The following is a 144,179-nucleotide window of genomic DNA, read 5'->3' as shown; positions in this document are numbered from 1 at the left end:
GCCAGTTGAGAATTCTCGGGCAACATCGCTTAGGCGGCTATAGCGCCAGTAAAAAAAGGAAATATATAAAAAAATTATTAAAAATGATTAAAAATTAGCAACTTTATCTTATAGTACGTTTAATGTAGAAGAAATTCTATGTTTAGTTCTTATGATGTGGGATGGCGCAAAATTATTCACCCTATCAGAAGATTTATAGTTTTTGTAAATGGCGTCGTACTTGTGATATAAACACCTGTAGGTCGTCTTCGTCTACGTTTCAGTAGAGGATAGCTGGCTCCAATTCGGTCCAAAAGCTTCTTTCTCGTCAATTCGCATACTATCTTTACGCCCAACTTCTTCTTGAGACATGTGTTTTGTAATTGATCCCAAATGTCTTTGAAGACCAAAGCAGCGGCAGTCAACAATAGCCTTGCAAGAATTCTTCCAAACATATGTGGACCACAAGGGGCCAGAAGCCACTTCCTGGCAAGGGTGGTGGATTCAGTCATCTTATATAGTATGCTGAAATGCTATCATATGAAGAAAAGCGCTCATGGATGTTTCACATGGAGGACACTTCGTTCTATCCAAGCTGCAATAGAGAGCCTGGAGAGCCCAGACAGCTTAGTCAATAACCTGGGTGTATCAAATGACTGTTGGAACGCAGTTAAAAGTTTTGCAAAGGGGATAATGCTGCCTCTGCAACGAGCGGAGTGGAAGTGCAAAACGCAGAGAAAAACAGGTCAGCCCTCTATCGGATGTGGACTGTCTACGAACTGACGACAAATCGCAGACGGTCGAGTCATGTGCTCCCGACGGCATACAACGGTATAATATTACCGCAACATCTTCTTTGCTGCAGATGCAAAAGAAACCTCGATAGCGTATAACATCCATACGTCCATGTGAGAGGAACCTGAGAGCATGCCACACATACCACTGATATGACGGCACAGAGACATTAAAAGACGAACCTATAGCATGAAGCGGGATACAAATGTGGTGGACCCAGACGTGGGTGAATAGTATTGGTCCATTTAATGGGCACCGTTCTGGGTCTTCCAGTAGTAATGCAAGCTAGTTCCGGGAAGGCGGTCTCTCCAAAAGTGGAGGAGGGATTGTTTTAGTGGCTACACCATTCAAAGCAGTTGTCGACGGTCCATGTAAGTGCGAAGGCTTCCTCACCCACCAAAAACTAAAAAAAAAAACGACTTTCGAGCTCAGCTTCTGGGCAATAGAACAAATGCCCACTTTCTGGCCTACTTCCATGATTTTTATGATATTAGAATCGATATGATGATTGATCTAACTGAAGGTGTTTTATTATTTGTTTTTATTACCAGAAGAGAAGTTTCAGAGCCACCATTTTGCTGCTTTATTCGATGGTTTGTGGATTTTACAAATATTGATTGGCTTCAAGAGAGTTGGGGACTAAGAATAGCGGCAAGGTTAACTGAGCTTCAGGCTTAGCTCGGGAGCAGCTTAACTTATTTGAGTTTGATAGCTCGTGAGGCCTGTTAGCATACATCAGGTGCCTTCATAGATATTGAATTTATTGAGATGTAGGTAGCGTGAGCCGGATGAGTCTCTATGATAAGCTTTTTCATGGCAGAAATACCCTGGGAGATTTGCCATTGTCTGTCGAGGGGCGACCGGTATTAGGAAACACTTTTTCTATCATTTTATGTTTCATGCCTAGAGATTAGATCCTCTGTGCTTCCAAGTGGTAGTAACGCACCAACGCATCCGGCTACGGCTGCATATATAGGCTATCAATTGATCGTTTCATAGGCCATTCACAAGCCAAATAGTAGACTTTATTTTTAATAAACAACCCGAAAACTACTATTCGAATTTCAAAGTTTTTTTCTTATTTACTTCCTTAGACACTTGAGATAAAAGTATTAAATTTGTATGCCAAAAATTAGGATACCCCTAACTTGGCATATGTGCATAAAGGGAACCACCTCTGCTGCTGATTAATGTTGCAATAATCGGTAGTTGGCTGGGCAAAACAGCATCGCAATGTGCACCGCCCTCTGCAGCGCACGCATCCACCTAAGCTGAGTTGAAAAGCGCACAGCCAAGTTCGGAGTGAAGTTTGGCGACATAAAGTTGATTGGTGTCAGCCATAAAGTGCTGCTTTGCATATCTTATTTGACATTATTATTGCATATATTTTTTGTATATTTCCAAATATTTTTTTTTTTCGTTTTTTGGTATCCTATGCATGGCTTATTCCAGTGTGTGCCACATAGCCCATGGCGCCACAAATGCTTTGAAGTGCTCCAGTCGCCCAACCGTCCATCCATCCACACTTGCACTCATCGACACGCTGCGTAGAGTGTCCGTTAGTGTAACGCTCAGCGACTGTGCGTCTATCCGCGTAAACGTAGTCCATTTGCGCTAGCAACCCTATCGTCTGTCCACACCATGGCGCTACTCCCATATTCATAGTCGCATGTATGTATGTGTGTAGGTATAGTTGAACTTATTTGTACGCAAATTTGCTGGCCCAGCATTAGTTGGTCTACCGTGGCGTCCGCTGCCGCTAAATGCTTAGCGCCCACTATCACCCACTCAGTTGTGGCGTTGATATATTCTCCACTTCACTTCTCCACCTCCTACTCTACTCTGCTTTTTTCTTTATTTCAGCAAGCGAGCGTTGCTGGCGGATTGAATGACAGCCGCTCGGTTACAGGCGCTGCCAAATTAGCGCGGGTGGATGCTGCTGATTTTGTTGGTTTTATTGTGGATTTCTTTTGTGCTGGCGCATTCAAATTTGCATGATCTTTTGTTGAAATGCTGTTTATAGTACCTTTTTTTCGAGTTTTTGTTCTTTTTTTTCCTAGGCTCACAAAATTTATGGGAAATTACGAAAATTTATTGCGTCTGCTTTGCATGCAAATTTATTTTCTTCTTTTTCAAACTAGAAAAAAATAAATAAAATAAATAACGTCTTTTTGACGTTTTCACTTGTACTTAATATTGTTTCACCAACTTCCTGGATTCTAATTTATTTTCGTGATTAAAATCAGGCGCTGCAGTTGAAGGCATACAATTCACCTATATATGCGTGTGTGTGGGTGCTATATTCATTTCACCAACGGGATTGTATCTACTTATAGATGACAATTATATAAAAGTTCAAGCAGTTGAGTTTAAGGAACTGTGACTGCACTAAAAGTCCTCAGTGCATTTCCTGAAAGACCTCAAAATGGAAGAAAAAGTAATGAGTTAGTTTTTCTGAAGGTCCAGTCCATTTAAGCTAAGAGGCTGAGAAAAGCATTCGTTATGAATATATCTAAACCATTTATAACTTTGTACTAATCTTGTAATATAAAATCAAAAACCGAATCATATTGTTCAAATAGTTTCCAGCCTATGTATATACTATCACTAGGCTTCCGAGGTACCCATCAGGATTCGTACTTCCAATTCAGGTTGATAGCATAGACCTAAGAATAATTGATTACAAATATTGCAACAGCCCGGAAAGTATTTCTAGTTGTGACATAAAAAGTGGCTAGCAAAAGAGAGAGAAAGGCGTAGTACGACAAATTCCCTCGTTAATAAGAATAAAAATTAAAAGCAATGTAACAATACTATTACGTCAGCAATCAGCTGATTCTGCTAATTGAACTGAGAGCGAGACAGTGGTTAGCGGGTATCGCCACCTTCCATATTCTCTCCAAGGAGACAGAGACTTTTACGAAGGTTGGAGAATAATTTTCAGTGTTTATCCCATGACACCATTTCAGAGTGAGAAAGAGAGAGAGGGAGAAGGAGGGAAAGAGAAGGAAGGAAAGAGAAGGAGCGAGGCAGAGGGAGAATTGAGGCACATAGAGAGAGATAAGGAGAGAGGCAGAGGGAGGGTGCGAGGCACATAGAGAGAGAGATATAACTAAAGAAGTGAGAAAATAGTTAAAGTGTCAAAATAGTAAAAAAAAAGTTATCAAAAAACTGAAAAGAACCCAGAAATACCGTCACAAAGCAATTGATTCTGCAAATAAACATGTCCTCTAAAGTAGCGTGGATTATTACTCTGATTAAAATAGCATTTTCAGAGTTATTTTTCTTTGACATCATTTCGGAGAGACAAAGAGATAGAGAGGAAAAGGGAGGCAGTGAGAGAGCGAATTGAGAGAAAAGCGTCAAAATAGTTGCCTTTTCCAATAATGAAAGATAGATTGGCTGAAAGTAAATATTGGTTAGGGTGAATAATTGATTAAGTAAATAAAGATAAAAGATAGAAAAGATAGGAAAGACACTAAAAATAAAAGAAGTTATTAAAAATAGGCTCTAACGAAAAAACTCTCAGCTTAACAACTCATTCTGCCAATTTCACTAAGAACCAATTACCGGTTCCGTGATGTGCGCACACTTTCTGTATTCTCTCAAGCCATATAACTTCTCAGATGAATGTAGAAAGTAATAGCCTAATTGTCTCAGTCTTACCCTTAATTAAGCTGGTCAGCTGTTATGTAAATGCTAAGAAGACTCCATCTCATTAATGTCCATGCAGCTCCTAATGTAGATAATCTAAGGGACGTTAATTCTCTCAGCATGGATTCAGAGGGGCTTTTATTATTGTCAGAAACTCCCTCAACCGCCTCCCATTCCCCTGTCAATGTCCAGCATCTCAGTGTTTTCGCCCAGCGCATGTGGCGATAACATGAGACTTATAAGGTTGCAGATAAATTGATTATATTTTTCCTACTCTCTGTTTCCTTATTGTTTTTATCGTTGTTGTAGCAGTTCACAAAACTCCTACCAAGTCATTGGTCATCAGAGTTTATCTGAAATAAAGGGCGGGCTTAAGAAACAGACCGTTTCTTACACGGTGGAAGCCATGTTAGATGGGTAAGTTTTAGGGGCATGTGAAGAGGTGGTTAGTGTCGTGTGGCGTATCTTCACATACCGGACATATGCTAAGCATGTATCCACAAAATCCAGAACGCAATCGTAACGCCTCATAAAATACTTACTTAATTACTTAATTGGCCGTAAAAACTTGTTTCCGAGGTCGCCAGGTTTCTCTTTTACTTCGCACACCTTTTCCAATTTCTTAAGCTAAGGGAAGCCGGGTCACCTTCAATTTGGTCCTTTCAACGGACAGAAGGACGTGTTCTTCGCGTCGACCGCCAATTACCATCTCAAACACCTTCTTCGCCGGGTCTGTTCCTTCCATACGGACGACAAGACCCAGCCACTTTAGCCACTGTCAGGTGACGCGTTCGAGTATGTCAATATCTCTCTAAAGCTCATGCAGCTCGTGGTTAATTCGAATGCGGTAACCGTCATCTAAGCGAGCAGGCCCAAAAATCTCGTGAAATCTCCTCTCATAATATTTGTGTCCAACTTTCAAGCACATAGGAACATATTCACTGGATTTTGATTCCAAGTAATATACAACAATCCGTCTTATCCCCCCTTGATGATATGTGGATGGTGAAGGATTCGTTGGTGTTCAATAGCTAATTTTACAGGAAGTTGAACCGAAGGTTGTGAGAGTTTTAAAGTGCCCATAGTTAAAGCTAGGATGGATTACTGATTTTATGAAAATACTCGCCGGTCACTTCACTTTCTATGCTGCAGCGATAGAGACGAAGTGTAGCTTATAAATATCTGAGCGCTCCCCAGGCTAGATTATGTATTACCTATAGTCAAAATTGATTTGAGAATAAATAAATAAAATAGAATCGCTCCTTGCGATACCTGCAGGTGATAGCAGATAACGAGAAATATTTCACCTGTATGGGAAATACTAAGTGGAGAAGGACTTGCTTGTACTTGGTATTACTGGCACATCAGCTATGAATCCAAATGCACATAAAATAGTGTTTTCTAATCAAATGATTAAGTCAAGAAATGTCATCTTCAACCATCTTCGTATTCAATAGATTGTCAGGAAATCAGTGACAGTGAATTTTCCAGCTGGGATGTGTATGCATTTTTTATATATGAATGCACGTACCGGCTAACAAGTTGCTGCTAAGTAACGAGTGTAGCCAAAAACTAAAGAAAACCAATATTTTGGAAATATTGTTATTACTTAATGGACCCAAACGCCAGGCACAAAGTAAAATGAAGTGAGGCAAACACACCGCGATTTGTTATTCATTGTGGCAGGTGGCAAGCAGGCCAGTAACGACATTTAATGGCCCATGTGCGCTGCTTGGAGGAAGAAACAAAAAACAAAAACCGCGAATAAATATAAGTTGCAAGTCATTCTGCCTACACACATACACATGTACACTTGTGCATATCTGTTAGTTAGGCACTCGAATTATTGTAAGAAATCAATGTCTTCCTATGCTGGGCATTTTACTTTGATTTCGGGTATCAATTTCGAATTTGGCGAATTACTAGTTGTGTTTGGGTAGTGCGATTGCTTTGATTAATTTTTATCGCCGCATTTTAAGTGATTTATTAAGAGCTGGAATAAATCACTTAAGAAAATTGTTGCAAGGCTGTAGTTACAGAGGCGATCACAAATTGTAGTTTTATGCGTGCGAATGTATTTAGTATACAAAATTATTAGTATCTACCCGATGGGAAAATTAATTCGAATGAAAAGCTGTATTGCTGGCTCCAGAGTCATTTAGTGGTCTTAACTGAACTGCGTAAATTTTTTTCTGTTTCTTTATCTCCTTATTTTTCCATTTTTATTTTTATCTTCATCTTCGCCTTGCTCCCTTTTCGTTCACTTCATTTTCTTCTTCTTCTTCCTCTTATCCTTCTAATTGTTATTTTGGGCATTCTTTTGATCCTTCTTTTTTCGGTTCTTTCTTTCTTTCCTCTTCCTATTATTCCTCTTTTTTATCTTTTTTCTTTTGTTTGTTCATCGTCTTCATTATTTTCATTATTCTCTTTCTTTCTCGTAGTAGACCCCTCTTCGTATTTATTGTTTCTCTTCTTCTTCTTCTGCTCATCTTTCTATTTGTGATTTTTCTTCCTCTTTTTAGTCTTTTTCTCTCTTCTTTTTCTTTCTCTTCCTATAATTCCTCCTTTTATCGTTTTTTAGTTTTTTTGTTCTTCTTCTTCTTTTTCATTATTCTCTTTTTCCTCGTATTTTTTCTTCCTCTTCTTCTTCTTCTTCTTGTCATTCTACTTGCCATTTGCCTTCCTCCTTTTAGCCTGCTTTATGTTCTTTTTTAGGTATATTCTCTCTTCTTTTTCTTCTTTTTCCCCCTTTCACCTTTTTATTTCTCTTCCTTTTATTTTCTTTTTTTCTTTTCTTCCTTATCTTATTTTTCATTCCTCTTTTTTGCTTCTTTTTGTTTTTTTTCTTATTATTATTACTGCACTTCATCTCCTTATTCATATTCGTTTTGCCTCCTTTTTCTATGACGTCATCTTCTATATTCTTCCTATTCTCCAGCTTGGTGCTTCCTTCTTCTTCTTATTATTATTAATTTATTGTTCTTCATCTACTCCTTCGTATTCTTTTTTCTGTCTTCCCTTTCTACTTTTTCCTCCTGCTCTTCTAATGTTTTCTCCTCTTCTCACTGTTCTTTCTACTTCTTATGATTATTATCATTGCTCTTCATTTCCTTCTTCACATTATTATTATTTTTTCTACCCCTCTTCTTCTGCTTTTCATCCTTTTCTTCTTTTTATCCTTCTTTCTCTTCTTTGTCTCTTTTGTGTTCTCCTTATTTTGTCCTTCTTCTTGTTTTTCTATTTCTCCTTTTTTACTTCGCCTTAGGACCTTCTGGTGTACTCTTTTTCATGCTAACCAGGCATCAAGTACTGAAATCTTTCGAGACTTCGCCATTCCAATACAAACGAGGTACTACAGCTCAAGCTTTCCGAACTACATCGTTCACATTCATTCCTATCAGATTTCCTTGCTAGCGAGCCACTGGAGCTTTACTTGACATTCACCGTCCACAAAAGCATCGCAAGACGCTGAAATCTTTAGCTTTTGCAGCATAAAATATGACAAAAGCTCATCATCGACTTAAGAAGTATGGATTTGGCTCGTCGAAAGAGGCTTTCCCTTTTCAATTTTCCAATCAGTTCAAAGTAGTAACACTTGTTGGGTAAGACGCCCGATGATTACTAAGGCACCCTTCAAATCATTCCTTCAGTTTGATTTAAACTCTGCCTGACGCAGGGTATATAACCATAGTTGTGAAGAGTCTTAAACCAAATCTAAATGTATGTACAGGAGTCGAGCTTTGAAGTTACATTTTCCTAAACTACTCGGCCATATATATATTTTAATGAATTTTTGCTTTGAAAGGAAAATCCTTAAGTCATAAATCAATCCTCAAAGCTGCTCTTCAAATGTACGTTAGGGCATCTTCTTATAAACCTAGAAGTTATACAACCTTAAAAAGTTTGCGTCTTTGTAAGCTCACCCTTCGCAAAAAAATAACCCATTCGACTTTGATTCCCAACTTTGTCATTCTTTGCAGCTTAAAGGTATGAACAATCAAAACAAAAATTAAATAAATTTTTCGGTTATTTTGATTTAAAACCAATAAATAACTGCCGAAAAATCATATTTATTACTTCCGAACATCTCACCCCAAATTCACCTGTATCTCAATACTTCGCCACCAGTCAACTTCTGGAGATAATGAAAACTCTCAATTAAGTGGCGAAATGTTTCGGTACAGCCTCTCAACAACTACCTTCAACCTAAACTCATACATGTATGTACATATGTATGATTATTTAATGTACATACTTCATACTGTGGAAATATTTAGCTGCAGGCCAATGCTTCTGGCCAACAAACACACATCCGCTGACTCCTTCAATGCTGCCTCAACCAAAGCATTAAAGCACTTGTTTATTAATATTTAACGTTTGAATCACTTATGTACGTGCATGTTTTTTCGTTTATATTGATGTTTGCTGAAATAATGCCATGTTATTAATTTCAAAGTGATAAACATGTTTTCATTTATGAGCTGAGTTCGCCTTTTTCCTGAACAAATTTCGAGCGGTGGTAATTACTTTAGGGCGGAAAGGCTGTACTCAGCTGCTTGTAATGATTTATACATACATCTACGCTGTATGAAATTATTAAGGATTTTAACTGATTTATATGGGCAGATACAGTGCGTGAAATAACTATAGCATCCGGGTTTATTGTTTCCTTCCATATAAAAAGTTTGAAGCATTCGCTGCCATCAAAAAAAATGTTCAAAAATTAACTCGATTTTTTACACATTTAAAACTTGCACTTTGTTATTCCAAAATTTAATGCGCTATAAAACTGCATACTTGAGATTATTTTAAAAATTCTAAAAAAAGTTTCAACATTGATAAAAGTCTGTTGCATTTTTTTAACTTGAAACTTGGATTCATTTAATTTTTGCAGGAGAATAAATCATAAAGGAAAATTCTAAAATAAATCGTCAAAACTTATCAATAAGCCTCTATGCAATAGTTATTTACACACATTTTGTTTTTCGTCATACCAAGGCGAGACGTAAGGAATAGAAGAAAGAATCATCAAGCATTTCGCCCCGGTTTTTTTCTAAGCAGGTTGCATTCAATATTAATCCGCATAGGACCAAGAAGAGAAGCACTTGGACACTTGTAGACATAGACAACCAGCATTTAATGTATAACAAGTGACTTTGGAATGCTCCTCCCCAAAATTTAGTATCTATTTAGCATGAACACATTAAGACGCGAAGTAATTCATAAATAATGTTAAATTGATTTGTTTTTTTTTGTAACTTAAAATACCTTTATAAATTTTACCACGAAAAGTCTAACCTATTTTGAGTAGCTCAAATAATTATAAGGATTATCTTTATTGTGTTTGTATCAAAGCTTTAAATAAAAAAATAAATAAATAGTAACGAAGTCCACGATTAATCATAAGACGAACAGTTTCGGATCCTTGCATTTCGATATCTTTAAGATGTGCATTAAAAAGTTATCAAAATTTCAAACTTTTTAATGAAAATTTAAATTAAAAACTCCATGCCTAGTTGTATAGTTCATGAAATCGTAGATTAAGTTAAGTTACTTGAAAATTCTATGGATTTTTATAATTTTTTAAATGAAACTTCTTAGGCGTCGATTTGAAGATGAAGAGTAAAATTTCAAGGTCATGCAACGTGTTGGGCATTTTCGTTCCGCGAGAGAGAAAAAAGATATAACGTAGGCGAAAAGGAGAGAGAGAGCTATACCTTATACATATCTTCGATACACTTTGGGCTATTTTTCCTGAGTTTTTCCTTGTGATTGCTAATTTCTAGTGAGAAATAACACTGCCTACTTTTTGGCGCTTGCTTGTTGGTGCAAACTTGTAGGAAATATATTTTTGGTGCCTACTTTTTGGGGTTATATTTCCTTGGTGCCTACTGTTTGGGGCGTTTTTTGGTCCCAATTTTTTTGGCGTTTTATATTGTGCCTACTTTTTGATGCTTATTTCCGTTTCCTGGTTAGTGCTTGTGCGTACTAAAAAGTGCTATCCATTCCGGCGTCGGATTTATTGGTATTGCCTTCCAGTAATTTGTGCCGTTGCTGCGGTTCTGGAATCGCTGCGTTTGTGCGGGTGATAAACACTCGGAGCAGTGCGCGTTGTTGCCACGGTTTGTGTCCGGCGTTTACCTATACCAGTCGACCCTTCCCAGTTTTTTGTAAATTTTGCCTATTTGTATTCTCTGCAAATGTGGTGAATTTATTTAGATATACATTCTTTCTCTCTCTCTCTCTTTCTCTCATTCTCTCTCGGGGCTCTCTCTCTCTCTTGTTCTCTCTCAGATCTTTGACCTTTTTCTTTGTCTGCCTTGAATGTTTCACATCTGTTATGTGTACTACGCTACACGCACTTTTTTTCTTCACGGTGTTGCGCATTTTCTATATGAGCAACAGCGTTGGGGAAAATTTATCAAAAATCAACGAGAATTTTGAGACTCTTCACATTTAATCTTTGTTATACCAAAATTTACCTGGGCATAAAGCTGTGTACTCAAATTTGCTTTTAATATTGATAAATAATTTTGATAAAAAATTTGGGTGAAAAATTTTTAAACTTATAGAAATTTTTTACCATGTTTGAAACTTAGGTTAATATGGCCTTTATTATAGAATTAACTAAACCTTTATAAATCAAAAAATTATTTAAAATAAAAAGTAACTAAATAAATAGTCAAAAGTTGTCCTATATTTTTTTCGGGAGCTGTGCATGCTTTTGTTTTGTTTGAAAGCGGCCTAAGGTGTCTTTATAAGAATATTAATATTATATAATCTGTAGTGTGACCAATGGTCGACAATTCGACCTAAAAGATCTTTTGTACTTAGAGAGATTGTTAAGTTAAAATTCTACCACAATAAATGAACTAGAAATTAACCTAGTAAGTAATTTAACTATAAATATTATTCCTTGAATTTTTTACGGCCAGTTTGAGTGGGAGCATTTATGAGATGTACACGATCATTCTATAGAGAAGATCATATAACAACTGCCTTCGGAAATCTCTCTGTTTTTGAATATACTATGAAAATTTGATAACCTGGGTCCAGCTTATCGTAGAGTGCAAATGTTGTAAAAACAAATCGATAGGTGGCGCTGGCGTCGATGTATTTCGTACTTTCTATTCGATCTGCTGCTCATTAGGAATAAATATTGCCTTCTTCTTCTTCAACTGCCTATTCACTGATGGACGTTGGCGGTCACATATGATACCTTGCCTTTTACTTTTACTCCGATTATTAGTTGGGATAGTTCATATTTAACTCCCCGAATGATGTATCCCAGATTGGCTGTTTGATGATCCTTAATATTTAGTAACAACTCGTGCCCTTTTCTGCATCTTCTCAGGATTTCTACATTTGTGACACTGTCACTCTATTATATCTTCCTCTTACGGCGGTAGCACCACATTTCAAGTATTTCTATTTTGGAGTTTTAAGTAGCCATGCTGGCACTTCGTATAGAATTCCTGACCACTCATAATATTTCATATGTCGTTTTCGCTATTTTATGTTTAATTTTCGATTAGACAAAACTTTTGCTTATTTTAAAAAGGCGTTTCTGACTGTGTTGATACGGGACGTATTTTTCTAATTTCCTTATTTGCCTATATTTATATTGTCAAGGTGAAAAAAATGTCTTGTATAACAACATATTTATGTAGTTCGCGCGGATATTTTGACAAATAAGCTTAAGTGGCGTTTCTAAAATATTTTTTTCTGTAATTCCCAATCAATGCTCACAATTGATAGTTGCGCATCACCAACTCTGCATGAAGGATGCCAAATACAAAATTTGCTATTTTCACAGTTCAACCAAAATTTAAAAATAATTTGGAACACTTCAAAATTACGAAATCATGTCGACTAAGGAAATATTTTGATTGTTAAAAATGAAAAAAAAAAACCAAATACATATTATATATACAAAATACAGGAAAACCTAGTTATTTGTTAACCCACATACGAATCTATTGCCAGAGCATTTCCATGCTGCGGAATTTGTTTGGCTAACGGTTCGAATTCATATGTGCAAATGCACACATCCATGCACTCCCTCTCACAACTAGATAAATAAAAATTAAAGCACATACATACAAGCATACACAAGCATACATCTGGGCAAATGAAATCACTTATGACAGGTCCCGTTTAAGTGGCGTGTCATATATCCTTTGGCAGTCGGTTTTTCATTTGCCTTTTATTTCAACATTTTTCTGTTTTATGGCTTTCAATTTTCTTTTAGTTGATATATCGTCGCTCCACAAATTTCGGACTTAACACAAATTGTTTTGCCAAATTTTTGGTTTGTCTTAGTCCCCTTACACACATACAAGTGCGCAACGCTTAGTTGGCCCCCTCACTTCACAGCCCGTCGCTAGCGCCCGGCCCACTTGAGGTGTTAATTGCGCGGCGGGTGGGTGTGTTTTTCGTTTGGTCGACTTTCAAAATTGCATATGACTGCTGGATATTAATGGTGGCTATGTACAAACAAATATATTTTTCCACTAAATTAATACATACAGCAAGTGTGGTAGGAGTGTTAAAATATATATTTTAATTTGTCAATTTCTTGCGGTACCACAAATTCTTTTACTTTTTTCTTAGTTCATTTGATAGTTTTGAGGTATTTAGCGATAGTAAGGGAGAAAAAAAGTTGCAGAATTAAGAGATAAATTTGTTTTGTAATTAATAGTCTTAGGGGCCAATAGTTTTGTGATACCTCCGAATGGCAGATTTGTTGTTTTTTTTTTATTATTTTTGGTTTTTGGTGAGATTCTTTTGTGTAGAACTAAATGCGACAACGAAGGATGTCTTTCGAAACGGATGTCTCCAAGTAGACGTTAGAGTTTTTATTAGCTGTGCACAAAAATCACACAAAGAAAAGAAAAGAAAGAGTTCAGATGAAAGATGTTTATTCGATGAAAGTTCGTACAGAAATATTTTATAGTGTGATCAGATAGGAATTAATATATGTCAAAGTGCTACTGCGTACAACAAAGTATATTCCTTCGAACAGTTGTGGAAAGAAAAAAGTCATTTGAAGCCATATTAGATGAGGTTAGGACTCAATACATATCAAGTAAGCCCTGACGGCCGCCTTTGCCGAATAGGTCGGATCGTGACTACCATTCGGATTTCTGAAGAAGAACGTAGGTTCGCATCTCGGTGAAAGACCAAAATGAAGAGAAAGTTTTTTCTAATAGCGGTCGCCCCTCGGCAGGCAATGGCAAACCTCCGAGTGTATTTTTGCCATGAAAAAAAGCTCCTCATAAGAGCCGGCTTGAAACTGTAGGTCCCTCCATTTGTGGAACAACATCAAGACGCAAACCACAAATAGGAGGAAGAGCTCGGCCAAACACCCAAAAAGGGTGTAAGGACCAATTATATACATACATATATATAGATAAGTTCCTGGATCGATTTTTTAGTAATCAAATGTTTGTGAGTAGTAGTGCGTTTTCGTACGGCGAAATTCATTTTTCATTTTATGGAACTAAATTTGTTTTAACAAATCCATTTATTGGTACAACCCCATTTTTCGGCTTTAACAAAAACCGCCTAAAACAGGAAACAAAAAAATGGACAAAACAAAAACCAAAAAACCACGATTTTTACTTTCTTTAAATGGTAGAGGAATCTTGGCGGACGTGAATTTTTTCTTACAATTGAGGAGAGCCTTTCGGCTCAACTCGCAGCACCTCAAATTATATAGTTTTAGATTTAACTTTGGTATTAGTTTCTGCATCTTATTTTTTGAGTTCGACTGGTAAAAACACTTTTTTTAAATAAGTCGCTTTCAAATCGAAACGAAATTTTGACTGATTGAATTATTATTAAGAGTGTGAAAATTTTTGATTACTTTCGTTCAAGGGCAATCAAAAGTCAAAAATTATGTTTTTGCTTATGAATACAAAAATGAGTTTTATGACGTCACTTTAATCAGTTAATTGCGAAATTTATCCATATAAATATACACCTTGGAGGCCACGATTCCTTCCAAGGAACCTTTTGCGCATCCATACAACATCAAAATCCACCAACGCCATTAGTTGGCTCTTCTGAGGAGATGAGGGCCTTTCAGCCCATTTCAAAGCCAATTTACTTCATTAACGTTCTGCCAACTTTCATTTTCCTATAGCGATTCCTCAAACCTTTAGAAAATACTAATATAAGTCACTTTGCATGTCCAATAAAGAGTATTTCCTATACAGACAGCAAGAGAATGGCTTAATACACATAAAGAATTTTAATCCTTTAATTCCAGAGCGTTAAAATTGTTTCGGCTGGCCTGCCTTATTTGAGAAATTGGCATAAAAAACTTTAATACTTCAGAGCAATGCGCAGTCACGTTCTTTGTGTGGTGTGCGGAGACTTAAACTCATATACAACAAAAGCAATAACAATGTCTTGCATTAGCGGTGAACATCCTGTGCCTCAAAAAATCATCCAAAAGTGCCTTAAAGCAAAAATCAAATTAAAGCAGTCCAGAAGACCAAGGAAAACTCAAAAATACAATCCAGCTCTACAACAACCACACACTTACTAAGTGTGTAACAAAGCGCAACGCGATCAGAAAACCAATATAGGCAAACTACAACAATGAAAATAAATAAGCCGGCAAAACCAAAAATGGCAAAGCCGCAACGGACGCAGCAGCAGCACCAACACCAGTAATAACAAACAAAAGCAGAGGGAGCGTAATAAGCTTTGTGTGGCAGCAACAGACTCGGGCAAACGACGAACGGCAATAGCGACGATGTACACAATGCAACGGACATGGCAACCAGTAAATGAAGTGCGTGGGCGCAGGCGCAGGTGATTTTAATCGGTTGCCAGGAATCTGGCTCAAACAGGTGAATAGCCAACTTTGGTTGAGAGTAATGTGCAGCACAGACTGCCAACAACGCACAGGGAAGCGGTTAACAAAAATAATAACAACAACAAACACTATTATAACAATGATAATGGAGCTGCGCACAAAATTAAATCAAGCATCGAAACGGGCGAGCAACCAAGCAACGAAAAGCCAAAGGCTCCTCAGCCACCACCAAGTACGGTATGGAAAAGATGAGCCATAGCCAACGATCTTAAACGAAACGTAAAAAATACACATAAAGTGTAGAATCACGAATTTTGCTGCGAGATATGCAAAAAGCCACATCGCAGCAAATTGAATTTGCGGCAACATTGCGTCGATACAGCAACCAACCAACCAACCAACAACGACAGCAACACAGGTAACCTTATGCTTGCGTTTGTGGATAAGGATGAGCCTGCTTGTTAAGTATGGTAACACCAATAACAACGAAAATACTTGAGAGGATCCCAGATCGGTCAACGAGGTAGACGAAAACCTGCGCGCTCGCGCATAAATTTCGTGAATTTTGAACCTGTCGCAAAGGCGATGGCGGTATAAGCATACGACCAAACGAACTTACCTTCTAGCTGCTGGCAAAATCAGACTTTCAGTTGGCGTCGCAGCTCGTGCGATGCGCCTAATCTGCATATACAATCCATAAACCAATTTCCATATGCGCATGCGCAAAAAGTGCGCGCGTAACAACGCGTCAGAACACCGGCGTGTAACTACTGCAAAACAACAAATACAACTCGCAAAGAATGCAAGTTGAGTATGTGACTATTCGCATTCGCAATTGTATTCGCATTCGTATTCGTTGGCGTATTTGTATTCGCAATCATATTCGTTTTCGTATCTATATCCAAGACTATATATCCATTCATTTCTACATATATCAATATCAATATCCATATTCATGTTCATATCCACATCCATATCCATATCCATATCCATATTCATATCCATATTCATATCCATATCCATACCCATATCCATATCCATTTCCAAATCCATATCCATATCCATATTCATAACCATATCCATATCCATATCCATATCCATATCCATATCCATATCCATATCCATATCCACATCCATATCCATATCCATATCCCTATCCATATCCATATCCATATCCATATCCATATCCATATCCATATCCATATCCATATCCATATCCATATCCACACCCATATTCATATCCATATCCATATACATATCTATATCCATATCCGTATCCATATCCATATCCATATCCATATCCATATTCATATCCATATCCATATACATATCTATATCCATATCCGTATCCATATCCATATCCATATCCATATCCATATCCGTATCCATATCCATTCATATCCATATCCATATCCATATCCATATCCATATCCATATCCATATCCATATCCATATCCATATCCATATCCATATCCATATCCATATCCATATCCATATCCATATCCATATCCATATCCATATCCATATCCATATCCATATCTATATCCATATCCATATCCATATCCATATCCATATCCATATCCATATCCATATACATATCCATATCCATATCCATATCCATATCCATAGCCATATCCATATCCATATCCATATACACATCCATATCCATATCCATATCCACACCCATATCCATATCGATATCCATATCCATATCCTCATCCATATTCACAAGCCAATTCCCATCCTCTTGCACTTTCGCATTCGACACATCACTAGCATTTTCTGTTATTTAGAATTCCAGCAGCCCACAGTACAAACAAATTCACCATTTAGCCACTGCCGACAACGCAATCACTTCCACTACCTTCACTACCCGGTCGGTGAGACAATAAGGCGGCTCAGCAGCTAAGCCACGCAGTAACCTTGATCCTTGTCAAGTGCAACCGAAACATAATAAGTTCGCTGGTGTAATGCCAGCAATTGTTGCTGCCCGCACTGCCAATTGTTGCTGCGGTTTTGCTTTGTTTGCCCCGCTTCTAAAGCCAGCCGTTGCGCCTCATTTGCTCGACTTCGTCTGCGTTTTGCAGTTTTGCTGAAATTCTTCCTATTTACTGTATCTAAAGCGGTTTTTGGTTTTCGTTAGCGACTGTTTTGGTTGTTGTGGTCATCATTGCCTCGTGGTTTCGCTTGCTGTTGTATCTGCTTATGCTACTGTTCCAGTTAGGCTGGTGATTGCTGATTCTAAACTTAGCGTTGGCGAGTCGACATTCAAATCATGACTGCCTCTACCTTACGCATTATTTTTATGCAAATTTTTAATTTGTGATTTTCGTTGGCTCTTCTGCCATGGTTAAATTTTCTTTGGTGCATGGCTATATAAGCATTAGGAAGCATCAGTAAAGCAAACACTTGTGGAAAACTAGTACTTCTTTCAGATGAAAAAGCTATCCGTACGCCTTGGGTTTGGCGGCGACTTCTGCTTACCTGTGGATTCCAATCTACCACCATTCTTGTGATGCTTTGGGGTGTTTTCTAGGAGCGTTGCCTATCCAACCCAATTTTCTCTTGTGAGTTGGCGTAAAATGGACTCCTCGTTAGATGTCCCCAGAGTTCTTCTATACTTAATGTGTTGGGCCAGAATATTCTGCATATTAACCTGAAGCATATGTTGGTGAAGCACTGATGTTTCAATTGCCTTGCTCAATCTGTTCTTGACGTCTTCCTCTGTTTCGCCGGTCGCTGCTATAGTGTGGCAGAGTTAGTAGAAGCTAACGAACTCCACTTCTTTGCCACCTACAATTACGTGGTTATTGGTGTGGTTGGTTCTAAATGCCTTGAGCGATTGGTGACAATTGGCCCATGGCAGCCGCGGTGGGATCAATCACAAAGCGGGCGAGCACCTGCAAACTCATATCACATGTTGATGAGTGGTTTGGAAGAAAACACGGAGACACCGACTATCACCTTTGATAGTTGCTCCGCGGACATGGTTTATTTTAGTCTAATAAAGTTTCAGGTGACTAGAAAATTGCGCTAATATTTGAGAATTTTTACTGGCAGTTTTGTGCATTTTTCTATTTTTTTTACATGGAACAGCCAGCACTGGCGGCAAACAAAACTTTGTCAAAATTCAGCGCTATTTTTCAGCTAATTAAAGATTGCACATTATTAAAATAAAATTGAATGGGCTATAAAACTCCAATGTTTATAATTCTTCTAAAAATTCTGATGAAAAAGTGTTGAGTTTTTATAAAAGCTTTTGGATTTTTTTTTTAATTCTCACACTGTTTGAAATTGGTATTTATATGGCTTTTGTAAGAGAAACAACTAATTTCCGGCAAAAAATTATTTAAATGAATAAATAAATAAATGGGGAAATAAATAAATGGGAATTTTCAGCAGTTATTTAACGCAGTGTACCTCTTTATTTTGACTGCAACTTAAAAAAGCCCTTTCCATTTCATTGCTGCCAGGAAAGTGGCTGAACTGCATTCAGCCAAACTGGACTTACAGTTATGCTAATACAGCCTCTAATAAAATAATTTGGAAGTACTAACTGTTTATTTATTAGTAATTAATATTTATTTATGCAGAAATATAAGAAAATAAAAGATAAACTGAAGAATTGACAAAAAATAAATACCAAAGAAATAAAATTAAAGCAGAAAATGGGACGAATTCCAAAAAAAAAGGAAAAAATTCAAAAAAAATAAGCTCGACAAAGGCAACATGTCAAATTTACTCATTTCTCCAGAAAACTATAAACTGACCGCCGACGATGTGATGCTTTTTGGTATGACACACACACACACACTACTGTTTATGCATTTGAACATACCCACAAACCAATATATTCGTAATTCGTATTTACTTATATGCGTAACGAAAAATGTAGCGAAGATATGCCAATGCGGCGATGCATTGTATTATGCATGCGTGTCAGCTACACGCATGCGCGCATGTAACAAGTCACGCCTTTTATTGTTTCAACGAAAAAATGTACCACCAACACAGCAGCAACGGCAACAAAAAGAACAGCCAGACTTATGGAAAAGAACAACCTAATAAGAATAATGCGCAAGCATGTGAGTGGCTACAGAAGACTGCCGAAAAAATGTTGAAGATGTTAAGGATGTGGTCGCGGCCACCGTTGACCCCCTTCCAGCAGCTAACCGCGCCAGCCTGCTCAACTCTACCACGCAGCCTACCAGTCAGCCTTATTGTGTCCTTTGCGCATTGCGCATGAAATTTTGCTAAGGAGGTGCATTGTCTTGTACCTCAGCAAATGTGTATGTATGTGCGTGCATCTGTGCATGTGCAGAAAATGTTGTTAAAATGCAAATTAAATTATACGCGTACGAAAAGAATGCAATGCCAAAACCCACAATGTCAGCAAGGCATCGAGGCAGACGTTGCGGCTGGCGATGAGTAAAGTAAGAATGCAGCCAGTTGGAGTAAGGAGGTGTGTATGTGCATTAGGGTGGTTGAATTTTTTTGAACGATTTGCGCCAACATCGTTCCTAGTAGATGCGGATTCTGTTTAGAATTCCAAAAACTAAAATCTACTAGATAATAGATAATTAGAATAAATAATTGCGAGTACAACAAATTTTAGAAGGAACTTCCTTTAATTAAAAAGACAATTTCAGAGGAGTTATGTGGCAATAGAGATAGAAAGTAGAGTAAATACAATTCCTGTTGCAAGAAAAAGTGGTCTAAAACAAACATAATTAAAAATACGTTGTAAATTGCAAAAAAAAAAAATATTACAATATGATAAAAAATGTTTGATTAAAAACAATTTTTTTAATAATTTTTTGAAGTATTGTTGAATTTAATAAATTTTTTTATATGAAGAAAAATATTAAAAAACATTAAGTGATTAAAAAAACAATAATAATTTTTTGAAATATTCTAAATTTAATTGTTTTTGGTTCTTTCCAAATTTTGTTTTGGTTTTTGTTATTTAAATATTTAAAATTATAATAATTTTTAAATATGTAAATAAAATTGTTATTATTATTTTTCATATGTAAGTAAATTTTTTTTATATGTAAATGAAATTATTATAATTTTTTTATATTTGAGTCAATTTTTTATTATTTTTTTATGTGTAAATCTAATTTTTTATAATTTTTTTTTTTTATATGTAAATCAAATTTTTTTTTTTTCTTCACCAGTTTTTTAAATGTTTGTTGAATTTTTACTATATTTTTTATATATAAATCAAATTGTTATTATTTTTTTATATGTAAGTCAAATTTTTATTATTTTTTTGTTCATATGTAAGCCAATTTTTTTATATGTAAATCAAATTATTATTATATGATTTTATATGCAAATAAAATTTGTATTATGTTTTTATATGTGAGTCAAATTTTTTATTATTTTTTTATATGTAAATCAAATTTTTATTATTTTTTTTTATGTAAATCAAGTTATTATTATTGGCTTTTATATGTAAATAAAATTTTTATTATTTTTTTATATGTGAGTCAATTTTTTATTATTTTTTTATGTGCCAATCAAATTTTTTAGAATATTTTTTTTATATGTAATAGGACTATCAATAAGTTCGTGCGGTTTTTTTTCGAAATTTGAAACTTTATTGACGTAAAATAGTTACAAATTTAATATTCAAAATATTGTCCATCGCTTACTACTACTTTTTCCCATCTTTCTGGCAATTCACGGATTCCCTTTGTGAAAAATTCGGTCGGTTTTGCCGCAATCCACGAATCGATCCATTTTTTGACTTCATCGTAATTACGGAAGTGCTGGTCAGCCAGGCCATGTTGCATCGATCGGAAGAGATAGTAATCGGATGGCGCAAGGTCTGGACTATACGGCGGGTGGGGTAGGACATCCCATTTGAGCGTTTCTAAGTATGTTTTGACCACTTGTGCAACATGTGGCCGAGCATTGTCATGTTGCAAAATAACTTTGTCGTGTCTATCGGCGTATTGCGGCCGTTTTTCTCGCAGTGCTCGGCTCAAACGCATCAATTGTCATCGGTAGACATCCCCCGTAATCGTTTCATTCGGTTTCAGTAGCTCATAATACACAACACCCAGCTGGTCCCACCAGATACACAGCATAACCTTCAGGTCATGAATATTCTGCGCCGACGTCGATGTTGAAGCATGGCCAGGGTATCCATACGTTGCCCGACGTTTTGGATTGTCGTAATGGACCCACTTTTCATCGCCAGTCACAATTCGATGCAAAAAACCCTTTCTTTTGTGCCGTTGAAGCAGTTGTTCGCATGCCATAAAACGGCGTTCAACGTCTCTTGGCTTCAATTCATACGGCACCCAATGGCCTACCTTTCGGATCATTCCCATGGCTTTTAAACGTTTGGAAATGGTTGATTGATCAACTCCCAAAGTTTTTGCAACCTCTTCTTGCGTTTGAGCCGGATCTTGATCGAGCAATTCCTCCAATTCGGTATCCATGAACTTTGGCGGCGCACCCTCGCGTTCTTCGTCTTCCAAGCCAAAATCACCACTTTTAAAGCGTGCAAACCACTTCTGGCACGTTCGCTCAGATAGAGCATGCTCACCATAAACTTCCACCAAGATACGATGACTTTCGGCTGCTTTTTTCTTCATATTAAAATAATGAAGAAGAATTCCCCGCAAAAACACATTATTTGGCACGAAATTCGACATTTTCAAGTGTGGTAAAAATATTGTTGTTTACGCTTCAAATAAAAAACTTATACTGACGTTTGTGCCTTACGACAGTAGCTCTCCAATGAATGTTTGGAAATGTGGATCGATGGAATAATAATCAAGTTACGCCATCTGTTGTAAAACCGCACGAACTTATTGATAGTCCTATTAAATCAAATTATTTTTTTTTTCTTCACCATTTTTTTATATGTTTGTCGAATTTTTATTACATTTTTTTATATGTAAATCAAATTATTATTTTTTTTCATATGTTAATAACATTTTTATTATTGTTTATATATCGAACGCGTATAAGAGGCATATTTTGTATTTTTTTTATAAAAGTGGTGAAAATGCAACAACTGCGTCTGCAGAAATAAACGCTGTTCACGGAGAGGATACCGTGAGTGTAAGGACTGCGCAAAAGTGGAAATATATTATTGATTAATAAATACTTTCTTCTTTCTTTCATAGCGTTACAACGCGGGGTGCGTCAAAGCTTCCTTCAAAATGCTCCTCCAAAGCGATCTACCTTGAGCTGTTGCTTCGTAGTTACATATTCCTAGCTTCTTAAGATCGTGTTCCACTGCGTCTATCCAACGGTTCCTCGGTCTGCCTTTGGCTTTCACGCCCATCAGCTTTCCTGTCAAGGCTTTCTTCACGGTACAGTCAACAGGCATAAGGATCACATGACCTAGCCATCTTATGCGCTACGCTTTAACAAAATGCACAGCTGTCTCGTTCTGAGTTAGATCGTTCAGTTCCGGGTTCAATCGGATTCTATAGGTACCATCATCCATTCTTATTGGGCCGAAGATCTTTCTTAAAATTTTTCTTTCCATGCGAGCAATCTGAGCACAATCATCAACCTTAAGAGTCCATACCTCACAACCATATGTTTGGATTGGTAGAATAAGAGTCTTGTAAAAAGTGAACTTTGTAGCTTTAGACAAAAGCCGGGACTTGAACAAGTTAAGGTGGGCATAATACGCTTTGTTGGCGGCGTTGGTGCGATCCCTGACGGCGGAAGTTGAATCACCGCTACATGCGAACATAACTCCTAGGTACTTAAAATGCTGAACTGTTTCAAAAGTATAGGCTCCCACATGGAAATTTCGCATCTGTGCAGGCCGCCTCGATTTCAACAGATATTTGGTTTTGCCCTCGTTTACAAAAATACCAATATCGTTCGCAATTTTGTTAATTTTTAAGAAAATTTCTTTTAAGTTATTCCTATTTCTTGAGAGAATAGCGATGTCATCTGCATAAGCACATATTTGGGTTGTTTTACAATAGTTATCAACGTACCACCTTTGTTGAATTCGCTTACGACAAAGTGCAGCATCAAATTGAATATGACTGTTGATAAGGCATCACCTTGTTTTACACCTGTTTCAATTGGGGACTACTCTGTGAGCTTCCCTTGAATGATCACATTTGCTTGTGTATTTGTGAGCGTTGCGCTAACGAGCCTTATTAGTTTGGCAGGTATTCCAAGAATAAGCAATATGTGCTGGACCACTTTTACCACTGTCGAAGGCTTGTTTGAAGTCAATGAACAGGCAGTGAACATCTAGCCCGTATTCATAGTATTTTTCAAACATTTGGCTAAGAACAAAAATAAATGCCTTAAACATCTTTTTTTATAATTTTTAAAACCATCTTTAAAAAACGCACGAACTTATGGACTGACCTGATACTTTAGTCAATACTAATCCTCATATTAACTACGCTTTATTAAAAAAAGCTTCTTTCAAAATTTGAAGGGGTCGAAATTGACTTTACCACTACGTTCTAATGGACTTTTTTTCTTAGAATTTTATGTAGAGGGTGCTTTTTCAGAGGTAAGGTTTTCAAGTTGGCACAACTTTTTTCGTAGATGGTCTTTTTGACAGCTGTCACTTGATTTATGCTCAGTTTGGTTTGCCATTTCATAATGAATAGACTTACACCTGAAGAACGTTTGCAAATCGTGCAAATTTATTACAAAAATAATGGTTCGGTTCGCGCGACGCATCGGGCGCTGCGTCCAATATTCGGTCGACATAATCGTCCATCAGAGTAACTAATTCGATTAACCATGGATCGGTTTCGCACCACGTTTGTTCTAGTGGATAATACGCATCCTCAGAGACGTCGTAGAGTGCGCACCGAAGACGCTATTGCTGCTGTGGAGCAGAGTATCGAAGAAGACCCGAATGAGTCCATCCGCCATCGCGCACAGCAATTGGAGATGTGCCCATCCACTTTATGGAAGATTTTGCGGAAGGATCTTGGTTTGCGGGCTTACAAAATCCAACTCGTGCAAGAATTGAAGCCGAACGACCATCAAGCGCGTCGCACGTTCGGTGAATGGGCCCAAAACGAGATGGCCACCGATCCCGATTTTCACAAGAAAATTTTGTTCAGCGATGAAGCTCACTTTTGGTTGAATGGGTATGTCAATAAGCAAAATTGTCGCATTTGGAGTGAACATAATCCACAAGCCATTGCTGAGACGCCGTTACATCCTCAAAAAGTCACTGTTTGGTGTGCCCTATGGGCAGAGGGAATCATTGGTCCATATTTCTTTAAAAATGAAGCCGGCCATAATGTTACAGTCAATGGAGAGCGCTATAGAGCTATGATTAATGACTTTTTCGTGCCTGAATTGGACGATGTTGATGTGGACGACCTTTGGTTCCAACAAGACGGCGCTACATGCCATACAGCCAACGCAACAATCGATTTATTGAAGGAAACTTTTGGTGAGCGCATTATCTCGCGCCGTGGACCTGTGGCGTGGCCTCCAAGATCGTGCGATATAACACCGCTGGACTATTTCTTGTGGGGCTATGTGAAGTCGCTTGTCTACGCAGATAAGCCCGAGACGATTGACGTCTTGGAAGAGAATATTCGGCGCGTTATTGCTGACATACGGCCCCAATTGCTGCAAAAAGTGGTCGAAAATTGGGCCTCTCGGCTGAAGTTTATTCGAGCCAGCCGCGGCGGCCACTTGCCCGAAATCATTTTTAAAACATAATGGCAAACCCTTATCTTTATAATAAAGCTAAATTCTTGGCCATAACATTAAATTATATACGTTTTATTTCATCTTGAAAACCTAACGTCTAAAAAAACATCCTTTAGTACTTGAAACTAATAGAAATGATGTCGCAAAAAAAAATTATGCCACGCCCTAATGTGCATCCACATGCACATAGGGAGCAGCAAATCAGCAAATGGTCAGCAGGTAGTTTGTTAGCTGCTACAACAACATAGCCGTATAATAACAACAAATAGTTTTACCGGCCAGATTATTTGTGCTGCGGCTGGTGAAATCACCAAATTTGGTGCAACTGATAAATCAGTGCAACAAGCCATACTACACCAAATTGAAATGCCAAAAACAAAAGACTTAAGCAACGAACTTGCTATGGAATAATCCGTTTATTTTGCAGTTAGCCAGTCATACACTGCAGTTAGTTGGATTTAAATCACCAAAATTCGAGCAACGCTCCTATTTTCACAGGTTGCCATGGCTAACTTATCAGCCGCCACGAATTTGCATACTACAAGGAACAACAAATCTGTGCAATTCTGCTCCGGCAGACAGACACACAATGCCAATTGAAATCAACTTGTTGTACGTGAGAGCGATTGCTAGCGCTTGGTTGGTGTTGTTGTGTGGTAGGAAAAGTTTTGCGCTTATCCTTATGTATTGTTGTTGCTACATATAGCTTTTGTTGTTGTACCACCTGCAAAGCGTTTATAAAAATTCAATTAATTGACGACAACATGCGCTCGCTCGAAATTATTTGGCCAAATTCGCGCACGCGCGCACGCTTACCAGCTTAGTGGCGAGCAAAAGCGCAAATAACAACAACCACAGCAGCGGCAGCTTATGTAGAATTATACAAATAACAGTATCATGTTGCGGTGTCTAAGCGTAGTTCAAGCGAGAAATCAACTAGTCAACGGCAGTCAATAAAATTGAACAGAGCTCGGGCTGTTTGAAGCAATTTGCTAGCCGGCAACATCTATGCGCTGGCGAATCTATGCGCCAACATACCACACATACAAACACACATGCATGTATGTATGTATATATGTCGGCGTGCATAGACGCTTGCTGGTGTAGCAGCGCCGTGTGTCTAATCAACAAAACTCAGTCAATAAATCGTAATTAATTAACGATTTCGACGCTAGCTACGATTTCATTTATACGCCTGCGAATATTGATTCGCAATGAATTCATGCTTTGTTTTTGTTTTCCATTTCATCATTTTGTTTTCTTTTTAAATTAAAAATAATTTTTTTTTTGTTTATTTTTTTTTTTTTGTTAGTTTTTAGTTTTTTTGCTTGTCAGTGAAAAGTTGTGAAACATTTTGAATGGATATGTTGTAAATAAAATCATATCACACTGTGTGCTGGCTACAAACTACAACAACCACAAACAGCATTTAGCTTGTGGCTAACAACGGCGACGTGTAGGGTAGTGCCAAGCCCCCAAAATTCAGGCTTAGTACACTCGCGCATGCTGTGTGAAAAATGTAAGTAAAAACCCCGTAAATACAAGGTGGCACGAAATTAAGCATCCATTTTTGTTTTTGAATAACTTTTGTGACAAATAAAAAAAATTATGTTTGATTAATTTAAAAAAAAATTGAATTTGAATCATGAAAATATTTATTTGCCTTCACGCGCTCCATTGCTTGTCTGCTTGCTTACTGCGAAGCTCACAAGTGTCAAATATGAGTGAGTGGCATAGGACGCCACTTGCAAAAATTTCTAAACCTTCCAATAAGGTGATTAATTTTGCGCCACCTTGTTTACTTACATGCACTTCCATGTTTCGATTCATACTTGCCGGCATACACACACATACCCATATTTGAACATACATAAATACACTCATTCACTCTGCTTTAATATAACCGAAATGCCTGTATTTAAACACTTTTGACTATTTGAAATAAATTAATCACAAATCAACAGCGTCATTTTGTTGTTATTTTTGCAAAGCAATTCATTGACACCGCATGTATTTAATTTTTTCCCCTCATTTAATCAGTATGGTGCAAAATTCACGTTTTCGAGCTAAAGTTTTTTTATTTATTTATTTTTTTTTTGTATTTTTTTGTTGACTTTAACCAGTGCTAGTTAATGGCAGCCGCTGTTTCCTCAACTAATTTGTGTGTAATGAATTAGCGTATTTGAGTGAGCTATTTATTTAGCTGCGTCATGCATTCTGTACTACCAAATTTAGCTGAATATGAGCTGAATATTGCAATATAAATATTAATGATCAGGCGCAATTTGCTCCAACTAAGTGGGAACATTTTTTTTTTTTGCTTACTGTGGTTAGTACGGTATATGAAAGGCTGAAGAGTGCTTGAGTCTGCCAAAAACCATTTTTATATTTCGGTTCGTTTGTCTTCGAAAGAGGCACTGCAAACTTAGACTCCATTCTCAGACTGCACCGGGCGAATGCATAATGTTTTAATCTATGCAAGGATGATGCCATCAGGTACTAGATACTCTGATAGTGTATAGGTCTGTACATGTTTAGTGCCAACAAAATTTGTCGCCTTTCCAGTGAGCCATTTCAGCAGCCACCAGTTGTGTTTAGCAGCATAAGATGATGGACGAGAACAAAACAAACAATTTGCCCATTTTATGTATTTTCGTTTGAACGAAATCTCAAAATTTATCTCAATTCGGAATCAATTTGTCCTTTGTAAGCAATTAGTAAATCCGTATATAAAAATGTTATAAAAAATGACTAGCCTTTCCAAAATCGTTCTAAGTAACGAAATTTTTGAATGGTTAATCCTGAATTAATCGTAGAAAGGTAAACATCATTATGTGGATATGTGACTTAAAAATTAGATGAAAAATCACAATTTTTTTTTGCTCTGCCCTCAATATATAAAGTTTGTTTTTTTATCTAAATGTAAATGTTGTGATCTAAAATCTAAAAGCTACAAAAGTTGTTCAAACATTTCTCGAACGAAAATAGCAATTTCTACTACATTTTCACTTTTTTTAAAACGATCTAAAGGATGACCGCCCGTCATATTTGTCGCCTGTAATTTAGTAAAAAAGTTAAGCTAAACAAGGAAATGTATGACACATAATAAATTTTTTTTTTTCATAAAGGTGAAGTGTGCGTTTTTTATAACAGTATCCTGAGAGGCGATGTTTACCATTAAGGGGTTAAAAGTAGTCAGAATTTAAAAAAAATTGGAATTTTTTTGCATTTTCTTAATAATATCTAATATTGAAGTAAAGTCAAATAAAATCAAACCAAATCAAATAAAATCAAATCAAATCAAATAAAATCAAATCAAATCAAATAAAATCAAGTAAAATCAAATAAAATCAAATAAAATCAAGTAAAATCAAATAAAATCAAATAAAATCAAGTAAAATCAAATAAAATTAAATAAAATCCAGTAAAATCAAGTAGAATCAAATAAAATAAAAAAAAACAAGTAAAATCCAGTAAAATCAAATAAAATCAAGTAAAATCGAATAAAATCAAATAAAATCAAATAAAATCAAATCAAATCAAATAAAATCAAGTAAAATCAAATAAAATCAAATAAAATCAAGTAAAATCAAATAAAATTAAATAAAATCCAGTAAAATCAAGTAGAATCAAATAAAATAAAAAAAAACAAGTAAAATCCAGTAAAATCAAATAAAATCAAGTAAAATCGAATAAAATCAAATAAAATCAAGTAAAATCCAGTAAAATCAAATAAAATCAAGTAAAATCAAATAAAATCAAATAAAATTAAATAAAATCCTGTAAAATCAAGTAAAATCAAATAAAATAAAAAAAATCAAGTAAAATCCAGTAAAATCAAATAAAGTCAAATAAAATCAAATAAAACTAAATAAAATCTAATAAAATCAAGTAAAATCAAATAAAATCAAATAAAATCAAGTAAAATCAAATAAAATCATATAAAATCCAGTAAAATCAAATAAAGTCAAATAAAATCAAATAAAATCCAGTAAAATCAAATAAAATCAAGTAAAATCAAATAAAATCAAATAAAATCCAGTAGAATCAAATAAAGTCAAGAAAAATCAAATAAAGTCAAATAAAATCAAATAAAACCAAATAAAATCAAGTAAAATCAAATCAAATCAAATAAAATCAAGTAAAGTCAAATAAAACCAAATAAAATCAAGTAAAATCAAATCAAATCAAATAAAATCAAGTTAAATCAAATAAAGTTAAGTAAAATCAAATAAAATCAAATAAAATCAAGTAAAATCAAATCAAATCAAATAAAATCAAGTAAAATCAAATAAAATCAAATAAAATCAAGTAAAATCGAATAAAATCAAATAAAATCAAGTAAAAACCAATAAAATCAAATAAAATCAAGTAAAATCAAATAAAATCAAATAAAATTAAATAAAATCCAGTAAAATCAAGTAAAATCAAATAAAATAAAAAAAATCAAGTAAAATCCAGTAAAACCAAATAAAATTAAATGAAATCCAGTAAAATCAAATAAAGTCAAATAAAATCAAATAAAACCAAATAAAATCAAATAAAATCTAATAAAATCAAGTAAAATCAAATAAAATCAAATAAAATCAAGCAAAATCAAATAAAATGAAATAAAATCCAGTAAAATCAAATAAAGTCAAACAAAATCAAATAAAATCCAGTAAAATCAAATAAAATCAAGTAAAATCAAATAAAATCAAATAAAATCAAATAAAATCAAGTAAAATCAAATAAAGTCCAATAAAATCAAATAAAATCAATAAAATCAAATAAAATCCAGTAAAATCAAATAAAGTCAAATAAAATCTAATAAAATCCAGTAAAATCAAATAAAGTCAAATAAAATCAAATAAAATCAAATAAAATCAAGTAAAATCCAGTAAAATCAAATAAAATCAAGTAAAATCAAATAAAGTCAAATAAAATCAAACGAAATCAAATAAAATCAAATCAAATCAAATAAAATCAAGTGAAATCAAATAAAGTCAAGTAAAATCAAATAAAATCAAGAAAATCAAATCAAATCAAATAAAATCAAGTAAAATCAAATAAAATCAAATAAAATCCAGTAAAATCAAATAAAGTCAAATAAAATCAAATCAAATCCAGTAAAATCAAATAAAATCAAATAAAATCTAATAAATTCCAGTAAAATCACATAAAGTCAAATAAAATCAAATATAGTCAAATAAAATCAAATAAAACCAAATAAAATCAAGTGAAATCAAATAAAATCAAATAAAATCAAGTTAAATCAAATAAAACCAAATAAAATCAAGTAAACTCAAATAAAATCAAATAAAATCAAGTCAAATCAAATAAAGTCAAATAGAATCAAGTAAAATCAAATAAAATCGAATAAAATCAAATAGAATCAAGTAAAATCAAATAAAATCAAATAAAGTAAAATAAATCAAATAAAACCAAATAAAATCAAGTAAAATCAAATAAAATAAAATAAAATAAAACGAAATCAAATAAAATCAAAAATTCCAAAAAAAAATTTTATTAACTCATTCAATACAGGCTGAAATCTTTTTTGGGGAATTGTTGACATTTAGTAGAATAAAAAAAAAATAGTCAGCTGCGCCGTAGAGGGGGAAAATACGTCAGCTGAACAGGCGAACTTGTAAAATAAATTAAAAAGTAAAACTCCTTTATGCCGATTGAAATTTTTTTACATAATTTTGGACACACATGAAAATACAATAATGATGGTCAGCTGCGTTTATAGCGGTGGGAAGACCGCCAGCCGAAGCTAGAATGTATCATTGCGTTCAGCTGACGTATTTTCCCCTCTCCACAGCGCAGCTGACTATTTTTTTTTATTCTACTAAATGTCAACAATACACAAAAAAATTTCAGTCTGTATTAAATGAGTTGGTAGAAATTTTTTTTGACACGTTTCGCACCCTCCCATAATTACACCCACCGCGAGTGCGCCAGCTGACGTTCACTTTAGTTATTAATGAAAGCTAAATCACAAGTGCAGTCAAAAATTGAACGGTATAAAACGCAGTCCAAAATCGACCCCTGGCGACGACGAATTGAGCTGGACGGCTTTTCAACCACACAATCGCGAACAGAAGCAATATTTTCTGCAGTACGAGCGGTACGAGCATGCACTGGTGTTTTCACATCTCCTACAGACCCAGTTTGCTCAAACTTTTGCACAATTTTTCCGATTGGACGCACATTTGGACGATTAAATTTACCGAAAAAATCACGAAGTGCGCGATATGCATTTTGATTTGAACGCCCTTTTTCATAATAAGCCTGAATAACTTTAACGCATTGCTCGATTGTTTATCTTTCTATAGTTCAAATTGAATTAGTCTGAGATTGAAAAATGTCAAATGAATTGCAAAAGAAAACTTGACGTTTAGGTGTGGTTTACATTCAATATGGGCCCTTAAAATTTAACCAACCTTTATTTAGAAAGTGGTAGAAATTTTATGATAATATTATCGAGAATAACAAGGATCGAGCGAAACTTAAAGAGCAAAAAAACAAAAATTGTCAATAAGAAGTATCATCCAAAGCATCAAAACTATTGTGGAGAAGGCAATAAAGTACACAAATACATATAAAATATTTTAGAGTTATATACAGAAGTTTAAGGATTACTTAAGGCAAGATGTATAGATAGGTTTGGAAACGCTCACAAACTATGTCCAACTTTTGTTTTTAACTTAAGAGATTAACTTTGCTATGAGCAGCAAGTAATCGCTCCTATTTAGTCACAACAATCGCTTCTATTCAATGCTCAAAAAGCATAATTAACTTTTTCAGCAAGACGTTATCACTTACCCATAGCAAACTGGAAAGAAAACGGACAAGTAGCACAGTGAATACCTGGGAGTTAAAATTAAGAAAAGATAAAGAAACATTAAATGTTTAAATTACCAGGAAATATTTCGAACTCCCTGAGTACCAATGAAATATTGCTAATTATTATAAACCACAAAAACGATTACATTTTTTAATACATTTTTCTAATTCATTGAATTGTTTTAATGGAACACTTCGAATTAGCAAATTTTTCGTTAAAACGATGAAACGAAACACTTAATTGTATTTTCGTAATTGCTGCTAAAATTCTTGAAACTCATAATCGTCTAATTGCAGCAAATCAATCAACTGAGCCACAAAAGTTTGCCGCTTATCAAAATGAATATTGCACAACAATCAAAAATATGCAAATATGTTAGGTAGTAGAATTTTTTTATGACATGCGCAATTGTCCAATCAAAAATATTAGTAAAAAATAAAAGGTAAAGTAAATAAGAAAAAATAAATAAAAATAAAAAATTAAAAGAAATAATTAAAATAAAAAATTAAAAATCCAAATAAAAATAGCAACAATGATTTAAGGCCATCAGGTAACAACAATTTTTGAGCCTTGATGAAGCTAATCATTTTCAGCCTTTCGCGCAAATGTGAGTAAATAAATATTTTGAATTTGAAATGGTTTTTAAATGACTGCAACGTTGGCAGACCTAAGTGGCAAGTGGCGAGGGAATGAAGGGAGGAGTGCATGGCTTATAGAAGCTACCCAAATGGCAGCGTATAAATTTTGTTATGAATATTCTTGGAAGCAGCGACATAATAAGAGGAAGTGTTAATATGTGTGTGCATGTATGCGAACCTATGCAAGTTAGTATGTGAACACAAACAAAAGTGCACATACTTGCACACATACACATACACATAACCCTATACGCACACATATATGCGGAATATACAAAAATATGTTCGTAGCTAAAAAAGCGACGGCGGACAATAAATGAAATTTGCCACAGCGCACATAAATCACAGCGATTGCATGAATCGGGTAGCCAGCGCATTGTTTCAAAAAGATTTCTTGGTATTTTGCTCGAGCTTCAAATAAACAGGCAAACAGCAAGAAAAACAACCAAAAACCAAAACAGAAAGTTAAAAAAGCAGAAAGGAAAAATCACCAGCCAACAGATCGCATTTTTTCAAACTTTGCCAATCGTCGTAGATGCTGTCAATACAAAGCACACATACCTACATATACACATATGCACATGTGTGTTGGTTGTGTATTAGTATTTTTTTAAGTCTTCATGCCAGCCATACGCTGACTACCGACCGCCGTTTGCCGGCTGAAAAGGGTTGCACAAAAGTCTCAAAAGCGCGCGCTGATTATCGCCAGGCAAATGGATCTGTTGTGAAGGTGGAACAAGTGTGCTGTGACTATATTGTTGCTTTTGTTTGTTTGCTTATTTTTTCTTGTTTTTTCTCCTTTAGCTTGTTTGGCAGCAAATTTCGCAGGCAGATTCACTTGCCACCAATTGGCACTGTTAGGTTTTTAGAAGCTACTGACTCGCCACGAGATAGTCGAGGGTATTGCATAAATTGGCTAGAAGGGGAAAAAAATCAAATATAAATACAAAAATAGTGACAGCTTTGCTGAAAGGGAGACAAGGGTGCACAGGTATTTGTGGGAACAAGAATATACGTACGTACATAGGGTGCATTCCCAAGTAATGAGGGCTTTTTAAAATGTCTACTGAGGCTACTTATTGGCATGCGTAAATATGGATCGACATTCGGAGAAATGCCAGCGTAATTACTGGGCCTGAGGTAGGAATAGGTCTGTTTCATTGGTGGAAAGGATGCAAGTTTTGATTTAAATTTTGGATGACTGCTCATCTTGGGACAATTTCGTGTACTTCTAGGCTGAAAAAAGAGGTTGAAAAACTTACATGGATATATATATATATACAATATGGCTCCAAGTTGGAACAAAAAATTACTATACACTAATATTCTGTACCATTCCCATTCTTAAATGAATGGAAATTTAAAATCATCACACATTTTTTTAAGAGCAGAAGAATCTGGATCCTGCTTCGCTGACATGATATTTTAAGCGCTATTTGCAAGTTATGGCAATTTAATTATTTATTTACTGTTATTATTTAAATTAAGAAAAATTAAAAAAAATTACGATTTTCATTCCAAGTTGGAGGACATACTTTTTTCTTCTCAAGCGGCATATTTTTTTCAAAGCTCCAAAAAATTTTATTTTTTGAAATTCTACCATTTTTGAAATTCTACCAGTTCATCCAGAATAAGAAATCAAAACAATTAAAATTCTATTCGATTTTTTTGTTTCAGACAAGAATTGCAAGCTGTAACTTTCAAGGCATTGAGAAACTCCAGCGATCAGGCGTTGTACAAATGTCGGCGGTATCCACTGATAAAAAAGCTTTTTTCATCTTTTTAATGTTCAGAAACACGAATAATTTTGCGGTGGTCAAGCAACTTTTCCCCAAAAAAACAACCATCGCGTAGAAACGCCTTTTCGAGTCATCCGAAAGTGGGATCTTCTCTTAAGTAATGGATACAATGTCGCCAAATTAAGCGCAAAAGTTCAAGGTTTTCCCCTGATGCATTAACAAAGGGTGCACTAAAATCAGTTCCAACAAAGGCCCTTAGGGCCAGGTTAGGTTGTAGCGGTTATGGGACCCACACAAGCTCATAGTTCATTGTGATGCTGCATGAAAAACTTGCTCTTGCCTCCTAATATTAAAGTAAACAGTTCTGAATTCACGAGATCCCAGATTTTCCACGTGCTGAGATCTTCAAGACTCATTAAAAAATTGTCTACCTAAAATGCTGAATATACGTCTTGATAGAAAAAGTCAGTGGCTAATACGAATTGAACCTTTATTGGTTTGTACACGAAAGAAGAACCAGCGTGCTCGGCTGTCAGGTCCAAGGAGACTTGGCTAGTGGAGAGTTAAATGCTTAGAGCATGAGAAAATTTTCATTGATGATGACTATTATTAGCCCATAATGAATTGCGGACCCCTGGCGCGATCTATTGTGGTTGACCGCAACTCCATAATTAAAGGTTTCTGAAGAGTTTGAGTATCGCCTCAATGATACACAGAGAGTAAAAAAGCCACTAAATCAAGGCGGTCTACAATAAGCATCGGTAAAATCAACCGTTGTAGCCGAATGGTTTGGTGTGTAACTACCATTCGAGACTACGTAGGTTCGAATCTCGGTGCATAAATAATAGAAAAAGTGTTTTCTAATAGCGGGTGAATTCGGTAGGTAACAGCAAACCTCCGGTGTATTTCGGCCATGGAAAACCTCCTAATAACCACACCACAAATAAGAGGAGGAATTCGGCCTCTCACCTCACAGAAGTATACGCGTCAATTATTTATTCCTTTTTTAACACACTTTTATTAGCTCGGGTTGTATGTATGTATGTATGTATGTAACGGAATCTTTGAGCTTAATTTTCACTGGCTTCTAAAAATCTGATCGACTTGAAATTTTGCATACCTATCAAGGACCGATGACAATGCAATAATTTGATAAAAGTTTTCCATTATCCTTATTAGAATTGCCAGGATTAATATTTTCTTTTTTTTACTGTGGGCAAAAAGTAAGGGGAATTTGGTTGTAAAATGAAAAATCTTTATTTATTCTTGTAAAACAGTTTCTCAGGCTCCCTCCACGAAATAAGTTCTTCATCCCGATTACTTCTTTATCACGGCCGATAACTGCATAGCTTTAGACTCACAGTCGATAAGAAAGGAATTAAATATAACACGAATATATCGAATCATTTATTCACTGACTGCAATGATAACAATAATTCTCATTCATAATAAAAAACAATAGTTTAAAGAAACTAAAAAACACGCTTTTTTGCTAATCGAACTAAAAAGTAGAAAATAAATTTTAATGACAAAGGGACCTATAATGAAGTAATAGCAAATCGAACGATCAGTCATAGTCAACTACCTCTGAACAGAATTATAACAAAAATTAAGATACAAATAGAGTAATTCAAATTAGAGTTAAAAGCGTGGGATGCCAAGCGGAATGAAACCAACAGAAGATAGAATATAGAATTAGGAATATGGACAAACAGCAACGTATGTAAGGTGCTGAAAAGTTGGTTAAATTGCCTAACGCGCGAACATGAATTTTTAGCAACAGCACTGGGATGCTTCTGTGCCTACTCAAAAAATAAATTGAATTAATATTTTCTAGGTTAGACTAATTAGTCAGATATGCAAACTTGTAATGTAGCTAAATACGACAGATTACAGTCAGCACATTTGATGCCATCAGCTATCTCGAGATCTTGAGGTGCTAGAAAAGCATGCTGCAGGAATAGAGTTGAGTTATAACAGAACCTATCGCAACCATATCTTGGTTGACGGCTAGAAAATTATCTTCTTAAGACATACGATGACCAGGAAGCATTTGGTATGGCAAATGACTACCTTATCTGGTTTCCCATTGAATAACTTGAGTAAATTTATAAAAGAGTCGAATGATTTGAGCACTTATGCGATCGCACTTTTAGAGAATCATCCAATAGTAGTGCATCAAAGTAACGCTTCAAAGTGCTGATTGACACTTGAATTGTTGCTTTGCAAGAATCGCAGTCATCAGAGCTGAATCAAAATGTTTATTAAATGGAAATTGGAAATAGAGCATTTCAAAATGAGCCAAGTACATGATATTGGTCGAAAAATTACATTTTTGTTACCGAAAAAAGTGTGCGCAAGTTGATTGGGTCTCCCATTAATTGGCCCTTGTGACTGATTTTTTCACTAAGAGGAAAATTTTAACTGCCAACTACACTTCATTCTTGCCTGATTTAACATATTTAATGGCGACATTGTATCTTAAGAATAACTTTTACTAATATTTTGAAGGACATTCCCACAGCGGCCGGCGAAGCCGAATAGGTTGGTGCGTGACTACCATTCGGAATTCACAGAGAGAACGTAGGTTCGAATCTCGGTGAAACACCAAAATTAAAAAAAAACATTTTTCTAATAGCGGTCACCCCTCGGCAGGCAATGGCAAACCTCCGAGTGTATTTCTGTCATGAAAAAGCTCCTCATGAAAATATCTGTCGTTCGGAATCGGCTTGAACCTGTAAGTCCCTCCATTTGTGGAACAACATCAAGGCGCACACCACAAATAGGAGGAGGAGCTCGGCCAAACACCCGAAAAGGGTGTACGCGCCAATCATATATGTATATATATATATTCCCACAGCTCTTAATTTAAAACATTAACTCCATATGATATCAAGCCAACCCAATCGCCGCATTAACTCAGAAACGAACTGTTTAGAATAAAAAATTACTAACAATATAATAAAATAATACTCATATAAGAGGCCTTGTTGATTTTGGAACGCATCTTCTCAAGGCAAAGAAGTGCTTACTGGCAACTTTCAAATTGCTTACATGAAACCCAAAAGCAAAACTAGCAGAAAAAAAATAATCCTTAGCAAATTTCAATCATTGGCATTCACCAATTTTTTTTTTCAAAATTTTATTTTCAGTGGAAACTTTGCATGCGAGTAGCTGACATTCTCCCAAGGCTTTCAGATGTGGCAAAAATTATTGGTACTTTTATAACTCAGTAAGTACGGAACGGTATAGCAATAAACTGAAAGAGCAAAAGAAGCACTTCAAGGGCCTCAGAAAGTCAGATGAGCTTGCTGTGGGTGCTGCTGATAGCTATTGCATAATGCAAGCAAAAACATTGAAAGCAAAGAATCTCTACAACGTAGCAACAGCTCTTGGAAGGTAGCGATAAATTTTAGGAATGGCTAAAAATGTTTTCCTAATGTTCTATAGACAAAAAATGTATATATATTTTTTTTTTTTATTTTGCCCGTGTCACCAATGCTTCCAATGTTACACAAAGTGTTTATAGATCGATACCACTTAATTTCATTACTGAATTTGTCTTCACATATGTTAAAAAATTATAACCAAAAATAAAACAAAACGAATAAGTATTGTTGTTTCTAATTTTGATTTTCTTTTAATTTTAGGAGTTTCTCAGAAATAATATAATACAAAATTGTTCAAAAACATTTTTTTTATAAGTAAACATTTTTTTAAAGTAATTTTTCGAATTTTAAAATTTCTTTCTTTTTAATTTTGGGGGCCTCTATAAGAAACAGCTTAAGCCATTTTTTAAATAAAGATATTCTTATTATTTTTAATTTTACTTTAAAGAAAATAAAAAAAATATTCTTTTTTAACTTAGAAATTTTGGCACCCCATAAAAATATTGTAGTTTATATATTTTTTTTATTTAAGTTTATCATTTTCAGTTATACTCAATAATAAACAAACAGTTTTATAAAAAAATTGCTTAGCTTCGAAAATTTTATTTTTATTAAAGTTGAAACTATTTTTTTCTGGTAAAGGATAGCTTATTATTTGCAATTGTACCCAAAACAAAATTATTATTAATTTTGTTGTTAATATTATTATTAGTTTTTTTTTTTTTTTTTGAGTAGTGTTCAGTGCTGCCATAGAAGATAAACATTGTTTTTGGATTTACAATTGTTTCCTTAATTTTGGAATGTTTTCAGGCACCCTATACAAAATTGTAAGACCCTCCAATGATTACAACCAAGGGAATTAACATCGAGTTTACACTATTTGCCACAGAAAATTATAAAATCCAAACGGTAGAAAAAATGGCGTAACATTGTTGATTTAGGAAGATCTTCTTTGGACACGTTAGGCCTAAAAATCAGCATTTCCACAACAAATATAAAACTACCTACCTAGTAAAAATATTTTAATGTGCCTGTTGTTTCCTTGAATGCACAAGCTTCGCATTTTGAAAACACTCATTATTCAACGCAAGAAATTAAAAAAAAATTAATGCATATTTATCCATAAAAATAACATTTTTTGTATAAGTTTGCTTATAAAAGAAAAACTATTAAGCAGATTTCCAAGTTCCATAGCTCAAATAAAAGGCAAAGCCATAGAAAGCATTTCAAAATAATAGTTCAAGATATTTGAAATAGTTTTGTGTGATATCAGATATGACTTTTGAATTACATATAAAATGAGAACTGTAAATTTTAAACGTGTCTAGTTATTTTCCATAACCTCTCAGAAAATGACTATAAGACCCCAGCCATTAAAAGTTTTTTAATGTTGTTGCACAGTGTCATCTACATACATACGCAACCAGCTCACAAAATCCCTCTATCAAATAAAATTTTAGCTTTAAGAATATTACAGCTTTCTTTACAGCTTTTCGATCCCATTGTTTTCATCAACTGCCCACTGTGCCACGCACTTGTGCCGTGCGTGCCACGCCTTTGCACTGGCCCGCCTCTTAGAGGCTTTGCAACAAATAAATTGCGCGCATTTATAGTGCCAACAGCAATACTCAGCGAGCAACATGTGTTCGCCACCTGCACATTTACCACAAATGTAGATGAGTACCCAGCAGTAAATCGAGCTGGCTTAGAACTGCAATCGCACTAGCTGGCCAATGAGTGAGTTGGGTTCTCACAGACTGGCAATACTCGCAACTACTACTTTACTTTTACACGCCATTGTTCTACGAAGTGGTAGCTTCCTGCAAGTTTTAATTATCTGCATACCTCCATGAGCTCATAAGCTGCTATTTGTCGGACAGAAGATTAATTTATGAAACAGATGAGCCACTCAGCTCTTAAATATCATCATAATCATCATCATCTTTTGGCACTACAGTTCTTTATGAGCTTTGGCCTGCTGCACGTGGGATCTCCATACATCCCGATCGCTTGCAACTTTTTTCCAATTCTTTATCCCAAGTTTATTGATGCGCTCTTCTAGTTCATCGGTCTATCTTGTGCTCGGTCTTCCTCCTGCCCTAGTGTTGAACACTCAATATCTTCTGCGCCCTCGTACCGTCCATTCTTGATATATGGTATGACCCAGCCATCTTAACCGGTGCGTTTTGATGCAACGTGTAACATTTTAGCCATTTATAAGCTGGTTTAGCTCATCGTTCCACCCTATACGCCACTCACCGTGATCTTTGAGTGCTCTAACAATTTTCGCAGTATTTTTTGTTGGAAGGCTTGCAGTTTTGCTTTATCTACTACAATTAGGGCCCCCAATTCAGCTCCATAACATAAGGCTGGTCTAATGATGGTTTTGTACAGAATCAATTTTATTGTCTGCTTAGTAATTTCGATTTGAAGAGTTTCGTTAGTGACGCGTACGATCTGTTGGATTCTCTCATTGATGGTGAGGCTTTTTGAATTGTCTGTACTCAGTTTGAAGCCCAAGTAGGTAAATGATTCCGCGTAGGTTTCTGACAGGGCGTGGATGTTTTTGTAGAAAATTGCGATGTCATCTGTGTATGCGAATAATTGGTAAGTTCTGTGTAATATACGCCCAGTCCTTTTTGAGTCAATTACTTCATCGATGACACAGCATAACATAAGGCTCAAGGTTGTTGATGAAATCGTACCCCCTTGTCTCACTCCAGTTTTAGTTCTGAGGAATTCAAATTTATCGTCTTTTATCATCACACATACTCACATACAAGATCGATTCTTAAAGCTTCTAGCGTGAAAAAATTATCGAATAGAAATCGAAAATTATCTACACTTTTTTTTCTCTATCCGCATTTTCTGACCAAAGGATATCCTCAGCATTACAGCGAGGGGGCCACTTAAAGAAGAAAACCTTGTGGCTTGAGTCACGGGCAAATTTGTCTGTTGATGGACAAAGTGGCAAACACTTATTATTTATTAATTAAATTTCATCTCGCGATATATCTCTGAATATTTTGATAGAAGGGCAATAGGTTGATCTATCCTGTGTGAGGTAGCTGCACGGAAGTAGGGAAATGGAGTGTGTATACCTTTGGAGCGCGAGGCTATAAAAGAGTCTCACATTTTTTAACTTCGAATGATTTAAGAAAAAAAAATTACAACAAAACTTATAACAGAACCCTTAGTCAGCTCATGCGGTCATTGCCACTTGTGCGAGAAGAACGAAATTTTGTGATTTTACGTTTCAGCTCTCACAACATAATCAGCATAGATGGCAATTCTGCTAGTGAAAAACCGAGTACCAACTGATCCACTTTCCTCCCATTTGGCACTAGTTCGGAGGTAGTCAGAAAATGGATAGTATAGAAGTATCTCTCTAGGAAACTATCTCCATTTTTTACCTTTCTGTACACAGCATAAACACTTACGTGCGTGTGTATGTGTGCGTGCACGTATTGTTTCACTTGTTCGTATGCGTTAAAATGCCACTAATCGATGCGTCGATGTATCGTTATTATCATGATTGCTGCAATGAACTGTAAACATTGTTGAAAAATATTATATTACATTTATTGTTTTTGTTTCCATTCCTTTGATTTTACTGTATCCATTTGTTTTTATTGCTATTAGTAGTAGTTGTTGTTATAGCCACTAATAGCGACTAGCAGCGCTTTAGCTAAATTTGTTTCTCTGTTCGTTTTCTGCACTCAACTTGCGCTTACATATACATACATACATACGCGCATGACTCCTTTGTTGTTGCAAGTATGTTGCTAGCGTTAATCTTGCTGCGGGTGTTGCAGGTAATTTTCGCATTGAGCTGCAGCCGCATTCGGTGTTGCTGATTATCACTGGTTTCTATAGCTCCATGGCCGCACTTGCTGGCAGTTTTTTAACCGGTATGATTGTTGTTGTTGGCCGCTAGGCATTGCAGCATATTGAAAAGTGGAAGATGGTTGAATAAAAATAAATAAATAAAAGAGGAAAAAACGCGCATGGAACTAAAATCTAAACGATTTTGAGAAAATCACGTCTGCGCAGTCACGCTGCCATACAAAATAAATATACAGCATAGCTTTTGGCTGTGTGTGTATGTCTGTGTATGGGTGTTTGCTTCATATGAAGATTAAAGTGTTGCGTCTCAGCTGGTGATGCTGCTGATGGCCGCGCTGGCGTTGAGTTTGGATTAAGAGTTTTCGCTGAATGCTTGGCTTGCGTCGGCGGCGACTGGGATTGCCATCATTGCAATTCCCTTGGGTGTTGTTATTTTTTCCGTTTCTTAATTTTTATTCGTTTGTTGAAAAATTCGATGCTGGAAGTTGAGGTTGTAGTGGCGGCAGTGGCTGTGGCAGCTTCGCCATAACATACACCTGCTTCAATGAGCTCATTTTTTACGGCCTTCAATTTTGCTTGTGGCCATAATTGCATGTGCGTGCGCGTTTGTAAAAAAAATGCACGAAAATGTACAATAAAATATCCATAACTAAAAATATGCAGATATGGGCAAATTCAAGTGGGCAGTATTTAGCGAGTAATTCACATGAATATTTTATGGTTTTCATTCGAGTAATAAAATTTAATGCCAATATTTTTGGAACAGCTTTGCCATTTTGGTAAATTTTGGGAAATTCATTTTGCGTGATAAATTCCAATAAGACTTGATTTAATAAAATTTTTATCTATTAAGAAAAATGTTTTTAAATTAAGTCATTATTATCAGGGTTGCCATATTTTTGACTGAAATATAAATTATTCAATTCGTTTGTCAGCAAAACTTACTGAAGAATATTGCTGGCCAGAATTGCGGCTGAAATTTGTATTACAAAAATACTTCAGAACTTCAAATTTCGAAGCTGAGAGGGAATTGTCATCAAATTTTTTTTAACGATCTTGCCACCTTTCCTTATAATTTGGTGAATGATACTTATATAAATGACACTTAAAAAATTCACTTTGAAGGTAAATAAATTATGAAAGTTGAAATGGCAAATAAAATAATGTTTCCAAACTAAGAATTTGGTTTGCGAAGTTGCCATATTTCTGAGTTATATACAAATCTCATATACTTAGGATAAAACTCACTTAAAATCTTTTTCCGTTAAATTGTCGACATGATTTTTATTACAAAAGTATTTCAGAATTTCAAATTCTCCAACTTAGAGTATTTGTAATTTTTTTCCAAAAACGTTGCTCTTTCTCAATATTTTGGTAAATTATTCTTATATGATTTTCAATTCAAAGAATTAAATTTTTTAGTATTTTTTGGTATTAAAATAATTTTTGCACAATATTTCTTTCAATATATAATATTTTTTTTAGAGTTACCACCTATTCCAATAAAATGCGAACAGCTCAATATTTATAGTAAATGAAAATATATATGAAAATTATCCAACTTTAGAGTACTTTAGGATATTATAACAATTTTTCCAATACAATTTTTTTCAGAGTTGACACCTTTTGGACAATAATACAAAATTTCCAATATGTGTGGCAATTCAAGCGCACTTAAGACAAAACTCATTTAAAGCTATTCTTGATGAAATGTTGTGATGTTTCTTATTTCAAAAGAACTCTACTTAAGAATTTTAAGTTTCTATTACATTATTATTCATATTGTCTATTAACAGCCTTGCCATTTGCTCAATATTTCTGCGAGTTAATCTTTTATGATTTTCAATTAAAATAATTCAACTTGTAAAATACTCTAGTCTATTTAAGTAATTTTTTTATAAAAGTTTTTGTTTCAGAGTTACCACCTCTTCAGAAAAATACAAATCCTGAAAAAAACTTAATTTCGGAGCATTTTTAGGTATTAAAATATTTTTTTCCATAATAATTTTTTTTGCAGAGTTACCACCTTTTTGAATACAATACAAGCAAATCAATATAAATAGCAAGAGTGAGGAGCCTATGAAAAAAGTCACTTAAAATTATACCTGGTTTTAGTAAACTAGCATAGATAGAATTTCCGTAGAGTTTCTTTTCCTGTAGTGTTGCCATTTTGTAATATTTTCATTGCACTAATTTTGTATGATTTGCATATTTATGGAAAAAGACACTTAAAAACGTTCTTGGTTTGTTCAACCTAACTTATATAGAAATGCTATAAACTTTCTTTTCGTTTGGTGTTGCCATTTTGAATACCAATATTTAATTTTTTTATTGAATTATTTTTATATGATCAGCGTTTAATAAAATTCATATTTTGAGTATAGTTAGGTATTAAAACGAGTCTACAATATTTATATATTTTTTCAGAGTTGCCACTTTTTTGACTAAAATATAAATTACTCAATATGAAAACATATTAAAGATAAATTACTATTTTGAGTTGGATTTTCTGTTACGACTTTGATGCAAAAAACTGTCAAATATTCACACGAAAGTGAAATTGCCACAATTGCTATTTTTTAATACTTCAATATATTTTTCTTACGCGAGTGGGAATTAATATAATCTGCGTATGTTTTGATATGATTTGAATAGAGTAAACACTTTTTTTGAGGTTGCCACCTTTTCGAAAAAATAAAAATTTCGCCATATTTGTATCTGTTAAAATTGCACAAGAAAGTGTGGCACACGTATATATTCCCAGCTTATAACTTAGTACTTTTCTACTATTGTAAATATGGTAACACTCTTTATACTTTCAACCAACATATATAATTTATGTACCAAAAATAAAAAATAATTCTCTTGAGACTATTTTTGGCTACATTTGCTGTTGCGAACTATACGAAAAACTTTTCAAGTTCCACACCGAAAGGAAGTTGCTAAATGTTTAGCCGTTCATTGCCAGTTTTTTAGTTATTTAACACTTTTTTATGTAAGTGACAATTAATTCAATTTGCTAGTGAACTTGCATATTAACGTAATTTTTATAAACTAGAAATTTTTTTCAGAGTTGCCACTTTTCGAGCAATATACGAGTACATTCACTGAAAGCTCATTGCTTGAGAGATGAATCACTAAAAAATTTACGTGGACTAACAAACAATTCTAATCTATTGGGTTGGCAACTAAGTAATTGCAGATTTTTTTAGAAAATCAGAGACAATTTTTCCACAGACCTAAATAACTTTATTCTGTAATCTACTACGCATTTCGATCAATGACCTTTTGCCATCTTTCAGGCAGCATCATAATCCCACGTTCATAAAACTTCTGGTTTTTATTAGCAAAAAACTGAGTCAGGTACGATTTGACATCCCCATCATTATTGAAATATATACCATTCAAAAAGCTTTGAAAGGATCGAAACAAAAAGTAATCGGATAGTGCACGGTCATGACTATATGCTGGATGTGGCAAAAAACATTCCAACCAAGCTCCAATAATTTTTGCCGAGTGGCCAAGGATGTGTGTGGCTTTGCATTGTCGTAATGGAATACAATACTTTTTCGATTTGTCAATTCGGGCCGCTTTTCCTCAACTGTATTGTTTAATTTCATTAGTTGTTAAATGTAGACATCAAAATTGATCATTCGGTTGTGTGGTAAGAGTTCAAAGTTAACAATTCTTTTGCAATCCCACCAAACTGATAACAAAACCTTCTTCTAATCAGCTTTTGATGTTGTTTGAGTTGGTTCACCTTGTCTTGTCCACGATGTTTTCCGCTTGATATTGGTGTAAACAATCCATTTTTCATCACCAGTTATCAGTCTATTTAAAAATGGATCATTCTCATTACGTTTGTTTAGCAAATCCCAGGTGTTAATGCATTGCCTTAAGTGGGTTTCTTTCCCTATATTGAGATTTTATGTTCAAAAGTTGTTTTAAGTGACGATTCGAATCGATTATTGCTTTGATAAGGGCGTCATCAACTTTAACTGGACGACCAGAGCGTTTCTCATCTTTGAGTGAAAAATCACCAGAACGAAATTTAGCAAACCAATTTTGACACTGCCGTTCTTTTAAGGCTTCGTAACTATAACACATAACTTTAATGAGCAATGAGCTTGCGATGCGGTTTCCCCTTTGTGGAAATAAAAAAACAAAATATGTCTAAAGTTTTCCTTTTGATTTTTCATTTTTCAACGAACGCCAAACGCAAATTATGCAACCGATCAAAAAACTTTTTTTACTGATTGACAGCTGAATTGCCAACTATCAAATAGCAAAATGTGTTTTACATTTGTACTACGTTGCAAAACTTAAAAATAAAACAACACTGTAGTACGAAAATTCAAGTATGCTTACCTAGGTAGAGTTGCTACTTTGATGTTCAAAGAAATAATGATTTTTTTTTAACAAATTAAACCTTTTTGATAGACAACTCACTAAAAATATTTAGTTAGATTTGTTGTTATGACATTATTATTTACATATTTGGAACATACACACTGCAGTAGAGTTGCCATATATTTTTTTAGCAGTATTGCGCATTTGTTGAATATATTTTTAAAATTTTCTGATATGTTCGACACTGAAAATGGTTAGTTCAATCTGAGAGTATTTTTGGGTACTAAAATAATTTTCGCAAACTAATGCCCGGTGTTAGCAATCGGAATTTATCAGACAATTAAAATTTTAACTAGCAATGTTTCGCATTGAAATTGCTCAACTTGACATTTGAAGAACCTCACAAATGTTAAAATTGTTTGGTGCAATCGGATTCAAGAGCCTTTTCATATTATGTTTAATGATGTTGCCATTTTTATCAGAAGAATAGGAAGCTGATTTTCAAAAATAGGCCTATAATAGAATTCTATTAGAAAATATTTATGGTATTTAAATACTTTTTTAACCAAAAATGTATAACACTGTTGCGCTATTTTCGATTAAAATTAATTTGTGTAAAAGTATTTAAGAGCATTCAAAAGTATTTTAATTAATTCTCTTAAAATACTTTTGACTGAATTTTATGGGTTTTACTCCTAATAATTGTAGGTAATATATCAGATATGCGCATCGAGGTAGAGTTGCCATTTCAATTTTCAGAGAAATAGCTAAATTTGTAATTTTAAAAACTCAGATTTCACATTGTCAAAACTTTTTTTTAATAATTGGCGCGTACAACCTTTTTGGGTGTTTGGCCGAGCTCCTCCTCCTATTTGTGGTGTGCGCCTTGATCTTATTCCACAAGTTTTCAATTTTAATTACTTTAAATAAATTTCATTTCCGCCAATAAATTGATTTCTATATCTCAACATATATCCATGCACCAATTTTTCTGATCAGAGTTGCTTTATAGCAATAATTTAAATGAATTTGTACCAAATATTAAATGAAAATAGTAAACAAAGATATGTAAGCGTCGAATTTCCTCTTGAACCCCTGAAAATATTGAAGTGAGAAAAAGAGTGATCTTGCAGCGCGCAGAAAGCATTAAAAGCAGATGCTCGCCAAGCAAGTTGCAAACGAAATACGCAACGCATACCGATGTTGAGTGCGGAATAATAATGAAGTGGAGGCCAGCCGGTGTGCAACAGCACAGGGAATCGATTGAATTGACTGCATGATGCAGCGACAGGTCGAATGATTGAATTGAATTGAAGAAGAAGCAAAAGAAGAGAAAGACGAGTGCAGTGAGGAGTTGTCAGTGTAGTCAGGCAGAAAAGGTGGCGGCGGGCGCGTGATTGGCTATGAAGCACTTAAATGCCGCTGGTGTATCGCGCGGTTAACAGCAATAGCGGCAATAGCAGAACAACAATTTGGCAACAACAACAAACTAAAAAATGAACAGAAAATGAGAACCGTGCAACGCTTCACCGCCGCCCAGCAATGCAGTCAATCAGCGGCAATTCAATGCGATTGTGGCAGGTTGTGCGGCATGTGATTGCCAATGAAATGCGCGTTTTTTACGCTGCATGCCATCATCCGGCGTTGTTGGCGTTGTTGCATTGCTGATGGTGGTGTAGCATAACGCACAAAAGCGCGAAATAACAACAATACGAACAACAACAATACAACACTCACTCATGCTCACGCCAATCAATCAGTCACTCACATCGCCGCGCGCACACACACTTACACAGAAATCACACACACATACGTAGTCACATGCGAGTAGGCTATGTTGCAGGTACATTGTGCATTGCTTAGCATTTCAGCTCTGCAATCTCTGGCCACAACATGGGAATTTCCCCCAGCTATGTTGGCGTTGTTTGTGATGCTTTTGAAGATGGTCAAGTGTAATGGTTTTTTCATGATGCAGCACTTAAGTGCAGGGCACGAACAATATAGCAAACAGCAACCAAAAACACAACAACAAAAACATTAGAAACCAACAACAATGTGAACGCTGGCAAGGCAAATATGGTGGAGAATTGAGGCCGCGGGTGAAATTCCAGTCACTGGCCGTACATTGGAACAAGTTGCGTAGGTTTTCATTTAATTGTTGAGTAACCAGCAATCTGCCAAAGCCGACCGCGCCCGCGTCTGCGCGCTCAACAAACGCCAGGTGCCACCATCGCTACCTCCACCGCTTGCTGGAAGTAATTTTCCGATCGCTTATTCCCTCTACAACGCCAAAACAGTCAATTTCAATAATGCGCAGACAAGCGGACAAACAACTGACCAGCCGACCAAGCAGCCAGGCATATAGGCATATAGGCAGCGCACCGGCCAGCCCACTAAGGCTGTCAGCGTTCAACAGGCATTCCAAGATTTCACTAATAAAAGCAATTAAGCGAATTGTTAGCATTCTTCAATGCCTATTATATTGCACTATATTGCTTGCTGCACTGGCTTTGCTGGCTGTTGCTGACCGGTCGGTATTGTCAGCGCATTGAAACCTTCTTCTTTGCGAGTTCGTTGCTTAAGTCTTTTGTTTTGCGTCAACTAGCTCGTTGTTTAGGCAATATCGTGCGTAATATAACTGCAATTAAGGGCAGCAAAACGTGAGTGAAGTTTATACAGAAATAGTATAAAATTAAATCAACTTGCAATTGCAATGGAAACAAAAGAATTTCCACTATTTTATATGGCTTATTAGCGGAATGCAATGCATGAGACTTCGTGAGAAATTATGTCATTTTGGATTGGGTGAGCAGGCCTTTGAAATACCTTGCTTAATCTCTTTTTTTTTCATGGTTACAAAGAGGTTTTGCTATCCGTAGTGAAAAAATGTTGTTCAATGTTAGCTTAAAAGTTGATATAAGAAAAAAAAATTGGAAAAAATTTAAAAAAATATATAAGGTTGTCAAAAAAGTCTTGCGGTATTTTTATTGAATTTTCAATTGTTCATAAAATTTGCGTTGTGCGGTGGAAATGGAAACTGTATCGGGCCCATAAACTGCACAAATTTTATTGGCAGCATGAGATGCATTTTTGCCTTTATCGTAGTAGTACTGTAAAATATGCCGTATTTTCTCTTTATTTTGCTCCATGTTTGCGACGCTATAACTCACGAACGACTAAAAGCAAACAACAATTAATCAAACACGTGTTAGCACGTGAAAAGAGCTTTCCAAAAAGCTCTAGCGTGAACCGATGCGACGAATACAACTAGAACTACGCGCTTGCAAAGACAAGCTTGCGGAAATACCGCAAGACATTTTTGACAACCTTATATTTCGCTAATAGTTTGAAGTCTGTAAATAGAGATTATTTTGCTCTTACGAATAACAGTACATACACAAATATTCAGCGACTTATGAGTGGTAGAAATTTTTGGGAAAAAAAATCAGTGCACTAGTCGTTCCCTTCCCCCTTGTTATGAAAGTAATGGTTTCGTAGATTTCGCTGAGGAATATTGAAATTAAATCCTTCGAGCAACGATGTGCATGGCTGAAATTTTGGAAGAAACATTAGCTGTACTCAGTCTGTACTCAGAATGTCTTTGAGTCAACTATGACAAAACGGAGTAGATGCTCTTCACCAGAAAACACTAACCTCCTCTTTTAGGCTTCCTAAATTAAACAACCAGGTTCTTACGCTCCCATCGGAAGTCAAGTATCTATGTTCAAGTTCCATTAGAAGCTGCACATCGAAAGTCGAGCTAAGAAAGCCAGTATAGCTTTCTACTCTTGTAAATCTATAATCGGCAAAAAATGGGGTCTCAAGTCACGTCTCGTACTAGTAGTGCTTTTGAAGAACTGGTCTTCGCGATGCAGGCATGTGCGAAATGTGCAGGCATGCAAAATATTTAGGAATCGCTGTTAAGAGGGAGACCTAAATTTCTTTTCTTGCAGTTAAGCAGCAATCAAAGCTCTGTCGTTGCTATGTTGCAGCTCTCTTTTGGTCAAACATGGAGGAATTATTTCTCTTATCTGGGTTCCAGGTCATAGGAGCTAGAGGGAAATGAAATTTCCGATGAGCTTGTCAGGAAGGGGTCGACAGAACTGGTTTCACTTGTCCACATCTCAGACATTGCTGTCCATTTGACCGTTGTTAAAGGGAAACTGCATAATTTCTGTCTTAAAAAAGCGCAAGTCTGTCTCATCGATATGTGATATCTCAAAAGCACTTTGGCCTCAATAGTTTCCGCCGCCATTCAATTTCCAAGCTCATAGCGGTGTTCACCGGGCACAGGGAGATCAAAACTCATGCGGAGAAGCTTGGATTTTCGTGCTACTCGCATTGTATGATAGAAGCTGTGGGGTCCGGCAGAGGAAGAGACACTTTCCTTGTCCAGGCTTGGCGGCTAGATGCTTGAGGTTCCTTAGTGCGCCTTTTGGGGATAGCCTGAGGCAGTTCCCCAGCCTAGATCCCGTTTCTGTCCTCCACCATATCAACAGCTTTGGATGGCTGTAGATGGGTTTTGACTTAAAGTTTTGTAGTCTTTCGCAGGGTACCATACCAGGAGAATTCATGGGCTGTTGGATAATACTAATTTCGTTCTGGGTCAAAGCTTTACGGGTGATGATGTCACTGTGCGACGGTGCATTAGGTTAGGTTGGTATGGTTGCCCAAGGAGTGAGCACACTTGGACGAAGAAGGATTTGTCCTTTGTGATACCAGTGTCAAGGAAGTGAGGTGCAGGGAGAGGGCGAGGAGAGGTGGTGATGGAATGGTTAGGAGCGTGCGGCTTATGAACGATTACTATGTTTGCGTCAACCACTTTGTGCTGCTGATGAAACTCATCAGATTTTTAATGTCAGCGCCAGCTATATCAGCAGGCGTGGCAAAGAAGTAAGAGCTAAGATGCCTGAATCTTAGCCCCGCCAGACCAGTGCAGCTAAGGAGAAGGTGCTGAGATGATTCCACCTCATCCTCCATACATCCAGCACAAAAAGGACTCGAGGTGATTCTAAGTCTCACAGCATGCATTCCTCGCGCATTGTGTCCTGTGAGAGAACCCACTAGATTGGAGAGCTGATATTTTGTAAGCCTCAGAAGCTCGCCCGAGCGCCTTCAGTCCACACGTGGCCAGAAGGGTTTCGCGATTTTACACGTTTGTGTATTTGCCCAGCGCTCGCTGAGTTGGCGCGATTCCCATCTTTCCAGGAGCAGACGGCAGGTAGTCAGGATCCCAATTTTTTCCCTCCGGGGAGTAATCACCTCATATGTCCCTTGTCTGGCCAGCTCATCCGCCTCACAGTTTCCCGCAATGTCGCTGTGACCGGGAACCCAGATAAGGCTGCTGTCAAAGAACTCGGACGCAGTCGAAAGTGAAGTCAAGCATTCCTTGACCAATTCCGAATGCACCGTCATAGACCCGAGGGCCCTTATTGCCGCTTGGGCGTCGGAGTAAATATTTACTTTCTTGACTGTTAGTACGTATTTGAGCAGCCAATCAGCTGCCTCCTTGATTGCGGCTACATCTGCCTGGAACACACTGCAGTGGTCCGGTAACCTGAATTTTAGTTTGATGGGGAGCCCTTCGCAAAAGACTCCTCCGCCAACCTTTCATTCCAACTTCGATCCATCCGTGAACAAGTTCACCAGGAACTGCCCCAAGTCTAGCCCTCCGTCCACTCTTCCCTTGACGGTATGTGAGTAGAGAATGTTCCGGTTGGACTAAACGAGGTCTGTTGACAGAGGGATGAACTCAAAGTCTTTAAGAATTCTTGAGTGCCCATAAGTGAGGTTGAGCTTATAGCTCCAGCCCCTCAGTCTGATGGCGGTACGTGTAGCGGCAATTCTGCCTGCGATGTCTACGGGTACCACATTTAACATTGCGTTGAGCGCCAGAGTAGGAGTCGTTCGAAGCGCCCCACTGACTCCAATGAGTGCCAACCTCTGAACTCTCTCCAGCTTCTTCACCAATGTCGTCTTCCCTAGTGAGTCCCACCAGACTATGACTCCATATAACAAGATAGGCTTTACAATAGTATTATATAGCCAGAAAACAACTCTAGGCGAGAGGCCCCATCTTTTGCTTTGACGGTGCATTATTATAGTGCAAAATCTGCGAGTTGTTTTCCAACAAAACATTTCTTTTTTGACAATTTGCTTCCGGTAAACATCTCACAATGCCCAAAAAAGAAATAGTTATTATTAACTATCTGACTTTCTGGAAACAATTCGTGGTGTACAATACCGTAGTAATCCATAAACTCCGTGAGCATCGCTTTCTTTCTTGACTGAAAATGACGTGGTTTCGTTCGTTCGAAGCTCTCCACTCAGTCGGGTTATGTCTGAACTGCGTGTCGTACACCGACGTCTCTTCTCCAGTAATCATTGGATAAATTTTGGGTCGGATTCAGCCTTGGAAATCATGTATTTGATCCTTGGGGGCACGACGGCGCAAACCCAAATCATTAACTACAATCAATGTCTTAAATGGATCGATAAACAATGCTCAGGTCCTCTGCAAGTTCTCTGATTGTCAATTTGCGTTTATTGATCTACTTCTCTTTCATTTTATTGATGTTCTCAGTTTGCGATGTCGATGGCCTGCCACTACATTCTCTCTATGTCATCCTTGATGTACTCACGATCTGTTCTCAGGCCTTTATGCCACTTATAAAGGGCTCACTTTTCTTTAGAGTATCATTTTCGAAATATTTCTAAGGCTTTTTCACCATTGAATCAATTTTTAACGCAAAGTTTAATACAAACTCGTTGCTGCAAATACCAGTCCGTTTTTAAAATTGTAAAAAATTTAGACACGCGCAGATGTAGATTTGCCAAGCCGGCGTAACTTTTACAAATGTCTAGCGATGTCGATACAATTTTTCCAGGAATCTGTGATTAATGCGGCAACCTAACTAAAAGAAAGTAGAAACCAAAGTCAAATCAGGTGGCTTAGAGCGTCACCTAGCGATTGTTTCGGGAACTTTTTGATCAAGGTGGTTTAATTAGCGTACGACGCCATTTGCAAAAATTATAAATCTTCCGCTGCAGTGATTAGTTTTGCGCCACCTTGTACAACTCTGAATATGCCACACATCTTCAGTTCTTCAACATATTTCTTTTCATGTGAATATTCTGAAACTCTTAAGGAGGGAGCCTGGTTTATAATGTCAAAAAAATACATTTTTTTTTTCGTTTTAAGCGATTCCTAATATAATATATTTCAGAATATTCACACAAAGTTACAGTACCTAATTCTCAATATTTCCGTAGATACAAAGCCAAAGGTAGGCGAGCGTTAGGTAGTTACGCTGTGACCGGACAGCTATAGTACAAACTTTATCTTCTTTTCACGTCTTTTCATTTTTATGATTTCTTTGAATTGTCGTACATGAATGAAAAAAACTAATGAACCTTTTGAAATGAATCATAGCTTGTTCCCTTCAGTATTAAATTCTCTTCTATTTGAACTAACAAAATAGATAAAAAAAAATTTTCAAGATTTTTATACCAAGTTGAAGTGAATTTTTTTTATAGAAAAGCATTTTTGTCTTTAAAACCTCCAAAAAGTTAAAATTTTGGAATTTCTCTCAGTTTTCTTAGTTCATCTAGAATAAAAACTCATGATAATTAGAAATCCATTTGAATTTTTTGCTTTAGATAATAATTACGAGCTGTATCTTGTACGCCAGTTGGAAACTCCAGCGTTGCAGCGCTCTACTAATTTCTATGTTAAACATTTTTTTCAACTTATTTTAAGCAGTACAAAAATTTTTTATACTTTTTAAATGTTCATTAAAAAATAGAAAAAACTTTGCAGTGCTAAATTAATTTTTTCCTTAAAAAAAAAAATCGCAAAAGAGATGCAATTTTTAGACCTCATAAACCAGGCTCCGCCCTTAAGCAATAAAATTTAAATTAAAAAAATGCTTGAAAATTTTATTCATTACAAATTCTCTACTCTTTAATAAGTAGTCGCAACCATTTTTAGTATTCCAATTTAAAATCAATGAAAATGCAAAACAGCAGCATCTTAAAGGACCAAAGGCACATAAGAATCCATTCACCGAATCTTCTTTTTGCAACAAACAAAATGCGGGCATATAAAAGTCAAAAAAATGTCAAATTTCCAACGTTTGCGCATTTTTCAAGCGATGACAATCTTTTGTTTTCACTTCTTGTGAATTTTTTGCGAAGCCACCCCACCGCCAAGCAGTGGCAGCGCATAAAACTACAAAAGCAATAAGCACAAAAGTACGAAAAAAAAAATAAAGAAAAGCAGACCAAACAAACAAAAATAAATTGCAACAGCAGCCACTTTTGGAATTGGCCGATATTTAACATTAAGTGCCTGCAACAGCTCCAACTGCCACAGTGGCAAGATTGCTCTGCTTACGGTGCATATCATTGTTATTGCCTGCGCAGACAGTTGCTGCTCCTAACGTATCGAACATTTTGGCTTAAACAAGTGCACAGCAGGAAGCCTTTCATTGTTTCATTGTGCCACATTAAATACATTTGTTGTGTGCCACCGCTTGTTGCCGCGCACAGTTGCCGCACAATAAAACGCACAACCATTTATAATTTATTTTTTGCTTATTTATGCTTCACATACAGCCTTATTTGTATGCCTAAATGTGTGTGTGTTTGTGTGTGTGTGCTTGCGCTTTCGTCTGCTATCAGATCGGGGTAGCCGCTGCTCGACGACATGTCCAACATATTAATACAAACTCATATAAATTCCGTAGATTTGACGCTATGCGCAGAAAAGCTCGCAGTTAAGTGACTCCTGCTGCTGATGTTGTTGTTGTTGTTATTGCTGTTGGCATTGAATTTGAGTTGAGTTGAAAAAAGGCAAAGGGAAAAAACAAAAATAAAATTTGCATATTTCTTGCTTTTACTTGCATATGAATGTGTTTACGTGTGTGTGTGTGAGTGCAAGTGATACGCAACGATTATAAAGGGATATGAAAGGAAGTGCGTTGCCGCTGCTGCTGGGCGAGATAAATGGAGAATAAATTTAGGCTAAATATGTTTCGTATTCTGCGTAAAAAAGTGGAGTATTGGAAAAAAATGTGTGTGTACTGAATTAATGCTTTGGTAAACAAGCGAAACGTGACAGTGGCGATTTACTTTTTATTTATATCACCGCACAGTGGGCTGGAAGTTCCTATACAGTGATGAAGTGGGTTTTTGAAATTTTTTATTAAGAAACTAAAGTCAGTTTTTTAGAATTTAAAGAAGGGCGACACCATTGAAGCAAATGCATTTTTTAGAAAGCTATTACATTTCTATGAAGTTGCCACTAGGGAAGTTTTCGGAGTAGTTGATTGCAAATCAGGATTTAGTTAAGAAAAATTCGAAATAGCGAACCTTATTCCAAAAAAACCAAATTATTTTATGCGACCTCAAGCACCTGAGGCTTTGGATGCATTTTTCTGCAAAGACGAGACTGGCGCCAATGTAACAGTAAATGACGAACGCAATTGCGCCATGCTAAATTACTTTCTGGTATCGAAAATTGAATCCCTTGATCTCCACAACATTTGGTTCCAACGAAACACCGCTACTTGTCATACAGCCCGTTAGACAATGCTCAGCGTTTCGGTGAGCAATTTATCCCTCGTCTCGGATCAGTGAATTCTCAACCAAGATCGTGTGATATGAAACCTTTGAGCTTTTATTTGGGGGTCTATCTAAAGTCTAACTGCTTTGTGAATAAACCAGCTTCGATTAAGGCATTGGCAGCCAAAACAACTAAAGTTGTTAACGAGATATCGACCGAAGTCCTCCAGCGAGTCATTCAAAATTCTTGTTTATGGATGGCCGAATTGCGGCGCAGTGCGTCCAATATTTGAAAGGGATTATATGTAACAAAAATATCATGAATGATTCTACAAAAAACAAAAATCTCTCAATCAATTTGAGCTTTTTTAAATTTCAAATCCGATACCTCAAATTGATCATCCTTTGTAACCTAGTTTTCAAAATTCTTAGCATAACTCATACGCCTCGTTGTACTGAGCAAAGCTTTTCATGGCGTAGCTGTGCTGCTAAATGCACAGAATCTGTGCAAAGCCAAAACAAACACAGCCTTAGTGCATTGATTTCCGTTATAATGAGGCGCTGCCTAATAGGCGGCACGTCCATAAGATGGCCGTATAGGTAGATGATTTCTACAGAAGCAGTCTAAATGAGGAAGAGGAAGAGACGATCTCGCAGATCTCCTGCTCTATGCAGACGTAGATTTACAATTTTAGATAGGCCATTTTTTAATGAATTTAAAGATCTCTGTGCTATGAATTTTGAAAAACTCAAACTAGACTTAGGAGAGATAGGGATGGCGTATATTGCCTTATTCCATTACTCCAAAATAGCATTTATTTATTTAATTTATCCAGAAACACAAAGTTCTACTTTCGAGATAGGAAATTGGTGATAATGTCTCCAAATATATGAAGAATATTCCAACCTAGATCGAACAAACGCGGTCTGAGAAGTTTGAACTGTTACCTCTAACGAAGCCCAGGATCGAGTATGATTTTGAGATAATAATGTTGATATGACTTGGGAATGAAAAATTGCGTATTTAGGTAATACCAAGGTATTTGATTTAAGTGTGCTCTGCCCAATCCATAAGAAGAGCGATCCTGCAATCTGTGCCAATTATCGCGGAACTAGTCTTCTGAATATCGCCTATAAGGTTCTAGCGAGCGTATTGTGTGAAAGGCTGAAGCCCACCGTCAACCAACTGATTGGACCTTATCAGTGAGGCTTTAGACCTGGAAAGTCTGCCATCGACCAAATATTTACAATACGCGAAGTCTTGGAAAAGACCCACGAAAGGACACACACCATCTTTTCGTCGATTTCAAAGCTGCATTCGACAGTATGAAAAGGAGTTACTTGTATGCCGCGATGGCTGAATTTGGTATCTCCACAAAACTAATACGGCTATGCAAGATGACGTTCCTCAACAACAGCATCGCAGTAAGAATTGGGAAGGACCTCTCCGAGCCGTTTGATACCAAACGAGGTTTCAGACAGGGTGACTCGCTGTCGTGTGACTTCTTTAACCTGATGTTGGAGAGCATCGTACGAGCCGCAGAACTTAATCGCTCAGGCACAATATTTTATAAGAGCGTACAACTGCTGGCGATATTGACCTCATCGGCCTTAACAACCGCGCTGTAAGTTCTGCCTTCTCCAAACTGGATAAAGAGGGAAAGCGAATGGGTTTGGTTGTGAACGAGGACAAAACGAAGTACCTCCTGTCTTCAAACAAACAGTTGGCGCACTCGCGTATCAGCACCCACGTCACTGTTTACAGTTATAATTTCGAGGTTGTAAAAGACTTCGCTTATTTAGGAACCAGCATTAACGCCGATAACAATGTCCGCCTTGAAATCCAAGGTATAATCTCTCTTGCCAACAAGTGCTACTTTGGACTAAGTAGGCAACTGAGCAGTAAAGTCCTCTCTCGACGAACAAAACTAACACTCTACAAGACTCCCATCATGCACGTCCTAACGTATGGCGCAGAAGCTTGGACGATGACAACATCCGATGAAATGACGCTTGGAGTGTTTGAGAGAAAGACTCTGCGCAAGATTTTTGGACCTTTACACCTTGGCAACGGCGAATTTCGCAGACGATGGAACGATGAGCTGCATGAGCTTTACGATGACATAGACATAGCGCCGCGAATAAAGATCCAGCGGCTACGTTGGCTGGGTCATGTCGTCCGAATGGATACAAACGCTCCGGCTTTGAAAATATTCGATGCGGTATCAGCTGGTGATAGCAGAGGAAGAGGAAGGCCTCCTCTGCGTTGGAAAGATCTGGTGCCGGTTAGCACGAGAAAGTAACGACTGGCGCTTTGTTAAACTCGGCCAAAATCGCGTAAGCGGTTATCGCGCCTATTAAGAAGAAGAAGGTATTTGATCTCATCCACAGATTGGAGGACATTATAAGCGATAGAATATGACGATTGTACAGTATCACTAGATTTAGAGAAGTGGCTTGGAAAAAATTGTATTTTAATTTAAAGAGATACGTAAATATGTACACCAAGAAACGTGTTCATTAGGGTCAGCCTGTAGCCTAAGCACATCCTGGGTTTCTTATGGTGGCAAAAAATTTTAAGTCGTCTGCATTTAATTGGTGCCTGACAAATGAAAAGCAACTGCTAATATTATCTATTTATAAATAAGATGAATAGCAGGGTGCCCAGAACACTAACTTGAGGTACCCCAGAAGTCGCAAAGAAAGGGGCAGTAGATTCACCCTCAATTGTAACAAGACAATTCCTTTCACTTAGATAAGATTTTAACCATAAAAAGAAACGTGGCGAAAGCCAAGTGCGTTCAGTTTACACAAGGAATTCTATGTGACACAGTGCCAAAGACCTTGGAGAAATCAGTGTAGATGCAATCAACTTTCATGAGTGAAAGACGGGTTCAGATTTTAAGATAAAATTCAATTTCGTTACTGGAGCTTTTTTTCTTCCAAAATAATTATTAGACGGATATAATTTTTATTACTTATTTACTATTAAAAATTTTATTAACTTTTCAAAATTTTCTTCATAAATTTACCTTCGAATTTAAGTAAACTTACAAACACCTCGAAATCACAATGGATCATCTACATTTGCACCAGTTTTAATAATTTTTATTTTTTTTTAAATCCAAAGTAAATGGTTTCTAAGTTTTGTGAAAATCTAAAAAAATATCCATAAACTTTCCTTCCGAATTCTACGGCAATTAGAGTTGCTATTCAATAATGCAAGTTTGACGTGAATATGCAAGAGAAAATGGGCAACACAGTTAAAGAAAAAACTATAAAAAATGTAATTTTGTAGAGACTTCTCTTACTCCAAAATTTTACTATAATTTAAAACGTGGATGAAATATTTTCCTAAAATTTAATAAGCTGTAAAACTACAATACATAAAAATATTTGTTTACGAAACTCTAATTTAAAAACTCGGAGTTATAATTTTAAGCTTTTTGAAAGTTTACAACTTTTGTGTAAAGTGTGAAAATCACTTTTACATGGATTTTGTTAGACAAAGATTTTACTCTTGGGGTCTTCGACGATGCGTATATCTGTTTTTAGGGGTACTCCTCAGGGGGAGCGCTCTCCCCTCTACTGTGGAATCTGACGTTGAACGAGTTTTTGTTAAATCTAGAGAAGAGGACATAAACGACGCTGCTATATTACTAAAAGGGAAGTTTCCAAAGACTTTCTGTAGTCTAGTGCAGAGTATCTTAATGCCTTAATGTGAACAAAACAGAACTATAAACTATAAGCCAAGGTATCTAGCACTATCACCGACTGTGCCAGTACTTTCAACGGCTGTACTAGATACCTTGGCTTAATTCTAGTCAAGAAGCTTTCTTGGAAGCTGAACATTCAGGAAAGAGTAAAGAAAGCTGCTACAGGCTTAAGTGGGGTCTATCCCCTAAGATAGTTTACTGGCTTCACACAGCTTTTGTAGGACCAATCATGATTTGGTCGTCAACTCTAGAGAAGAAAACTTCGATCAATCAGTTGGACAGCATTCAAAGAGCAGCTAGACTTTGTTTTGGGGCTCTGAGAACAACACCGACATTTGCATTAAATGTCACGCTGCATTTATTACCGATTGACCTGTTTTGTAAACAACCAGCCATTAAAGCGGCCCTAAGTTTAAGAGAATCATCAATGATTGAAACGAATATCGAAGGGTATTCGCCTATTCAGAAAATTATTAGGTGTCCTATCTCGGCAATGTCTTATAGCAAGGTATGCCAGTAGAATTGGGACACCATATTGCATGTGCATGGATCTGTGTAGAGGAAAGTTGAATTTGCTCAGAATCGATTTACAGAATGGCATCGCGGACGTTGCATATATAAAATCAGTAAGAATTACTAGATTTATAAAGTCTGCAAGATGTCATAAAGAGGATCAAGTGGAGTAAGGATGACATAGTTGCGGCGGTATCACAAGGCGCCTCTATTTGATATAGGTGCGTCGTAAGACAGCCAGTTTATCAAACCTAACCCAATGTAAAAAAAGCAAAATATTGAAAACTGGTCCAACTGTAGATATTCCATCTTTTTCTGCATTTTATATGTGCTTCATATAATTGTAAATATATCATTACAAAATGTGGCATTTCACTATAATTTATAGCCAAAATGATAAGCCGTACAATTAACCAGACCATTTTGGCACACATGGATGCAGAAACACACCATAGGAGCATACATTTATTTGCAAGTACTTTACATGAACACATTTTTATTGTCGCATTACCCCTACCCCACCACCAACAAACACGCTGAGCGCTGTCTCAATATTCAGCGAGGCAGGCATTTTAATTTTTATATTAACATAATTTTTCGTTTATTTTTTTATATTTTTACAACTTTTCTTTTATATTATTACTAGTTTTTTTTAAGTACTGGGTGCCTCAAAATCGCCTCAGCATAGCCTGCATTTCTTTCGCCGTAGCACCAGAGCAGCACCAACAATCATTTGCTGGCATCATTTCAATGCATTCTTAGCATTTTTATGATTTTATTAAGCGAGTACTTTCAATGTTGCACATACAAATACACACGCAATCACACATGTGCGCATGCGCATGCAGCTAACTATGCAAAGCAACAATGCACGGAGCAATCAGAAGTAAAGTTGCCTTTGTATGGACTTTTTCCTCAGCGCACTTTGCTAGCATTTTATTATTTTGTGGCTTCCAATTCGAAAGCAATGATGGAAATAATATCTAAAGCAAAGCAACAACAAAACGTGAAACCATTATTGTTTTTTTTATTGTACTGTAGTTATGTTTATTTTCTCCATCTTTTTTGATTGATTGATTATAATTTTCTCTATGCAAGCAACAAGCACACATGAGTATGTTGTTGTTATTGTTGCACGCCCGATATTTCAGTGTAGAGTGGTTGGCGGATGAGGGCGGGAGTATGCCCGTTAGCTGACAAAAATCGCTTTCCAAGGCAAATATATTAATAGGAAAAGTGCCGTCGAGTGTTGTGTATGATTTTTCTTATGACTACATGTACACATACATATGTACGTACATAAATACATACACACTTGCACTAAATTTTATATTCCCTGTAGAGAAAGCATTAAGTGGTGAATCAAATTTATGGTACGGAACTGCAACTTTTTCCATAGTGCTTTCTAAAGCATCAAATGTATTTCGAAACCGTAAAACATAATTCAGAATTGTCAATTACACTTCAGAAAAAAGGCAGGGAATTAGAATAAAAAATATAGTTTATTTCAGACACTAGGCTTTACGGGTAACACCGTATGGCGTAGTAATGTATTTAAGTATTAAGAAGAAAAACTTTAATTTGAAAACTTTCTTTTTTAATTTTGAAAAATCATTGTTTTTTATTTCTCGTTTTTTTTTTTTTAATTTCAAAAATATTATTTTTTAATTCTCAAATTGAAAAAAAAAATCTTTTGCAGTCTTAAAATTTTCAATTTTGCTTTTTTTTAATTTTTATGTAATGTTTTTGATGTTTGTCTTAAGGTATTAAGAAAAACGTCTTTAATTTAAAAATAAAAAAAGTATTAATTTGTATTTCTCAAAATTGTACATTTTTTTATATTTTTTGTTTCTCAAATTTTAAAAAAAGTTTTTCTAATTGTACAATTTTCAATATTTTTTATTTAAAAATATGTAACTTAAGTCCCAAGTTTAAAAAAAAGTTTTAATTTTAAAATTTTCAAAAAAAATGTATTGTTTGCTTTTCGAATACATTGTTTTTATTCTCAAACGCCTAGTTAAAAAATTTTGAAACAAAATATTTTTAACATATTTTATTTCTCAAATTTAAATTTTTTTTTTTACCTTTTTATTACTCAAATTTAAAAAAAAATGTTATGTACAATTTTCAATAGTTTTTTAAATAATAATTTAAGTCTCACATTAAAAAAAATGTTTAATTTTAAAATTCAAAAAATTTTTTTTTTGTTTCTTTTCATTTTTTTTATTCTCAAACACCTAAGCCGATGAAACCTTTTTCGGAAAAAATGTTTCAATTTCAAATTTTGAAAGAATTTTTCTTTTCCTTTTGGAAAATATTGTTTTTTATGTCTCAAATTTTCCAAAAAAAAACTAAAATTCTGGTTTCACAATTTTCAATTTTTTTTTTTTAGTTTTTAAAACTATTACTTTTTAATTCTCAAATTTTCAAAAAAAACTATTTTTCAATTTTAAAATTTTCAAAACTTTTTTTTATTTTTATGTAATGTTTTCGATGTTTGTCTTAAAGTAAAAAAAGTGTTTAATTAAAAAATTTTGAAACAAAATTCTTTTAACATATTTTGTTTCTCAAATTAAAAACTTTTTAAAATTTTTTATTAATACAATTTTCAAAAAAACAATTTTAATGTGCAATTTTCAATATTTTTTTAAACAATTTAAGTCTCAAATTAAAAACAAAAAAAATGTTTAATTTTAAAATAAAATAAAAATTGTTTTTGTTTACTTTTCATTTTTTTTTATTCTCAAACGCCTATGCCGATGAAATTGTTTTTCGAAGAAATGTTTAATTTTGAAATTTTGAAAGAATTTTTTTTTATTTCTCAAATTTCCAAAAAAATTTTTTGGTTTTACAACTTTGAATTTCTTTTTAATTATCTATTATTATTATATATATACTATTACTTTTTAGTTCTCAAAAAAATTGTTTTCCAATTTTAAAATTTGCAGAATTTTTTTTTTAATTTCCAAAAATATATTTTATTCCCAAACGCTAATGCCGAGGAAATTTTTTTTGGAAAAAATATTTAATTTTGAAACTTTCAAAGAATTTTTTTTTATTTCTCAACTTTCAGAACTATAACTTTTCAATTCTCAAAAAAAATTGTTTTTCAATTTTAAAATTTGCAAAAAAATTTTTTTTTAAATTTTCAAATATATATTTTATTCCCAAAACGCCTTTGGCGACGTAGTGTTTTTGATGTTTTTTTTTGTAAACCCTATAATACGTAACACTCGATGTCATTTTTAAGATATTAAGAAAAACATACTTAATTTAAAATGCTTAGTTTGGAAATTATCAACGAAACAAAATTTTTATTTTTTTTTATTTCTCAAATTTTTAATATAAAAGTTCTTTAAAAAAAAAATAGATCTTGAATCAATTTAATTAATTTAATTGTAATTTTAACAAATTTCATATTTTATTCCCAAACGGCTTTGCGACGCGATGCTTTTAGATAGTTATCATTAGGTTTAAGAAAAACTGATTAATTTTAAAAACTTGTAACTAGTTTTTTCTTTTCAAAAAAATATTACTTCTTATTTCTCACATTCTCAAAAAAAAAAAAAATTTATAATTTTACTGTTTTATATATTTTTTTTTTATTTTCAAAAATATTATTTTTTATTTTCTCACAAGTTTTCCAAAAATTTTCTTAAATTTTAAAATTTTCAAAAAAAATGTTTAATTTGAAAATTTTCGAAATTTAAAATTTTGTTTTAGACGCAAAGTATTTTTTTCTAATAAATTTGAACATTATTTGCCATGAAAATGCGAAAAAAGCTGGAAAAATATTTTTGTTCTCACTTCCATAGCGATTATTAGGGTTAAACTTAAAACTTTAAATTTTTTTAAAAACCGATCGGATATAGCAAACGAATTGAGCTGAAACCTCAAGAGTTTTTTGTTTTGAGATATTAGTGATTTTTTTAATACTTGAAGTTTAGCATTTAATTAAAAAAAAAAACCACCAAATCGCTTTTTATTTCGCGTTTTCAAATTTGGTTCTTAATGAGAATTAAAAATTAATTACAGTTTTTTAAACCACTCTTCCAAGACAAAACAATACTTTTCGGTTTAAATTCCGAAATCTAAGCATGAAGTGGTTCTATCCAGGTATACAAAAACCCATTGGATCAGGCTGGAAAAATTATCGGCTCAATGCAATGGAGTGATCAGAAAGAATGGCTTCAAGTCCATGGCCATAAATTCACTTGAAGCACGCCACTCCAGTAACAGTGGTTTTCCTTGCAGGGATGCTTATAAGATGACACGGTATACATACAAATATCTGCATACACACATTCACATATGGAGTACTGCACTGCACAGCTGCAGCTCTGCAACTCTTCATGCGAGCATTGAATCGTTCATTTCTCGTTCCATTATTATTTGATTTCGTAGCGAAAAGCTTTCACAGTTTGACAACCGCCCAGTTAGAAAGCAATTACTCCGCATCCATGAAGATTACTGATCATTTGGATGAACCCACAGAACCAAACGCATGCATATGCACATATGCGTATGTGTGCATATATGTACGTGTGTATGAAGAGGTATTTAATCAAGTAATTAGGTTTGAAAAATGATTCACCAGGGCGTAACTAATCAACGAGTATGAACTAATCAAAGCGGTTGCGAACGTTTTAATGGCCTTTTATCATTAATAAAGTATTAGTTAAGGAAAGCATACAAGTAATTTTTGCCCTAAATTTAGTACCACTTTTTATGGTAGTTTTGACAACTGTTTTGAAACGAGAAATACTCTCTTTAGGATGATCTCAGACAAGTAGTGGGATTAATTAAGAAAATAAAAATAGAAATTAATTAATTTACAATTTGGCGTAATTTAATTATATAAGTAATTGATTGATTAAAAATTAATGAAATTTGTTTTTAGATAATTTAATATATTTTTATCATCTGAATGGCAGCCTTTTTAAGCCAACGTTTCATTTTTGAAATCATGCTGTTTTAAAGAGAGAAGGAGTAATGTCAATTTTATTTAAAAAATATTGCTTCATATTTTCCTAGATTTTAAATTTGATATATTGCTAAGTTGGGTTAGGCAAACGGGCACTTACCATCCAAGCGCAAGATAATTTAAATTCCTGACTTGCCCTACACCCGAGCCCTTGCCCTCTTTGCTATGCATTTTCTTCAACTCTCTGCTGCTTGCAGAAGTGACGCTTGCTATTGGACTTACTGGTGCTTTCAGAAGACTTTCTTCAGCTGCAATTTTTATGGTTTACCCTAAGTAGCGGGTCGCAGTAGGCGTCTGAATGGGCGACAAATTTGTATTTTACAGACGCATTACAACTACTGGAGCATGACCACGATGTAAGAAAGCACATCTCCCATTAACTTTTTTATTTTTATTTTTTTTTTATTGTAATCTGTTTTCAATTTAAGCATTAAGGAATTTATATTTATAACTGAGATTAATGAGACGATCTTGAAGAGCGCGAAATAAGTGAAGTCCAAGTTCATCTAAAGAACATGAAGTGACAGCCTGAACATGAAATGAGACCCGAGCATTTGAGGCTGATTAAAATAAAAAATTTTTAAAATTGTTTTTAAATTTGTTTTATATATATTTTTATATTTTTAACACGTTGACTGCCAAGGCCATTTTCAGAAAACTGGCCAAAAATGGCATTTTGATTTTTTCACATTATATTACTAAAAACTCTATTTCTATTGTAGATCATTGTTATCATCAAAAATCAAAAATGATGTTTTTTAAAAGAGAAAAAGGACCTATGAGTTATCTCGTAGTTGGCGTCTGGGAAAGAACTCGGTACGAATTATCTCGTAGTAGGTAGGTCCTTTTTTTCCTAAAAAAAACATCAGTTTTGCTTTCTATAGTATTTTGTTTTATAGTTATTATTATTTATTATAATTATCATAATTTTATTATTATTTTCTTTCTTTTTAGATTTATAAACATTCTCTAAAATTACTGTTATAATTATCAAGAACCCAATATGGATAAGAAAAGGTCACTGAATCAAAGTGAAATTGAGTACAACGCAAATCTAAGTGATTCCGAAGATGATTTCAGCGATGGTAGTAACGACATTTATGAGCCTTCTGAGAATACAAGTGATAGTGAAGATGAAGTCATCTCCGAACCTGAAGACGTCTCCGAATCTGATAATAATGGCGATGATTTTCAAGTAACAACGTCAAATGAGAATGATGATTTGTGGAAAGGGATTATTTCATTTCGAAGAAAATGTTGGAGTGAAATTAGATACATCAAATTTTACAGTAGAAATGCTGGTGGATTAATTTTTTTCCGATGAGTTTATTGCATTACTGGTAGAATAAACTAATTTATATGCTACGCAAGAAATTGCAACATTGGAAAATGGGAATCAAAATGCTATAAAAAAATCTAAAAGGATATCAAATTCGCAAGACGTAAGTGCTACAGAGATGAAAGTTTTTATTGCACTTTTATTGCAAATGGGACCTTGTACCTTGTTGTACGTAGTTGGCAGCCAACGTGTTAAATATGGTATTAATTTTTTTTCTAATTTTCATGTTTCATTTTCAATTTTGTTATATGTTTTATATAGTTTGCAGAGGTTTATCGCGTTTTAGGCGCTGAATTATTGTCCTGGCAAACGCGTTGGGGTGGCTCGAAAAAGGACTGTTGTATTTAACTGAATAGTTTTATCTCTTCCCATACTGAAGATATCATCATTTAGTTGTGTATTAGCTCATTGCTAGATTAAATTGAGTCTCTACTGAAATTTGATTTGATATCCAAACCTACAGTTTTTCAATTTCCGCCGCCATACCATTTTTGTTTTTGATTCCATTTTCTAGTTCCACTGTAGCTGAAGGCGCTCATATACATGTGCCTCTCCTGCTAGCTTGTCCTCAAAAAGATCTCATGCGTTTGCCCTTCGCTACCTATTTTCGCCTCCTTTCGATCTAATCTAGTCTGATGTTGGTAGCATCGAGATAAGCAATTCATTTAGGGGGGGCATAGCAGTGAATTCCCGCTCCATAGTAGATATATGTATTTTTGCTATACCAGTGAACGGTGGGTTTTATAGGAATCGAGGTTGCATTTGAAGGAAAAAAACAGACGATTTTTGCTAGGCCTGTAGGGGAGTTGATTTCATAGAGGTCGAGTTTGTTTTTGAAGGAAACATTTTACAGTGTCAAATTAAGTTACATATGGCACAACGCAACATAACTTAGAGTCTCTTCGACAGAACTATTATTATCATTATTTGACCATAATCAACAACGACCTCTTATAGGCTTGGCTTGTGCTTGACCGGAAGTCGAGAGTGAGGAGCTCCTGATTAATTTGACCACTTCCTCAGGTTTGCTTCCATATCATTTATATATCAAGATAAGTAATCTCTCTTTTGGTGGCAAGTATTGAATTATGTGATCTTCCTACTTCCGTACTGATTTTTCTTGGCTTGAGCGCGGAGTAATAATCAGCTCAGTGGCTAATCATTGGCTGAATGACCCTGCTCAAAATTGTTGCACTGCTTGCTATGACATATTGCAAAAGCCTCCAAGTCGCCGATAAAGGCACACAAAGCCATATTTATAGACTTCAGAGTCTTCTCTACTTTTGTAGCAAGGCTATATATTTTAGTCTCCGCCGATTTGCTTGGTTAATAAGTAACATTTTTTATTCATAGAGGTCAGTACTTCAGACTTACCTCTCTTATTTGCTAATGCAGGATTTCCTTCATATCCTTAAGCACTTCTACAGAAGTGAAGAATATGAGTTGGAATCATCGAAGTAGCTACTCTTCAACTGCATTTTCATACAATTGCTTACAATTGCATACAATGCTTTACATGTACCCTATGAGGTATCAGACTTCGATATTAGAACTTTGTTTTTAATATATTCGAGCCGTAAGTTTTACTCATTATCATGCGCATATTCTTTGTATTTTCAATTAGTTTAGTTTAATTAACTTTCAAATTTAAATCCGGTGCCAGCTTTACTTAAACGATAGCCTTTAAAATGGACATCTTATCCCAAATGCCATATCTCGCAGAAATCTCAACAATTAGCTGAATTTTTCTATCACATCAAAAATCAAGGATTCTTTTTTGGTACGTAGAACTATTTAGCTTTTATTTTGAATAAAATATAATTAAACTTAACGACTTTTCAACACTATATTAACTTATTTTATATCTATAATCGTTCAACATAATTTCCATTATCTGTCATAAGCGCCTCGAAACGATTGCAAGTCCTAATCAAATGCTTCTTATTCATATTGATCTTAACCGTATTAATTGCAGGACTCAGGGAAGTGATGGTGTTATGGAGATGCTGAATACTCAACCATGTCCGATAGGCAGTCATTAAAAGGACTATGGTATTTGGAGTTAGGCGACCATAAATTCGGAGTTATGTAGTCATGGATATTTGCAAGCATCCAATCTTGTGTCGCCATCGCTTCGTGTGGAGGAGCAGAATTTTGCTGAAAGATTTACGGGCTATCACCGCGTACACCATTAATCCAGGATTTCACTACTGCATCTAGAATCACCATATATGCGGAAGATATCAATCGAAAACCTTTTGTAAAAAACAAGTGGAGGCATGACATGATCTTTGTTGCTCACAACATTTAAAATCATAACTGTTGCTGGAAACTTCGCGTTCATGACAACAGGAACTTTGGAACATAGCTACTTGTAATTCTGATCATTTCTGAGTTTGGTGTTTTGGTCTTGGTAATATTTTTTTTTTTGCCAGAAAAAACCATAACATCCAGGGTGTTTAATCTTGTTCATAAGGCGTTTTGATCGGATAATTCACTGTTCTCCCATCCGCTCTGACATAAACTGTCTTCTGCGCATAATATAGGACTTACGCCTGAGATTTTCAAGGCAAACTCATTGGATAAGACCCTCAGAAAAATTAAGCTCCCTCACACGAACTCTCATTGGTTTTGAAGGCTCCTCGTCAATGGTCGCTTGCACTTGTTGAATAAATAGTTGTTGAGCGGATAGTGTCAGAACGTTCCTCACGTTTTGCTACAGATTCTGTACCACCGTCTGATGGCGAACTTTATGAAGGAATAAACGGGCGCACCAAAAAAAAAAAATTGAGATTTCTAAGTCGGTGTGATTTGCGCCTTTACCAACGATAACTGCATGTCTTTTCATTTATTGAGTTAAGTTATGTCTTCATGTCTGTCATCTGTCCATGTCATTATCTGTCTAAAGGGCAAAAAGAAAAATAATGGTTTCAGAAAGTTATAGCGACATATATGCATGCCCCCAACCAGGGCCGTGGAGAGAGTATTCGGGCCCCGGGGGAAACTTGAGATGCGGGCCCTTCAAATTTTTTTTATTTATCAAAATGCGTATTATGTTATAGTGATATAACATTTAAACATTGAAAAACTCATTGATAAAATTTTTGATAGAATTAATTATGAAATATTGATTAAAATGAATTTTAGAAAACTCTTCAGCAGATCTGAAATAAAAAACGCAGCTGAAAAAAGTTAAAATTTTTTATTCATTTTGTGAGCCTTACAAATATTAGAAAATGACTGCCACGATGCTTAGAATTTTGCTTTTCTTGCTTTAGCTGAGGCAAAAGCTCTTATAATATCATCGAAGTCGAGTTTCCTTGACAACTCAGATTCCAAATACAAAGTTGCCAATCCTGTTACTCGACTCTGAGTTTAACAAGAACGATGGTAGTCCTTGATCCTTGATAAAGCGCTGAACGATCTTTCGGCGCCGACAACCGATACTGGCAGGGTGCAGAATATTCGCAAAGCAATGCAGATGTTCGGGAACAGAGTATCCAAGTTTTTAGCTGTGATGGCATTCAATAAGCCGAACGGAGGCATACAACATTCCGAATTTCCAGTAAAATTCGCCTTGTACACACTCTTCAAGTGACACATCTCAATTGAGATTTCTTCCGACACATCAGAAGGGTATTTTTTAGCAAAATTAAGAGCTGCTTTTTCAATTTTAGGAAATAGCCACAGGAATGAGAAAATGTTGTTTATGTTTTTAATTGCAGTAAACCGATTTTCAATACCAGTGATAACTGAGTCCATGATGACGAGAAATGTGTTCCTCTTGAAATCAATTTCTTCGGCGGTCATATTTTCCGCTGAATTCTCAGGTTCTTCATCATTACGTTTCTTCTTTCGGCTTGCTGGCAATGTTGACGAAGTGTTTGGCAAACCTTTTGCAACAGTTTGGCATTCTTTTAAAATCGATCCCCATTGGCTGCGTAACAATTGTAGATCTGCTACTAGGCATTCAAGATTCTTTACCTCGACGTCAATCGTTGCTTCTTTTCTTTGTAAAATCAATCTGACGTAGTTTATTGCTGTGAGAATCTTAAACCATATGGATGACATTAAGACACATTCAAATTTACTTATGTACTTAATAATTCCATCGACATCGCGTTTCGTTTCTACGGTGAGACTAAGTCTGTGACGGAACTCTGGTAGAAGTATTATTTACTATATTATTTCAAGCAGGTAATTTATTGGAATTACCCTCGAGTCCGGGCCCCTCAGAAAACTCCGGGCCCGGGGGGAAAGTTTGTATATGCAATTTCCCAAGCTCCTCTTATAGTTTCTGTTGTGTATCTTGATGTTTTTCCACATATGGAGGGACCTTAAATTTTATGACGAATGTCAGATGGCTTTTGCAACTTTTGATGAAGAGCTTTTTCAAGGCAGAGATATACTTGGAAGCTTGCCATTGCTTGCCGAGGGGCGACGGCTATTAGAAAACACTTTTTATCATTTTGCTGTTTCATGCCCAGAAAGGTTTTCGAGCACAAAAATCTCATCGGCTATGGCAGAAGCGTTTGTATACATTTGGTAATACGAGTATGACCTCATCCGCAAACCAGATGCATCTTTCTTTGCTAGTTCATCGATCTCTCATCTGCGGTATTCGTTGTCTCCTAGTAAAAGATTCACGTTTTGCAGCCAAGACCCTGTTCTAGCCTTGTTCACTCCCAATATTTCACTGGGACATATCCACGTTTAGCTCAATATCAATAAGAGGTCAACGTCTTCCCACTGCATAACTGTTAAACTTTCATAAATATTTGTAAATAAATTTCAACATTCTTTGATCTACGTTGCCTTCCATCGGAAAGAAAAAAAATTAATTTTATTAATCGCCCACCAATTAGTGTCAGTGCAGTTTAATGAGCTTTCGAAAAAGCTAAAATAAAATAAATTGCACAAAATATATTACATGCGAACACAGGCTACTGAATTTTTTGTTTACAAAGGCAAAATGTAAAAATACTTGTAATATTATTTCCTACATTCGGCCAACAAAAGCGAGAAAAAACTGCAATTGGGAAGAGAGGGAAGTTTGTCAAAAAAAATTCCAATACAACAATCAATCAAAATGCCAAAAACAAATCACTCCACTGCTCAATCGCCGCCGCGCATTGCCAACTCACGACTTGTTATGCATTATCGACGCACACACACATACTTACATGTGCAAAATATATAAGAATAATAACAAGTTACGGCTGCTGCGCATGCGCATGTTTACTTAACAGTTCCACCAGCAAGCAGCTACGTTGTCAACTACGTCAGAGGCAATGAACTGCGCACTGCGTCAAGCCAAATGGGAAGTGCAACTGTGGCTGGCTGACAATGCAAAAGCAATTACAAAAACAACATTCCGAACAATGACAATAAGAACGATTGTAAAACACGTAACAACAACAACAACAATGTAACCGCAACGTAATAAGTGTAGTAGTCACTCATGCAACTGTCATTGACACACGAGAGGCGAGCGCCGAGCGTCGAGCGTCAAGAGTCGAGTGTCATTTGGCGAGTGCGGCAAAGTGGAATGGAACGCGCGGCGCACTTGTGCGACACCTGTGTCGATCAAGGAAGGAGACAAGACACAGGCGCAGAAAAAAATTACGTTTGTGGCAAAGTAAAAAAATATCAAAGAACAAAATACCAAAAAAAAAAAAAATTATAAAATAATAAAAAATGCCCGGAATAGCGTGAAAAAATTGAAATGTTACGGGAGTGCAGCCGCACAACGCACGCCGCTTGGTCGCTGCACCTCACAGACGTTGACGAAGCGACCTGCCGACGGCAAAGGCCACAGGCAAATCGGCCAAAACATACACACAAACATACATAAATACATTCACCTTACAACTATAGCAGACTTAGATTTTTGAGCTTTGAGCTTTAGCAGGCAGAGTAGGTCGCCAGCGGTGGCTGTGAACTTTGCAGCCGCACCAATCTGAATTGGACTGTGTGTACACTTGGGCTGAATGCTATACCGCGCGGTGGCATGCAACAAGGCTTGCAGAATTATGCCAATTATTGGCAACTTAACAAATTCAAATACGTCGGCTATGTGGCAAGTGGCAGTTGCAACAAAAAAATACTTACTGCTGCGCCCGCTGCAGCAGTAAATGCAGCGTCACCAGTAAGCGCGGCCGGCTGTGTCATTTATATGCAAAACTCACGCTTTCAACAAACGCGAGCGCCAGTTGTTTTACCTTTTTGCTGTAGCTTGCATTCGGAATATCTAAAAGAACTGTAAATACAATTGAATATCTATGGAGTATTTAAACAAATAACGGTACTTTAAGCGGTTTGGATTGTTTATACCCAATGCCCAGTTGAAATAAAAGGGGACTACTCCCGAGGCGAAGTGGTTTTGTCTCAAAGAAGAATTATCGGGAAAGATCCAAGAAATCAAATCCACAGAAGGCGCTCCTAAGCCTGGTAGCAGAAAAAGGATCACTTCTGGTTGCAACGTCACGTAAGTCATTAAGTTCCTCCCGGGATACTCATACGTAGATGAAAATGAGAAGAAATCGCTAAAAAGTGTTAAAGATATTAGCCACTTTTGGGGAAATCCAGTCACACTTCGATGATAGGAATATGGATATTGGGTACCAAACCCGTAGCCGAATTGGTTGGTGCATAAGTATCATTCGGTATTCAGAGAGAACGTGGGTTCAAATCTCGGTGAAACACCAAAATGATGAAAAAGTGTTTTCTAATAGCGATCGCCCATCGACAGGCAATGGAAAACCTCCGATTGTATTTTTAGCATGAAAAAGGCCCTTATACGAACCATTTGCCGTTTGGAGGCGGCTTAAAACGGTTGATCCCTCCCCTTCTTCTCCTTCTTCTTCTTCTTCTTCTTCTTCTTCCTGTTTCACAGCATTACAGCGCGGGGTGCGCCAAAGCTTCCTTCACAATGCTTCTTCAAAACGGTCTATCTTGGGCTTTTGCTTCGTAGTCACGTATGCCCAAGTCCTTGAGATCGGTCTCCACTGTGTCTGTCATCGGCACCTCGGTCTCTCTTTCGCCTTTACGCCCACTAGCTTTCCTTCGCGGCATACTCAGCAGGAATACTGGTAACATAACCAAGCCAGCTTATGCGCTGCGCTTCATAGCTGCGTCGTTCTGAGTGAAATCGTTTAGTTCAGAGTTGTACCGAATTCTATAGGTGCCATCATCCATTCTTAATGGGCCAAAAATCTTTCTTAATATTTTTCTTTCCATACTAGTAATTAACGCGCAGTCAGCAGCTTTAAGAGTCCATTTGTTTTGTAGTTTTAGACAAGAGCCGGGACTTGAACAAGTTAAGGCGGGTATAATACGTTTTGTTGGCGGCGTTGATGCGATCGCTGACCGCCGAAGTTGAATCACCACTGCATATAACACTGCTTCAAAAGTTTATTTCCTTTCCTTTTAATTCATCATAAAGGTCCGCAGTCTTAAAGTTGGAGCTTGGAAAGAGAGTCCTGAAATAGAGCGAAAAAATTATATATACGAGTACTTTACTTCAGAGTTAGAAGCAAACCATCCGGTTATAGCAACATCCTGAGCTGGGTCTGATCACACCGAACTTCCCGACAAATGCTGAATTGGACATGAAACAGTGTTCCAGCGGTGATCGACTCAGAGGTACCGACGACAATTATAGACGCTTGAGTTAACGACTCACGACCATAACAAACGCAAACAAGACGGTAATGCACATGACATTACCGCACCTTTTCGAAGTTCCATCTGCTTCATAATGAAAATAATGCAGACTATCAGCGACGTATAACCTTCATGCGTGATAGCCACAATCACGGCTCCACCCTAGATGTAATGCAAATGCGGTCCCGAAGTGGAAGTTAGCCGAAGAGGGGAGGTCTGGTTTAGTAGGAGCATGTCCCACATATCATTGGCGCGACGGCATCAATAGAATTTTTTTCAGATTTGTATCCTCCCCTTGCCAAAAAAAACATCCGCTTATAACTAGTCTCAGGGGCAGAGAACACACATTTTTGGCGTGTCAATCATGGAAGAAGTAACTTTCATAGATGCGAAGTGCTAGAGAAGAAGAAGGACCATCAATAATACTGGAGTGGGGTGAAATCAGAGTTTGAAGCGGAGGTGATTCCCTTCAACGCTTTTTCTATTAAATGCGACGAAACGTTGAATAAGTGAAATCTTTGAAAGAAGCACCGCTGAATCAGGTTTTATATTCACTTAGGAAATCAAGAGGTTCTCTGATTAGATGAATGCGAAATCATTTCGTGTGTCTCGTGATGTAGGAGCATCACAGAAAGAGTACTTTTTGAAATGAAAGTTTCAAACCGGTTCGGACCCTGCAAGCTTGCATAATAGGCACGGCTCCAATAAGAATGCAAAGAAATGCATTCTGAGACGTACCTCTGCCTTGTACTTTACTTCAGAGTAGCAAGCGGAAAATTCACCTGCATGGGATTCGTGTTGGGAAACAGCTGGCTACCAGTAGCGTCCTAGTGATGGCGAAAACGAGCTTTTAATATCCCTGGGTAGTCTATAGTGGGGAGAATTTTAAGCTACAGGTATAAAGACCTCAAATATACAAACCGGGGTGCAGAGCTTGTAAACAACTCTTTAAGATCCGTTCTGAATCCCCAGCCCCATCCCATCCTCGATACCCAGCCCTAGTGCGCATGGAGTACAATAACTCAGCACTAATAACGATATGAATGAAATGAAAAATAAGCTGAGAATATGGCGACCGTTGTTGTGCCACCAGAAACGCCAACTTTGGTGACTGTTGATTGCCGCCATCACCGCTGCAGCCGTGGTAGTCACTTGCTCGCCAATATCAAAGCTCGTACGCACCCTCGTACACCCCTTCATGCAGCTGCAAATGTCAAAACGACGACGACGACAACGGCGACGTTGACTGCTGTGCGGTTTCGCCTTGATTTCGCTGTGATTTAACGGTTACAGTTGTCAAATTAATGACATTCATTTGTGGTGCGGCCAGCGAGTTGCGAGATGGAATCCAAACGGTAGTTTTATTGGCAAATTATTGTTGTTGTTATGCATAGGCAATTAGTAAGGCGCGCGCAAAAAGAGAAGAAAAAATGGCTAAAATAAAAGGAAATAAAAAAATAAAAAAATGGAATATAAATCTATCGAAGTATGTAAATCGACGCACAGTAGTTGGCAACAAATGAAAATGAACTTAATGAAGTTAAAGAAAAAATTCGCATAATTTTCAATAGAACAAAACGCCAAGTAAAGTTTGTCGTCATGCAATGCCCAACTAAAATGTGACAAACGCATACACCAGCACAAATAGCGAAATATCCACCTTGCTACGCTTCGCGCTCTGCCACTCCTCGGTGTCTGCCTCGTTCACCGCCGCCGCCACTAATCTCCGTGACTGCGTCAGTGGCTGCCTGTTAAGACAGTGGCAGTCAGTCAATTAGACTGTTGGCCAACAAAAGGTTAAAGGTGCGGCATGCGACTAACTGCCTGCCTGCCTGCCTGTCATTCGTTAGGTGCTTTATCGGCGTAGTGGTCGCGCGGCAGCAGCAGTAGCATGCGATTTGCGGGTGCAGGCTGCCGCAGTGTTGCGAAAGTTGGTAGGCAAGTAATGCTGGCTACGGAGAACGAAGTAAATATGTAGATGCATTTAAATCTGGTGAGTGTAGAATTCTAAAAAAAGCTTAAAGGAAGTAAATGATGGCGATTTAGTTTTACTTGAAAGGAGTCTGAATTATATCATTTTTTTTTATGTAGAATAAATTTTCAGAGTAAAAAAATATTGAGCTAATATAATTTAAGCTTATTCTTCGCAATTGAAGTAGTAAGCTTAGGGATGTCACTGATGAGCTCATAAGTACCATCCCGTCGAAATAGTACGTTTTCTGGGCCTTTCATAGAATGACATTGATGATCCAGCTGACTTAAATAAGCCGTAATAAACAATAGCAAAAGCAATAACAAGAACAACGGCAAGAACTCATAATAATTTAGTTTATGTAAAGTTCTTAATAGCTGACATTTCTACCTAAAAGAAATTTTGTGTCCGGCAAGTTCTCATATACCTTCTCTTCTTCTATTGTCTTCATTAAGATTCATAAAATCGCCTGTAAACTGCATAATTTTTCATCAGCCCTAAGATTTAGTCGGTTTGGACTGCTAGTGCGCAAAATGGCTAATGAAAGGATCAGTCCACGGCGAGCATGCAGACTAGCCAAACAAGCAACCAGTCGATAACTTTCAAACATTTGCTTAAAGGTAGTTATTGTTGTTGCTGCTTTTGTGTGAGTTGGTATATTTCCTGAACTGGGAGACACTTAAAAAGCATCTGACACAGTTTTAATACCACAATCTTCTGCTTATTTGGTGATAGAGTTTTCAAGCTTGCTATTTTCTACAGTCACTTCGTTGTGTTTAATAAGAATTAATGAATACAAGAGACCTACCCTCCAATCCTGAAACTTCTTCAATCTTGCTCTTTACAAACTTGGACAACTGCAAAGATTTTTATATATTTTCCTCCTTTCCAACTTCTCTACAACTGCGTCGTATTTTGTTGTGTGGAATTTTTTGCCTTGTCATGTGCTCATCAGCCTTTCAATGTGCTGTGAGAACAGCAGTTAAGCTTAGCTTTTTCAGGCTCTAAAATTCAAATATACAAGTATGAGTTCATAGATTTGCTAGTCTATTCCCTGAGAGTCCTCTTCCGTACAATTAGATTATCTACCACAAGGAACTGTCCTAATGCCTTTTGAGACAGAGGGAAGCAGAATTTCAATCAGTCATTGGTTCCATGGCATAAAGAATATATCCTTACCAAGGATCCATTCCTCTGTTCAAGATGTTATCAATGCAGAAACCAGGCTTCCGCAACCACAATGTCTTGGATATATTGCAACTTCTAATTGGGTCTTCCCCCCGTAGGAAGGCTGCTATAGGCGAAGTCATAAGTTTTGAGCAAGCATTTTTTATTCGTACTCACAATATTCTCACCCAGTGCTCTCTCAAATGATCTACTTATGCGGTAAGCATGTTGAGCATTGCTGAAATTTCCGATAGTAAAATGGCGCATACACAACTGACATATCTTGTCTGCAACGAAAAGATCACCCCGCTTTAGTTGATGATACGTAGACAAAAACGAACCCATCTAACAAGCACATAAATAAGATTAAGATTTAAAAACTTACTATTTGGCTTAAATTTAGTTATTTATGATCCAGTAAATAAAACCATGCGTCTAAAAGCAACAACAAATATAGAATATGAACTGCAAACCAATGCAACTCCCTGTCAATTTAAAAAACAATGATGTGAGGGTGACTTGCCGAAATGCTTTCGCGGTACTGTGTACCATCTTGACGGCTTTGGGCATTATGAGCACCCTTCCTTCCATCCATAGTTTTCGTACTTAATTAATGAAGAGACTCAATCTTTAAGTTCTCGTAAGACAAAGAACTACTGTGGCTACCCGCGGTTATTATAATATTTTTCACATACCGGTTTTGTGTAACATTGAGAAGTGTAAGAAATCGAAATAGATTATATAGATTATAGATATAGGTAAATGCTCAAAATGACTAGAGGAATCTGTTCGCTCGTCCGTCAGTCCGAGCCCACCGTAACTCGAATAAATATTAATGGATTTAAATGAAACTTAGTACACATCTTACTCCTTGTCCAAGGTGGTTTGGTATAGAAACTCGGTTAATAACCACGCCCACGTTTTTATTTTTAAAAGAGAAAAAAAATATATCTCGGTTTCAAATGAATCAAAATAATCAAATTTAATAGAACTTATGACCATACGGTCAAAATTCTCAAAAATAGGAGCTACACGCCTACTTTGCGGGAAATACTTGTATTTCGATAATGACTTAACAAGCTCCCCCAAACTTGCTGCACGTATAGTTCACTACCATGTTTAGATACCACATAAATATTGTTGAGATCGAATAGAAACCCACTTTTTATGTGTCAGAACTAAATTTCCGTGCATCGTTTCCTCTGATGTTTGAAGCTGTAACTCTCATTGCCTATGAGGTCAAAGACCAAATTTTTATAAAACATGCGCAGGTGTATAAAGTTCGGTCCGATCCCAATTTAGAGCTTCCTTACTTGTTTGTGATGATTTCATTAAATGGACTGCCGCCTCCTCATGTTAGTTGTAGTATTTCAGAAAACTGAGAGAAAGATGAAGTGAGGTACGCAATGTGAAGATAAATTTTATCAATCAAAAGGCTTTCTATGTTTATCCAAAGTTCTTTTTAAGACGAAGTCTCGAAGAATAATCGAAGCTTTCTTTTAAATATATTTTTTGAATTCTTTCAACCTGGGACGACAAGCGTCCCTTGGTATACTTGTGAACTTTGCTTGATCAAAAATTTTGTAGCTGCTGATCATCACTTCGCGTCATATCTAGCAACTTGCTTGGTAAGCGTCTTCAACAGAACTTGTGAGACGAATAACTACTGCACCAGCTGGTACACAAACTTTAGTTTCTCCGAGAGATTTCTAGCTGCCAATCTGATAGAGAGTGACGAGCTCATATGGAAACGCAACCATCTTAATGGCTTTTGAGGTAGTTTGAAAGTCTTTATTTAGCAGACGGGTTAAAATCCCAGACTTATCTAATAGGCAAAGCAAAACAGCGAGTTTTGTATTCGAGATTCCATAGCAGAGTGGGTCATACCTGCCTTTAATCTAATGTATAGGGGTATACAGTGAGGTTTGTGCAATAGATTTTTCAAATTAAAACTTAAAGCATAATCTATTTGGATTCAGCCTGTGAAAAATAAACATTCTATTCATATTCCTCTGGAAGCTATCTATTCTCAATGCATTCAGTGGTTTAGAACTTAATTTAGACTAGATTAGATTGAATTGAGGTTTATATAGTACTTCTGCCTCATGGTCTTTTGTGTCCCGTATTCATCACAGTACCTCATCCAGATCCAATTCGGTTTTTAACTTAAAATAGAGCTGGGTTGAACTGAACGTACATATATGCCTTTCTTCTGGCGCTTCATCTTCTATGGCGCTGCATTCTAGGAGAAGGTGCATTGGAGTCTCCTAGGATTAGTTCCAGAAATGACAAGAATCAGCGGACCATATCCGATTATGTGTATATGACTGCGCCGCCTGCAATGGGTTGTGAGAATTTCCGCGAGCATTATAATTATAATTATCAGTGTATCCTTCGGAGGAGTTATGAGTTGTTTGAACCTCTTTTGGTTAAAAATATTACGTCTAACGTATCCACATAGTTTGGTGCCAGCCTTATCTCTTCACTCCTAAGCTTCTCATTCAGGGTATGTTGCCAGATAGCAAGCAAGGCTCATAGCCAGATGGCATATACCTCCACTTGGAAGATGCTTGGGAAGCTACCCATCGGCACAGAAAGCTTGGCTCTGTATATTCCAGGGCTTATGAGTAGTATGTATATTCCGGGCTACAGGACAATATCAAAAATATTAAAATTTTAATATTTTTATCATTTTAACTCAAAAATTTAACATTTTTACCATTTAACTCATTTTTTTAACTTACAGTTACTCAAAATTTTAACATTTTTTAACATTTAACTCATTTTTTTAGCTTATATTATCTCAAAAAAAAAGTTAAAAATTTTGAATTGGGTCGATTTAGTCCACCCCTAAATTATAGTTACTCGTAGTTAATATTTTTAAGATATTAAAGATATCTATTTTTGATGTACTAGTAATCAATATTAGGTTGGTATAGTTAAAATTTTGAGTTGGGTCGATGTCTATTAAGTGAAAAAATGTTAAAATATTTATTACAAAATATTTAAAGTAATCTATTCAAACAAAAATAAAAAAAAAAGTTAAAAATTTTGAGTTGGGTCGATTATTATTGATTGATAATTTTAAATATTTATTACAAAATATTTAAAGTAATCTATTCAAACAAAAATAAAAAAAAAAGTTAAAAATTTTGAGTTGGGTCGATTATTATTGATTGATAATTTTAAATATTTATTACAAAATATTTAAAGTAATCTATTCAAACAAAAATAAAAAAAAAAGTTAAAAATTTTGAGTTGGGTCGATTATTATTGATTGATAATTTTAAATATTTATTACAAAATATTTAAAGTAATCTATTCAAACAAAAATAAAAAAAAAAAGTTAAAAATTTTGAGTTGGGTCGATTATTATTGATTGATAATTTTAAATATTTATTACAAAATATTTAAAGTAATCTATTCAAACAAAAATAAAAAAAAAAGTTAAAAATTTTGAGTTGGGTCGATTATTATTGATTGATAATTTTAAATATTTATTACAAAATATTTAAAGTAATCTATTCAAACAAAAATAAAAAAAAAAAGTTAAAAATTTTGAGTTGGGTCGATTATTATTGATTGATAATTTTAAATATTTATTACAAAATATTTAAAGTAATCTATTCAAACAAAAATAAAAAAAAAAGTTAAAAATTTTGAGTTGGGTCGATTATTATTGATTGATAATTTTAAATATTGATTACAAAATATTTAAAGTAATCTATTCAAAAAAAAAACAAAAAAGGATACATTTATTTTTTAAAGTACCTTTCAAAAAAAACGACGAACTCCTCAAAACAAGAGTCTTTGAGTCAGATTTGAACTTGCAACAAAATTATTGTTATAATTCCAACTGCTTAACCAACTCATCTAAACATCATATTCTAAAGTAATGCAATTACAGCTGAGTAGTATGCAAAGCAAGCTTGCTCACAATCTATAAATAGAATAAGCATAAGCACAAACCAAAAAAAATGAAATACTGTTGAATACGAGTCACAAACTGCAAGATAAGCATAATATTTGATAAGCTTTTATACATCAACACATGTTTCGACTCTGTCGAAACCGTTTGACAAAGTCAAACATGGTTACAAGTGCAGTATGTATTTAGCGTTAGAAGAGGGTGGACGCAAAATAATTGAAACTTCAAATTTGAACTCTTTGAAGTTCAAATTTATAAAATTTACCCAATATTGGTTCATAACTTAAATCTCTTATTAAATATGTTATTGGATTAGATGGATAAATTTTACTAATATAAAATATTTCTCGAGTCCAATTATTTTTATATTTGTTTTCAAATTGTTTTTTATGTGATTGAATTCTTACTTTTTCTCCAATTTTAAAAACTGGTTTTTCTAAATTGTTTCTATTAATTTTAAAACAATTATCAAAAATTAATTGTTCATTTTTTTCATTTACTTCACAAGGTTTCATACCAATAGTTCTATGTACATCTTTGTAATTATATTCATATAATATTTTATCAATTACATCAATCCAATTAGTATTTTTCTGAATTTCAAATCGTATTTTTAGTTTTTCATTAATGGTTCTATTAAATCTTTCTACAATTGATGATTTCTTTTCACTAAATGTTTGATACATGTTAATATTGTATTTATCTAAAACTTCTTGGAAATGTTTATTTAAAAATTCTTTACCAGAATCTGTATGAAGTAATTTTGGTGCACAACCTGCTTTTTTAATAATATTTAAAAATGCTTCAGAAGTTGTTTTTCCATCTTTCTTTTTTAATGGTTCTATATAAGCAAATTTAGAAAATGTATCAATTACATTAAGCATATATTTGTATCCTCTATTAATTCTAACATTAACTGTTGTCATAATTAGTAAATCTGCTGCCCACCATTGATGGATTATATAAATATAGAAAAATATTAGATAAAGTTTTTGATGAAAAAAATGAAAAATATAAAGATTTCCAAAATAAATGGAAATAATAAAAAATAAAAATCTTATTCAAACAAAAATTCAAACATTTTTTTATATTGTAAAGAAAAATTCAAACATTTTTTTATATCTACCATCATTTGATTCTTGTTCTTTATCTATTACTAAAAATCCAAACTGTTCTTTCCAACATTGAATACACATATTTTTTAAAATATCATAATCAATATCATTACAATGATCATTAAATATGTGTTTCAGATTAGTCTTATCTTGTTTAAATAAAATTATATAGTTTGCATTATCTCTTATCAATTGTTTAGGTATTTTTGAATATGTTTGACATAAATAAAAACAAGAAATGTTATTGTGTCTACCATAAGCAAAATAATTGGCAATATTATCTTGTTGTTCTGTAGAGATATCGTCAAATATTATTACAGAATATGGTTTAATATTTTCAGGTGTTGGTAGAGATTGAATTGATAAACATTTTATATCTTTAGATTCCAAATCATTTTTAACACACAATTTATTGAATTGAATTATCATATCTTCCAAAAATTTATATTTTTCTTGATAGCAAGTTTTTGAACAAATTATTATATCAGAATAATAAATCTTTGATAATATATTTAATAATACATTTGTTTTTCCGCAATTACTTGGTCCACAAATAATTGCTCTAATAATATTCGGAAATATTTCATTTAATCTTTTTATTGGTTTATGAGTATCAAAATTTTGAATAGTTAATTTAATTTTATTATCTAATTTAGTAACTTTTAAATGACCATCCATAATTTAGAATTTTAGATAAATTTTTTTAATCTATTAATATAATTAATTACATATTTATTTCAATTAATTTTTAGTTAATTTTAATTTTATAAAAATTTAAAAAAACAAGTCAAACATGCATCACTTGATTTGTTAGTGGATTATATGAATAACTATCATCACTAATAATTAAACAGTGAACGACTGTATTTGATGGAAAATCTTCTGTCCATTTAAATTCAATTTTAATATCAATAGCAGCCTCTTTAATTACCTCATTCTGTTTAGATGTATCAATGCATATTATTGGATATTCTTTTAAAAATGTATCATAATTAACTATTGGTAAATTATTTATACTAGAACCATAATATGAATTTTTAAAATCTAGAAACATATTATATAATGTATCAAATTTATTTTGATTAATAGATAGTTGCATATCATAGTTTGGATATCTATTTGTATTTAATTTAACTACAACATTTTCTAAATTACAATGGTCAAATTTACTATTGTCTTTATAATTATTCTGATTTCTTAATGTTTGAAATGCAATAAGAAAATATCTAGGTTTAGCACTAGATGATGTTATATTCCAGGTATAAGTCTTTACAGCTGGAATTGCAGTAGTACAATAGTATCTCCAATTTCTAAAATACATTTGAAAGTTTGTATTATTTGAAATTTTTTTATTAATTTCATGATCAACTTCAACTGAAAATTTAACATGAGGCATTCTCCATATAATTTGATTAATATCAATAGAAAAAGTATGATCACTTAAACTACTATCAATAATTAAACAATTTGTATCATCATTTGATCTTATTAATTCTAATTTTTGATTAATTCTAAAAATGAAATTTTTGTAATCATCAAAAAACCCAATTAATATACACAATGGAATGCTAACAGAAAAATAACCTTTCTTATTACAAACACTACCTTTATTTACAATTTGCCAACCAGCATTATTTAATGATAAATCATTAGAAAATGATGCTAAGCCTTTAATTGTTGTTGTTATTCCAGGATTTTCAATTTTATCAATTTCAACTGAATTAATAAAATATGTAATTTTACTAAACAGATTTATTATACCATTATTCACAAAATTTATTTTATCAGGATTAAGTTTATCTAATATTTTACCATCTTTATCTTTAGCAATAATTTGACCTCTAATATTAAGTAAACTTTTTGATGGTAACGTTTTAATGTCTTGATTATTAATATTTATTTCTATTGGTCTTCCATATTCATTTAATAGTGTAGAATTAGATGGCAAATGTTCATAAAAGTCATAAGATTCGATACCTTTTTCTTCTTTCATTTATTTAACTAAAAAATATTATTAAAAATTTACTAATATGTTTTGACTAGGTCGAAACCTATGTTTAAAATAATTGTAGTCTTGTATTTAATTGTCTTATCAAATTATAAAAAAACATTATTAATAGAATAATAATTAGTACCATTGAAATGTATTCATTTTGCATTATTTTATCTATTCCATTTGAAATAATAAAATCTATTTTTGATAATTGATTATTTTTATCAAAATTGTTTTTACAATTATTCATTTAATGCAATAGAAAAAATCCTAAATATTTTTAATATTTTTTTTTTTGTTAATCTTTTTACATTCATTTTCAATTACCTTTTTTTGTATATCTAAATATATTGCATAAAATATAAGAATTGCAATTACAATAAAAATTACAATAGAAATTAATTTTAATAAAGACGGATCCATTATGACACATCTACATCCTCCATTATATTTATTATTAGCATCAATTATGTATAACTGTGATATACAATCATTTTGATATGGAATAATATTAACACAAGTATTCATTTATTAACAATATTTTTTTTTTTTATTTCATTTTACTTACACTTTTCAATAAATCATTGAGTTTTTGTGTTGTAATTTTTTTATTTACTAGTCCAATCTTCATTGTTTTAGATTCTTCAATAGCTTTTTGTCTTTTAATAAAATTGTTCTTATATTTTTCAGCTAATGCAGCGTTTTTATTTTCAATGCTATTTATAAGGTTATTATGTTCTGATTCAAGAATATCATAATTTACTTGTAACTCATACATATCATCATTTAATTTGCCAATAATTTCTTCATAACTCATTAAACTAAATTCTAATATAGCTTTCTCATTTAATAATTCATTTACTAATATTTTATTTGATTCTGAATGTAATTCAATATTATAATCTTTAATATTTTTAACACTTTTCATAATACAAACAGCATATTCATGCCATACATGATCATTATTTTTAAGTGCATCATTTAAACATTGAACAAAACCACTTCTATTATTAAACTGAGATTTATGTTGCCTAATAAATTCTTGTGTTTGTTTAACCTCTTTTTCTATTTCTTCTTTATTTAATAGTTTTATACTAGATCCTCTTAATTTCAAGATAGGCACATCAGTATTTGTTTTAAATTCTTCAATTGTATGTATATTCGACATTTATTATAATAAAAATTTTTAATATTTTTTTATATTGAAACACTAAGAAAAATATAATTATTTTAAAAAATTTTTTTATAAATAAATTAAAATTAATAAAATGTATAAGAATATAACTAATTTATACAATCATCCAAGCCCTTCTACTAGAACTGTTTCACCACTTGTATCACTACAAGGGAAAACAAAAAGTTTTAGAAATTCAAAAAATATTCATATTCCAAAAAATGCTAAAGAACTTAAACAAATTAGAGAAAGAAATTTAGCTATTAATTATTTAGAACAAGCTAGTACTTTAAAATTAACTAAAGTAAAATTTTGCGAACAAAATCATATTTCACGCGATTCTCTTAATAATGGACTTAAATTACTTGGTATTGAAATTATTGGCAAAAACACTAAAAATGAAGACAATTCTCGACAATTCTCGACAAAAGAAGACAATTCTCGACAATTCTCGACAAATGAATACAATTCTCGACAGACTAAATCAAATAGTTTAACAGAGGAACTTTTAAAGAATGTAACTAAAATAAATAAGAAAAATAAAAACGAATTGTCTAATATTAATAAAAAAGTTGATGATGATATTTCAAGTTTACCTTCAGTTCATGATTAATAATTATCCAAATAAATAAATAAATACATCACATTTTCTATTATAATAAATGGTGCGATATTATGGTAGTGGTATTATAAATAATCTTATAAATAATCTTCCATTTGAATTACATTCTCCAGGATATAATTATTTAGGACCTGGTACTAATCTTGAATTAAAACTTGAAAAAGATATACATCCAATTAATAAATTAGATGAAGCAGCTAAAGAACATGATATTGCATATTCTAAAAGTAACGATATAAAGAAAAGACATGAAGCTGATAAAATTTTAGAAGATAAAGCATGGTCAAGAGTTTCAGCAAAAGATGCTAGTTTATCAGAAAAAGTAAATGCATATTTAACTACTAATGCTATGAAATTTAAAAGAAAAATGGGTATGGGTTTAACAACTCACAATTCATTAACTGAAGAATTGATAAATGTTGACTCTGTTAACGGTTCACAAAGTGAACATAATACAAATGAAAATGAAATTAATTTTATTCCAAAATGTGGACGATATATTAAATATCCAATATCTCTAAATGAGGATCAACAAAAACAAGTTTATGATGCTATGAAAAATAAAACAGATATTACTATAAAATTAGAACCAATTCAATTACAAAGAACTAAAGAAAGTGTAATGAATGAAACATATTTACCATTAACTAGAAAACAAATTAATTCAATAAAAAAACATTTAGATAATAATAAAACTACTTTTAAAATTTTTATATTAAAATTATCTATGTCTCAGTTACAAAGTTTTAATAATGAAAAAATTGGCGGATTTTTACCAGCACTATTACCACTTATTCCAGCAATAGGAGCTGCAGTTACTGCAGGAACAACATTATATAGAGCATATAATGATAAAAAAACTAACGATAAATTATTAGAAGAAAAAATACGTCATAATAAAGCATTAGAAGAAAAAAATATAAAATCTGGTAATGGTATGTTACTTAAAAAATCTGGTAATGGTATGTTACTTAAAAAAAATTTGATTTTGAATTAATTCCAATTAAACCATTAAGTAATTATGATTTAAAAAAATATGCTAGAAAATTTAATATAGCAAATTTTAGGGGTGTATTCATGAAAGATAGATTACCAGAAAAGATAAAAGATAAAGAATGTGGAATAATAAATTTAGATAATAATGATGGTAATGGTACACACTGGGTAGCATATAAAAAATATAATAATCATATTTTTTACTATGATTCCTTTGCTATAAATAAATTACCAATATTAATAGAAAAATATTTCAAAACTAATGAAAATACTGTAATTTTTAATAATAATATTGATCAAGAAATAAATGAAATAATTTGTGGTTATCTATGTTTAAAATTTTTACTTAATTAAATAATGCCGACTATATCATTAGATGGAAATACTTCAATAATTTCATGTAATTTTGATGAACCAATAATTTTAGATAATAAACATATTTCAACAGAGTCAAATGAAGTTAAACATGATTTTGAAATGTGTTTGCTTAATTTTTCTACTTATAATTCTATACCGAACATATCTGAAAAATTAAAAAATAATATTTTACATTATGTTGACTCTGTCATTGGTTCACAAAGTGAACATATTTTCGAAGGAAATGATTCACAAGATAATTTACATACAATTAACAGTGTTAACAAAAAAATTACATTTCCAACTGGTTCATATGAAATAAATGATATAAACAATTTTATAAAAGAGAAAATAAAGGGTATTACTATTAAACCAAATATGACAACATTAAAAGTTGAAATTAAAAGTGATTATATTATTGATTTTACACAAAAAAATTCCATAGCTTCATTACTAGGATTTAGTGAACAAATTATTCAACCTAATACATTAGTATCATCTGATTTACCAGTAAATATTATGAATGTTAATTCTATTAGAATAAAATGTAATATTGTAGGAGGTAGTTATGAAAATAATAAACAAACAAATATTATTCATGAATTTTTTATCAATGATAAACCTGGTGAAAAAATAAATGAAATACCTACAAATTTAATATACTATCCAGTAAATACAAATACTATTAGAAATATAACTATTTATATAGTTGATCAGGATAATAATTTCATTGATTTTAGAAAAGAAAAAATTAGTATAAGATTAAATATTAGAAATGTAAATTGATATAAAATTTAAAAAAAATATTTGTTAATAAATTGGAAACAATGGGTGAAATAATACAACAACAACAAAGATTATATCATAAAATAATAAATGGTGAAAAAATATGTTTGTCTATTATAGATGGTAAAAAAATATGTTTTTCATGTTTAGAAGAAAAAACTATTTCTAATTTTATTTCGAATAAGAGATATTGTAAAAACTGTTACAATCAAAAAATTGCATATTATAACTCATTACCATCAAGATTTGAAAGATTAAAGTGTGAATGTGGAATGTGGTATACAGTATCACATAAAAAACGTCATTGTAATTCTCAATTTCATATTAAATATATTAATAATAAAGAAAATAATTAACAATTTATTATGAAGTAATTAATATTTAAATATTATTTATTGGCGATAATTCAAAATATTTAAAAAAAATTTTTCTATATAAATAAGGAAAAATTAAGTAAAAATATCAACCAAATAAAAATGAATTCATTTAATATTAAAGAATTGAAATCCAAAAATTTAAAAAATCTAAAAAAATATATTAGAGCAAATAAACATATTTTTCAATTGCCAAAATATTGGTATAATAAAAATAAAAATAGTTTATTAAACATAATAAGTGTTTTAATAGAAAAGCATAATAATGATGTTATTCAAAATATATTTCAAAATTTTGATGATTATGATTTTGATATTATTGATATTCAAGAAAAACAATTAAATGGTTCATGTTTTAACAATATGGTTGCTGATTTAGAGTTTACAAATAATGAAGAATTTGATATTGAAAAGCATTTAGAATTAATAAAAAGAAATTGTTTCAAATATTTTTTCAAAGGTTTTAAAAAATATAGTAATTTTAAAGTGTCTTTAGCAACAGCGGTAAATATTGTGAATATTGATAAAAAAACTAATAAAATTAAAGAAAGTTATGAATATTGGTATAGATCAGAAATACATTATGTTAATAAATTAAACTATACAAAAGAATTTTATTTAATGATAGAGGAAATAAATAATAAATTCTCAGAAAAATGTACAAAAGGATCTACAGCTAGCTTTGTTAGAATAGTAAAAACACATATTAGTAGAGATAAGTCTCAAATTCTTGCTGGATCATATATTCCATTTACTAATAGAAATTGTGTTAATATTAAAAATACTGATAATAAATGTATTTTATATTGTATCTTATATTCTATTTATCAAGATGTGTTAAAAATTCATCCAGAAAGACCAACAAAATATAAAAAATATCTTGAAGATTTAGAAAATGATGATAAATTTAAAAATCTAAATTTAGAATTTCCATTTATAATTAATGAAGAAAATGTTAAAAAATTAGAAGATTATTTTAATATTACCATGAATTTTTATCATTATGATTCAGAAAAAAATGATGATGAATATTACCAAATTCAATTAATGTATAAAAGTAACTCTTTTCGTAATTTCGTTAATGGTTTGCCAAAAAAACATGTTAATATTATATATATAGAAGAAAATATTACAGAAGAAACATACAAATCTCACTTTGTACCACTTAAAAATTTATCTGGATTTTTAAGTGGTAAAATTCATCATCAGCATGAACATCTACATATTTGTAATAAATGTTTTAAACATTTTGAAAAATCTGATGAATTAGAAGAACATATAAAAACATGTTATTTATTAAAAGATGATAATAATATAATACAAAATATAAAGTTACCTAAAGAGGGTGAAAATATTTTAAAATATAAATCTAATGGTGCAGAATTATTTCATCCATATACTTTATATGCTGATTTTGAATGTACTTTGGAAAAAATTAATAAAAAAAAATCTGGCAAATGTAAAAATACAATATTACTTCATGAACACATTCCAAATAGTTATGGTATTTATAACACTTATAACAAACAATATATTTCAAAGAATACTTCTAATAGAAAAGTGCTATTGAAATCATTCTTAGATAATTTAATAAAATATGCTAAAGATTATTATGAAGTAAGAAAATTGAATAATATAATTCAGGATAAAGAATCGATATTAAAGTTTGATAATACTAACAATTGTGAAATTTGTGATATTCCATTTTCTGAAGAAAATAAAAAATGTTGGGATCATGACCATACAACTGGTAAATATAGAATGGCTTTATGTAATAAATGTAATCTAAAGTTAAAGATGCCAAAATTTTTACCAATTATTATTCATAATTTAAAAGGTTATGATTCAAAATTATTTCTAAAATATTTAGATGAATTTCATCCTGAAACTGAAACTAGTGTTCTAGCAACGAGCACTGAAAAATTTAAACAAATTAAAAAACCAGTTATTGTAGGTGAAACTAAATATTTAAAATGTAAAAATGAAAAATGTAAATATCAATATAATTTAAAGACAAGAAACACTTGTCGTAATTGTAATTCAACAGATTTAGAATTATATACAGTTGTCGAAAAAATAGAATTAAGATTTATAGATTCAATGGAATTTATAAATACTTCATTAGATAAAGCTGTTAAAAATTTATTAGATGTTAATGATATATATTGTGTAACATGTAAGAAAATAAGAAATATAGATTATGTATCTTATAAAGTTGGTAAAAATACTGAGAATAAAATATATGCTTGTAGTATTTGTTCAGTTTGTAATACTAAAAATATAAAACCTATTAATTTTGATCATTTAGAAAACTTTAATAATATTTTTAAAAATCTATCATTAAAAAATAAATGTTATTTACTTAGAAAAGGTGTATATCCATATGAATTTATTGATGATTATAAAAAATTAAGTATAACAGAATTTCCAAATCTTGAAGATTTTCATTCATCATTAAATGGAAATATTAATATTAACGATTATAAATTTGCAAATAAATTTTGGAAACATTTTAATTGTAAAACATTTAGAGACTATCATAACTGGTATTTGAAATTAGATGTTATACTTTTAAGTGATGTATTTGATAATTTTAGAAAAGAATGTTTTAAAAATTATAATTTAGATCCTATACATTATATAAGTTCACCACATTTAAGTAATTCATCTGCTTTAAAATTAACCAAACAAAAATTAGAATTATTAACAGATCAAGATATGTATGAATTTTATGAAAATGGAACTAGAGGTGGAATATCACAAATTGCACATAACTATGCTAAAGCTAATAATTGTTATTATTACATTTCCGAAGGAAACGGTTCACAGAGTGAACATATTGACCATGTCAACGGTTACCGAAAGGAACATGCTGATATTGTAGAACAAGTTTATAAATTAAGTAAAGAGGAAGCTTCTCTTAAAGGTATATACGATTCTAAAAAATTAACAAGTTATATTTTATATTTAGATGCAAATAATTTATATGGATGGGCCATGTCACAAAAATTAAGTGTTGGTAATCATGAATGGTTAAATGAAGATGAAATTAAATATTTTTGTAATGTTGATAATATTTTAAATAAAGATTTTGATGATAATAATATTGGATATACATTAGAAGTTGATATAAGTATTCCTCCGGAATTACACAACTTTTATAATGATTATGCTCCAGCACCTCATCATTATGTTCCACAATTTGAAGATTTATCACCAAATCAAACAGACTTAATTAATAAAGGGATTGGTAGTAAACCAAATGATAAAATTAAAAAATTAATGTGTACGTTGTTACCAAAGAAAAATTATATAATTGATATAAGATTATTAAAAGAATATTTAAATAATGGTGTAATTTTAACTAAAATTCATAGAGGTATTAAATGTAGACAAGAAGCATGGTTAAAAAATTATATTGAAAAAAATACAACACTTAGAAAAGAAGCTAAAAACGATTTTGAAAAAGATTTTTTCAAACTTATGAATAATAGTGTATATGGTAAGCAAATGGAAAATGTTAGAAATAGACTTAATGTTAGAATAGTTAAAACTGAAAAAATTATGAGAAAACTAATAAGTAGAAATACATATCAATCAAGAAAAATAATAGATCATAATATGTGTGTAGTGTTTGGTAAAAATACAAATATTAAATTAAATAAACCTATCTTTGGAGGTCAAAATATTTTAGATTTATCAAAATTATTAATGTTTAAAATGTATGTACAACTTAAAACTAAATATGGTAATAGAATGAAATTATTAGGAACAGATACTGATTCATTTATTCTTTATTTTGAAGGTAAACATATTGATGATGATTTTGATATTTATTCTGAAATGAAAGATGATCTAGATAATTATGATACCAGTGATTATATAGATAATTTTCCAATTGAAGATTTAAAATCTAATATTAATAAAAAAGTACCAGGAAAATTTAAAGATGAATATAATGGAATACCAATTAGAGAATTTTGTGGACTTAGAAGTAAAATGTATGCATTTAAGACCGATGTTTGTGATAAAAAAGTTTGTAAAGGAATAAAGAAAAATAATATTAAAAAGTTAACAATTGAAGATTATAAGAATTGTTTAATTAATTTAAAAAATAAAAATGAAACTGTTCATAATATTAGATCATATGATAATAAACTATATACTACAGAAGAGAATAAAATAGGATTGTCACCCTATGATGATAAGTTTTATTTCAATAAAAAGTTGAATAATAATGATAACGATAAGTTAAATAAGACTTACAAATTACCCTGGGGACATTATGAAATAGGAAATGTAGGTAACTAAAACGAACCCCTCCTATTTACTATACATTAAATTATTAATTATATTAGATTAAGTTTTTTTTTTTAATTTCAAATGAAATATGATGTGAACATATTTCAACGATGTTGAATATTTGAATTTTTATTTTGATTTATTATTTTTGTTTATCATTTATATATGTATGAATTTTTTAAATTATTTTTGAATTATATTTGTTTCAATTTGTAGTTTACTTTCTTCAATATCTGTTTCACTTTCTTCAATATTTAATTGTTTTATATATTCATCTACTTGAATACTTTTATCAATCTTATTATTAGTTTCATCATTTTGTTTAGTAATATTATTTTGATTAATATTGTCTTTATTTTGTAAAACTAAATCTTTAAGATAATTATCAATTAAAATTTGTTTTTCCGAATAACTATCCAATTGTTTTTCTAAACTGTTTTTAAAATTTTCAATATTTGTTTCTATAAAATCTACTTGTTTAGTTATGTTAATAATATCTTGATTTAAATTATTTTCTAATTGTTCTATTTCTTTATATACAACACCAAAAGCTACCACATTATCTTTTTCTTGTTTTTCAACTTCTTTTTGAAGTAGTTGATTTAATTCCATTAATTTACTAATAATATCTTTCATTTGATCACTATTTGAACGAATTTCTTCAACTTCATTTTCTAATGATATTATTCTATTAAGAGAATATTCATTAGATGAATTTATTTCTGAAAAAGATTTTTGTCCAAACTTATCAATTCCCATTTATTAGAAAAAAATTTTTTAATTTATTTAAATTTATATGTAATTTAATTAAACAGTTAATACGTTTCCTTCGGAGAGAGTCAACATATTTTCTTCTCTTAGTTCCTCAATAATATTCATAATTTCATTATGTATTTCTGGACTATCATTTCCTGCATTATACTCTCCTAACAACAAATTTAATCTATCTTTTAATTCATTAATATCATTCCAATAAACACGTTCACATTGTGAACGATTCGCAAAACGAACATATTCAGTAGGTAAACTAGTTTTAATTTTAAAATTTTGTAATGATTTTGAAAGATTATTTTTTGAATTTAAACCAGATCCTACTTTTTCTTTTATAATTTTATTTTTAATCAATATTGGTCTAATAAAATTCATATATTTATTTCCAACGCTAGATTTAATACGTTTAGAACTTTTGTCATTATTTTGCATGTAAGCATATGTTGATAATATAATTTCTTCATAAGTTTGTAAATCATTATTTGTTCTTTTAAAGTTATTAATTCCCATAACCCTTTTGTTCCATTATAAGTTTTATTATTTAAAATAATATCATTATTACTAATTTTTACTTCAGTATTACCAATCCATAAATCTTTTCCATCTTCAGATCTTAGACCAAAAATATTGTCACATAATTTCATATCAGAATTATTTAAATTTAAATATTTCATTGCCATATTTCCAATTTTTTCGGAAATAAATTGTACTGGTGTAGATAACGTTTCATTTGCACTACGCAAAAGAGCGTCTTTTGATGTTGATGGAGTCAACTGTTCGCTTCGTGAACCTGTGCTAGTTGTTGGTGTACTTTCAACTAATTTTTGTTTGTTTGTTTTTCTAATTGGTGATAGTTGCTTTTCGTTAAATTCATTAGTTTGTAAATTCATATTATTGTCAAACGGTTTCGACTCCATTGAAACATATTCACTTTGTGAATGTCCATCTATTGTTTTTTTATATGATTGATTTAAATCTACTATTAAATTTTTAAAGCTATCATTTAAATTGTGAACATTAATAACTGATTGATTTAATGGTTGAATAATTGCTTGAAGATCTTCATTAATTTTTTCTTGTTTTATTACTTTGTTTAAATTAAATTGTTGAAGTTTATTTTTTAAGTCTTTTTGTGTTTTAATATATTCTTTTAAAACTTTATCTGATATCATTGTTATTTAATTAAAATAAATTTTAAATATTTTTGAAATGGATAAAGATGAATTTATTGATACTAAAAATAATGATTTTAAAATAGCAAAAGAGTTGCATAAACCAGTAAGAAAAAATTTTGAAAGAAGAAAAATTATTACTAAAGGCATAAATGAACTATGGGCAGCAGATTTACTAATTATGACAACAGTTAATGTTAGAATTAATAGAGGATACAAATATATGCTTAATGTAATTGATACATTTTCTAAATTTGCTTATATAGAACCATTAAAAAAGAAAGATGGAAAAACAACTTCTGAAGCATTTTTAAATATTATTAAAAAAGCAGGTTGTGCACCAAAATTACTTCATACAGATTCTGGTAAAGAATTTTTAAATAAACATTTCCAAGAAGTTTTAGATAAATACAATATTAACATGTATCAAACATTTAGTGAAAAGAAATCATCAATTGTAGAAAGATTTAATAGAACCATTAATGAAAAACTAAAAATACGATTTGAAATTCAGAAAAATACTAATTGGATTGATGTAATTGATAAAATATTATATGAATATAATTACAAAGATGTACATAGAACTATTGGTATGAAACCTTGTGAAGTAAATGAAAAAAATGAACAATTAATTTTTGATAATTGTTTTAAAATTAATAGAAACAATTTAGAAAAACCAGTTTTTAAAATTGGAGAAAAAGTAAGAATTCAATCACATAAAAAACAATTTGAAAACAAATATAAAAATAATTGGACTCGAGAAATATTTTATATTAGTAAAATTTATCCATCTAATCCAATAACATATTTAATAAGAGATTTAAGTTATGAACCAATATTGGGTAAATTTTATAAATTTGAACTTCAAAGAGTTCAAATTTGAAGTTTCAATTATTTTGCGTCCACCCTCTTCTAACGCTAAATACATACTGCACTTGTAACCATGTTTGACTTTGTCAAACGGTTTCGACAGAGTCGAAACATGTGTTGATGTATAAAAGCTTATCAAATATTATGCTTATCTTGCAGTTTGTGACTCGTATTCAACAGTATTTCATTTTTTTTGGTTTGTGCTTATGCTTATTCTATTTATAGATTGTGAGCAAGCTTGCTTTGCATACTACTCAGCTGTAATTGCATTACTTTAGAATATGATGTTTAGATGAGTTGGTTAAGCAGTTGGAATTATAACAATAATTTTGTTGCAAGTTCAAATCTGACTCAAAGACTCTTGTTTTGAGGAGTTCGTCGTTTTTTTTGAAAGGTACTTTAAAAAATAAATGTATCCTTTTTTGTTTTTTTTTTGAATAGATTACTTTAAATATTTTGTAATCAATATTTAAAATTATCAATCAATAATAATCGACCCAACTCAAAATTTTTAACTTTTTTTTTTATTTTTGTTTGAATAGATTACTTTAAATATTTTGTAATAAATATTTAAAATTATCAATCAATAATAATCGACCCAACTCAAAATTTTTAACTTTTTTTTTTTATTTTTGTTTGAATAGATTACTTTAAATATTTTGTAATAAATATTTAAAATTATCAATCAATAATAATCGACCCAACTCAAAATTTTTAACTTTTTTTTTTATTTTTGTTTGAATAGATTACTTTAAATATTTTGTAATAAATATTTAAAATTATCAATCAATAATAATCGACCCAACTCAAAATTTTTAACTTTTTTTTTTTATTTTTGTTTGAATAGATTACTTTAAATATTTTGTAATAAATATTTAAAATTATCAATCAATAATAATCGACCCAACTCAAAATTTTTAACTTTTTTTTTTATTTTTGTTTGAATAGATTACTTTAAATATTTTGTAATAAATATTTAAAATTATCAATCAATAATAATCGACCCAACTCAAAATTTTTAACTTTTTTTTTTATTTTTGTTTGAATAGATTACTTTAAATATTTTGTAATAAATATTTAAAATTATCAATCAATAATAATCGACCCAACTCAAAATTTTTAACTTTTTTTTTTATTTTTGTTTGAATAGATTACTTTAAATATTTTGTAATAAATATTTAAAATTATCAATCAATAATAATCGACCCAACTCAAAATTTTTAACTTTTTTTTTTATTTTTGTTTGAATAGATTACTTTAAATATTTTGTAATAAATATTTAAAATTATCAATCAATAATAATCGACCCAACTCAAAATTTTTAACTTTTTTTTTTATTTTTGTTTGAATAGATTACTTTAAATATTTTGTAATAAATATTTAAAATTATCAATCAATAATAATCGACCCAACTCAAAATTTTTAACTTTTTTTTTTATTTTTGTTTGAATAGATTACTTTAAATATTTTGTAATAAATATTTTAACATTTTTTCACTTAATAGACATCGACCCAACTCAAAATTTTAACTATACCAACCTAATATTGATTACTAGTACATCAAAAATAGATATCTTTAATATCTTAAAAATATTAACTACGAGTAACTATAATTTAGGGGTGGACTAAATCGACCCAATTCAAAATTTTTAACTTTTTTTTTGAGATAATATAAGCTAAAAAAATGAGTTAAATGTTAAAAAATGTTAAAATTTTGAGTAACTGTAAGTTAAAAAAATGAGTTAAATGGTAAAAATGTTAAATTTTTGAGTTAAAATGATAAAAATATTAAAATTTTAATATTTTTGATATTGTCCTGTAGCCCGGAATATACATACTACTCTTATGCCTTCTGGTGTCTTCGAGGCATCTGTGTACCAGTGCAGGGTACATTCTTTCAGCTTCCTTCCAAATTCTGGCCTATGCCAGCTTAACTTATCGCCCAGTTCAATATTCAACTTCTTTTGGAATTTGTTAACTTTAGTGGTATCATCTCTAAGCAGCTGGGTAAGTGTCAGCTACAGCGTCAGCCACTCCATGTTTTTAGATGACATCAATTTACCTCCATCGAAGCCTTCCTTGGTAATACTCAACAGGGTACGCTTAGCTGATTGCTGAATAACTATATGAAGCGGTGTCAGCGCAAGCATCACCTCCATCGCAGCTGTAGGGCTGGTTTGCTTCGCCCCCGTGATGCACACGCATGCTAAGCGCTGAAACTCAGTTAGCGCTGCCCGCACTGTCGAGAGAGTGGCTCCGATGCCCAAGCGACTGCTCCATATGTTGTCATTGGTCTTATTTTCATGATGTACATTCATCTGAGGATTCTTGGGCTACATCCCAAGCATTTTTCTGCTAGTCGTTTGCCAGGCCATAATACTTTGCTTCGCCGACTAAACCAATATCAATCATGTCCATGCTGATTTCTCTCATGCCTGGTAAGGCTCTTTTACTTGTGAAATTAATGATGGCTATTTTGACCGATTTTGTTAGCCTTAGAAATTCCCTTGGGCGCCTTCCACCTACGTATGATCAGAAGGATCTCCCATCTTTCCAGGAGTAGACCACAGATTTTCTGGTAACAACAACCCAGATTAATATTAGGAGAATACCATATAACAGTGGTTAGAAAAAAAACTGAGTTCTGGTAAATGTAGATTCCCTCAAAATGGTATTATTTTTGGTAAATTTTAGCTGGTGCACCTATTGCATTGTAAAACTAGTGATTTTAAAAACTTTTTAGAGGATTTAGAACTCAATTATCTTATATGTACTCGTATTTGGGGTCCATGACGCAACTTCAGTCTACCAAAGTACGTTTTCGAAAAGTATCTCTCAAGCAGAAGTTCTCGGGATAAGGGAAGCTTGCAGAATAATCAGAAATCATACACAACTACTATTGGAAGTATGTATTGGTTCAGATAGTCAAGCAGCCTTCTTAGCTTTAAAGTCACCTATAACCAATTCAAAAGTTGTCGGGAAATGCAAACAAGAACTTACTGCTTTATCGCGCGCGACAGTCATCACTCTCATCTCGGTACCTTGCAATAGGAACATAGATGGAAATGAGAAAGCTGATGAGCTAGCAAGACAGGGAGCATCCCAGAACGAGTTCGAAGCGGTAGAAATAGGTTGTCCTGTAAGCGTGCACAAAAGCGAGTTCATCTCGCTATTCCAGTTGGAGGCCATTGACAAGACGTATACCTGTAAAATACCTAAACAAACATGGCCCAATTTCAATAAATTCAGAACTGACGAGCTGTTAAGAAAGCCATGAGTAGACATATTTAGAATTATAATAAAAAAATCAAGAATAACCGGTCACTGACCTTTGGGAGATCATACCAGTTCAGGTGACCGTCCAACGATAGATGCAGAAGTTGCAATACAGAAAAATCTAAGGAAGCAGTCGCTCACTACCTGTGTGAGTGCCCAAGTCAGCGTGCTCTGTGACATAGAATACTGGGTAAGTTCTTGATGTTTAACTTGAAAGAAATAAAATAGATGACACAGGCAGATTCATAGTCAAATCAAGATCATTCGACTTGTAAAAAGCAGTGGTGTGTCAAAATGGCATATTTTGCGCTAATTGTTTCTGAGCTGTGTCGCTCAAACAACAACACCACCACCACCACATAAGGAAAGTTAAAATTAGAATTTAAGAAAGTAACCCAAATTAAAAAATGTAATTTCGCGGCACTCGAAACAAATGTGCATATGAATGCAAAGCGAAATGATATGTAATATTACAGATCATTTACGAATTATTTCCGCAGACCTGTTGGTGGTCCACATACATCAGAATATCAGCAGGTAGAACTTAAGCGATGAAAAAAATTTGCATGAAATTGCAAAATACATTTTGTTTTACTTTCTTCAATACATTTCATGCAGACTCATTTAAATTCTTCGTTCATTAATTTTCGCTAAACCAAACTTTTGTTATTGAACCGCTGTGGTTAAAAAATTTCACACGCATACATAGGTAATTATCTCTAAGGCATTCACTTAATTTCTCTGTGTGGCTGCTGTTATATCGATCACCAAAAATAAGAAGAAAAAAAGCTTAACAAAATAAAGACAGTCACTGGAAAGGGGCAAAGCGTGGGGGGAATAGTGTTACAAAAGGTTTAGCGCTGAGTGCTGAGGTCATAGTCAAAGCTATCACCTGTGACGTGCAACTGCGGCAAATACATGAAGGCACACACACACACACAGCTACGTACACAGCAACGGGCATATGGAGATCACTGATTTTGTAAAAATTGGCAAAATCCAAGAGAAAAAAATTAAACAAAAAAAATTTTACCAAAATTTAACTAAAAAAAACAAAATGTTACCAAAAAAAATGCATATAAACTTTCATGTGTGTAGCCATGCGTTCGCTCAGGTGGTTGCCAACTTTTTGCGCAATCGACTTTTATTTTTATTTTTAGTGCCATAGTGTTGACCTTTTACTTTGAATGAAACTTAGAAACAGAAAAGAAACAAAAAACAAGCAAACATTACAACAACAACAAAAAAACAATTTTACAATCACAGTATGCCAAAATTAACAAAAAGCTAATTTTCTTTTATTATCCCATAATTTAGTAACGTAAATATACTCATATATATTTTTATACAGTTCCATGCGCTGTGTTTTAAATGCTTTTTTAAATTATTGATTTTTTACCATTTTTTTTAATTTGTTTTTTATTTTTAACTTTTTTTATTTTAACTTTTTTTCATCGCGTAAGGTGAATACCTTTAAGCAGCCGCTTTGAAATGAGTGCAAACAACATTAAGCGCGCAGCTGGTGGTTGCCACACTGACTCTGACCGAATGGCGAACTGACGGATCGGATCGTTGGATTTCGCTTCACCAGACTATTTCCATAGCTGATTGTGGCTGGTGTTAATTTCTGGGAGTTCCCATTTCAACTGTCTTACAGAGCGAGCGATTTGCGTGTATTGGAATATACCTATGTACACATATGAGAGTACACTCACACATATGCATCTGCATGGCATATACACACATAAGCAATAAAAAATTCAGAAGAAAAAATGTAGGAAAAAAATTCCGCCGAAATGCTTCAAATTGCCGTTGACTTATTGTTGAGAGGTTAAAGAACTCTGACGCTGATTGAATGGTTGACTGACTGGCTCACTGACTAATTGACTATTAGACAATCCGCGGCAATGACAGGCTAACTGAAAGCCTCAACCAGCCATTTTTTTCCGCCAAAAAATCCAGCAGAGCTCAAAAGTCATACTTCGTTCATCTGGGCTACATATTTTTTTCTCTTTATTATTTTGATTTTTTTTTTTTAAATTTCTTATTTTTGTGTGCATTACTTATTATTATTGTTTTTGCTGTTGCTTTCTTCACCGCACTTGATCGATTGCTTTTTCTACGCTGTCATGTCGTTATGCGGGTGGCAGCTGGACACTTGCGGAGCAATGCTTCATTTGAATGAAAGCTAAGCGTACGGCCAACGGCCAGTGCAACGGCAGTGGAGTTGGAGATGAGTCAAACGCATGCCAGCGACGGTGCTTACACACATATGTATCTATATAAAGGGTGATCCATCTGCTGTTCAGTGTCAGAAATTCAGTTTGCGCTTAGAGATTTATGAAACGCAACGCATTTTGCTGCCACAAAGTACGGGATGCTGGACTAAGGAGGGTTTGATTGAAGTTTAGAAATTTTACTGAAAAGTCATATCCCCAGATGATGCTCACTTTCACATCGGAGGCTGTGCTAACAAATGGTATTCGCACATTTAGGGTAAGAAAATTTAAATTTCAGCTGAAGAACCTTGAGGGATAAATGAAGCAGTTAGTAGTGAGGCTCACTGCATTACAGGTGTCTGCTTCCTCGGAAAGGTTGAAAATAGGATTCAGTCTGATAAAAACTCGCAGCAATATATATATATATATACTTGGTACGTTGGTAATCACGCACCAACCCATTAATAGGCGATGAAAAACCCAATACTGATTACACTTCAGAAAAGTAATATTTGTGTTATTCCGTAAAACCTCAATTACACTTATTTCATATATGAGTATGGCTGCATTTGAGTCAAACCCCAGAAGGATTTTGCGCACATCCTCAAAAAGTATTTTTACAGTAATTTAAAGTTTCAGTCTTTGATAAAAAATGCAATAAATTTACTTAGGATAGTTCTTCATTGATTTCAAATAATACTTCTGACTTTTAATAAATTTTAACGAGCAATTCTTATAAAACATTTTAGCGCCTAACTCCTGGAATTGAATTGATCTGTTCCCTGTATTTTCAAAAGAGTTGTATGAAGACTCATTAGAAGGCCATTTAAATAATCAAAATATTCTTTAATCACAAGATTTTGCCATCTATGCTAGTGCTCAAGTTCGTTTGATCAGCCTCTGGAGTTGGTAGGTGGGAGATGTGGCCGAGCATACCTGGTATCGAAAAAAAGTTTAACTAAAAGATCGCAAAACGTCGAGAATATCAACGGTAGGAAAAGGTCATTCAAATTTCTTGCAAGTTCTTTTCCTGTAATCTCGATGCACAAGACAAACGTCGCTCTGATATTCCAAACTCTCAAAAATTAAATCATGGAAAAGTTGATGAAGACTGCCGTATTAGAAGTCAAGGCAGTACTTGCAAAATAATCATTCTTCACCAATCTGTGTTGAACTATTTGAATAAGACTTGAGAGTAAAAAGACTGTAATCAAATAGTTTTGGATCATTTGGAAGGTCTGAGAATGAAAAAAAAAAATTCTATATTTGTATGTAAAATATGAATTTTCGTTGAGAAATTTAGAGACCCAAAATTTTATCTACGGAATGAAATCATGACATTTTAATACGAATGATTTCTTTTGATGAAAAATGAATCACCTACAACAACATTTTTTTTTTTTTGTTTTATTTTTTTCCTTGTTCACTCCTCTCGGGAGCATAGGGCCACGACAAGTCTCAGTTTTACCTGTTTTGATTTCTGACAGGGTAGGTGATTAGCCTGCTGCTGCAGTACACAACAATACGAGGGTGATAATTAAATAAGGAGGGCAGAGTCTACTGATTTCGAAGTTCTTAGTACGCACATATCAAATGGCAGTAATTGTCAGCTGTTTAGTGCAAAACTTTATCTTTCGAACGCAGTACTGCTCGTCCTATGTCCTCGATAACCTCACGAATTCCACATTTGAGGTCTTGAATAAACCCTGGGCTGTTGGTGTGTTGGCGTAGACCTTCTCTTTCACGTGGCCCCAAAGAAAAAAGTCACAAGGTGTTAATTCACAAGATCTCGGTGGCCAATTGAGATCACCTCTTCGAGAAATAACACGGTCCGCAAACTTTTCCCGTAAAAAATCAATGGTTTCGTTGCTTGTGTGGCACGTAGCGCCAACTTGTGGAAAATAAACTTTGACCTGATCAATATCATCCAATTTCAGGCATAAAAAATCGTTAATCATCTCTCGGCATAGATAATACCTGTTGGAAAACCCCTTACTTCTTCCCCACATTTTTGTCCTTTTTTATAAAAAAACTACAAGTTTTTTTAATACTAAAAAGTTGGGTCCAACGGACTTGAATGACATGCAAAAAGGAGATCGCGTAAGACATGATTTCTAAAGCTGAATCCGATCCAACAGTTACCAAACGCATCATTGCTGGAGACGAGACTTGTTTTTATGACTACAACACTCAATCCAGACATCAGGCGAGTGAGTGGAGAGCTTCGAATGTAAGGAGAACAAAAAAACCACATCATTTTCAGCCCAAAAAAAAGCGATGATTACGGTTTTTATGGATTATGGATTGCAACGGAGTTGTACATCAAGACTTTTTGCTAGAAGTCAGACATTTAATAAATAATAGTAATATATTTGTGTGCCTTTGGGCATTATGAGACGTTCGTGGATTTTGTCGCGCCATCGTTTAGTGCCATCATTATCCGTTAATTTTTAACCAAGAACGAAACGAATATCATCCAATAGTCATTGAATTCAGCTCATATGGTTCCCCGCAATTTTTAACTTTTTTCTGTTTGATCGAGTCAAAAAATTACTATGCGGAACGCGTTTTAACAGTCGAAAGGAAGTAATGGAAAAATCGAAGATAGCTTTTATGGCTATACTGAAAAAATAGTTCTAGAAATTTTTCGAAAGCTGGATCAAGCGCTAGCATAAGTGGATTAAAGTTGATGGGGAGTACCTTGAACTTATATTTTGAATTTTTCAAACACATTCGGCAAACTTTTTAGAAACGCTGGTTTTTGGGTAGGGAGTACAAAAATGTAAACTGTCGAAGTTGCTTATTTTGAAAGAGCTTTGAAATTATGTTTTCAATTTGATTCATTTTAAAATTTGTTTCCATTTTCTCCATATAAAGAATGCGCGATGAACGACATCAAACTGGCACTTCATTACAATAAAATTTAATAGGCTATGAAACTGCGTACCCAACTTCTTCTTTTTTAAACCTGATAAAAAATTTTGAAATTTTTCCTAAAATTTCTAAATATTTTTAAATTGTATACAAAGCATGAAACTTTTTTATTAGAATGAACTATACTTCTATAAAAAATGAATGGAACTAAAAAGTCGGTGAGTAAATAATGAAAATTTGTGAAAATGTGGCGCCTTTATAATATATTCGTGGGGTAGATAGGAAAGGATAAATAGCTAACCTAAAGAAGGTGGAAACAGTGAAAAGGGACTTTGGATTAGAGGATGGTGGAGAAAGGCAAAAGGTTCCTTGCATAAGAGAATGACGACTAACAGTGGCTATTTACGTTCGTATTAACCGCTTCAAGCTACAAATGAATTTCTCATGGTGTGTAACATTAGTCCCGCTATATCCTCAGGAGTATAGTTAGTAAGAGCCCAGATGTCTAAATCATTGCCCGACGAGAGCAGGGCAGCTGAGAAGAAGGTACTGAGTTGATTCCACTGCATCCTCTAGACAGCTTTTGCAGAAAGGACTTGAAGCAATCCCAAGTCTAACCACATGGACATCCAATGGGGGCAATGTGCGCTAAGGACACCTACCAAATTCGAGAGCTGTGTCTTTGTTTGCCTTAGAAGTTCCCTCGAGCGCCCCCGTTTTAACCGTGGCCAGAGGGATCTCACGACTTTGAACGTTTGCGAACTAATCCAGCGCTCACTAAATTGACGCGAGGCCCATCTTCCGGCAGTAGACCACAGGTTCTTAAGGGAACCCCAAACCTTTCATTTTGAGATGAAACCGTCTCTAGGGTCCTGTGTCTAACCAGCTCCTCAGCCCAGTAGTTTTATTCTATGTCGCTGTGACCCGGAACCCAGATGAGTCTAATATCAAAGTATTCGGATGCAATCGAGAGAGAAGTCAGTCATTCTCCGACTAATTTCAAATGCACAAGCAACGAGCCTAAGACTGTAATTGAGCTGGGCTGTCCTTTACAGTAATTACAGAAGTGGACAGAACAAAGGGGACAGATACCTGTAAACGGCCATATTTTCCCTGATTTTCATTAAAATTATTTAAAATGAAGAAGTCAATATATTTTTTTCAAAATTGGCATACAGTTTATTTATATTGTACATTAAAATAAAATAATTTTTTTTTTTTTTTAATCATTTAAAATGGCGGATGTAGACTGAATTCTTTCAGGCAGCGGGGCTTCTCTATCGGCGGGCATTGTAGCATCGACGTCAGTGACCGGAATACAAAAAACCGAAATTTTTTTTGTTTCTTAATGTCATAATTTCTATATGAATTAAACAAAAATGGAAAAAAAATTGCAGAATAAAATGCTTCAAAAACAAAAAAAAGAAATTTTGGGGCAAATTTTCATACTACTTTTGCTTCGAAAAAATTATTTTTCCGAAAACTTGAAACACATAGAAAGTAATATCAGAGAAAAGATGTGTGCAAAATTTTAGAGAGATCGGTGAATAACTTTTCGAGTTATCGTGTACGCCAATTCGAAAAATATAGTTTTGAGAAAACCGCGTCTAAAGTCGGCAACGTTACTATGCCTCTCCCAGCGCTCGAACGCAAAGAATAGAGTCGTCACGGTTGGCGATCTGTAATATAAGAAATACTTTAATTTAAGTTCTAAAATTTTTTTTGACATATTCTTAAAGGATTATATTAACATTTTATGAAAAAAAAATGTTTTTTTCGAAATTTTACAGGTCATTTGTCAGGTAAAGTCATTTGGAAGCCTAATTTCAACTTGATGGGGAGCTCCTCGTAAAACCTCCACCAAGTCTTTCAATCCAACCAATCCACGACTTCCTTAATTGCGACTTCCTCCGCTTGGGATACAATACATTGGTCCGGAGGCCTAAATTTGAGCTTGATGATGAGCTCCTCGCGGAATACTCCTTCATCAACTCTTCCGTCCAACTTCGAGCCTTCCACCGATCGTGTGGTGTATTAGAGTTCAAAAAAAGTATTTACTACTTTCTTCAGAGGAAGTTATGGGCACCCATTGTAAACCTATGTTACCCGAAAAACAGGCGTAAAAAGAAAACTGAGGCAAGTTACTTTCTATTAAATCAGGCCTTATGCACAGTTTCCGCAACTAATAGTCTTATCGGCATAAAAACCTATTTTCTGTTTTAATCTATACCAAATCCAATTTTATTAAATTAAATTTTTTTATCGAAACATAATTTTTTTCTTAATCCGCTCCAACCAAGTTTCCGCTCATCTCCTGCCATCCAAGAGTCACTTGCAAACAAGTTCCATTAACCTTAACGCCATGCGTGGTTGCATGTTGCCTTGCCATGGCATGCCATGTTGCCGATGTGCATCTTCAATTGCTTGCAACAACCTGATGCTGCAAGCATTTAACTACTGTAAACGATACTACACACATTCGCTGATCGCTTCAATCTCCTCAAACGCCATATGCGCAGCGCTTGCTGGCTCGGGTAATCTTAATGCTCATATCAAAAACGCATGTTTACGACTTACAACGTCGTATGCGAGTCGCATTAAAAACGCCAAATATGCACGCAAATGCAAACACGTCAATGTTCGCCGATTGGAAAAGAGGAGCTGCAAGTCTCGCTCAGAAAAATAACAATAACAAAAATCACAAAGAACAGTGTTGCATAAATAAAGAAATGTGTAAGAAAAATTCACGCAAGAAAAAAAATTACTTCTTAGCTGAACTAAAACCTGTGCTTTGCGCTCCTCCGGTACTCACAGGGGAAGTTACTTGCGCAGCAAAAATAAAAATGGGAAAAATTTGCCACAAGTGCGCTGATCGGTTTGTTTGTTTGCTTGTGCCGCACTTGTATGCGGCGAAAAAAGTTGTAGTGAGTAAATTAAGCGGCAGTAACTCAATATATTGGCCACTTACACGTTAATTTAAGCACAAATTGAATTAATAAACCATGTTTAACATAGCCGAGTGTGCGGTCCGTTGTTGCAAGTTGTGTGTACCATCGAATGGCCGCGCACTCGTAATGTTTTATTAATTTATGCACGAATCGCCTGGCAAATACCGACAAATATCGAGTATACTCTACTCCGGCTATGTGTGGTAAGAGTGATGCCAGACTTATATGGATTTATAAGAGAAGAAAAAGCGGTGGGATTTGGGTTGCATGCACTAAACTTGCATCGATATAGGAGAACTTTGTTTGCCACAAAAGTTCAAAATTATATTGAGAAGAAGGACACCAAGCTATATTTTAATTTGTGGTCAGCTTTTTGTGCTCAGTGGACCATCTAAGCTATTTTTCTAACGGTGGTATTCCATGTAAATTTTTCATCTACTCCCGTAATAGCCATTTGGTTGCTCACTGGTTCGCTATCCACTTAGGCCATGCATCATCAAATGGGAGCAAAAATGTTCTTTCCAATAGAGCTCACCTTGTGGAAGGCAATTTCATACCGTGTTTGGCATGAAATCAATCAGGGGGAGTTAAAAGGTTATTGGGATGGAGTGATTTAGGGGAGAGTGGCAATGTTTTGCACAACCTTACTTGACTACTCATTGCAAATAAACGAAATACAATGCAATATACAATACAATAGGTTAATGCACGAAACCTTTGAGATGTTTTCAGTTAGAGACATGAACTACCAAGAAATTCTTAATTACACCAGGTAACAAAAATTTTCATACTTCTCTGTTACTTTTTGTTTTTTTTTTGTTTTTTGATGAAGCTCGGTTTTCAAATCTCGTATAAGAATATAAATATTCTTCAGTACCAAAAGACGTTCTTCAACTTAAAAAAAAAATTGTTTTTCATAGTTGTTTTTTGACAGTTGACAGGAATAATTAAGCCTCATGCCTTAAGGGGGGCCTCTTATCAGTCGGCTTCAAAAAATCGATTTTTTGTTCTTACTGCAATCGATAGATATATTATAGGAGAATATGTCCTCAAAATTTTAAGTGATTTCGGAGTTACAGGCCTGTGTACCGTTCCTCGTGTGAGTATACTGTCTACCTTCTGAAAACTTTGAAACACATTTTCTCAAAACCATGTTTTTGAAAATGGCGTGTAAGATTAAAAAAAAAACGACGAAAGTTATAATTTCAAATCGATAATCTATATAAAGATAATTAAAATGCGCAACTAATTAACTAACAAAATACAAAAAAAAATTCATTTTTTAATCATATTTAACATCTTTTTTGAAAAAAATAGCGAAAAAAACACTTTTTTTTAATAATTAATTGTGTGTTAATATTTTCATATATTTATACAAGAGTAGTCTATTACCATCTATGTATGCGGAAAAGCCTTCTGAATAAGACAATATTTTTCTTTTGTGTTTCAGGTGAAAACTACGACCACAATCTTACACGCCGTTTTATTAGCGCGCAACGAGAAGCTGTGCGAGATCCCTCATATGTCCGCCATTTTGTTTTTTTATTTGTGTTAAAAAATTGTTTATTACTCTTCAGTCATGCCTTCAAATAAATGCAAAAGATTATTCCTATGTGTCGCTTTTTTCGCCTCGAAAAAAAATTGAGAAAAAATACCTTTTTTTGAAGCCACTGATAAGAGGCCCCCTTAAAAACCTATTTCCTACACTTTTTTAATTTCATGTACCTGCAAATATATAACACGTTTCCAATTGTATTATAGTTTCCTGAAATATATTCTGAAATATATTTAAATTTTAATTTTAAAAATAAATATATAATTTTTTCTATGGGATAATAATATTTTTTTAATTTTTTTATTTTATTATTTTTTTTTAATTTTTACCACAAAACACTGTATGGTATGTAACACTTTTTCTACACGCTCTTCTAATATTATCCAAACAAATTTTTTTTTAAATTAGATTTTCTTGAATCCTTATGTTTTTGTAAAAAAATATTTTTCTCTATAAAATTTAAATTATATTTCTAAAAAAATGCTTATCCAAAAGATTATACCATACCATATAAATGCCTGAAATATTTTTTCTTCACAATTTTTCTACACATTTTTTTTATTTCTTCTTAAAAAATATAATTTTCATTTTTGTTTTAAGAAAAATACAATGCATAACTTTTTCTTTAAATTTAAACCTATTTTCTAAAAAATTGTTACTAAAAAATGTATTGCCTAGAAAATTCATAACTCGAACGCTTTTTCTCCACATTTTTATTTATTTCTTCTAATTTTCGAACTTAAATTACTTTTTTTAATATTTCCCCCCCCCCCCCCCCCCCCCCAATTTCTAATGCTAAACCAAAAATATAAGTTTTTCTATTAGACTATTTTTTTTCATTTTATTGTAAAAACTTTTTAAAATTTTTTATACTCTTAAGTTGATGGCTGAAACACTTTTTTCTCTTTTCTGAAAAATATAATATTTTTCTAATTCGAATTTTATCGTTTCGTTTTTTTTTTGTTCAAAATATATAATTGTTTCCTATAAAAATGCAATAATAAATAAAAAATAATTAAAATTTTTTTTCTAAAAAAATATAATTTTTTTCTATAAAATTACAAACTTTTTTGCTAAGAAATTGTTACTGAAAAATCAAAGCCTTAAATTCATGCCTGAGTCACTCCTTTTTTATTTCTTCTAAAAAAATTTTATATTGCCTTATAAAATTAGAATTTTCCTACCTCTATTTTTTTGTAAAAAAATATAATTTTTTCTATAAATTAAAATATTTCCAATTTTAAATTCTAAAACAATATAATTATTTCTATAAGACTTTCTTCTTTGTGAAAACTTTTAAGAAATTTTTTAAGAATTTTTAATATCTTTAATTCAAGCTTAAAATATTTTTTAATCAGCATTTTTTCATCCCTAATTTTTCCCCTATATGGCATCACAATAGACGAGTTTGATTCTTTGCCTAAGTGCGCCCTCGTTTGGACAGCCATTTATTCTAACCTAACCTAACCTAGCCTAATATTTTTCTATACAAATACAATTTTATTAACATTAACAAGTTGGTTCTAAAACAATTTTTTTTCTTTCTATACGGTGAATATTTAGTTAACTCTTTTAAAGAAAAATTAAAATAAAAAAAAAATTGATAAAGTTTTATAAAAAATTACCTGCAATTCGAAAGAGGCTAAAAATACGTTTTGTTATATATAAGGTGATTATTACCATTTTGTTGACTAGTGTTACGCAGAAAACTAGGCCTCATTCGATAATTAAAATCCCATTTAAGCTAGGGTTATTGTACCTGAGATGCTATCAGCTTACTCTAACCAAGATAACCTTACCCAGGATACTCTTGCCCAAAAAAGAGCCAATTGCGCAAACAGGCAACTGTGACGAAGAGCACAAAGACTTACCTGTATTTATACCCATTGAAGCAATAACAAATAGCAGAACTCGTTAAAACACCATCAATGATTACTTTGAACATTTCCCATGATAATCCTGATAAGTAATCTCTCATTTAGAGAAATTTTGTACTTTCTGAAATCTGCTTCCTTAAATCCACCAATTCGCAATCCATGTGGCAACACTTTGTCCTAAGAACAAACAAAGGCAGGGAGGGAGCCGTATGTCGATCGCTAATCGAACAAATGCGGTCGATAAAACACCGCCACACACACACATACACATACGAAACAAAATCACCGTGCTCTCCTTTGGCTGCGCGCCTGCGTTGCAGATGCAAATTTGAATGTACAAGCACGTAATGCGAAAACCTGCGCAACAAACTCACCAAATGAACACAAACAACAAAAATAAAAATAAGAATTGAATCTCCCAAAAGGCGATACAATTTCACAGCCGCCCTACAAATAGTGGCAGCATGTTGCAAACTTTCTTGTTGCATGTGCGCACATAGCGCACGTTGTTGTGCTTGTAATTAATGTCGTTTTTTGTTGTTATTACTGTACTTATTCCTTCTCCTTTGCCGGCGATGTGTTGCGAAAGCAAAACACAAAATTGTGCGTTGTGTGTGCGAAAATGACGTGATTGAGTTGAATGAATTTTGGCGGCGGTGCAGCTTTGGAAAAATCAAACGCGCACATGCAACATATGGCAGGGATGCAGCCACGAACGTGTAGGTGCTAGCGGCAGAAATTAAACAAAACCTTTATGAACAACGAAAAATTAGATCATGTTCAATGCGGTGGACAAAATTTACATGAACATGCCGCGTTCAGCGTTTTGTTGTTAGCCGACTGGCCCAACTGGGTTGGCTGCTTGACTGGTTGGCTGCTTCGCCGCCTGACCACTCGTGGTAAAACATAAGTCATGGGGATACTCACATATTTATTGGCATTTTGAGGGAACGGGTAATGCAATAAGTATTTGGTCATTATGTAAGAGCTACGTTTTTCATCTTTCTTCTTATTTTTGTGTCTCTTTTTTGGCTCGCAACAAATTAAAAAAAGTATAAAAAAAATTATTTTGGAATTTGTTTTTGTTTTTTCATATGAGATACCCAACCTGCTTCAATATGAGAGCTGAACTAGTGCTTTTTGACAGAGTGAAGTGCTTGGGTCTAGAAGCCCAATATTGAGGCTAGGACTCACAAGTTTACTTTTATGACCGCATGGCCGCTACATTGGCATTGACAAAACGTGGGAAGCCATCGTTAAGGATCATCTATAAGTAATAACTCTATGGCATTAAAGCAAATTTTGTTGTATGGAGTCCTCCACTGGTGGAGTTCGCTTGAAAAGACGATGCTGGTTAAACAGTTGGAGAGAGTCCAAAGGCCAACCCTTTTGTAGCACTAAGGTTAAGTTAGGTTAGGTTAGGTTGAGTGTCTGTCATCCAACACACTTAGGCCTGAATATTGCCATTGTTATACCACTGGAGCTCGGCCTTTACGCTCCTGAGTCTTCTTCGTTGAATTTTGTTAATTTCGGCAATTCTATTTGTGAGACCTCTTCAACGCTGTCAACAAAGGCGAATCCGCGCGTGGAAAGCTTTTTGCTGTGCAAGTACATAGGAGGTGTTTCTGTGTTCAATATCTTGACAGCTTCAACAGAAGTCATTATGTGGTACCCCCATTCTACTTGCATGCCTTCCAATTAGACAATATCCGACTAGTACCCCTATCGTCTTTCGCATATCCTGTATCTCAAGATTTAGTAGCGATTTTCTGCGTTCTTGTTCCACGGAAATCGATATTAGTACTTTATCTGGCTGTTTATTTCATGTTATACCCTCCCTTGTAAGCCCATATGCTCTGCAATTACCTTGTTTATTTCGAGGTTCTGACACCGATATCAGGTATATTTAAAAATATTGCGATACTTCGCATAATAATTTGTGGCAGTCAACTACCGTTTTTGAGAAGTGTTGACTCCAACGATTTCAGAGCTGCCTGACTATCAGATTTGACATATACTTGCCTCGTAGTTAAGGGTATCTTCTTTAAGGGCAATAAGCCCTCCCTCATGACAATAATTTCTGCCTGAAATATACTGTAGTAAAGAATGCACTGATTAGCTTAGCCTTTCAGGGTAAACTCCTCCACTTATCTGTTCATAGCTTCCTTAGTAAATTTACTGACTCTATTTTCATCATCTACCGTAGCATTGTCCCAGTAGTCTTTAGAAGGGAATCTTGTGGTGAGGAGTTTATTAAAATAGAGCTCTACACTGAAACAGAAATCTGTAGTAGCTGAAGTAGTGGAACATTTTTCTAGTATATTCAAACGACCTTTATTGAATATTTTTAAAAGAACGAGTTCCCTGAACCTCTAAGCTGATTTGGTAGCTGGTTGCTTACCACATAAGCCAATTGGCAAGAAGTATTAAATTACGTTTACTGGAGAGATTCCAAATTGCAGCACTTAATACAAGGGTAAATATGGTATTTATGAGTAGTACAAGCAAAACTTGCGCTCTATATGTGGCAATCAGATTTAGAGGCACGACCTACAAGCTTAACTTGAAGACAGGGCTAGCCAGACCTGTTCGCAGAAGGCTCAAACGTGGAAGGCTTAGACGGTCAGGTTGCTGTAGGAGTTACTTACTTACTTAATTACTACCCTCCTGATCTCCTCGTGGAGCATAGGGCCTTTACAATGGATCTAAATCGCACTATATTAGGTGTTGCATGGTAAATGTCATCCAAGCTATAGTTTGTGGTGTCGAGTTCCCTACCAATGCTTCTGTGCCAAGTGTTCGGTGGAGGAGTGTTTTTTGAGAAACCCCCAGTTTAGCTCTAGTTCGCAGCTATTTGACCTCTATGGCGTGTTCCAAGCGAAAGTAGCTGCTATCAAAGAAGGCAGACTTGCTCGCGGACTTGGTGGCCCAGAATAGAGAGCTTTGGGCGAATTGTAAGTAGTTACCCTACAGGAAGGGGAGTGGATTGGCAACACTCTTCGAAAGGATCAGACATAAATATTCAGGCAAGCACTGGATTGGAACCCGCAAGGCAGTAGAAGAAAAGCACGCCCTAGTTGCACTTGGAAGAGAACTTTCGGAAAAGAACTTTAGGCTGCAGGGAAACCGTTAGCCAAGCAAGAATTCGGACCCACAGATGGTACGCTTGAAACTAGTCTTGCTGCTTCACACCAACTCTGCAGATGTTTGGCAAGTGCACCAGCTTGCAATGACGCAAGATCCTTTTGGCCACGCGTGAGTTGGAGGCGCTAGGGGGAATTTATAAAAAAGGCAAAAGGGAAAGTATAAAAAAGACTCAGCTTTCGATAATTGTAAAGCGTTTTTCAGTTAGAGTGCTTCAACTTTTTTTTTTTTGAATAAAACACAAACGGTTTGACTTTTTTAACTAATTTTTTTTTTTATTATCGAGTTTGAACATATACATTTAAGTATGAAATTCGATTTCTTTTGCATGACCACCGCGTGCACGTTTTACGAAGTCCAATCGTTGAACCCAATTTTCGACCACTCTTTTGCATAAATCGGCCGAAATTCCAGCAATTTCGCGTTCAATATTGGCTCTGAGCTCACAAATCGTCGCCGGCTTGTTACTGTAGACCAATGACTTCACATAACCCCAAAGAAAATAGTCTAGAGGCGTCAAATCACAAGAGCGCGGCGGCCATTCGACCGGTCCATTTCTGGAAATAATGCGCTCATCCAACTTACTCTTCAACAAATCAATTGTAGCGTGTGCTGTGTGGCTTGTGGCCCCGCCCTGTTGAAACCACATGTCGTCTAAGTCCATACCATTCAATTGCGGCCAAAAATAATCGTTTATCATGTCGCGATATCGATTTTCATTCACAGTAACGTGGCGATCGTTCTCGTCAACGAAAAAATATGCGCCAATTACGCCGCCGGCATGTAAACCGCACCAAACAGTGATTTTTTCGGGATGCGACCGTGCCTCATGAATCACGTGTGGATTGCTTTCTGCCCAGTAACGCATATTTTGCTTGTTCACAAAGCCATTGAGCCAAAAGTGAGCTTCATCACTGAAGATGATTTTTTGGAAAAAATCTGGATTAAAGTAGCAGCAACAGAACGATTATTTTCATAAAAAATTTGCACGATTTGCAATCGTTGCTCAAGTGTGTAGCGTTTCATGATGAAATGTATAGTAATGAAGTTTACAAATGACAAGCGAAAAATAAAAAATATTGCGTCGTTCGCCCTCCCTATCGGAAAAAGTTGAAGCGCACCTATTGAAAAACGCTATATGTGTCCTATCCAGCATTGTCCGTTAAGCATCCATGCGGTGAGAGTTTCTCATTAATTCGAGCCCCTTTTGCGGCAACTAGAAACATCTCAGCACCTTCACTTAAGCTATTCTGCTTTTGTACTAGGAAGATTTAAAAGATAGCATTCGCTTACTGAATTGCATCAGAAATGAATAAGGAACAATTTCTTTACATCGCTGAACAATATGAAATCGGTTCTTTTCTATTCATCACTGGGCTATGTAAACTTCTCGTCTGGTAAGCTCCTCTTAAGAAACCTGTATTCAAAATTTTCCTTATAACTTAAAATCAAACATCCACAAATAATTCAAATCGAAAATATTCGAAAGCCAAGGTTTTGTGAAATAAAAAAATGATCAATTCAATAATCGCCTTAGAAAACGAAAAGTTTTTCGAAGAAGTTGAGAAAAAGTAGTCACAAGTATTTTCGTCTTAAAAATAACGCATCAAATTCTGCAGAAACGACCGCGAGCAAGTGGGAGACTTAATAAAACATTACGCGCCTACTAAGCAGATGCCTGTACGCAAGCAAAGACGTACCATACACCGATATTCGTGTACTCTAACCCACCTCTGACCCAAGAGAGTAATCCTTGCTGTTAGGTAGGTAGGTAGGTGAAATGGTTGAAGTACCAGACTGGGACTGCCCAAGTAGTACTAAAGTGCTGTTCGGATACCATTATGAGACCTCCAACCGGCAGATTCTACAGCCAACAAGAACTGTTGGTGTAACGGAGAAAATTGAAAGGATTCAGGTTGGTGCAATGCCCCAGGTTGTCGAAGAAAGGAGCACCCAGTGATCTTAATCCTCTAGCTGCCAAACCCGAACATTTACGAAGAAAATGCTCAGCAGTTTCCTTCTCTGAACAGACCCTACAACTTCTCAAATGAGGATTAAATGGTAAACGAAGGCTTTCCGTGTGTGTGCCGATCATCCAATGACTGGTAAACACAGCTACGAGTTTGGAAATTTAATGATGTGGAGTCTCCAGGCCTTTCTGAATTCTCTGGCTAATGTTCTAAGGCCACAGGGTTTTAGAAATAGCACAAGAAGAAATGGAGCTCCATCTATTCTGCGCTATTTTCCCTTTCTTCGTGTGTTAAACTCTCACAACCTGTAGCTGACATTATGAAATTAAGAAATAAAAGCTGGCAAATTGAAAGCAGTTAGACAAATTTACTTACTTTTTCAAAATTACATTCAGGCTGAAATTGAATGCGAAATCATTTGCGAAATATTTTTAAGGAGATTTTTCAAGAAAAAAAAGTAAAAAATAAAAAAAAAATTAAAAAAAATAAAAATAAAGAAAAAAACTTGTGTTGCTTGTAATTTTTGCGAATCAGCGTGAGCAAATCGCATGAGTTACATGGCCAGCCTTATAACTCCAATCATCCAATTACTTCTGGTGTTCCAACTTTCCTCACTTAGGCTATTCCTATCTTTTTTTGCAGTATCGAAGGAAGTACAGAAGACTGCATTAACAACTGAAAATAAAAATTAAAAATCAGCAAAAAACCTATTATATCAGACTAAGAAAACAAAAAAAAAAAAATACGCCAAAAAGCTTGCAAAATTACTGTCACAATAAATTGTGCGTGGCTGCTCAAAAGTAAGCGGCTCACTGCAACACAATTTTAAATGTCATTTATTGCTCGCAACAACTGTAATTGACATAAGCGGCGATACCCTATCGACCTGTATTAGCCTAACAAAATGGCACACTAATACATAGACAAAAAGAAAAAGACTCGCTTAAAGGAGCAAATCCAGAGAAACAGAAACAAATCATAAATAAATGGGCCACTTTCAAATGGAAGTAAAAAAATATATGACAAAAAAAACAACCAAGAAATGGCAAAGGTAAGACAAACTGGCTAACAAGTCGGCTTGAAAAGTTAGACTGACTAGGCGAATGCGTCGCTCAAGAGTGTTGGCTTGTTAGGGGCGAAAAAGTAACAAAAATTCGCCGCCAAACAACAAATTGTGGCAGTGGCAGTGGACGCAGTTAATGGCGCGTTTGCTTCTATATTTGTGTGTGCATACGTATAGCCGTGTTCATAACAATAGTACCTGGAGATAATGTAAAATTTTGGGTATTTATTTGAAATTGAAATTTGAAAAGGTCGAGCCAAGGAGCACCAGAAGATTTGGTGGCTCCTAAACACTCAGGCTAAAAAGCCCATTGTATTTAGAGCTCTGGAAAGAGAGTAGATAGTCAAGGAGGGAAGCAGAAAAGTATCAGAGAAAGAGATAGGAAAGAATAGAGACAGAGACAAAGGTAGTGTGAGAATTTTTCAGATTCTTGGCAAATCTGTAAATATCCTCCAGTTTCAGAGAACGAATATTACTCATTCTCACGACATCGGAACCCAAAATTCGGCGCCTTGCTCTAGCAAATGCAGCAGACTCACAGAGAAAATGCTCAGTGCTATCCGCCTCCTCTAAGCAAGACAGGCAAATCGGGTCCTTTATGATTCCAATGATAGTCATATGCTGACACCGTGGACTGTGTCCTGTAATGATGCCGACCATCAACGGAACGTCTTTCCTTCCAAGTTTTGTTAGAAAGTTTGACAATTTTCTGATCGGACTTGTCACAAAACACTTTGCAGTTCTGCGGCGTTTCATACCGGACCATCGCTCTTTATGTAGAGTGCATGCATAATCGCTGATCCAATTCTTCATTCCTGCGGGACTGATTCCGATTATTGGCTCTGGCCCTTGTGGGGGAACCGCTGATCCACGATTGGCCAATTCATTGGCAATTTCGTTTCCTTGAACACCGGAGTGTCCTGAAACCCATATAAGTACAAGCCTGTTTTGTTTTGCGACAGAATTAAGCTTCTTCTGGGTATTTATTTAATCTCACTATTTTTTGAAAAAAAAATTTTTAATGGAAGGTTTACGGTTTCATGCCTTGCAACTTTTTCTTAGCACGGCATTGATAGCTTTAAGGCTGACTATCAAGTAGATGCCATCTGCCCTGACTTTTTGAAGGCTTTTAATACCGTCTCTAGTAAAAAATTGCCTAAGTAAATTTGCGTATTTCGAATTCGATTCCACCTTCCTTACTTGGATAGCATTAAATGTATCTGGTAGGATCTTCAATTATACTGGAAAACACAACTTCCCGTTGGGGCATTGCTTACAGGCATCGTCTGGTGTTCCTTAAGGTAGTGTTCTCAGCCCGCTTCTCTTTGTAATTTGTATTAATGATATCAGTTCATGCTTTTACTTTTTCAAATTTCTCCTTACGATGATAATCTTCGAATTGGCTTCGTCATATCGATCCTTCGAGCTCGCCTGAAAAATGTAGGCCACATTAAAGATCCAGGTATGGAAAGTGTGATTCGCAGGGCTCGGGTGGAACGAAACAGAACTTTTTCTATAAAAGTATCCAGCTGCTTGCGCATGCTGTTGGTATCGACATCATCGGTCATGCAAAGCGAGATGACGCCACTGCTTGTACGGCTATTGAGAAGGAGTAGGTAGGATTGGGTTTGGCGTTAAAAGAGGGCAAAACCAAATATATGCTGCATTCTACAGAGAGTCAAGGAGTCTTGAAACATAGATCGAAGTCAACAACAATAAATTCGATGTGCTCAAGGGCTTCATATATCTTGGTTCCGCTATTACCAGTAACAACGATGTTAGCCTTAAAATCAAGCGCTGGATAACTCTTGCCAACAGGTGCTATTTTTTGCTAAGTAGGTGATTGAGTGGTAAAGCCTTCTCTCGGCGAACGAAAACAACCCTGTAATTCCCTATGACACTGAAACCAAGAGTTTTTAAGAGAAAAGTAATTACTTCGCAAGATCATTGGTCCTGCTCGCGTAGATGACGGTTATCGCATTCGAATGAACCACCAGCTGTATGAGCTGTATGAAGATAATGACATAGTCAAGTATGTCACCCTGCAGCCACTAAGATGGCGACTAAGGGTCATGTCATGGAATGAACAGCTCTCGTGAAGAAGATGTTTGAGCTTAGCGGTCGACGGCGAAAAGAACGTGCTCGTATCCGGTGGAAGGACCAAATTGAAGCTTACCTGGCTTCTCCTGGCTTAAGAAACTGGAAATTATGTGCCGAAAACAGAGACACCTGGTGAGACATTATTCGGCAAGCTTTAACTCGGCACTCTTTAACTCGCATTGCACGTATACAAAAATATATATTTTTCCTCTAACTCTTATTGGAGCAGAGGGCGCTATAGTGCGATCCCTGTGGAGTTGCTTGTCGCCCATCGAAATTAAATGGAAATGGACCAGTTCTATTCAACCACGTCTGGGTCCATCATATTTGTAGCTTCATGTTATAGGCTCGTCCTCTTTTGTCTGTGAGGCTTCGCTTTGTGGTATTGAGTTGAGGACTATCTTTTTTTTTCGTAACACGTCTTCAATGTATCTTTTAACCGCATGCCCAATGTCCTCGCTTTCAAGAATTTTGCTGATTAAATTAGTCGGCGCTATGTCGCCAATCTGCTCCCTCAGAGCATCTCTTTCCACGAGCCATCAGCCGCAACTAAACAACGTGTCATGCCCTTGGGGTCGCTTACTATATCCATGCGGTATTTTTTTTCCTTGTTCACTCCTCCCGGGTGCATAGCGACTCGACAAGACTCTTCCATCGTACACGGTTCTGTGCTTGTGTTTTTGCACCGTCCCATGAGATGTCGGCATCTGCTATATTTCCAAATGTTTTTTGGTCGACCGCGACCTCTGCTCCCTTGCGGGTTCCAGTCCAGTTTCATTCTCGTGATGCTATCTGATGGTTTTCTAAGCGTGTGTTCTATCTGTGGCCAATTTCTGCGTTCGATTTGCCTAAGGATGGGTTCCTCATTCCGTTAATCTCCACAGTGCATCGTTACTGATGGTGTTTGGCCAGAATATTATGCCCGAAGAGGAACAGAGTCATGAGATACTTCCGTTCCCCGAAGTTCCTTTGAGCCCATTTGCTTATCGCGAAAACCCAAACCCATAGATCCCACTTATAAATGCATTACGTAAGAATATATGTAATTGTATTACTTAGTTAAATAAATGAGTAAATGACTTAAAGTTTCAAAAAAAATTCACATATTTTCATCGAAATTTTAGACATTCAAGCCAAAGCTTTTAGAAAAATTCTGATTATGCAGATAAGTGGCAGTTTAAATAATATCAAATAGATTTTTGGTATTTATTTTTTTTTTGTGTTGAAGGCGTTATGGATTATCTATGCTCGAAATTTGTTTCAAATGGAGAAAATGCACTAGACCGCCAGAAAAAAAAATTGTCAAAAATTAAGGAAAATTTTCACTCACTTCAAACTTGCTTTTTATTATACCAGAATTCAATAAGCTCTTAATCTGGATACCCAAAATTATTATTATTATTCCATACTCCTTTAGGAGCTTAAGGAATCAAGAAAAGTTTTCTAAGCATTTTTATTTCTAGACATAAATCTAAGTTCATAGTCGTTTACCAAGTCAAGGCTTAAAATATTACTCAAAATTCTGATTAAAAAAATTGAAAATTTTGGTAAAAATTGGGTTTTGTTTTTCATTTTGTACAGTGTTTCATACTTTTATTTATTTGAATTGAATGCAAGAAACAATGATATAACCCGTCCTTGCATATGGCGCAGAAATATGAAAACAAATGATATTCATCAGTTTCTGTGCTTCAAAATGCGTGTCATTAGGAAAATTTATGGTCCGGTTAAAACAATGAACCTGAAGAAATACTTTAAAAACAAAGTGTAATACAAGGATACAAGATATTCAACACCAATTCCATGAATTTCAACGATGATTTCGGTTCACTTCTGGTAAATTTACGCAGAATTTTGAGGGAGTTTTCGGTGATTACTGATTTTGGGCGGTCCGTATGTTCATTGCCATTTAGGTATGTCTTCCCAACCAACTCCGAAACGTGTAAACCACTCATGGACCTTGGCACGAGACAGACAATCATCGCCATAAACGTTTTTCACCAATTCAAATGTTTCGGTAAATGTTTTACCAATTTTAAAATTAAATTTTTATATTAGCTTTTTGTTCGAAACTCATTTTTGTACCGACCACACAAATAAACTGACACTTGAGACGCAATAACTTTGGTTCCACTAAACCTAATGTCACCAAGCTTTCACTGGAAATCAGCTAGGAATGAAACTTCCAACGCACTAAATCATTAAAAAAATGGTGACACCAGTTTGGTTTATTTTGGACTTCACCTTGTACGTTTCATCAAAGCCCAACAGATTAGGTGGATGGATTGTTGACCGAAAGGATGGATTGTTGAAGGAGAAAATCACTAGAAAAGTTTTTATTTTAACACTGATTGGTGGAAGAAAAAGAGGGCGCCCACGAAAGAGATGGTTAGATGACGTCGAATCGGATCTTAAGGATATAAACGTACACAACTGGAGAGATGAGGTCCAGAATAGAACAAAGTAGGGAAAACTTGTTGATGAAGCTGACCACCACGCACTGTGAAGCTAAGAAGGAGAAGATTTATTTGAAATATTATTGTAGCATTAAATATATCTTTATAAAAGAATAAAAAAAATGTAATTCAAAGTACAAAAATAGGCAAATCGATGATATTATTATGCACGCAGCTGTATTAGTATGAGAGTATATTCAGTTAGCCGCATGCAACGCACAATTTAAACATATTAAATGCATGTTAAGATAAACTTTTGCTAAAAATGGAGAAAAAACGAACGCAACCAAAAGCAAAAAGAAGCAATAAAAAAACCAATCAATAGCCTAATGGCGAGTAGCAACAAATAAGACAAGCTGCTCATATTGTGCGTGAGTCAATTGCGCTTGTTTGTTTTACAATGTGCAGTGCGCTTGAGGCGCAACAAATTGCTTATGCTGCGCCACTAGCTACATAACCATATACATATATAAATAAATGCATGTTGCATGCAACAAAATCAATTTTATTTGAGCTTTATTAATTTTGCTTTATTTTCTTTATTTTTTTTTTTTTGAAAATTTTCTGCGCCGATTTCTGTTGTGCACCCAGTCAGCAGCGAGTAGCGCACATTTATTTTAATATAAATACGTAATATGCATTGAAAATTAGAAAATTAAATGAAAAATTTGTCACAATTTATGTCATAACGATTGCGTGTCCATAATAATAGTCGAAAGAGTGCGGACATGGCGGCCGAAAACTCGACGAAGGCGATAAATTATAAAATTGATCATGTCAGTAACCAGAGCAAACAGGACAGGCGACGGCGGCGGTGGTGGCGCAAGCGCAGGTGCGGGAATACACACTTGGGTATATACAGGGTGGCGCAAAATTAATCATCCTGCAGGAGGAATTCTACTTTTTGCGTCATATGTCTGCCTAGTTCACAAGTGACAAATAGGACTACTGCAATTTATTTATTTTTTTTCTCCATTTAGTAAAAAGGCTATTCAAAATCGAAATATTTTTTTAGCAATTTTTCAAAAAAAAAACAATATTTTAAGTTTTTGTTTTAAATTTTTATTCACATAATACAAATATACGCGTTAAATATTTGACACTTGTGTAGTTGGTGCAATTTTTTTTTTAATTTGGTGAAAAAGTTATTAAAGCCGAAGCATTTTTTTACGAACTTTTTCAAAAAAAAAATTTTTTCGATTTAGTAAATGATTTATTCACAGAATACAAATATACAAGATATATACTTGACAGTTGTGAATTAAACAGCAGAATTTTTTTTTATTAATTTAGCAAAAAATTCATTAAAACCGAAATTTTTTTATACAAACTTTTTCAAAAACAAAAAAAATTTAAAGCTTTGTAAATGATTTATTCACAGAATGCAAATATACACGATAAATATTTGACAGTTGTGAATTAGACAGCTACAGCTTTTTTTTAAATTAGTAAAAAAGTTATTAAAACCGAAATATTATTTTGTGGAATTTTCCAAAAAAAAAAAATATATTTTTATGAATGATGTATGCAAGATAAATATTTGACAGTTGTGAGAAAGCTGCAAAATATATATTTTTTTTGTTTTATTTAGCAAAAAGCTTTTCTAAGCCGAAATATTTTAGAGGAACTTTAAAAAATAAATTTTTGTGAATGATTTATTCAAATAGAATACACCCCATACACCTATAACTCCAACAATCTAATTACTTCTCGGCTTCTAACTTTGCTTATCTAACTCCACCTTTAACAAGAGGATACAGTACCTCACTTAGACTATTCCTATCTTTCTTGTAGCGTCGAAGGAAGTATAGAAAATTGCATTAAAAACTCAAAACAATTGAGTTCAAAAATTTGATTATTAATTTTGCGCCACCTTGTATATATATGTTAGTATATATTAGCATACACGCCACAACCCGCTCGAGTCAGCGCCAGTCAGCTAGGCAGTCAGGCAGTGGCTAGCAGAATTTGTTTATTGATTGTGGCGGTGATTTGCTGCTGGCCGCATGACACGCACATGTTGCAAGGATTTGCTACGGGCAAGCAACAAAAAAACCAAAACAAGGAAATAAAGAAGCACGCACACAGCCTCAAACGGGAATGCACAACTAAGCTCGAACTGGCACTCGCATATATTAACGTTTACGTTGGTGAGTGTGAGCTCCATTAGACGTAAGCCTTTTCACACTTCGCACGCATACACCTGCATATGTTCGTATATGGAAGAATATGCGTTTGTATGTATACACACTCGCTTTACGTATTCATTGACGCTTATCGCCTACTATTCGTACTCACTCTCCATACTCTCGCCGGAACCCATTCGGCTGCGCTTACACTCGCCACGCCAGCCACGAGACAAACAAATAATTTTGGAATGTGAAAAGGTGCAGAGGATTATTGCCGGTGGCGCGCTGATAGCATTCACGCAGGATTAGTGGGCGTATCTGAAAAAAAAGGCGCAAGCTTTGATGTTCTCTTTATTTGTTCGTCTTGTTTTTCTCGTTTGTGGTATCAGTCAGTTTGAAGGGGGCCAACCATAAGCTCTACCTGCATCTGTTTGAATTTCATTGGCGCTGACTGGGAACGCATTTAATTATCGAAAAACACTTGCGAATATTTGTGTGGAACAAACACATGTCACACACACACGCACACACACATGCTTACTACTATTTTAAGCATTTTAGTATTCACAGCGCAATGCGCAAATGACATGATAAGCTTCGTATGATGGCTTGAAAGCGGCAGGAAAGCCTTTTTGGGTTATTAGCATTTAAATGGTTTTCACTCTTCTCCCTTTGTGCCTCTTGCTGCGCATTTTTTTGGAATACATTTTTAAGCGCAGTTGTTGTTTTATCTGTCGCTAATTTGAACAGGATTTTCTTTACGGCATTTAATTACAAAATAAATAAAATTCAGGTTAATTACAATGGCAACGTTCGGAAACGCCTTGCGCTGACGCGGCTTCAAGATAAATGTGTGGTAAAAATTATAAAAATAAATATGTTTATTAACGTCACCTGTGATTATTGGGGGTAAATTTAATGCATGTCGCTCAATAAGAAAGATGTATTGCGGATCTTATAACACCGTTCGACAAAAAAAGAATTTTTTGCACCCATAAGGATGTCTGTATCCCCTTCAGACTCTGAGGCATCAACTGTGCATGTTGGTTGAACTTTGTATAATGTTTTTGTTGTTGTTGTAGCAGCATAAACATACCTCATACATATGCAGGGAATGCTGCTGATGTGACAGTACTTGGCCGTATGTAAGTCCGCGTCGTTCCGGTTGCGTAGAACCGATTGCCGTGGGTGCATATTTTTTATACTCGCACATTCATTTGCAAGCAACGAAATTATTCGTAAATTTATCAAAAACGAACCGAAAACATCATTAAAATTCATGGAATCGGAGTTGAATATCTCCAAAGTATCGATTTATCGCATTTTAACTGATCACTTGGGCTTTTGGGCTTACGAAAGGTCTGTGCACGTTTCATTCCGCCCAAGTTAACTGAGGACCAAAAATTGCTCAGAACTCAACATTCGAAACACCTCGTTAAAGATGCGAGAAAAGACGAGAATTTCCGTTACAACATTGTAACTGGTGATCAAACGAGGTTTTTTCAACAAGAACCTAAAACTAAACGTCAGAGTGCCGAATGGAAGGCCCCAGACCAGCCACCACCCAAAAAATCGCGTTTGGCGAGGTCGAAAATCAAGTCGATGCTCATTTGTTTTAACGATTCCAAGGGAATTCATGCCAATGGGCCCAAAAGTCAATGCAATTACTATCTTGTCTTTTTAAAACGTTTCTTGCACCTCATCCATCGAATTCGCCCTGAATACTGCGAAGGAGGAAGCTGGCGCTTATTGCATGATAATGCACCATCTCGTCGTTACTCTCATGTGACTGATTTGTTTACTAGAAATCGCATTTTAACCATCAATCACGCACCGTATTCGCCTGCTTTGGCTCCCTGTGACTTCTACCTATTCGAAAAATTGGATTTGGCCATGAAAAGAAAACGTTTTGCGTCCGTAGAGGTCATCCAAAAGCCTGTACCGACATCCTAAAGGACATTTCGGTCAATTACCTGAAACACTCTTTCGAAAAGCTTTTGGATCGCGCAAAACTGAGTATCGAGGCCAGACGGGACTATTTGGAATAAATAAACTCGAAGTTATCAGAGCAAAGCTCCTGTCGTTTCTATTTTAGCTCAGTCTTGTTTATTTTGGACTTCGCCTTGTATTATTATAACTAAATACTTTAAAATACAACTAATTTGGGTGTCGGAACACGCCAAAATAACTCGGTGATTATACCACCAAACAAGCACTTCAAACACCAATACTAACGACAGAAAAGTTTAACTTAACTGACATTAAAAAACATATAAAAAAAAACATTTCTATACCGAACAGCGCCATGAATTGAGCTCAACTAATGACTGGTAGCTATAACTAAACCGTACAAAATCACAAATAACAGACTTTATAAAAAAAAATTTAAATAAGGTGACTCGGCTTCATCATAAAGTTCCGACGACTTCGTCTTGGGCATACAAAGACTACTCACGGACATCTCATGACCAGCACGAAACCAACTACTAAGCTTGCACGTGCAACTCGGACGTAAGAAATACCATACCCCATATCCTGCTACGGAGCCCAATATAATCCGCTCGCAAAAAACAAATCTTCAGCAATCCAAACCCAATGACCCACCTATCTTACCCGACATCCAATTCAATATCTTTAATAAAGACCCGCCTCAAAATGACCAACCATAGAATTTAATATACAAAATACTTCATACACATACTTTAAGTTTAGACCTTGTTGTTGTTGTTCCCCATACATATACGTGGAATGCTGACTTCCTTGAAATTTTGACACAACATTTAGGAGGTAGTATGCTTTAGAAGGAGGTAAAAAACGAAAATTCAACGCTTAAAAAAATATGCAATAAATTCGATTCAAGTTTCCTTTAAATTCATACCTCCTTTCCTTGATTTTCTTGAAATACTGGCACGGCCTATCTTCGAGTATCTTTTTTAATAAGTACATGGATGATGATGAGCTACATGGTGAAACAATTCAGAAGGAGTGGTCAATATCAGACCGTTAACTGGCTCTCAGCGAATTTGAAAAAATCTGCTGAATGGCTGACGTAACTGGGATCAGCGGTTTCTTTACGAAAAGAATGAGATTGTGTTGGTGATATGCGAAAAAAATCAATCTAGACCCGCCGTCTGAACACCAGCCGATTGAACGAGTGTGTGAATACGTAGGAAATGAGCGTGCAGAATTCGGCTACCGAGTACCTAGTGGCGTGGTAGCCGAAGTTGCTCACACAATTTAGTTTTTCACCATAGCAGATTGACCAAACCTGGTAATCTATCATAATTGGATGAGATTAAGTAATCTTCGTACCTACTAAAGCTGAGCCTTTTTCGCTCTCACTTCTAAGAATAGCCCGAAGTGTATTAAGGGTTGAAACACGCACGCAGAGGTTTTCCATTCAAAAGTTCGACTATACTGTAAATGCCCATTTACACGATGTCTCCTCTGGAAGGGAAACATTTTGTTCGGTGGTGAAGGACGGCCGCGGAAGAGAGAAGGGAATTTGTCTCCTGTACTGGCGACACGCTTTGTGCTTCTTATTCGTATTTCCAATCTTAAAGCAATTTTTGACAGTTGCTTCATTCGTTTTCTTCTTTCGTGGAAGAAAGTTCTAAGTTATGTGTTGGTTTTCAAGCAAACGGAAGATAACAACGATGACAAACATACGAACGCTGCTTGGGAAATGCACAATTATTTTTGCTAGTAAAGTAGTATAATTTAAAATAGTTATGGGACATGTTTATGTTGATTTCTAATTTTTCCCTGCATTTCTAGATACTCAGTTTAATTTTAAGTTAATTATTTACATATGAAGTATTTTTAATTTAATTTTTTTTGTTCAAGTATAAGAATTTATAAATATATTTCAATAAAAAAACAACAAATTATTTATTATTTAACCAGTTTGCATTTTTCATTCATATATTTAAGAAACTGTTGTCGAACGCTCTCTGCTTTACATGTAAGCGCGTGCTAGAATACATCCGAACCAGACGATGCTAAAGTATTAAATGTCAAAATGTCGCCGAAAACAATTTTGCCCGTGTGTCCGCGAATGAGACATGAAAAGAGAATTTCCAGTGTCTCCCTTCCAGATGTCTCCTCGTGTAAATCGGGTCTAAGTTAGCACGGTTAGGAGAATATCTCTCTTATTCCTATCTGTGCATTCTCAATACAGATATCTTCACATATCTTTGGTCGAGGCTGAACTGGAGAGCAAGAGAGAGCGAGAGAGAGAGCGAAAAACATATAACACAACTTTAAAATCTCACATTAGCAAATGAATAATTCCCAGACGAGACTTTTTTTATGTGATCTTTGACATTTGTCAAGTAGACAGTAATTGTATTTGTACAGGATAGAACAATGCGTTGGAATTATTAAAATCTATAATGAAAAGAACAAAATATTGCGAAATTCGTGAGTTTTTTTGAGAAAAATAATAAGTAGACAATTCAAAGGTGGGTGAAAAATTTCAAAAAACTATTACTGTCGAAGAATAGAAAAAGACTGGCAGACCAAAAACTGGACGTTCTGTTGTAGTGCAAAGTGCTGCTGAACTCACTTGAATATCGATATCTCGACGTTCTCAACGCTCACAACAAATCCTTATGTCCTAATGTTTGGCGGATTTTACCAGTAATTTTTCATAATGATTTTTTTTAACTACGCACTCTCGGAGCAGCCATGCCGTTGTATTTTATGCACCCTTTGTTGTGGAAAGGTTAATATCCAACTATCAGTTGAGAAGAAACAACGTAAATTTAATATTTCCTACAACGATTATGCAGATTTTAGAACTTTTTTTCTAAATAGTTCAGTCTTTGGTATTTTTTACAGATCTCAGACTAATATGGAATTACTTCTATGAGTTTTACACACATTTTAAACTACTCACTACATATTTTTCTCATCTTAAAAATCGCAGTCTCTGCAACTTATGTTCATTGTTTTATGATGTCACAATACATCTAACCGGATTTATTTTACAACCTGAGTTTTGCAAAATGATCAAACAATTGCTACTGTTGCATTTTTATTTAACACTATAACAAATTTAAAATTCAATTTCGGACTGATTTATGAGGCAGCAGGTTGCTGCGCGTTCTTTGAAAATAAATGTAGTATGTAAGTACAGGGACCGTTCAATGAGACAGAGCGATTACAATTCAAGTGGAAAATACAAAAAAGTTGAAAAATCAATATTCAATTAATAAATATTCCTGCATTAGCCACTAATTTCAAAAAAAATTAATATGCTTTAGTTATCAGTAACGAAAAAGAAAGATACGAGTATTTGTACCGATGGCAAATGGGATGTGTGGATTTACAAAATGGACAAGATAGAAAAATAAATAATAAATTAATTAGGTATAAAGTATGGGCCAAGATGCCTGACTGATAGCCAAGCCAAGAGATATAGAGGTAATAATCAGTCAATGCAGTAAACTGAAAAAATTTGGAAAAATTGCTATAGTTTTAAAAATCGCTAAGTTTTTAAATTTTTTAGGATTATATGCATATATCCTTTAAACCCAAACAAAAATGCGAAAAAAATGTTCTTGTTTTGATCAAAAGTTTTGGAAAACACATTTTTCTTTGCCGTTTAAAAAATAATAATATTCTTAATCTTAATTAGTAATCTTATAATTTTTTTTTTCGTTTAATAGCTATTTGCTATTTTAGCTATTGTCTGGCGACCCTCGTAAATAGCGCTTCATAGGTAGGTATGTACATATGTTACATGTGGAGTAAATAAAAAAAATGTGCACAATGAGCCCAAATTCTTGCTGGTTGTTGCAAGTTCAAGTCGGCCAAGAGGCACGGTTAGCTGACCAAAACCAAAAAATGCATAGCAGATGAATGAATCACTGCAGCGTATTTATGTGTTTTTGTAGATGTATATGGACCGTATATTAGGGTGATTCGCAAAGAAACCTTTTCTGCACAGGGAACTAAAAAATTTGGTGTAGTTTATGGACTACATCGAAATATTTTGACTCAACGCAGCTATTAAAAACTTCGTTATTTGAAATAGAGCTGGCAGATTTTGAATGGAACCACCGCTAAGATTTGCAAAAAGATAAAAATAATTTTTTTTTTTTAATTTCAAAATAAATTTTTAAAAATTGTGAAATATGTGTAAAATAAAAGAAAAAATTTATATATAAATTGTTATAATATAAATATTTAAAAATTTTTATTCCCATACAAAAAAATTTTAAAATTTAGAATAATAACAAAATAAATAAGTATATTTCAAATAAGTTCAATAATGTAAAAAAAAATTAAATAAATTTAACGAAACATTTCAAATGAACGATAAATTTAAAAAAAATTGGAAATATAATTTTTTTTAATTTGTATTCAAAATTTTTGAAAATTTGTTTTCCAATACAAAAAATTTAAAAATTTGGAACAGAAATTAAAAAAAAAATTATATTTTAAATAATTCCAATGATTTAAACACATGTTTAAATAAATTTGAAAATATTTTGGCTCAATTCAATTTACATAGAAAATATTTCCAAAAATTAACTTTTTATTGGAAAAAATGTATAAAACATTAAAAAAAAAAATTGAGATAGTTTTTCAATTTAAAAGCAGGCAGATTTTGAATTGAACCAATTGAAATTTTTACAAAAATATTTGAAAATATGAATAAATTAAAAAAAATTGATACATAATTTTTTTCTATATTCCAAATTTTTAAAAATTTGTATTCCTTACACAAAAAATTTTACAATTTAGAGTAGAAATAGAAATAAGTACATATATTTCAAATAATTTCAGTAATATAAAAAAAATTTAAATAAATTAAAAAAAATATTTGAAATCAACAATAAATTTTTAAAAACTTTTATGTAAATATATATATTTTTTTAAATTTGTATATATATTAAAATTTTTAAAAATTTTGATTCCAATACAAAAAATTTAAATATTTGGATTAATTTAATTGAACAAAATTAAATTTCAAAAAAAAGTGTTGAAATAAATTAGAAAAGTATTTTAAATATGAATTTTTAAGAAATTTTAAATATTTGAAAATATTTTGGCTCAATTCAATTCATGTTGGAGATATTTGCAAAAATGAACTTTTTATTGGAAAAAATGTATAAAAAAATAAATAATTGGCGTGTACACTTCTGTTAGGTGTTTGGCCGAGCTCCTCCTCCTATTTGTGGTGTGCGTCTTGATGTTGTTCCACAAATGGAGGGACCTACAGTTTCAAGCCGACTCCGAACGGCAGATATTTTTATGAGGAGCTTTTTCATGGCACAAATATACTCGGAGGTTTGCCATTGTCTGCCGAGGGGCGACCGCTATTAGAAAAATGTTTTTATTAATTTTGCCTTCACTGAGATTCGAACCAACGACCTCTCTGTGAATTCCGAATGGTAATCACGCACCAACCCATTCGGCTACGGCGGCCGCCAAAATGTATAAAACATTAAAAAAAAATTAAAATACCTTTTCAATTTGAAAGCTGGCAGATTTTGGATTGAACCAACGCTAAGATTTGCAAAAAATTTACAATACATTTTTCTAAAATTAAAAAAAAAAATTTTTTAATTTTTAAATAATTTCAATAATGTAAAAAAAAATGTAAAATTATTTAAAAAAATTTCAAATATACAATAAATTTTTTACAAATCTGAAATATAATTTATTTAATTTTGTATTGCAATACTAAAAATTTAAACATTTGGAACAGAAATAAAACAATTAATTGTTCAATTTTTTTTTTAATTTTTTTTTTGGTTAAACATTTTTATTAAATTTATTTGATTTTTTTACATTATTGAAATTATTTGAAACATACTTTTTTTAAATTTCTTAGAATAATTACAAAAAAAATTTTGAATATGAATTTTTAAATTTTTGAAAATATTTTAGCTCCATTCAATTCATGTAAAAAATATTTGGAAAAATCTATTTTTTATTGGAAAGAATGTATAAAACATTTAAAAAAATTTTAAATCCTTTTTCAATTTAAAAGGCTTTTTAATAATTTAAAAAAAGCCTTTAAGTAAATATTAAAATAAAGATAAAAAAATAAGTAAAAGTATAAATTTACAAAAAAGATAATTTATTTAAAATTAAAATTATTATTTACAGTAATATTTAAAAAAAATTATTTTTATTATTATTTATAGTAAAATTTTTTAAAAAATTATTATTAATATTATTATTATAATTATTCGCCTGAAAAGCCAACACCACCACATAGCCACCTTAATGTGCATACACACGCAGATCCATATACCTATTTTCCATATATTTATATTGCGCACATGTCCGTATGTGTTTGCAGAAATTTGCATACGCTGGAGCGGATGTATGTTAATGCATATGTGTGCATTAAATGTGTGTAAGTATGCTGATTTTTGTTTTCGTTTTTTTTTTCTTGAAAAAATTATTACACTTGGGGCAGTTGAGTGTTATTTTCTCGATCGACATTTGCTCGCAAGTGTTTGGCGTTGCAATGTGTGTAGCTGCAACTTTGACATTTTTTCTCTTGTCCTTCGCTCACATTAACGCGTACAAATTTTTATTATTATTAGTCATAATTCGGTGCGCAAACCAGTTGCTGGGAATGTCGACAGAAGAAAAGTTTGTATGTAAAAATATTTGGTGTATTCCACGTGTTCTCATAAATATTTTTCGATTTGGGAAACTTTTTTTTCTTGTTCTATTCTAACACATACCTGCCAACAAAGTTTTATTTTATATATATTTTTTTAAGGCACAGACATATGAACGAGTAGGTAAAGCACTCAAGTGCAACAAATTTACGATTTCATTTTTCATATATTTTGTATTCTTATTATTTATTTCTATTCCTTTTTTTTTAATAAAAAGCCTTTCTTAATAAAGTTGGCAACGAAAAACAACAATTAGCTTTGAAAAGAAAATAAACAATAAAAGTTCTTCAAGAGAAATCACATTTAATGGACTTGTCAGTGCGACAGATGTCCATTAATTATTTTTAATCCCATTTATGTGCACCGATTCACGAGAATTAAGAATACATGCGCACGGGCATACATACACACATACTTACATATGCACATACACACATCCATATACACATTTTTACATAACCGAAGTACAGCCCAAATAAGTCTGATATTCCACTGCCCCAGGTAGTTGGCAATACTGTAGCACTGCAGCTTTGGATGGCAGCTCTTTAAAGCATTAACCTGTTGCCGCCACATGCAGCAGCAACCAAGTGTGGAACGCACATACTTACATAAGTAGGTGTGCCGATAAAAATTTCAAAGCGACATGAGGCAATCCAATTGAATTCCGCATGACTTACTTTATTTAAATTTTATAGCCTATAAACAGATTTTTTTCCATCAACATACATATTCGCGTATATGCCGCTAATCAAAATTATTAGATAAGTAAAAATAAAAATGAAGTATTTAAAAAAAAATCCTCTTTGAAATGCGTGTCGAAATCTTTTGATATGGGAAACGTCAAAATAATCGACAAGTGTCTAACAAAAAAAGTGTCCGAACAAGCACCACTGGTAAACGAACACCAATCAAAGATCATCAGAAAAAATATTTATAATCACACATACACATGTGCATATGTGTATATGTAACCCATTTTATAATTATGTGCATATGTATGTATGTACTCCATTTTATGGTTGGTGTTATCCAATTGGCAGTGTTTTGAACTATCTCGATTTTGGTCTTGGAAAACCGAATTGAGAGATTTTGAGTGGAATTATTTACTTAGATAAATAAACTGAATTTCATTCTTAGATGGGTGGCAAAAATTCTCTTCAAAGAAGTTGTTAAATAGCCTTATTGATTTCATCATTAAAATATTTTACTTAACTTAATTTTTTAATTTTATAGGGTGCAACTTTGTTTGAAAATTTATTTGGAGTCAGACTGCTTGACACTTTTGACACCAATCTTATACCTATCATATTTTATTTAACTTATTACATACCTGAGGGTACCTGAGTACCCGACGACAATTATTTGTGTATAAGTCCTTTATATCCCGAAATAGTTGTATACATTCGATAAATATTTATTTATTCATGTTGTAAGAACGTATTTCTAACTGAATACATCAAAAAATTATACACAGTACTCCTATATCAGGTATAAAACGCAGGCTGCTGCACCTTAAATTTCTCGTTTTTGTGAAGGCCAGGTGGATTGAACTTGAAAGGTAAGCGGAAAGGTCGCTCTTCCTATTCTTTTATACTTGAGGTATGTTCGAGATCACTTTTGAAACCAGTATGATTAAATATTTTGAAAAGTAGTATGTAACTTTATATTGTGCGATGTATTTTCTGCAATTTGTGTATACTTTTTGAAGTTTCTTATCTAAAATTGCAATAAGTGCAAAATCATGGAGAAGTTATCAAGACTGGATTTTTTGGGGTAATAATATATGTAAATAGGATATTAAAAATATTTAAAATACATCTATTTTTTATTTAGATTGAGTGAAGCTGAAAAATATGCGTATTTGAAACAGCTACTGGGCGAAGACGATGACGATAGTTCGGAACCTTCGGACAGTGAAGGCGACGAGTGGTTTCTAAGCGGCAATAGAACGCATAATTCACGTGATACTGAAGTGTCAGATAATGAAGAAAGTGCAAATGTCGACGAGGAACAACAGCAAGAAGAAGAAGAAGAAGACGACGATGATGATGCCGAAAGAGAAGGTGTCGTTGAGAAGGAGAGCGAAGATGAAGCAGCTGCACCCACAGGTAATTTTTGTTTTCTTAATTATTATTATTGTGTATATCAAAATATTCCTCATAGTACTATAAGGCTAGAACACAACGTGTCTCTTCGTTTTGCAGCAGGTAAAGACTTTCTCTTTCTCTCTTTTTTCTACGATATGTTGGATATTGCTTGTGTTGCTGCATACGTCATTTCTTATGAAAATAATAATACGCTTTTCAACAAAAGCAATCGACGCAGAATCTTTTTGCGCCAGCTTTCAGAAGAGTTAGCTATGCCGGTGATTCAGGAGCGAGCTTCCAACCAGCAGGTTATGCGAACCCACGCAACGAGGCTTTCAGTCGAAAGTTACTTCGAAAAACCAGTAGCGGTAGTAGTAATTGCTGACAACGAGACGTGACTGGTAGAAAAGTTGTAGTTGGGTCATGCTACATTTCCAACGAGCAGCCTATTCGTAAGCGAAGAAAGACAAGGAAGTGTTGAAGTGAGAAGCCTGTTTGTGATGAGCACTCAGTGAAGATCAATAAATCTTTATATTGCGATCAGTAATTTTTCGATTACGCTAAAGATTAATCATTAATACTTCTCTAGTTATTACTTTTACTCTTTACTTTCATTAATTTTTCACACATTACTATTGGCCTGTTTCTCATAGGAAGAAAGTTATTCAACGAAATGTACGTCAATAGGCACCCGGTACCCAGGTGGCAACACAAAGGTTACAAAAATATTTCTATATTAAAAAAATTTTAAACACTTTTCGTTTGATGGTAAAATACTTTACACAACTGACTTGATTAATTCATTTTACTTTTTAACATAGAGTGTATTTATTTTATGCTAGAGATGGCAACCTTATTCTAAACTATACATACAATATTTTGAGAAAGATCTCCGGTGCTAAACCTTTCATTTACATCCATTTTTTTGTATTTCATTTAAATTATTTCATATACAATTCAGCGTATTTTTAGGTAGATGGCAACCCTAATAAAATATTTCTGCAAAAAAATGTCGTACATCTGATATGCAAATATTTTCTTCAACTGACTTATTTAATTCATTTAATTTTTTAATATGGAAGGCAATACTTTTAGACCAGAAGGCAGCCTTATTCCGAAAAATACATATTTTGAGTAAAGTTTCGTCAAGCGCTTTTCATTTAACATGCGTTTTTTTGTATTTTATTAAGTTTACGTCACAATTAATTAAATTTTATTTTCGGATAGGTGGCAACACTTATAAGATATTTCTGAAAACAAATGAAACCTTTCATCTGATACACAAATATTTTACCCATTTCACCCAATTCAGTTATTTATTTCATTTTATTTTTTTATTAAAAGAAGGCAATGCTTTTACACCATAGATGGCAGCCTTCATCTATGGTGTAAAAGAATTGCCTTCTTTTATTACAAAAAAAAATATATATATTTTGAGTAAAGTTTCGTCAAGCCTTTTTCATTTGGCATACTAGTTTATAACTTATTTAATTAAAAAGAAATTTTCAGGTAAGTGGCAACACTATTAAAATATTTCTGAATTTTTTTTTTTTAAATACCTCTTATCCGATATACAAATATTTTACTAAACTTACGTATTTAATGAATTTCATTTTTTTACATAGGAGGCAACCCTTCTACTCCGCGAATATAGACATATTTTGAGTAAGATTTCCTCGAATATCTTTGATTGGATATCAATTTTGTAATATCAAATTTAATTTATAGCGCTTTCATTTAATAATCATTTTGAGATAGTTGGCAACCCTAGTAACAATATTTCTGTAGATAAATATTCTTGCGCACCTTTCGTCTAATATACAAGATTTTACTAAACTTACTTATTCAAATCATTTCATTTGTTAATAAAAAAGGCAACTCGTTTGTATTATAGGTGGCAGTCCTATTGGAAAATATTTGTGGAGTAAGACTTCCTCTAGCACCTTTCATTTAATACTTATTTTGTAATACTTTATTTAGGTTGGAGCGGTTGCCCACTGTGGGACACACATCACGCTTTACCTAACATATTCCAATTATTTAAAAAAATGGTGGCAACTCTATTAACATTTTTTAGGTGTTGCCAGCTCAGCCAATATCACATCGGCACCAAGAGATTTGCTGTTTTTGAACTAAATGGTTCCGCCGCCGTAGCCGAATGGGTTGCTGCGTGACTACCAACCGGAATTCAGAGATAATGTAGGTTCGAATCTCGGTGAAAGAGCTTAATCAAGTGGTGAACACTTTGTCCTTCGAATTCTTTATCATCAAAATCTTCCTTGATGTCCTTATTCAACAGTGTAGAAAAATATTTCCGCCATATCTGCATATCCGCATGTTTTTTTGTTTTTGTGGGGACAACTAGCAGTGCAGCACTCAGACATTAATTAAGTCCATTGTACTACACCTGGATTCCCTTTTAATTTTCTTTAAATTTACTCGATCTCTGAAGAAATCTGAGTAGATCTTGGGGTGCCAAGGAGCCAAGATGGTCGCTTCTTAACACATCAGTGCCAAAGATCTCAAACCTGATTCGAGCGAAGGCGGGGCAAACACCCAGGAAGTGGTCCGCCGTCTCAACCTCCTCTTCACAAGCTGGGCAGAGTACACTGTTTGAGATGCCCAACCTTTCCATGTGCTTTGCCCGCTTCTTATCCTCTCAATATATCTTTCAATTGCAGTCCGCATCGAAATTCGCAGTTCCCTGTGCTGAGTATTTCCCCCGAGGAACGAACTGTGAGGTCCAAATTATCGAATAATTTATTTCCCAGCAAAGAGAATGCCAGTTCATGTTTCCATTCGAACGTGTCAATGCACTCCTCAGATTGATCGGACTCGAGGCATAGTTCTATCCTTTCGTCTACTGCAACATGGATTCTTTTAATTCCTCACAATATTAAAATTTCCGCGTCTAATTTTGATCGGCATGAGTGATAGAATATTGCACTAGTCGGACCTCTAGTAGAGGCCACGTTTGAATACTAACCTTTTTTCTTGGCCTCCCAACTCTAAGCATACCTCAAATCATGCATTATTTTGTCAATATTGGCCGCAGTAATCATCCAATCTTGTTTTTGAATAACTTTTTATTAAATAAAAAAAAATTATATTAAGTGATGTAAGTCTTTATTTTGACCTTTATATGCAAAAATTGTAAACCTTCCGATAGGGTGATTAATTTTGCGCCATGTTGTATTTAGATTCGGTGCAGTTTGTCGGCAAAATTGTTTGGCTCCTCTCTGCTGATCGGTTAAAATGTATTTCTTCTCACTTTAACTTTTGTAGGTCACATGGGAAGTCATAGAAAATCTTCGCGTTTTAGGACCAAGAAGAAAATTTCAAGGACCTGTGGATAACACAAAGAACACTCGCAGCATTTCAGCACCTTTACCATTAAAAATGTCTGGCTTTACGATGGAAATGTCAGATCTGACATATTAACATTAGTATGGCCATGCTTCAAAATTAAGTAACACAAATATGTAAAAGTAGCTATACAAACAAGATAATTTTACTTCAATCGGCCCGATATAAATAAAATCAGTTGGAAATAAAAAAAAAAGTTTGCAAAAAGTTTTACTAGATTTTAATCCTTTTATTCATTTTTGACACTTGAATCTTGAAACCTTTTTTTTTTGTTTCTTGCTTTTATTAATATTGTTTAAAACTTTTTTCGTGGCGTTATTTCCCATGAGTAACTTTTTTTAATACTCCAAATATTTGTGTAAATCTTCATGTGTGCCTCTGATACAAATTATATCTCTTTATGCTCTACTTCTTCCTCCCATTTCTGGAGTTGTGTTGACCTGCTGTTTGTTGTTAATTGGCGGCGACATGTGTAAAATTATGTTGCATTGTTTGTTTGACATAATCATTGTTTTTATTTTTGTTTCCATTGTGCTTGGCTAAACATAGAAAATGTGTTGCTTATGAAAATACCAAAAAAACAAAAGGTGCCGCTAGCCTTCAAAGCATTTGCCCGAGGGAGATTAGCTGCGATAGTTTCAACGAAAAAAAGAGAAGAAAAAACAAAGATCAACTCTGTAACTCAGCATTGAAGACTTGTGATAACTGAAGCGAATATTTGCTGGAAAGTTGTCAGGCACACTCGAGAATTCGGATTAATTGTCGCGATGCTGACCAACCATCGTTGGCCGCATGCGGTTGCGGTAAAGGCGACATTTTTGGAAAGCACAAATTTTTATTCTCTTATTTTCTATTTGAGCGGCTTATGGGATACTTGTAACTCAAATTTTGTCAGGTGATGACGATTACTATTTTCTTGATAAACATAAAAATGTCCACAATAAAGTTCAGGGTGTAGTGCGAACAAGTTGAAAATCAAAAAGGATTATGAAGATTTTAGTAATCATAATCTGTATTGAAATTTGATGAGCTTTAAATGCGTTTTTCAAGTTTGAACCCAAATACCAGCGAAGCTTTGCTGGTCTAAAATTTAATAAATTTCATTATGATCGTGTCACGTTTTTTTTTTTCTTTCCGTATTTTTTCTATTTATCTGCAGAAAAAGTAGAAATTGACAGAGACACGTTTTGATGAGAGACTTTAGATTTCTATGGCATTTTTAAGGTTTGTCGATACGGGATTAACGGTTAATAGCAGTGAAATAAAAGCGAAGTGGAAGGTTTATTCTTTTCTTTTATTTGTACTAATTTTTGATTTTGTATTGATTTTTGACCAGCCGGTTGTTAAATGATTTACTATAAATAAGTTTTATAAACATTTAAAATTGTATCAGAAATTTCCCTACAACTATAGCGTTTCTTGTTCTTCATTTTATAATTAACTGATGCAGTCATTATGATTACGCGTAAGTGATCCAAAATATGAGGAGAGTAGGCACAAGTGGTGTATTATGTTGTGTGGGGACTAATGCCAGTGAAGTTCCAAACAAAGCTAAAAGCCTTGGCCACATGTCCTTTCTTACCGATACGACATTATATCATGTACAACTTCTGTCTTAGCAGCATCCAGCAGAAAGGCCGTTAGACACTTTTTAGGTCTCACGATTTGCTGGAGGATTTTCGAAGTGATTGGCCTGAAACTACTTACTTAACAACTGCCCGAGAGCATAGAAATATTACTTATATATTTTCATGTGGAGTTCCAAAAAATATTTATATGATTTTTCTCTACACTATGGACGCTAGTTTTGACATGGTTTATAAGATGATTTAAAATAGTTTTCCCAAATCCTATATGTATTCCAATCTGCGTTTGGGGACATCGAAGGACAATTGCAGGAATTGACTAATAAAGGGTGGTCAAATTTTAAGGACTGATGTTGAATGTGACCCACACCTAAACGTCAAGCTTTTTTCTACATTTCCTTTAACATTTTTTCAATTTCAGATTAATTCAATTTGAACCATGAAAAGTTACATAATCAAGAAACACGTTAAATTTATTCAGGCTTATTATGAAAACGGGCGTTCAAATCAAAAGGCATATCGTGCACTTCATGAAGAAAATCATCTTCAGTGATGAGGCACATTTTCACCTCAGTGGATTCGTCAATAAGCAGAATTGCCGCATTTGGGAGAATGATAATCGAAGAGTGATTGCCGAAAAGCCAATGAACCCACAAAGAGTGACTGTTTGGTGCGGTTTATGGGCCGGCGGCATCATTGGGCCGTATTTATTCCAAAATGAGGCCGGTCAGACAGTTACTGTGAATAGTGGTCGCTATTGTGAGATGATAACGAACTTTTTATGGCCCGAATTGGAAGATATGGATGTGGACGATATGTGGTTTCAACAGGACGGAGCCACTTGTCACACAGCTAACGAAACAATGGCTCTTTTGCGCGAAAAATTTGATGCCCCAATAATCTCACGTCCCGGCGATGTACGCGCTAATTATTTATACATATAGGTATATATATATATTTTTGTGCCTGATCGAAGCTTTTTCAGATTTTCGAGAAAAAAACCGTTAATTATTTGTTTAAGAAAAATCGAAATTTTTGAAAAAAAATCTTCGATCAGGCACGAGTTTTTATGTTTTTCAAAAACAGTATACATATTATTGAAATTTATTAAGGGGGTTTTAAGTTCCAGTGAGCACCAGTTCAAAAAACAAAAAAAAAGAGAAAAACGTATTTAAAGTTTGCGCCGAGCGCCGGAGCCCACTTTGCTAATTGTTGAATAACTTGAAAAGTATTTGTCGGATTCACTTCAAGTTTTCATACAATATTTTTAAGATATTATACTTTAAGAAAATGCAAAACAGAAAAATTTTTCAAAGTTCTGACTAACCCTAACCACTTAAAATTATTGTACACTTCCCTCGTTCAGTAAGAGGTATACACAGCCTTTGTAGGGCCTTTTGTACGTTCAACAGACCTTTCCTCTTTTTACCTTTAGATCTTTGAAGTTTCAGAATCCAGCTCCTTTTTATAACGCGAGATACCTACTAATAAATTTAGAGTTATCACTTAGTAGGAAAATTATTCCTTTATTCACTTTGACTGTTTGACATTTTAAGTGGAGCGACTGACTCAGCTTTCCTTCTTGAGCGCATTTATTTTCATATTCCTCAAAAAAGCCTTCGGTGTAGTGGTCTTATCTTTCTAGAGCGAGTTAAAACTACTTTCATGCCTTTAATCCTCCTATATTGAGAATTTCTTAAGAAACTAACTCCGTCTCAAGTTTGAATTTCCTATTCCAAACTTAGATTTAAATTACTATTTACTCTTAGCTATAAGGAACATTGCAATTCTAAGTTCACTATCCGTAAGAAATACTGTGTATTTCTGGACTATTATTTGAATAAAATAAAATAAAATAAATAATTGAGAGATGACCCAGGGAGATAACGGGTATGCAGTGAAAGCAGATTACTTGCGAATGCCAGCATTAATTTATTTTTTTTTTTGCGTATTTTTACCACTTCCCTTGCAAGCTTCTTTCTTCGTATATCGAAAAAAGCTGCATTGCCTTTCGTCAACAGAAATCAAATAAGAAATTGCGTCTTTAAGTGTTTTTCAAATCTGTCATATGTCGCAAAAAATTAGGTAATAAAATTAGAGAAGTGTGTTTACCTTAAGAAAAAAAAACCAAAGAAAAAGTTGAGCAGACTAAAAACATTAGTGAGACACAAAAAAACGGTACACATTTACAAATGAAATAAAGTCAAATATTATGTTGAAAAAATTAAATAAAAAATCAAATAAAATAAAATAAAAAAAAACTAAAATAAAATAAAAACTAAAATGAAATAATATTAAAAAAAACCCCAAAGTTGACCATTCCATTGGCTGGACGGTATTTTGGGACTTTATTTATTTCAACTGACTTATTTTCAACTCAGACTTCGCCTTGAAGTCCGCTTGATTTATTGTCATTTCAAGTCAAGAATTTACCGGCAAAGCAATAAATATTGCTTGTTGTTATTGTGCGCCTCGCCATTTCTTTTTTATTTTACCTGCAAAATGACTGTAAAGTGTTTAAAAGTAAAATGTGCTCGTAAAGCCTTTTCGTACAACAACTATAAACTCATCATAAAAAGTTATGGAAAAAACAAAAATTGTACCCAAATTTCCTTTGTCTCTTTTACATTCTACTTTTCATTTCTCTTATATCACAATTTAAATACACACACACACACATATACATATAAAAATATACCGCCACACTGCCACAAAAGTTTAAAGGTCGAAATGTGGGAGTCACGATTCCCCCACACAAGTGCCTCCTCTACCCTCCGCGCATTCTGCAATGCGCTACGCTTCAAATGAAGTTACCAGGCAAATGAAAATATAACTTTTTTTTTGTTTTTGGAAAGAAATGCTTGAAAGTTTGCGCAATTGGCCGCAGGTACCGTTGGCTTTGTGCCGAAGTTGTGTAGCCTTGCCTGGTCAACTGCGGGCATCTGTTATACAACGATCAAGTGTGCCATCGGCAATGCATCAAAGCAACGTTTAGTTGGGCGGGAGTTGGTGATGATGGTGAGGAAGTACGGCTGCCAGTTGACTACCTTTGCGGGCAATTTCGCTGCACCGGCTGTCCGTGCCCGCCGCTTATCGATAAATAATTTAGCCATTATTGCAATAATATTATTGTATTATTATTATTACATTACTACAAATTCTATGTGCGCTCAAGAGCGGCAGGATAGCACCTGAGGCGGCAGGTTCGCTATGTGGCTTATGGTTGTGGCAGGTACTTTGAAGAGAGATTTTTATTTTTTGAATTTTTGTTTTTGCTCCTTTATTACTTAACACTGGAATTAGTTTACGTGTGAGTGTAGCTAAGTTGTTTGATTGCTTACATATTGGACCTGGTACTTTAGAAGCTGCCAACGAAGGAATGCTCACGCAGCCAGTTTAATGTAAAAATTCTAATTATTGCGAAATAATCCTTTACCTCAAACCAAATATGAAGTGGTGATGGTTGAGTAAGTCAGGTGGCTGTTGGTGGAATATATCGGCACACCTAAGGCACTGATTTGTGCTTGTGGTCATTCTCCTCCTATTAGAATCAATATCAGCAAATTAAATCAACAAACCTGAACAGTTGGTGCATTCTTCACTTAGTTGCCATTCAATCAGATCCTCAAAAGATGCTAAACCCATGAATTTCGGCTTCGTTCGTCTGATTACATGAGTTCACAAAGCGAATGTCTAGGAATAAAATACAAAAATGCCAATTGTTTATTATCATTTTTAATTACTCTTTTCTATTTTTTATTTTACATTTTTAAATTTTTTATTTTTATTTTAGTAGTTATTTATTTATTATTATTATTATTTTTTATTAATTCATGCAAAATATGAATTTCGGCTTCGCCCGGCAGAGTACGCAAAGCTTGTAAAGCGAATGCCTTAACATAAAATGGGCTTTTTCCAATATTTCTATTTTTATTTTTTATAATTATTTCTTTTAATTATTCATTTAAATAATCAAGAGGAATAATTTGTAAAATAATCTTTTTTTTTAATTTTTTTTTTTAATTTTTAAATTTTTAATTTTTATATTATTATTATTTTTATTATTATTATTTTTAAGAATTTTTTTAATTTCTAATCGAAACTAACCCACCATACGTGGGTGCTCTAAGGTCTGGAGTCTTATTGGCGATCGGCGAAGCCGAATGGGGTGGCGCCTTGGGAATCACCGTGCACGAAACTGCAAAAGACAAATTTTTTTCTAATAGCGGTCACCCCTCGGCAGACAATGGCAAACCTCCGAGTGTATTTCTGCCATGAAAAAGCCCTAAGTAAGAAAGCATTGGCTATTCGGAGTCGGCTTAAAACTGTAGGCTCCTCTATTTGTGGAACAACACCAAGACGCACGCCTCAAATGAGAGGAAGAGCTCGGCTAAACACCTAACAGAAGTGTGCGCGTCAATACCGAATAGATATAAATGCTCCGACTCTGAAAGTATTCGGTGCGGTACCAGCTGGTCGCTGCAGAGGAAGAGCAAGGCGTCCTCCGAGTTGGAAAGATCAGATACAGAAGGACTTGGTTAGTACGAGAAACAAACGACTGGCACGCTTTGTTTAACAACTCGGCCAAAATCGTGTTAGCGGTTATCGCGCAAATCAAGAAGTAGATTAGAATAATTCCTAGTGTGGTGAAACCACTCCGGCTCTTTAACAAAGGGTTAAAACTGCGGATGGCTGCGCATTCTAAATCTGCCCGACATGCAAAGAAGTAAGAGTTTTGTTAGCGATGTACTGCTCTGGCAAGAGCGGTACAGTGAGAGAGCGACTACTCAATGCTCTCCACCTCCTCTTCTTTCCTGTAGCTGCGACAAAAATTGTCAAGAACTTTCTATGGTTCTCCATTATACGGGTGAAGAACAACCTCTCACTCCATCATCGCTCGCAAATGCTGCATGTCTCTTAAAGACATAGCGGAATATTTTCGTATCCATTTGATATGGGTGCCAGGGCATGGTGACATACCAGGGAATTGTAGCGAGAGAGGGCACTACCACTCGCCTCCTTCTTGGTATGGAGATTACAAGTATTCCCCTCTTAAGCTATTAACTGCGTAGTGCAAGTATCATTGTGACTTCAGCCAAAAAGGTGAAAACAAAAGGGACAAAGGAACTGCTTAGCCTTACAAGAGAGGATATATCGAAGGTCGTGGCCTGTATAACGGTCGTTGGATATCTGGCAGGCGTTCCTTCAGATTAGAGGGTTTCTCCTATGAAAACTGCAGAGGTTGTGGAGATGAGGAAGGGGAAATAGTAGAGCACTTCCTTTCCAATTGTCCAGCCTTAACTAAAATCAAAGCAGGATTTCTGGGTAGATACTTTTTCAATTCTTTTACGGAACTACCCAGCGTTGGGATGGGATCAATTCTACGTTTCATAAGAGCCACAAATTTGTTTCACGAAAGAAAGTAAATGAGGTTCCCGTGCAGCACAGTGATTAGATCCACAAAGTCAATCCAGAAGTAATGTAATTATGAGCAAAATTTGATTTAAAAATCCAGCAAATAATTGAACGCAGTCACTTGAAGACTTTGCATGGATTTGCGTTGTGTATTATTTCGATTGATAACAAATTTTATTTAATTAGATTATGCAAATTTCATTAGTGAACAATTTTTTTATTACACATTAACAGTTTTGTTATTGAAGCCGCCAAAGCCTAACAGCGCGTTAGAGTTAGAGTGCTCCGTTGTCCTTTTGGCTGCCAGTTACAAGCCTACCTGGCGTGAGTGGTGAGTAGGGTGGTG

This window comes from Anastrepha ludens, chromosome 5 (genome assembly GCF_028408465.1).
Source record: "Anastrepha ludens isolate Willacy chromosome 5, idAnaLude1.1, whole genome shotgun sequence".
Classification (NCBI taxonomy): domain Eukaryota; kingdom Metazoa; phylum Arthropoda; class Insecta; order Diptera; family Tephritidae; genus Anastrepha; species Anastrepha ludens.
Note: the sequence above shows the minus strand (reverse complement) of the source record.